Raw genomic sequence first — 144,179 nt, 5'->3', positions numbered from 1 at the left:
CTTCCGCCCGCCGCCGCTCCGCACCTATCTGCTGGCCCAACCGCAGCCACACGGAAGACACTTCCTGTCCTGGGTCCTCCTGCCCTCCGGCCGATGCCTGCCCCTCCGATGTCGATGGCCCCAAGCCATGATGCCTCCCACGTTGACTCTGCTGCTGCCTCCGACGCAACTGCCACTGCCAGCACGACGGCATCCAGGCTGATGGAATCCACCGACGCCGTCGTGCACGTGCCCTGCCTGATGATGCCGGCACATCCTCCATCCGCTGGGGTACAGTTGCTGTGGTGTCCACCCCTGCTGGACCTCCGACTCCCGACTGTGGCAGGGATGGGATCCCCACCGAGCTGGCTGCATTGGTCAGGGCAGGTCCACAGGGGGCACTGGTGGCATCTGGGCCGGAAGACGGCAAGGAGAACGACCGGCGTATAGCCTCCACAGAGGAGGAGAGGGCCGCCAGATTGGCCGACACATGCAGGAAACCCCCGAACATGGAAGATCCCAATTGGGCCACGTCGGCACGGTGCTCTTCGTGATGATGTGCGTGCTCTTCCCGGGAAGCACGCAAGTCATCACGAATTGCACCCGCGTGCATCGCGACCCCAATAAGGACCTTCTCCATACGGACACGGGTCCCCTCGTCCGCAGGTGGAGGGGAGTCAGGTGACATGGACATCCCCTCTACCTGCGGACGGGCCTGGGACGGGGCATCCCTGCTGGTGCATGGTGGTGCACTCACAGGGTCAGGGACAGCGACATGCACAGGCCCCTCCATGGTGACCTGTGCTGCCTCCTGCCCCTGCCCCTGGACTGCACCACTTGCACCAGCAGGGATGCCCCCACCAGGCCCCATGTGTGCCTCAGTGGCGTCCTCCTCCTCCTCTGTGGAAACCACCAACCTGGATGGCTCCTCACCGTCTTCCGCCGTAGCAGGCCCCTGTGGGGGCTCACCCACCCCTTCCGCTGCAGCCGTTGGGGCATCCCTGCCGCCTTGCTCCACAGCGCCGTCTCCGCCCTCTTCTTCACTAGCCGTTGCGTAGAGGGAGACATAGAACACAAGCATCAGGGTACTGTTCAATTGTCCCCTAGACAGGAAGCAATAGCAGATGAGTACCACTGTCAAAGTACACTTCCATCATGTCCCTCCACAACACATGGGTCAGTCCAGGCAAAACACACACAGTAACAGGCATGGTGCATGCCATGGACATTTCCATACATGTCCAATGGACTCTTGAAACATACAATGATATGGAACTCACATGCATCATGGGTCATGCCTATCACATGCACACACTTCACCTCAGTCACATCCATCTGGCCTTATACACCCCAAACACAGCGGATACAAGGGTAACTAGGCTGCATCAGTGAATCTGTGCATTGTCACACACATGTGTCATGCATCCATGGCATTCACAAGTCACAGACACGCAGGTCAGGCACACATACATGGCTACCATATATGTACCTGGCATCAGCACCCATCCCTCACCCCCACCCATGTCCAGGAGCAGAAACTGGCATGCTCTCATGTGTAAAATCTGCATAGGGCTCCCCATGTGGCATTTAAACACATGCAACAACCATGTGGTTCACACATCACTGGTCGCACATGCATTACCATGATGTCCCTGCACACATACATGCATACATGGCCTATGTCACACATACAGGCAAGTATCAGACAACCAGCACACCGCAACATGCCCTGTCTCACACAGCAATGCTTGGACTCAACTCCAGATGGGTCTCCCTCTCAAGGATCTGGGCGTGGAGCGCTGGGCGTACGCGTTCCAGGACTCTCATCTGGATGGAACTCATGCGGCCTCGGCCCCCCTCCACAAGGCGACGGGCCTTCACGAGGGTCCTGGGCCTCAAGTCCTCCCAGCGCTTCTTGATCTTCTGGACGTCGCGGGTTGCCACCCCCTCTGCGTTGATGGCAACCACACAGTCGGCCCAGATCCTCTCCCGGCCTTCCTTGCTGGCGCGGGACGATCCAAAGAGGGCATCATACTGCCCCAGGACATGCTCCACCAGGACACTTCGGTGGCAGTGAAGCTGGTGCCCCTCTGCCCCTCTGGCCTGGGGTTGCCACTGGTGCCAGATGTGGAAGTGCCTGACATGGCAACCCCAGAGGCAGGAGTGGGTGGGCAACTGGGTCCTGGGGCTGGGCTGTGGAGCGATGTTATCCCAGTCGGGAGTCTTCAGTTCCAGCAGGGGTGGACACAGCAACTGGACCCCTGCAGATGGCTGATGTGCAGGCACCAAATGGCAGGGCACGGTGGCAGCAGGCAGGCAGGCAGCAGCAGCAGATGGCACGTGGGAGGCTGCTCGGGGCACTGGGGGCAGTAATTCGGCCTTCTGGGCAGGAGCGTGGTCTTCCGTGTGTATTCGCGTGGCCAGCTTGATACGGAGTGATTTGGCACGTGAAAATCCTGCACGTCAGCGTGAAATTCGAGGAAAGGCCCTTAGCGCGTAGGCGCGTCAGCACGCATACGCGATTCTATTGGACCAAAGGCCCTCAGCGCGTAAGCGCGTCTGTGACGTGACCCGCATGGGTGTTTCCCTCATAGCACGTGATGACGGAGCACACGTGGAAAGACTGCACATCAGAGTGTCATCGCGTGTAATTGGACAAAAGTGCGCGTACACGCGATTGGCCTATGTACGTGTATTTCAGGGGTGCGCGGGCACTTACACATGCAAGTACATCAGCGCACGTGTATACCGGGGTGCGCGGGAATTTCCACACGCTATTGGTCTGGGTACTGGATTTCAGGGGTGCGCGGGAAGTTTCACACGCGAATACATCAGCGCACGTGTATATCGGGGTGCGCGGGAATTTCCATATGCTATTGGCCTGGGTACTGGTTTTCAAGGGAATCATCACCTCAGTATATGCCAACTATCCCGGGTCCACCCACGACAGCTTCATTTACCGAATGTCCACCCTAAGCCGGTACCTAGAAGCTGGGCGGCATGACGATACATGGCTGATTGGTGAGTATGAATGCCACTGCACATGCATGCATGTCAGATACTGAGCAAGGTCACAACCCCACCAATGATACGAATCACCACCTCCACAGGGGACAGTGCCTACCCTCTCAGCCCCCAAATGATGACGCCAATTCGGAACCCCACCACGCCACCCGAGGTAAGATATAACACAGCCCACATTGCAACCCGGGGCATAGTGGAGCGCACATTCGGAGTGCTTAAGTCACGCTTTTGCTCCCTTGACCGTTCCGGCGGGCAGCTGTTATACGCTCCCCCAGTAGTGTGCAGGATCATAGTGGCAGCATGTGTCCTGCACAACGTTGCAACACGCCGGGGCCTGGTCGTGGACATGGTGGTGGCCCCACATCCCCAACCACATGCACGGCCGCTGCGCATGGGAGGGGAAAGGGCACGGGGGGAGGCAGCCCGTACACAGCTAGTGGCTAATTACTTCACCTAGAAATCACACCCCTGTGGAGTGCACACTGCCCTGGCACATACCATCTGACAATCAATGATGACTCAACCTGACACTGATCCTGAATGTCTGGAGAATCAGCCGTCAAAACCATATCAGCCTGAGATTGTTCACCTGGAAGTGTTACAATGTGTGCATCCCTACCTACACAGACACCACCAATGCAGTTTTGTGAAAAAACACATTCTAGCAGCTAAAATGAATACCCACTTGCAAAATGCAACATGAGGACAGTGCCATGTCACCCAACCCATCCCCAGCACCGCCACACGACACACCGTGCCATGTCATGCTATGTGCAGGTAAACAAAGTAATCCCCACAACATGACACAAGTGTCACAATGTACAGTGTCCCTAATTGAAACTCGCGACAACTGAAATGATCACAGTAATGCAGGACCAACAACACACTTGAGCAGGTATTTAGCAATAACACTTATCAGCCACTGACCCTCAAAACTACCATTGACATGACATTACGAATGTAAGGAATTAGTAGTCTCACCACCTGGAAATGCCTGCACTCCCACCACTTCCAACTGTACAGTGTTGCCGCCATGTAGAGTTGTAGGTGCACTGCTGCCAACATGGACCCCATCTCCAAACTAGAGGGCCTTGTGTAGACATGAGGAAAGGACCTGCAAATTAGGAGGTAGACACGGATGATGAGTTACACATCAATGCAACATGAAGTGTACAACACAACAGCAATATGCACTAGGAATGTATACACAGTATTGACTAGACTACCCACACATGTAGTGGGAGTCCAATGTCACCATGTACGTCAATGTCATTTGGGCACACCCTTTGCAAGCCCATGGAAACGGGAAGCAGGAGGGGTGTGTGTGACAAAAACCCAAGCATCTGAACCAAATACATGACAAGCCTGCATGTGCCCAGCCACAATGCAGCGTATGCCCACATGAGCCACGGAAGGCAACACATTGTCCCAAAAAAAAAAAAAAAAAAATCAAAAATGGCCATTAATGGGCCCGGGGGGCTTGGGGGGGCCACCCAGGAGGTCCGAGGACAGGGTGCACACCAAAACCCACCCTTGTGGATCTTGGGGAAAAAAAACACCTCCATGGGCTCATGGCCCACACAGCTACCCTATTGTGGGAGTATCACTGCTGTCGCTATTATCACCCTGTGCAGCTGCATCCGGAGGTGGTTGCACTATGGGAGGCAGCCCATGCAAGGCCCTAGTCTGTTCCTCCATGGCTGCAAGCATGCGGGTGTGGTAGGTCTCGTTCTGGAGGATGAGTGTGCGGAGGTCCCCATGCAACAACTCACGGGATGCCCGGACCTCCGCCCTAGTTGCCTGCATCTCAGCTGAGAGCGTACGGGTGAGACGCTCCAGCTGCTGTTCTGTCCTTCGGTTTGTTGAAGCCTCAAGCTCAACAAGAGTCGTCCTGAGGTGAGGGAGCCCCTGCCTCAGGGCTTCCCTGTGGCCCTGGGACTCTATGGAGATGGCTTCCTGCAGAGTCGCCAGTGCCGCCCGCCTGTCCCTGTTGGACGCCAACATGTCCTCCCTGTGTGACTGGCAGATGGAGTCGGTTGCCTGCTGTAGTCGCTCCATCAGCCTTTCGGGGGGGACAATGAAAGTGGCAACCCTATCCATGGCCTGAGCCATCATCTCTGATGATGCTGCCTGTTGGGTTGCCATACCGTAAATGGATTGCTCCCATGCGGTATTGCCAGGTGGTGTACGGCCACCACGTCAGCGGGCACCACACCTGTCTGGGGCAAGGCGAACTGCACCTTGCTGTGCCGGCACTGCCTGAGGCTGCAGGACTGCATTCCCCCTCTGATCTGCTGGCCCAGGAACAGGATCAGATGTCGCGGAGTGTGACGCTGCATCCATAACCACCAAAGGCGTAGCTGCCAACACTGACATCCCCATTGAGGGTTCTGACCCTGGTGCAGGTGGGCGGGACAGAACAGAATCCCTCCCAGGAACACTCACCTGCGACGGCACGTAGGTCTCATCATCCGAATCAACACCTGCGTACAGCTCGGGGGAGGTGCAGCCAGAGACACCCCTTGAGAGCACGACCTGCAGCAGTTGTGGGTTCTCACCCACCACCACACCACGTCCCTCACTGGTGGTCGGTCGGCCCTCGGACCCCTCCTGGGTCTGCACCATCTCCACAACCCCAGCAGTATCAGGTGTGTCTTCCCTAAACATAAAAGAAAACACATGGAAACAGGCATTAGCACCATGGCACACAATGAGGGCTGAGAAGCAAGAGAACCAGTACTTGATTGACACATGTCCCACATGACTAAAACCCTCCCATGCATGCACCCTCACTGCGTATGAAGGGCAGGCAAATGGCACACACTGATGACACCAAGATGGAAGATGAACACATTTTCTGCATGCTGCCTGGCAGTGGCATCACACATTGGCCTGTGATTGCCAGGTGAAATACACATGCCATCACACAGATGGCATATACCATTGCTATTGAGTGAAGATGGAGAGGAGGGCAGCACTTATTCATTCAGTCCAGTTCCCGCATGTAATAGCTTTTCTAATTCAAACAGGTCTGATTATTCACCTGGAGCTGCCAGTCCAAAATGGTCCAATTGCACAGGGACATGTGTGAACAAATGATATCCAGGTAACAAAGTCACTCCACTTTACCATAGCCATGTCAGACATGTGACTAGAGGACTGAGAAATGCCTAGTAAAAGTGGTGGAATGCAAACAATCTGCCTGAATGAACAGAGAAAAATAAGCAACAATGTTGTGGCAAGGTGACACTTCAAGGGCAACTGGCGTGCTGTTGGCCTAGATGTCTACTGTTGGCAGAAGGGATACTGCTATGGCCAAATGCTGCTGCGCAGAATGTATTGCATGAAGCACATGGGTGACCCAAACGACTCAGGCGCACACACCCTCACCTGGCACACAAACAGAAGCCCTCACACACACACCATGCACATGGATGACACACACATGCATGTGCACTCACCGGACAATGCCTCATAATCAGGCAGATCTCCCACCCCTTGGATCTGTTCCTCCGTGACGTAGGTCCCAGCGACTGACTCATGTGGAGTGAGTTCCATGTCTTCTACTGGAGACCCACCTCCAGTCACTAGAGTTGTGGCATGACTTGAGGCCAGCTTATTCTTTGCCCTGCGCTTTAGGTCATTCCAGCGCTTATAGCAATCATTGGCTGTGCGCCTCACGATTCCAAGGGCACTTACAATATCCGCAATGGTCTGCCAGTGTGCCTGGCGTTGTGCAGGTGTGGTCTTGGATCCTGCAACAATGACCATCTCGTTATCATGTCCGGACACATACTCGACAAGTGCATTCAGTTCGGCATCCGTGAAGCTGGGCTTCCTCGATGGGCCGGACTGTGTAGCTGTGTCTGGGGCATCAGCCTGTGCCGGACGAGCACTCTTCCTCTTCCGCTTGGAAGGTGGTGGTGATCCTGAGTGTCCTGCACCGCTCTGGACACTAGGGGCAGGAGCCCTGGTGGACTCTGTATCAGGAGTGTGGGATTGCACACTCAGTATGGGAGTTGGTGCAGGCATTGGCTCAAGTGTAATGGTGTCAGGGGGAATGTCAGCAGGATGGACTAGGACCGACACTGTCCTGGCTGGGTGTGTGAGAGCTGGGGTGGATGGAGCCGCAGCTGCCCCTGCAGCCTCTCCACCCTGCCTACTTGGGGCAGCAGATGACCTTGCTGCCCCAGATCCAGGTGGCCTGATGACATCAACGTGCACCAGCGCACGTGTCATAGGCCTGCTGACCTGGAAGTCAGCCATGGAGTCAGCCAGGTCTGGTGCCACAATGGCCTGGTCCAACAAGGGCTGAGCATGGATGGTGTCAGCCACATCAGCCTCAACTGGGGGGGGGGATTATGGGTGCCCTTGACTGGTCCTCCACACATGGGGGGACAGGGTCACCCTGCAAGTAACGACCACGTCCCCTACTGGATCCACCATGGCCACCACTTGTGGCTCGTCCACCTTTGCCACCCTTACGGAATCCTCGCCTCCCAACCATGGCACTGATGTTAATGTGCGTATGGGAGTGGCTGTAAACTATTGTCCTGGGCAATTGGGGGTCAAAGGGGTTGGGTACCAGATGGTAATTGTACCCTAGTGCTCTAGCAAGGCTGAATGTGACCCCTGGGGAAAGATGACGGGTCACGCAACGCATAGGAAGCCCAAAAAAGGGAGATGACGTGCACGCAACCCCTCCTAGACCACGTGTGCGGAAAAAAAAACCTGCACTACGCTATGGCACCCAGTAACACAAGAATGAACGTATGCGTGTCACACGCAGCCTAGAATGACCTCTGAAGGGGTAGGCTACACAAGGCGCAAGCACAGATGTTAGATACGTGCGTGACTCACCGTCTGCCAGGAAAAAGAGCGTGAAAAAGAAGCGCATTTGGTTGGCAACAACCCCGCCAAAAGAAGATTTGTTCGCTGTCTGAGGAGACAGGACAACAGTAGAAGGGAACACTGTTTGAGGGAACAGGCCCAGGAAAACCAGAAAAAGAGAAAAAAGAGAAAAAGCTGTCAGAGGTAACAGGGAGTACGAACTTGAAACGCCGTGAAGTAAATCGAGTGTGAAACGACAAGAAGTACAGAATTCACCCACTTGCTCTCCACGAAAAGCACGTACAAGGAAATGGTGTTCTACACGTACCTTTTATGCAGGCCCACACGTCCAGCGTCACTTACGCGGCATGTACACGCTAGGGCCATTTCCACTAATTACACGCTTTGCCACTTCTGCGTGTAGGGCCATTTCCACCAATTACATGCTTTGTCACTTCCGCGTGTACGCGCTAAGGCCATTTCCACCAATTGCAGCTTTGACACTCGGACGTGTCTTTCATTTTTTTAACACGCAACATTTCCAACGTGTGCCCTATTCAACGTGCACGTGACTTCATAGACGCGCATACGCTGGTGGCCTTTGGGCCAATGAATGTACAGTGTGCTGACGCGTTTACGCGCTAAGGGCCTTTCCTCGAATTACACGCAGACGTGTTGGATTTTCACGTGCAAAATCACTCCGTATCAAGCTGGCCACGCGTTCACACACGGAAGACCACGCTCCTGCCCAGAAGGCCAAATTACTGCCCCCCCAGAGCCCTGAGCATGCTCCCACCTGCCATCTGCTGCTGCCTGACTGCCTGCTGCCCACATGCCCTGCCATTTGCTGCCTGCACATCAGCCAGGGGTACTGTTGCTGTGATCACCCCTGCTGGAACCGAAGACTCCCGACTGCTTTTCCATCGCCCCACAGCCCAGCCCCAGGACCCAGTTGCCCACCCACTCCTGCCTCTGGGGTTGCCATGTCGGGCACTGCAACATCTGGCACCAGTGGCAACCCCCGACCAAGGAGACAGAGGGGCACCAGCTTCACTACCACCGAAGTTGGTGTCCTGGTTGAGCATGTCCTGGGGCAGTATGATGCCCTCTTCGGAAGGTTGCGCGCCGACAAGGAAGGACAGACTCGGATCTGGATGGACATCGTGACTGCCATCAACGCGGAGAAGGTGGCAGTCCGCGACTACGAACGTGTCAGGAAGCGCTGGGAGGACTTCAGGTCCAGGAACCTCAACAAGACCCAGCGCCTCCTGAAGGCAGCGGATGCTAAGGGGCGCCGGGGCCACTTGTCGGAAGATCAGATGAGGGTCCTGGAACGCATATCCCCAGCGCTCCACATCCAGGTCCTTGAGAAGCAGACCCGTCTGGAGTCGAGCGGTAAGTGTACATGCATACTGATTGTAAGCTGTGCGTGTGGTGGTGTGCCAGGAGTGTGCAGGTTGAACATGTATTTTTATGTGGCCAAGTAGGGGGGGTGTACAGCCCCGTGAGGGTGACACATGCGAGGGGTCTCATGTGTGACACATGGATGGTGCTTGTGTGTGTGGGCTTGCATGGCACAGGATGTGGAGGAATGATTGTCAGGTGTGACATGGATGTCGATCAAAACACTGCGACAGTTGGCGGGGGTGTACACATGCATGCAAGTTTGGTGTTGTGTGTGCATGTGTAGTGTACTCCCTATGTTGCATGTGATGTGTGGATGACCTTTGGCTGCTCATGCTGTTGTATGTGAATGGATGGTGCTGGCTGTTGCAATATGGCTGTGGTATGGCTCATGTGTGCAAGTTGAAATGACATGTGTGTTGGGGATTGTGATGCCATGTCTGAGGTTTACCAATGTCACTCATGTATAACTGTCATGTGTGTATGAGTCCATTTTACAGTGCCCTGATGCCTGTGTTTTCTTTCTCCCTGTCTGCAGCGTCAACTGATGAAGAGGGCGGAGAAGGTTCTGTGGAGCACAGCGGCAGGGGTCGCACCACCAGCCGGAGACGCAAGGCCCGGATCCCCTCCCAGGTTGTGATCTCATCGGGGAGTGAGGAGTCTGGTGCCGCGTCCCAGGCCGCAGCTGCCGAGGGGAGGTCCAAGAGGCGGGGGTTAGAGTTGGACTCCTCGGCAGCAGAAGGGGCAGCTGGGACCCCACAGGGCCCAACGGAGGAAGATGGCACGGAGTCATCCAGGTTGGTGGGGGGTTTGGTGGAGGGGAGGCCGTGCAAGCAACAGTGATGGGGTCTGGAGGTGGGGATTCCACTGGTGCTAGTGGTGCAGTGCAGGATCAGGGACAGGAGGCAGCACAGGCCGCCGCGGAGGTGCCTGTGTGCAATCCTGTCCCTGCTCCTGTCACTGCATCATCTTGCATCAGCGGGGATACCTACCTCCAGACCCGTTCTCAGGGAGAGGATTGGCTTACAACACCTGGCCTTCCTCTCCCTGCGGATGTGGCTATCCTGCACCAGGTTGAGCCTGTCCAGGGTGGGGTGGTGTTGCGTCAACGGGCCATGCGAGCTGACCTGCAGTCTTTTCATGATGAGTCTGCACGTCTTCTCGCATGGCTCATTGACCGCGTTGACCCACTGGGACAGCTCACCAGGGCTGGATTCCTCCATTTCCTGGACCTTGTTCCGACCCCCTTCTCCACAGAACCCCCTATGCCCCAGTCGTCCTCCATGCCATCTTCCCACCCATGTGTCACCTGGGTGCCCTGTGGAGCTGCCTCCGACCGTGCGGCCAGGCTGGTGGACAACAGATCGCTGCCACAGTCGGGAGTCGTACGTCCAGCAGGGGTGGCCACATCAAAGACTGCACCCCAGCTGGAGGAGGATGTGCAGGCACCATCGAACAGGGCACATGGACAGCAACAGCTGCAGCAGCAGGAGGCTGTAGGTTGGAGCCACGATAGCTCGGGCCCTTCAACATCGGAGGGGCAGGCATCGGCCGGAGGGCAGGAGGACCGTGTGGCAGCGGTTGGGCCACGCCATAGATGCGGAGCGGCGGCGGGCGGAGGAGGCGCGGCTCACGATGGTCAGGGCGGAGAACTCCATGCGGAGGGCCCTGAGGCGGGCCGAGTGCCTCGAGGCAATCCGCAGGGAGTTGGAGGTGAACATGTCGGCGTCCCTGCGGACCCTCGGTGCCATGGAACAGGACCGCCTCCGGGACATAGACGAGGAGTTCGATGATGCCCTGGCCCGGAACACCACTAAGTGAGCCGCTGGACTGGCCCGCCGCCATTGTATATAGTTATTTAGTGATAGGTTTCCTTTATAGTTTATTTTTATTTGGAGTCGACGGACACTGCTCCACCTTTTGTATATAGTTCCATTTTAGATTTTTTGGTAGGTTTCATTTCTTCTCTTGGGATGATGGACCCTGAATACTTTGTACATAGTTGGACTTTGGATTTGGATATTTTTTTTACTATGAATCTTTTTTCCCATGGAGCAATGGTTTTCTATTTCTTTTTTCCCTTCATTTCCTTTTCATGGACTTGAACTTTGGAAGATATTTTTTTGGATTATCATTTATTGATTTTAATTTGAAAAGGGACAGCCAGCTTAATTTTGTTATTATTTTACTTGTGTATTTTGGTTAATTTTGATGGCCATTGCTGTTGTTTTTAATACATTATTTGGATTTTTTCATTCTTCAATGTGTGGTTTCATCTCATTGTTTTCATGCATGTCATGATATGGGTTTTCAGGTTCACTTGCAACCATTGTGTGTGTGTGAGACACATGTGTTGATTTACATTGTTTCCATTGGAGTAGTATCATGGGCACATGTAATACTTGGTTGTGTCTTTGGGCTGTGGTGGCTGGCCATGAGGCACATGCTTGAGGATTGTCAGGGCCTGTGGGCAGGGGGACATGAGTGGGGGCCTGGTGGAGGGTGCCCCTGGATGCTGGGGGTGGGGGTGGTGGGAGACATGAGTGGGGGCCTGGTGGAGGCTGCCCCTGCACTGCTGGGGGGTGGGGGTGGGTGGGAGACATGAGTGGGGGCCTGGTGGGGGCTGCCCATGGTGGCTGGGGGGTGGGGGTGGTGGTAGACATGGGTGGGAGCATGGTGGAGGGTGCCCCACACTGCTGGGGGGGTGGGGGTGGGTGGGAGAAATGAGTGGGGGCCTGGTGGAGGCTGCCCCTGGATGCTGGGGGTGGGGGGTGGTAGACATGGGTGGGAGCCTGGTGGGGGCTGCCCCTGCACTGCTGGGGGGTGGGGGTGGGTGGGAGACATGAGTGGGGGCCTGGTGGGGGCTGCCCATGGTGGCTGGGGGGTGGGGGTGGTGGTAGACATGAGTGGGGGCCTGGCAGAGGCTGCCCATGGTGGGTGGGGGGTGGGGGTGGTGGGAGACATGGGTGAGGGCCTGGTGGAGGGTGCCCCACATTGCTGGGGGGGTGGGGGGGGTGGGAGACATGAGTGGGGGCCTGGTGGGGGCTGCCCATGGTGGCTGGGGGGTGAGGGGGTGGTAGACACGGGTGGGAGCCTGGTGGAGGGTGCCCCTGCACTGCTGGGGGGTGGGGGTGGGTGGGAGACATGAGTGGGGGCCTGGTGGGGGCTGCCCATGGTGGCTGGGGGGTGGGGGTGGTGGGAGACATGCGTGGGGGCCTGGTGGAGGCTGCCCCTGGTGGCTGGGGGGTGGGGGTGGTGGGAGACATGAGTGGGGACCTGGCGGAGGCTGCCCATGGTGGGCGGGGGGTGGGGGGGTGGTAGACACGGGTGGGAGCCTGGTGGAGGGTGCCCCTGCACTGCTGGGGTTGGGGGTGGGTGGGAGACATGGGTGGGGGCCTGGTGGAGGGTGCCCGACCCTGCTGGGGGGGTGGGGGTGGTGGGAGACATGAGTGGGGGCCTGGCGGGGGCTGCCCATGGTGGCTGGGGGGTAGGGGGGTGGTAGACATGGGTGGGAGCCTGGTGGGGGCTGCCCCTGCACTGCTGGGGGGTGGGGGTGGGTGGGAGACATGAGTGGGGGCCTGGTGGGGGCTGCCCATGGTGGCTGGGGGGTGGGGGTGGTGGGAGACATGAGTGGGGGCCTGGCGGAGGCTGCCCATGGTGGGTGAGGGGTGGGGTGGTGGGAGACATGGGTGGGGGCCTGGTGGAGGGTGCCCCACACTGCTGGGGGGGTGGGGGTGGTGGGAGACATGAGTGGGGGCCGGGTGGGGGCTGCCCATGGTGGCTGGGGGGTAGGGGTGGTGGGAGACATGAGTGGGGGCCTGGCGGAGGCTGCCCATGGTGGGTGGGGGGTGGGGGTGGTGGGAGACATGGGTGGGGGCCTGGTGGAGGGTGCCCCACACTGCTGGGGGGGTGGGGGTTGTGGGAGACATGAGTGGGGGCCTGGTGGGGGCTGCCCATGGTGGCTGGGGGGTGGGGGGGTGGTAGACACAGGTGGGAGCCTGGTGGAGGGTGCCCCTGCACTGCTGGGGGGTGGGGGTGGGTGGGAGACATGAGTGGAGGCCTGGTGGGGGCTGCCCATGGTGGCTGGGGGGTGAGGGTGGTGGGAGACATGAGTGGGGGACTGGCGGAGGCTGCCCATGGTGGGTGGGGGGTGGGGGTGGTGGGAGACATGGGTGGGGGCCTGGTGGAGGGTGCCCCACACTGCTGGGGGGGTGGGGGTGGTGGGAGACATGAGTGGGGGCCTGGTGGTGGTTGCCCATGGTGGCTGGGGGGTGGGGGGTGGTAGACACTGGTGGGAGCCTGGTGGAGGGTGCCCCTGCCCTACTGGGGGGTGGGGGTGGGTCGGAGACATGAGTGGGGGCCTGGTGGGGGCTGCCCATGGTGGCTGGGGGGTGGGGGTGGTGGGAGACATGAGTGGGGCCTGGTGGAGGCTGCCCCTGGTGGCTGGGGGGTGGGGGTGGTGGGAGACATGAGTGGGGGCCTGGTGGAGGGTGCCCCTGCACTGCTGGGGGTGCAGGGGGACATGAGTGCGGGCCTGGTGGAGGGTGCCCCTGGATGCTGGGGGGTGGGGGTGGTGGGAGACATGAGTGGGGGCCTGGTGGAGGGTGCCCCACACTGCTGGGGGGGTGGGGGTGGTGGGAGACATGAGTGGGGGCCTGGTGGAGGGTGCCCCTGGATGCTGGGGGGTGGGGGTGGTGGGAGACATGAGTGGGGGCCTGGTGGAGGGTGCCCCACACTGCTGAGGGGGTGGGGGTTGTGGGAGACATGAGTGGGGGCCTGGTGGAGGGTGCCCCTGGATGCTGGGTGGTGGGGGTGGTGGGAGACATGAGTGGGGGCCTGGTGGAGGCTGCCCCTGCACTGCTGGGTGGTGGGGGTGGTGGGAGACATGAGTGGGGGCCTGGTGGAGGGTGCCCCTGGATGCTGGGGGGTGGGGGTGGTGGGAGACATGAGAGGGGGCCTGGTGGAGGGTGCCCCTGGATGCTGGGGGGTGGGGTGGTGTGAGACATGAGTGGGGGCCTGGTGGAGGGTGCCCCTGGATGCTGGGGGGTGGGGGTGCAGGGGGACATGAGTGGGGGCCTGGTGGAGGGTGCCCCTGGATGCTGGGGGGTGGGGGTGGTGGGAGACATGAGTGGGGGCCTGGTGGAGGGTGCCCCACACTGCTGGGGGGGTGGGGGTGGGTGGGAGACATGAGTGGGGGCCTGGCAGAGGCTGCCCATGGTGGCTGCGGGTGGGGGTGGTGGGAGACATGAGTGGGGGCCTGGTGGAGGGTGCCCCACACTGCTGGGGGGTGGGGGTGGGTGGGAGACATGAGTGGGGGTCTGGCGGAGGCTGCCCATGGTGGCTGGGGGGTGGGTAGGGTGGGAGACATGGGTGGGGGCCTGGTGGAGGGTGCCCCACACTGCTGGGGGGGTGGGGGTGGTGGGAGACATGAGTGGGGGCCTGGCGGAGGCTGCCCATGGTGGGTGGGGGGTGGGGGTGGTGGGAGACATGGGTGGGGGCCTTGTGGAGGGTGCACCACACTGCTGGGGGGTGGGGGTGGTGGGAGACATGAGTGGGGGCCTTGTGGGGGCTGCCCATGGTGGCTGGGGGGTGGGGGGGTGGTAGACACGGGTGGGAGCCTGTTGGAGGGTGCCCCTGCACTGCTGGGGGGTGGGGGTGGGTGGGAGACATGGGTGGGGGCCTGGTGAAGGGTGCCCCACACTGCTGGGGGGTGGGGGTGGTGGGAGACATGAGTGGGGGCCTGGCGGGGGCTGCCCATGGTGGCTGGGGGGTGGGGGGGTGGTAGACATGGGTGGGAGCCTGGTGGGGGCTGCCCCTGCACTGCTGGGGGGTGGGGGTGGGTGGGAGACATGAGTGGGGGCCTGGTGGAGGCATCCCATGGTGGCTGGGGGGTGGGGGTGGTGGGAGACATGAGTGGGGACCTGGCGGAGGCTGCCCATGGTGGGTGGGGGGTGGGGGTGGTGGGAGGCATGTGGGGGCCTGGTGGAGGGTGCCCCACACTGCTGGGGGGGTGGGGGTGGTGGGAGACATGAGTGGGGGCCTGGCGGAGGCTGCCCATGGTGGGTGGGGGGTGGGGGTGGTGGTAGACATGGGTGGGAGCCTGGTTGGGGCTGCCCATGGTGGCTGGGGGGTGGGGGTGATAGGGGACATGAGTGGGGGCCTGGTGGAGGGTGCCCCACACTGCTGGGGGGGTGGGGGGTGGGAGGCATGAGCAGGTGTGCAGGGTAGTCTCCTGTTTTGTGGGATGCCTGCAGGGGCCATGGAGGGTGTACAGGAAACACCTGTGAGGACCCACCCAGCCTAATCGCGTGTGTAACTTCCCGCGCACCCCTGTAATACACGTACCCAGCCAAATTGCGTGTGATGATTCCCGCGCACCCCTGTAATACACGTACCCAGCCAAATCGCGTGTGATTATTCCCGCGCACCCCTGTAATACACGTACCCAGCCAAATCGCGTGTGACAATTCCGACGTACCCCTGTAATACACGTACCCAGCCAAATCGCATGTGATAATTCCCGCGTACCCCTGTAATACAGGTACCCTGGCCAATCGCGTGTAAAACTTCCCGCGTACCCCTGTAATACACGTACCCTGGCTAATCGTGTGTAAAACTTCCCGCGTACCCCTGATATAAACGTTACCCGCTTTGCGTTCCTTGTTTGGCAGCCCTGTAAACTGGTCCAGGGTTAGCGCAGCCCTTTGCGATGATTTAGCGATTTTGATGGCTTTTCCTTGCGTGAGGGCGTTCTTGGGGGCGTTACTGGCGCTGCTGCAGGGTCGCTGCGATACTCTGCGCCACGGCTGGTTTGGGAGCCTAAAATCCATGAATACGCTGTGCGCGGAAATCGGTTTTAGCGCACGCGCCTGGCGCAGACAATCGCACGCGGACACTCTGCGCCAGCCGCTTGCGACACCGCTTGCGACACTTTTCTGCGAAATTCTATGAATTACCCTGTTAGTCTCAATCATTTACCCATAGCTCTTTGAACTTTTTAATCTCTCTCTCTCTCCCCAATGGAATCTTTCTTGCCTCCTTCAAGTCTGCAACTCTCTTACCACTATTGAAGAAGCCCTCTGCTGAACAAAACATCACACCACACTATCACCCAGTTTTTTGCTTTCCCTATTATTCAAAATCGCTTTAGCAGGTGGCCTTTGACTGGATCCCTAAGCACCTTTAAGTGAATGGCCTTGGAGTTCCACTTTAGTCAGATTTTCTTAGTAAACACTCCACTGAGAATGCACTCATGCATGGCCCCAACTTTCTAATGCTCACAACTCCAAACACTCTTCTATGCTCATCCTTTTGGGCCTTTCTGATGCGTGTAACACTGTCAACCACTCCTCTCTCTTCCTCACTCTCCAGATCATTGGGTTTTACAAATCTTCTCTTTTCCTGGATCCATTTTTACCTATAAGTTCAATCTTTTAAAATCACTAGAAACTCCTAAATCTCTGTTCTCAGCCCTCACCCTGTCGGCAACCTACAAATATGAATACTTCGACCTATGCTCTTCACCCTCTATACCTCTGCCCTTAGAAGACTTATCTCATCCTTTGGCTTTCACTATCACCTTTTTGCTGATGACATTCAAAAATATATCTCCTGTACCTCCTTCACTATACCCATCTTGCAACAGATTATGAACTGTCTCATGGCAATTCATCACTGGGTGGCTCTATGCTGCTTAAAGCTGAATGGATGTCATCTTTCCCCTGGATTCCAATGCCATCCCTACCCTCCTTTCTCATATCTTTCTCCCACCAGACCTTTTTTCTCCCTCAAACAAGGCCTGTAGTCTTGGGATCCTCTTTAAAAGCGATCTAAACCTGCAACTATTCATCACTACCACTGCCTCTGTTGTTCGTATTGACCTCCATAACATTCAGCAAATTCATCCCACACTACCCACTCTTCCAAAACTTTACTCTCCACTCTCATGCTCAGAAAACTTGACTACTACTTAAGCCTGCTCATTGGCCTTCCTCTGTACTCCTTTCTCCCTCTAGACAAAGTCCTCAACTTTGCTAGCCGCACTCTCTATAAGCTACCCAGGTCCTGCCCCTTCTATATATTGACAACATGCTAGTAGATGTTCCATGCACAACTGCTCTCTTTTCAAGTTCCTTCTCGTAGTCTACAACACTATGCACAGGATACAGGACTCACTGCAAAGGAGCAGGAGCTCCCCCGAGCAGGATTGGCCCCTGCAGGAGCAGCAGGCACCCTGCACAAAGGACACTGGGCCATCCCTGGAAATTAGGTAAGCGCTAAATTCGTAGCGTCTTATACTAAAAATCCCTCCTTAAATATTGCATCCGCAATATCCACCGTCCCGCTATCACTGGAGGAGGAATAGACCGCCGTGCAGCCTGTGTTCAGGTGAATCACTGCTGCAAGTTCACAAACGCCATTAAGATACACGCGGTATCTTAGACGCTCCAAAATGGCCACCCGATCCATGATGCCGGCCACCAGAGCCTAACGAGGCCAAAACATCAGTATTCGATCCCTGATTGGCCCCCGTGCCTACTAAGCTAACCATTGGTCACCGGCAGGCAAAGCCGGCCCACCAGCATCAAGGACCACAGAACAAGGACAACACCTGTTTGCTGCCTGTTTAGTGCCGTGACTGCCATCTGCCAGACCCCCTGGCCGTTTTCCCTCGCTTCATCACAAGGTAACATCTGTAGACCATCTCTGTATTGTCGTTGCACTTGTTATGGGTCAAGTTCAATCACTATTGTATCATTACACGCCCTTTTCATTGCTATGATGCCACTTTGTTCTACATCATGCACCAGCGCTATATTGCTTCCCGCTTAACGGACCGCTCCGACATTGCCTAAGCCACAATATCATTCGGGCATGGCTTCCGCTGCTAACATGTCCAACCGAGCCTAACTGTCTCTCTATTAGAACTTTATCCCACAGTTCTGAACAATCGCCGCTCAGCACAATTATCATAATGCGTTACGCTCTGCTATAGCAACCTGCCATTAAATAGTCTACTCTTATATGCAAATAGCGGCTTAGACGCCCATCATGACTTACAAAGTATAGTGGCACTTCCTGCGCTATACGACACTTACATGTGCAAATTTGTCGGCTTTAACCTCACCTGCTAAAGCTGCAATTATGTTGATTTTAACCTCATTTGCTGAAATCGCATCTAGACTGCCTGTAAATTTGCCCTGCATAGAACTGTAACTGAAATAGTGCATCGACATCTTGTGTGAATATGTAGATCTCAACCTCTCTTGCTAAAGTGGCACCTAAATTGCCTGAAATCTGCTTAACTTCCAACTGTCCATCCATGCACGCTAACTAAATTGCCTCATCCTCAATCTAGCTGTTTTCTCATGCATTTTAGCCAAATTGCCTCATCTCGAATCTAGTTGCTCATCCATGCATTTTAGACAAACTGCTATACTTCGAAGCTAGTGGTTTATCCAGGCACTATGGCCATTCCGCTCTGCCTTAATTTAGGCCTCAACACCCAATGTATTTTTTAGCCAATTTACCACACCTCTACCTAGTTGTTGATCTAGGCACCGCGGCCACCCTGCCATATTTGTCCTACCTCCCAGGTGTTATTGAACGTATTTTCAGTAATTCTGCCCCCACACCTCAAACCTAGGCCACTCCCAGCATCCCAGCCATATCAACTACCCCTATTTAGGTGCCACGTAGACCAGACCAACCACTTGTGGTCACCTAAATGCAGGTATCACCCAGGCCTTTAGAACACTCTCAACCTCACCATTTAGAATATATCTATTCACCACTAACTTGTTTGACTACTTCCTGATCAGCCTCAATACGGCATTACCGATCAAGATGGCCCCACACCAACCCAACATGCCAGCCCTATCCAGGCTTAACAACCGAGCACCATACTTAGATTCAAACGACCCTCTGGTACTGCTACCCTCTAGTCACCCTCGCTCCACCATAGAAAGGAACCTTGGACTTAGAGCCAGACTAGCCAAAATCCATGAGCCCCTTGCCCACTCATTGCACACTACACATAACTCTAGAACGTTGCCGCTCGACCTAATCTCTCCACACAATCCAGTAACCCATTACAAAACCGCTACCCTACACCCTTCCGTAACTCCCTCAACCAGGGCACGCCAGAACCTACACAGGACAAGCGCCATACTACCACCTCAAAAAACATAGCCAATACTTCTAAAAACATAGTAAGTCCCAAAATTAAGGGAGCCCTGATCAATGCCAGATCGCTAGTAGCTCATGCTACAGAAATTGCAGACCTAATCCTTACTGAAGACCTTGACTTACTTGCCATCACTGAGACCTGGTTACACCCAGCAGCAGGCCCTATGCTCATGTTGGCAGTCCCAGACAACTACTCTATCTTGAGACAAGACCGCCCCAATTCCAGAGGAGGTGGCGTCGCCTTCATCCATAAGTGCAGTCTTACCATGAGACTAGCCACTTCTACCGATGCTCTCTCATGTGAAACACTAGCCGTCAAAATACCACACACTAACACCCAAACTCTTAACATCTATCTGATCTACCACCCGCCAGGCCCCATTGGCACCTTTGATGAAGACCTGAACTCTATTCTATCTAGCAACCTCAAAAGCTCCACTCTCACTAGCACCAAAGCTAACACCCTTACTGAATTAGGCTTCACACAAAGATGCATGACACCTACCCACTCAAAAGGCAGAACACTTGACTGGGTGGGCGACTACAACTGCCTAGTGAACATCACAAATATCTCAACACTAGCCTGGACTGACCACCACTTGGTATCATTCATGCTCTCCACTGATAGACCTCCACCCCCGCCTACCATTAAGGCCCCACCCACTCTCACTAGAAACAAGAAGAACATGACAGCAGAAAGACTTATCCCAAACATACGCCCCACACTCAACACACTCCCCGACAACCTGGACCCTGAGTCCCTGGTTGAAGAATATAACAAGATTATGGGCACCTCACTGGACTGCATCGCCCCCCTTAAACTTAGATCCAGCAAACCGAAAACGCACCTTAACAAATGGTACACACCATTCCTCAAAAACCTAAGGCAGCAAAAACGAAACTGCAAGGCCATTTGGAAAAAATCCCCCTCAGTCTCAAACAAACTCAAACTCTCCAAACTTGCTGCACTTTACAAAAAAGAAATCTACCTGGCCAAACAAGCCTCCTTTGACTCTCGTATATCCCAAGCTAAATCCAACATGAAAGAACTCTTCTCCATCCTTAAAGAAATAGAAACCCCCATAGCACCCCCTGACACTTGCACTAAAGATAAAAACTGGTGTTCAGAAATTCAAAGCGCCCTAGCGAATAAGATTGTGACCCTTCAAAATAAATTCTCCAGCAAAAGAGCTTCCCTGAATGACACCCTCAACTCAAAAATTCCAGACAAGCCCAGATCTTTCCCGTTTCCAGTTCTCCAAAGTCAACATACTAGAAGTTGAAAAAATTATCCTGTCCCTGAAACTGTTTAATTGCCAGGGAGATCTGTGCCCAGCACAGCTCATTAAAGATGCAGCCCGCGACCACACCCCTTTCATTACGAAATTGATAAATGCCTCCTTCGCTACTGGCTCCATCCTTACTAACCTAAAACAATCTTGGGTACTTCCATTACTAAAAAAACCTACATTTGACCCAGCCATACCCACAAATTACTGACCCATAACGACTGTTCCCTTTCTACTAAAAATTCTGGACAAGGTCGCCTATGTACAAATACAGAAGCACCTGGAAGAACACAACCTCTTAGGATCTAGACAATCTGGGTTCCGTCCCCAACACGGGACTGAAACGCTCTCATTGACTTGAAAGCGCAGATTGACTCACTCAGAGAAAATGGGCAAGCCGCCCTACTCCTCCCCCTCAAGCTATCTGCAGCTTTTGATTTGGTCGATCATTCTGTCCTATGCTCACACCTCCACACTTCAGCTCACTTTTCCACTGAGGCCATCACCTGGATCACATCCTTCCTTAACAGCAAGACTATGAGGGTCTTTTCTCCCACGGCGGCAGCAGACCCTATACCCATCACCTGCGGTGTTCCTCAGGGCTACTGTGTTTCCCCCACACTATACAACATATTTACCAAGCCCCTTTTCGATGATTTGGATCATCTCGGTATCACCTACACTAACTATGCAGATGATACTCAGATCCTCCTTCCGCTTTCTGGAGATTATGGAAAGGATTTGGCCTTGCTAAATAGGGTGTACATCATCATCCAGGCATGGATGGCCACTCATGGACTATGCCTGAATGATGATAAAACAGAACTTATCATTTTAGGCACTACATTCAGTATAAAGAAAATTGGCCTGGCTTACAATTCCTTCATGATTGACGGGAACAGCATCAAAGTCGGATATGAGGTAAAAACATTGGGATTCTATTTAGACTCCAATTTTTCCCTCAAAAGAAAAGTGAGCTCCCTTGCATCCTCCACGGCTTATCCGTGCAAATTAATCCACGCAGCCAAACCCTTCCTGTCGGACACTAGCTGCCTGACACTCGCCAGGGCCCTCATATTTTCTTGCCTTGACTATTGCAATGCCCTTTACCTGGGATCTACCAAGGCCATCACCAGTAAACTGCAAACCCTTCAGAACAACGCTCTTAGAGCAGCTCTGGGCATCTCCAGAAGAGAACACATTACAGGACTCAGCCAACAGAACAACTGGCTCTCCACCAGAGATGAAAATTCTCTTATAAACGGCATCACACACCCACAAGTCTCTTAACAAAGCTGCCCCAACCTACCTGATCAACAGATTCCATAGACAGCCCTCCTTAAGACCAATAAGAACTGCTTACAAAGACTATTTATCTGTTCCCCACTACAAACAGGCCACCATAGGGGGCAACAGTTTCCCGGTAAAAGCTGCCAAGCTGTGGAATTCCCTGCCTCCAAACCTTAGAGTAGACCTGCCTTATCAGAACTTCCGCTCCAAGGTTGTCTCTTGGCTGAAACTGGAGACCCACTAAGACAATGAATTACCCAGTGCTACCCACACACATTGTAACCACGTGTGCCTTCTTGCTTACTTGAATAATACGGCCTGCTGGCTTTACTGCTGATTTGTATATAACTCTAGTGTACCTTATTTTTTGTATTATGTATGTTCTTTGTTTACTGTAACCAAGCTTCGAATACTCTTTTAAAGGCTGTGCCCTGATACCCCGGGTACGCTCACGCACTATAAATAATAAACCAAACAAACAAACATACAAACTATCTGTGGTCTTGCTCCTCAGTACCTTTTCTGATTGTATTGCAGTTTACTCTCCATCTTGGTCCCTCCATTTCCTCTCTGCAATCAACCTCACCATTCCATCTCCTTCCAGTGCCACCTCTCACTTCAGCTCTTTATCTCTAGCCTCCCCGCTCCACTGGCACTCACTGCCCATACTGTGGGTCTCTTTAAATCATCGTGGGAATGACTCCAACATCTGTAAATGTGGTATTGTAAGTCATTTCTGATTAAACCTGACAGCCCTGCTTTACCAATAAAAACAATATGCAAATACATACAAATCAAATAATTATAAAGGTACATTTGCAGGAGGACTTCAGTAGAAAAGCCTGTCACCACAAATATAAGTCAGACGTCCTAGAAAAGAGAAATACTAAAGGTTTAGGAGTCCCACAAAATGGATAGCAGAACTCTCAAAAACTGAATTCTTCACTAACACAAAGTGTTATCTTTGAATGAGAAGCAGAGGAAGCTTTGCCTATCATATCTGTGGATGTTATGTAAAGCTTTTCTCCTAGCTTAATAGACTTTCTCAGTTTGTTTTTTTCTGTCCCAATATGTTTAAATGCTTCATGGTGCAGTTCCTCAACAAATCTGCTCATATCTGTTTGTTGTCTCTTTGTCCATCACTTCATCCAGGATGCCCCCATCACTTCATCACCTACAGTCAGTTTTGTCTGGATTTAAAATTCATTGAATATTGAGGTCTTTTATAGATAAAGTAACTTCTTTGATCTCTTTAGACACTCTACAACTATTTGCCAGATTCCCCTTGCATCTCATCACTCTATCCTCTGCATTCACCACACGCTTAGTTGCTTTAAGCTCAGTAGGTAAGAGTGACATTTATGAGTTTATATCAAACATGCCCATTTCAATCGCGATCCATGAGTTTGTTCAGTGTGTGTTCTCTGTTCTCACTGGTCCCCATGGGTGTCGCCAGTTTATTTGGCACTTTTTTGGTAGGGTAGCCCTGTTTTTGTGTATTTCCAGGCATTTTGGTTGTAATTGTAATTGATTATTTATAACATGCTTCATACCCAGAGTTTTCTAAGCGCGGACCCGGGAATTGAACCAGTGTTGCTTTGTGTCGTCTTGCTTCCAAGGTGAGCACAGTGCCCCTGTGCTATCCTCCTGCCCCCCTGAGCTATCCTCCCAGTTCTTATGAGATGTATGTCAAATCTAGAGCTATAGATATAGACCTGTAAAATGGGGACACAGCAATTATACTGTCATCTCCCTTGGAGGCAAGTTATAGAAATGGCTCCTCTAATTAGATTCATATTACTGTAGCCTTTTACTGTGTGACCCTTCCTGTACAGCACTCAATTTTTCTACAGCTAAGTTACAGTTTGCCAAAACTCAGTGCATGTATACAAAGTATCACATATGTACAAAAAGAAGACTGGGAATTATTAAAATGTTTCCAACTCAAGACAACCTCACTGATGCATTAAGAGCAAACAGTAAAACATATCCAGTGTCATATAAAACAATGAATGCACATTTCTCATGAGCATCTACTACAAATACAACTGTCTGCAGTTCAATAATTGCACACGTAATGAAGACGATGGGGTTGCTCAGTGAAAATGTATACACGCACAGCATCTTGACATACTTTGCGTCTTGTGGAACTCAGGCACACAGTGTGGTAGATTAGACCTCAGGGAGAATGTTCCTTTTCTACTGGATTATTTTCAGGGATGGTGCCAAGACCTTAAGCTTTTTGCAATTGAAATGGACCTCGAGCCTGAGGGGTGCACTCAGCTACTGCCCTGGCTCACCCCACCGTTGGCAGCCTCATAATAAAGTTAAATACTTTTTTATTTAAGTATTTTAAAAGAGTGCTTTGCAGAGCACATGATACAGGCTGCCTTTGCTGCCACCATCAAGCCATCATCTCCTCCGAGTCTTGCAGTATCCAGAAGCATTCTTATCATTTTGTTTCCTGTGTACACGGTTTGACTACATTAGCACCTTGCTGACAAAGAGAGCTTAGCATCTTTTCAGTACACGTTTAGGGGCTCATTTTCAAGTCCCACATAATTTGGCGGCAGGGAGCGGTTACGTTTAGACTTTTACTAACACGGGTTCCCGGCACCGGATTTACATCGTTTGCATGGCACAGTGCAAAAGGGGAGGGTAAAAAACATGTTGCCAGCCTTTTGCACTCCGTCATGCAAATGAAGTAAACACAGCCTGCCATGTGTGCATGTCCACATGGCAGGCCGTGTTTTCAATGGATTCCAATGGAGTCTGTCTGCTTTTTTGCTAGTGCAAAAACCCGGATGACTCCAATAGAATGCACAGCATTTGTGTAAGTTACGATCTACCCGTCCTCTCTGCCATACCAATTCATGAAAATGAGCCATGACGTGAATGAATGGCATAAAACCTTAAGCAAGGCTTTTACGCCATTAGTCCTGTCCTATGAGAATCGGCAGCTGCTCACCCCCTCCTTTATCTCTCCATTATAATCTGTGAACTCCAGATGTCACTTTGTTTGTATTCGGTGTGTTATAGCTGCAGTGTGTTACAGCTACAAATTAACTTTACACACATTAACAATTAGTTCATCACAAACAATAACATATATATTTCCCACTTAAATCAAGATAAAGAACGAAAATGTGCAGTTAAAATTTAATTAAACACATATCCATAATCCATCACTAATTGCCCATAAATTTGGCCTCTCCAACTTTCCAAACTTTTGTTACTGCCAGTATAAGAGATACGCTCTGTCCAGAAACACACTTCAACCAAACACCTCATCTAATATCTCAGTCAAATCATATACATGGGTTTTGTAATACATCAAATAGGTAGACCACATGAAACTGCACAATGCTAAAACATGCTGTGCGATTTCCAGCTGGTCTATCCTGTGGCACATTCTACAAACCTGTTTTGCACGGGGTAAACCCTTCCAAGCACCAGTATTGTCTGAGACTTTCAAGTTATTTGGTCTTATTAACATAAATGTTCTTCTTAAGGTTGCAGAGGGAAACTGAAATATATAACGCTACAGATTTTTAAAATGAACAAACGTTCTGGAGAAAGTGCTTAATGATTTTTTCGCTGGGCAATGTGATCTTGATTCAATGCACAATCCCATTTCTCTACCTGTCATTTAAAACTGAAAACTTCAAATTTTCCAACCAAATGTGAACTCAAACAATAGTTTCAAAAAAACATTAATTCCTTCCCTCAAATATAGCCAGGCATTTACACTTTCTGCCTGTCAATTCTCTTTTAATCAAGGCAAGGAGCGTACCCTCTCTGGCACGCATTATTTTAATGTATAGACAGCCTCCATTTATCCTAATCATATTATTTACAGATGTTAAACGAAGTTCTGAATGAATGGCCTGAAATGGGGTGGTGTTCGACAGGCCCAACAATGTATGTCAAATCGATCCTTCAACCTTATCACCCCATTCGTCACAACTGTTTTACAAGGCCTCCAGGGCGTAAGTTGTACAATGTATTCAATTCTGGTGATATATTTGAATTAGCCCTATCAGGCTATACTCCACTGTTATCTTCATGAAATTCTTTATGTCAATCAATAGAAAAACAGCTTTGAATTATTTTAAGAAGCAGCACCTTTCATTTGTGTCTTCAGTGATCTCATAAACTTGATAACAGTACTGCTCAACCGTTTCCAGTGTTCTTTCTTTAGTCCAAATGCTTTTCCCAGTGTACTTAGAATTGCCATAGTACATATATTTGGATTTAGATAAATGCACATTTGTTCCATTCTCTCAGGTATAATCTAAGATTGCCTGGACACTTCGGCACATCCCGACAAAGGTGGTATCAAAAACTTTTAGGTAATCAGCAGAGGTGAGGCATGGGACTCGTCTTGCTCCAAGTTTGGGTGGGAAGTTATCAACTCCCTCCAATGATTTTACAATGTCTGACATAACTAAATTGAAAAGGAGGGGAGCAAGCACACAACATTGCTTTGCCCCCTTTCCTATCGGAATAAACAAAGAAAGCTCATCCAAGCCATTTAAACTTATTCTCCCCACTTTGTTATGATGTAATAACTGGCAGAGCATTAATAAGTGATTAGGAACACCCAGTTCCACTAACCTTTCCCATAGTTTAGGTCTGTCAATCAAGTGAAACGCTGTTGCAAAGTCAACATACAGGCTGTACAAAAGCAGGTAATTATGATCTCTTGCAGTGCAATCAGAGAATTCACTAACAGAATATTATGTATAGTGGATGATCCTTTCCTAAATCTCACTTGAAGACCGTTCAGTATCTCATTATCACTAACCCAACTAGTCAATTTCCTCAATATTTGTATTTGTATTTTATTTATTTGTATAGCGCACCAGGCCCAGGGGCAACCGGGCGCATCACTTAGTTACAACATAAGAAAAACAGACAGAACCATAATTACAAAGTTTACAAGTATAATACAGAATTTACAGGTATAATAATAGCAATGAGAGGACAAGCAGATTATATATACATGTACAAATTAAGCAGAGAACCCAGAGCTAAATGTCCTGGGCGGCCAGCCAGGTTTTCGTAAGGTGTTTGAATCTCGGGAATGAGGGTTCTGCTCTAAGCTCATTAGGAAGCGTGTTCCAGAGTTTAGCTGCCAAGATAGGGAAACTAATTTGACCTGATCTTTGGAGATTGAAACGTGGAACCTCAAGGCAGTTTAAATTAGCCATTCCGCGGGGTCTAATGGAGTTGTGGAGGGCAAATCGGTTGGCAAGGTAGCAGGGAGCTTGGTTATGAAGGCATTTACGGGTTTTCAGGGAGATACGGTGTGGGACTGAGAGCCAGCGAATATTGCGTCTGCTGTCGGATATGTGTTGGCGCCTGGGAATGTTGAGGGCAGCTCTAATCGCATTGTTTTGGACAATTTGTAACTTGTTTAGGTTGCAGCAATTGGTGCCTAGGTACAGTGCATTGCAGTAATCAATCTTGGATAATACAAGAGTTCTACCCAGGGTGACACAATTGGTTGCGGAGAGGAAAGGGCGACAGGCTGTAATAAGCTTGCAGGTATATGCCGCTGCGGAAGAGACTGAGTTAGTTTGTCTGGCCAGGGATAGGGTCGAGTCAATGTAGATCCCTATTGTTTTTGTGTCCTTAGCGGTTGGGATAATATTCCCATCGATGATGAAGGACTTGAACGCAGGGTCGAGTTTGGTAAGTTTTTGTGGCGAACCAAGAACAAGGAGCTCAGTCTTTTCATCATTAAGACAGAGTCCGTGTTGAGCCATCCACGCCTGGATGACCTGGTAGATGACATTGATAGCGAGGGAGTCAGCCGTGTAGTCACCTGAGATAGGGATTAGTATCTGGGTGTCGTCAGCGTAGCTGGTGTAAGTGACACCCAGTTAGTCCAAGATATCGAAGAGAGGTTTGGTGAACACGTTATACAACGTGGGTGAAACACAAGATCCTTGTGGCATGCCACAGGAGACAGGTGCAGGTGGGGCGGCTGCCAGTGGAGAGAACACGCGCATAGATCTATTGTCTAAAAAGGAGCTAATCCAGGTTGTAGCTTTATCGGAGAAGTGTGCAGCTGATTTAAGGTGGTGGCAGAGGATTTCTTGATTGACGAGATCAAAGGCCACCGAGAGATCCAAGAGGAGTAAGAGATCAAGTTTGCCTTTGTCTTTTAGATCTTCAATCTGTGTTTTTAAATCTATGAGGGCAGTTTCAGTGCCGTGATGTGGCCGGCACCAAGATTGCCTAAATCCCAAGAGTTTGTTAGATTCAAAGTAATCTTGAATTTGTAGATATGCTGCACGATCGAGGATTTTTAGTAAAAACAGGACCGTGGTGATTGGCCTGTAGTTTGTGGGTATGCTAGCGTCCAGGGTAGGTTTTTTCAATAGGGGGATGACCCACACGTCCTTTAGATTGTCAGGTACGATCCCAGAGGTAAAGGAAGAGTTGATGAGCGTAGTAATGAATGGCGCTAGTTCATGAGCTGCTTCCTTGATTATAGGTGCCGGGCAGAGGTCACCTTGGCAATTGGTCGGTTTAAGGCTGGTGATGATCTTTTCCACTTCGGAAATGGAGAGTGGAGAGAAGCTAAAAGGAGGCAGAGAGTCCGGGATGGGGTGGTTTAGGGTGGGGATAGGGTTGGGTTGTGGGTTGTATTGTAGGCTTGATTGTTTGTTATTGATTTCAATTTGGAGGGTGGCAATCTTGCCGAGGAGAGCCTCTTGGATTTTGGTACACTAAGTGCTATCTTTAATGCAAGTGTCTGGTGCAGTGACAGGGGTTTCAAGTTCTTTTAGGATTCTAAACAATTCTTTGGTGTTGGATTTGGCTTGTTCGATACATTTATTGTAAGTGTCTTTTTTAGCCTGCATAATTTTATATGTATGAGGCAAAGATTTTGCTAGCCCCATCCAGGAGGGATAATAACCTGTAGTTTTCAGCACTATCTGCTATACCTTTTTATGCACAGGAATAATATGCAACACTCGCCAGGAATTGGGAATTGCTTTCTGCTCAATGACCGTGCCAAACATATATGATAGGATATTGGCTCAAATCTTGGGATTTGCTGTCAGTACTGCATTCAAAGTCCCATATGGGCCATGGGCTTGCAATGGTCTCAGTTTCATAATGGCCTCATATATATCTTCCCACTCATAATTGTTGGCCGACTCAATTCTTATATTCACAAATGTTTTCTCAGCTTTAAATTTATATGCAATACATTTACTGTATTTTGACCGTTTGACTTCACTTATTACTGGATACAGAGCCTCCCCTTTTTTGATCGTATTAAATGTGGACGATAGATTTTTAGTATTCCCCTTACTAAGAACTTCATACATAGATTGCCAGTTCAAATTATCTCCTGATACATTATACAACCAGAAACACTTCCCATATATATTTTGAGGTACATGGCATTATTTCAATTGGGACTGTCAGTAGAAATAAGTGCAAATAGTGCAAGTGGAGACAGCAAATTAAAAGATAATGCAGTGGGCACTGGGGGCTGTGAACTAGGTTTTCAATGTAGTCAATACAATGGATGCAGCAGATTTAAAGTCCTGAGCACGTGTAAAAATGATTCATGTTATTTGTGAATTCACCATCTGTGTAGTTGCATTGAACAAACTAACCCAGGATAATCCATTAACAAGTCACTATTAAACAACATTGAACCCTGATTATTAATTAATCTTCTCTTTTAACATTGAAATGCAAAGTGACTCAGATGGAAAATTCTGTTTTTCATTCAGCAGAAGTAAAACATGCAAAAGGATGTATTTGCTGTTTTTCCATTGAGAAAAGTCTATTGTCCTGTGCAGGAAGCAAAGTGATAAATGTAAGCCCTCGCTGGGTGATTGGACATAGACATGCTATGGTTCTAGAAACTTACTGGGGTGACAGAAGACGTCAAGAAAAAAGGCAGGAGGTACTTTTGATTGACAGGGCTGATCTATAAATGTAGGAAGCAGAAAGGGTGTGGGATTCGTTTTTGCTTCTGACTGTCCGGAGAAGAGAGGGAGAGCAGCAGACAGACAGAGGGAGCAGCTGGGGCTGGGAGCTAACCTTCAGGGGTGGCGAAAGCAGCGCAGAATCTGCAATACTTTCTGTGCTGATAACCCACAGCAGAGAGGGGGCTTTCCTGATAAAGCACAGAGACTTCACAATTTAATGTCAGTGGGGGTCATTCCGACGCTGGCGGTAGGGGGTTACCGGCACCAGTAAGGATGCCGGTGCCGTTGACCCCCTACTGCCCTATTACGAGGTCCCTTAGCGGGTCCCACCAGGGCCCGCTGGTTTTACCAGCCGGCCTTAGAGGGACCCATTAAGGGACCATGGAGCTAATAACGGGACCTCAATTTACGGGCTTGTTATTAGCTCCTTCCCCATTCCCATTGTTCCCTAAGGGTGCTCAAATGGGAATGGGGAATGGTTTTCGAAATGGGGACTTACCGGGTCCGCATAAGTCCCCATTCTGACACCAAGGACCCGGACCCGAGTTTGGAGGCAGCCATGGTGCTAATACCACCATGGGTACCTCCAAACTCTGAATGACCCCCAGTATCTGTGGAAATTGAGGAGCACAAACGATTGCATGTGCGTTTCCCATCAGATAGTCAGGACAAATGTTAATTTTGAACAAAGTGTTTGCTGTTTTTCTCTCACATGTTTAATGAACTTACAAAAGCCGATGAAACAAAAAAATGTCCATGTATTGTGCTGTGTTTCATATCTCTTCTCTTAGATAACCGTGTCAGTTTTGAAGTGTTTGTAAGAACAAACAAATACTTTCATTGTAAACCAAAATAAGATGTTTTTTTGTAAGTAGTGGTATTTTAACATATGTGTAAAAATGGCAAAAGCTGAGCTGGTGGGATTGGTTTATTGTGTCTCTAGTGATTATTTTTAAATAAGTAGAAGTAACAAGGAAGTGCCTTAGTGCATATACCACAGTAGTAAAATATTGACCGCAAGTGGTAGAGTCAAAAAATAAAAGCCGGAAAGCTATATAGCATGCTAGAAAATCTGTAATGCACGTGTGTGTGTGTTCAGCTGCGCATGCTGGAAGCTGAACAGAACCATTAAATACGGTAGTCTGATGTCATATGTAAGTCATCAGCATAACAAATGGTACTATTATGTTCCTATAAGTGTAAGGTCAGTCAACCCTAAAACAGAATATAGATACAAAGGGGGAAAGGCTGGTCTCATTATATAGGACAGTATTTCAAATATGCTCACCTCTTTTATATCACAATGCTAAACTACTGCCACTGTACATCCAATTTACTACAAATCTTAAATACAACCCAAGTTATGTAAATGCCCTATGATTAAAACCCCTAACATATTTTGGTGCGTTGGCTGTGTGGGAACAGACTGTAAAGCAGTTACTGGGCATGGCAAGTGTGTTCTATGCAGCCATTGGTGCATTTAACAGGAACTAAATCTGTGAGGTTAGTTTAGCACTGCACAATGTATCATTATGTCACAAATAGAGGCCACATTTTCTGAGCTTGTTAAGTACCTGGAGGCAAAGCTATTTGCTCATGGGTTATGGTCATCAGAAAATGCCGTCCTTTGGCATGACCGCATTTGTGGAGAAATGCAGAAAGAGCCAGTACATGATATTTTTCAAGAAGGCAGCATAATCCAAGTCTGCCTCTTGAGATTATCTAGAGCTGCAGACAAACATGATGAAAAAGATTGCTAAGTGCTTAAACCAGTCTTTAAGACTGCAGGAGAATGACACTGAGGTAATCAACAGATTACAGATCAGTTAGGAGGTGGCAAATGAGCAGAAAAAAAGTTAAAATCGGAATTAGAGTCATGTAATAGAGAGATGCAATCTAAATGCAGCGATTTAGACAAACAGCTATCTCAGAGAAGGAGACAGTTTGAGGAGAGTGAGCAGGAACTGAAACAATTAAACGGTTGGTAAATGCCATCAGACAAGCTAAAGAGGACATTATTTTGGAAAAGCAAATGCTCCAAAAGGATAACATGAGAGGGAAAATGAGTTTCAGGTTATTGAACAGGAAATGGCCAAAATGCTACAGGAAAATGACAAGAACGACAGGGAATTTAATCAGTGCCAAACGCAGATAAGTGACATGAAGAATATAATTAACAAGATGGGTGATGAGAATTTGTACCTTTTTCAGGAAGCAGACCGACTTCATAAAAAGTGCAAAGATCTGCAACAGCAAATATGTGGCTTTAAATCTCAGGAAAAACAACAAAGAACCACATTCAATAGGATTGAGGTTAGCCCCAGCTCTACACAAGGGAGAAATGTACCAGTAGCTACACCGGAGGCTAGCCCTGGTTGTAAATCAGTTGGGGGGTTTGACTCACCCGCCGATGGTTATCATCAATCCTGTCCACCTGAGAGAAGGAATGAGCAACAGAACATGGCAACTTCAAATATAGCACCAAGTACTCCAATTAAAATAATGAAATCGATCAAGACCTTGATTAAACCGTTCAAAAAGGTATGCAATTGTTGCATAGAAGATCACTTGGAAATAGTGCATGATATATTTAATGCTCTTCAAATACCTAGGGAACAGTATAGACAGTATTTTCACCTAACTCTTGATTCTGCCACTTCTAGCATTATCAGAAGTCTAAATGAGCAAGAAATTATGTCATGGGCAGAATTTGAAAGAGAGGTTAGACATTACTTTTCACCATACCAGTCATTGCAGGATGAAAAAAGGCAGTGTATACCATGACAGCAAAGCCAAATGTTTCAGCACGCCAGTTTCTCCAAGAATTAAAAAGAGCATTCTCGCGCTTTGATGTATCTTTTAGCCCTAATTCTGCTGAGTTTAAGACTGCCTACTTTTATGGCTTACAAAAAGTCATTATATCTGAGTTAATTTGCAAATCTTATCTGGAGAAATCACTGGACTGGATTGTAGAACAGGGGACTATATGAAGTACTATATTGTCAAAGTGAGGAGGGGTCCAAAAATAAAGAAGCAAAATCAAAATCTAAAGACTCCACACCAACAGTAATGGAGATAAAATCTGCAAAATTGCAGCTCAAATCAGAGCAAACTCAGGCCGGGAATAATATAACAGCTTATCAAAAGGGCGTGCCTCAGAGGATGCCACCCCAAACAGCTATGCTCCAGTCAGATGATCTGAGCGATAGAGAAAATTGCATTAGTCCTGGGTATATGGGAGACAAACCTAGGGTAGGATAACGGCCCAAAATGTCAGACATGAATAACAATCAAAATCAGAATAAAAATCAAAGACACAATGGCCCCTACCAGGCGCTGGGGGCACAGAGCAGATTTGACCCCAATACTATGGTATATGGAAATCACGACAGACCACGATACGTGGATCGGTTAGTTGAAAATGGAAATCAGCATAGGGGACAGTTCCTGCAAAATGAAAGACAAAACATGAACTATATCCCGCGCAATTATAATCTGTCACCACTAACGGTCGACCACAGCCATCGGATGGTCACACTGTGCTCTCCACCTCCTATGAATCAAGAGTTCAGAAACAACTCAAATAGAAATCAATCTCCTGAGAGATACCAGAACAGATCCAACCAGGGTGAATTTGACCAGTCCCGGCCTAGGCCGCAAAGAGAAGATTGCATAGAGATAAACAGATTTCATTGCCTTGAGGCTTAAGTTAAGATGTTGTTTGAGCAAATAGGAAAATTCTGTGCAGTTCAAAAGCAGCCACAAAGTGAGGATGTGGAATGTCAATGGAGTGATCTTGTGCGCTCTGACAATAAGTGACTATGCAGTAGCCTCTGCTATGATAAAATAACAGAATCCCAGAAACCTGTTTTGTGTAACTGTCATGAATGGCTTGCTGATTCAAACATCAAAATACCTGCCAATGGGAGTGAAATAAATGATGCACACGCACATAAAAAGGGAGTGTGGTTCAATTTAGAGTTGAACCAGACTATCGAAGTGTGCACAAATGAAAGACAGAAAGGAGAAAATAAACGAGAATATCCTAAGGAGCAGAGAGATAGATTCAAAAAGGACATAATGTGCTATGATAAAACACTGGATAAAGAGGTAAGATTAGTTGTTAGAATATCCTCCCTTGATAGTCAGATTACTGATGAAATGCAGACAGAAAAATTAGTGCTCAAAAGGAGGGTACAGGCCAGTCACCTGAAGAGTAGTTTGAGCCACACATATTACAAGAGACTGAGAGAACAGGAACCCCACAAGATGGAAATGGGTGTTCTAAGCCAGAGAATGACAAGCTACCACATGATTTTTGTGAGGATGTTCAGTCCAGAAACTGCAGTGTGAACACTGGTTGTTGCCGAACAGAGGGGCGAACAGTGGCTTCACTCCGGATGGCTTCTGAACGTGGAAAGATAGACAAAGAGTCCCAAAATGGAATGAGCGAAAAGGAGCGAAAGGTATCATTTCAATTGCCCCTTTGTTTAGCAAAAAGTGAAAAGGGCCTGAGAAAGGTGAGTCCTGAAATCAGAAACATGCACACTTTTTGTGTGCGCTGGAAGAAGTTGAGGACAGGTATTATGCTCCTATTACTGTCAAAGAGAAGTGCCATGCATTTGCAATTATTGACACAGGTGCACAGGCCACGGTCATGTCCAAAGAGTTGGTAAAGAGTATCAATGAAGGGAGATCCCCACAAAATCATATAAAAGTGAAACAAAATGAAGGCCCAGTGCATAATTTCAATGGTGAGAAGATACCTATCGAAGGTGTCACTGAGGTTGACATAAAGATAGGAAAACGCAGGATGAGACAGGAAGTGTTGATCACATCTCTCAGTGAAATTCCATTTTTGATGGGAACATGTTGTCACCCCTCATTGATGGGGTAAATGAGGTTGTGCGGTCCCTAGCCAAAAAGCAATTGAGGCCTAAAAAAGTGTGGTCACAAATAACAGTATAAAAGAATGCCATACAGTAGCTAAATTGAATGATGCAGTAGAGGTGTACCTTCAAAATGGCTGTGTGCCTAGTGTCACTGTTATCCTGATGTGTCAGGGTGAAATGCAAAGTGAAAAAGAGAAACAATCCATGGAATTTTATTTGGATCCTAGGAAGAAATGGCAAACAGAAATAGATGAGAACATATTACGCTTTTTCTTAAAAAAAAGAAACATGCAATCTGTCATTTCAGAGATGAACACAGAGAAGCACATGTCAACCCTTTCTGAAATACACATGGGAGATGTGCATCCATGGATCCCTATGTAAATAGTTATTCTGAAATGATAATAGCTACCTTAGCACTTGAAGAAGAAAGAAGTTTAATTAATGAAAAAATACTCCAGCGAATAATTGAAAAGAAGGAAATCTCAAAATTCAGAATTAGAAACCAACATGTTTTCAGGTTAAATCAGCCGGACTCAGGGAACAGAGTCGTAGAAAGATGCATGCTAAAAAATGACCATTGGCCCTAAAACTATCTGTCACAATGCGTGGATAGTGAGTGGGACACAGAATGATTTGTATTTGGGAAATAGCATGATGCACAGAATGTTTATGGTGTTGGACTTCTTAATCAAAAAGTGTGGTCCCAGGCTAGGAGGACCTGTGCCTGAGTTTGAATACAAGAGACAGGCTTATCATTGTGCACATCTGGTGCCATACACAACTGAGCTGCAGGTGAAGAAGTATGTAACCATTCCTGCCTTCACCAAACAAGTCACTATAACGCTGGCACACCGAAATGGACAACAGTTGAAAGATTCTGATGCATTTCTGTGCATAAATGAATCCATGAGGCAGCAAGGAATAGATTGTGAATATACACCACTGGTGGAGATTGGGGATGGGCCCATCAAAATCATGGTAGATAATAAAGGATGCCAGGATGTGTATTTAGAAGAGAATTCAGCATTGGGTATGGCAATAAAAAAACCCATTACACTGCAATTTTTAACAATAAAGTGAATGAGAACATCCCTGAGAGATATGTGAATGCACAGGGTGAGTTGCCAGAGTCTCTGGATTCCCAACCTAAAGGGACATTCAAAGTTCAGTCTGTGTACCCTTATGATTCCAGTGAGATGGTGTGCTGTCACAAGAGAATTATATAATATTTGGTTTAAATTAAAGGGAAACAGAGAAACAACGTATTGTAAAGGAAGCACATATTTCAAAGTATTGAAAGGTGGCAACTCTACAAAGAGATATAGCCACACTGTTAGAGGAAAGCACAGATGTTCCTCCATTGAGGGATTTCCCAAAATTCTCAAAAATGGTAGAGAACAGATTCAGGCTGCAGATCCATGCAAGAACAAAGAGAAAAGGAATGAGTTGAGAAAAATATTCATGGATTTTAAAGAGGTTTTTGCCAAAGATGCATATGATTGTGGCCTAACCAATTTGCATGTCACAACATTACCAGAGGGACATGGTAGGGAACCAGTTTTTGTGTGTCAATATCGGTTGCCACTAGCATGTTTGGAATCATTATCTGAGATAATTAAAAATGTAGAATCCAGAGGAATTATTAGGCCCATTCGCAGTACCTCAAACACTCCCATTTTGGGTGTGTTGATCAAAATGGTAAATGTCGTTTGTGTGCAGACGTAAGAGATTTAAATTAAACGGTGCCTGTTTCCAGGTGGCCACTTCCATTTATTGATCAGAGTCTTGCACAGGTCCATCGGTCAAAGGTTTAGAATCCAGAGGATACCACATTGGATCTTACAGCTGGATACTGGTGTGTGCCGCTGGCTGAAGACATACAAAATGTGTTCACATTTACATTTGATAAAACCCAATACGCATGGTCCAGAACACCATTTGGGTATGTCAATAGTGGAAGTGAATTCTGAATATTTTTGAGAAATGTGCTCCCAGATGCAGCAGAAAGGGGAACAATAGTTTATGTAGATGATGTCCTGATTAAAAATGAAAACTTGAAGAGTCATTTCAATGAGATTAGACATGTGCTTGGCCAGTTATAGAAGGTAGGAGTCAAAGTATTTTTGCAGAAAGCACAATGGTGCAAAAAGAAAGTTAATTTCTTAGGCCATGAAGTGACTGAGCATGGGTTGAATCCACAAAAGAAAATGGTGCAGGCAACACAGAAGGTGAAAGATCCTACTCATTTAAAAGGATTGAAGAGCTTGTTAGGGATGACAGGATATAACAGGAAGTTTATTGAGAAATACACAGAGATCACTCAACCTTGACCAAATTGCTGAAGCAGGGTGTAACCTGAAAATGTGAAAAAGAGCAATGTGAAGCAGTGGCTAAATTGAAAGAATGTCTCATGAAGACACTGTGTTTGGCCTATCCCTTGAAGAACCCGGATTTGTTTTGAAAATAGGATTCACTGCCCAATGCATGTCAGCTGTGTTATCCCAGATGTATGGTTTAAATTTAAAAAAACTATTGCCTATGCAAGCAAGGCATTATCTCAGATTGAAATTAAATTCAGTGAATGTGAGACAGCACTACTGACCACTGTTTAGGCATTGCAGCATTTCCGTCCCATCATTCAAGGAGAAAAGGTCATTATTGAAACAAATCACCATCCCGTGCTATTTTTTCAAAGTAAAAGAATTAGGTCAGGTGATTTGCCACATTCCAGAATCACTTGTAAAGGTAACATATGGTCAAAATGAAAATGAAACAGAAATAGAGACCAGTTTGAATGCATTTGAACAATCCCCTCACAAAGCTTTCAATGAGGAGGTGTGTGAAGGTTTGCCAAAAGTGTATGTGGATGGATGCACATATCATGTGGAAAATAATGAAGTAAAGCAACTTATGGCAATAATAGCAAATATTTGGTTCAAATGTTACAATATTCCAAGAGTGAGCATGAGAATTGGAGCTAGGAGTAGCCAAATAGTGGAGCTGGCTGCCATTTATAAGGCAATTGCTACTGCCATTGAAAATAAATTCAAAGAGATAGTGTTGTTGACTGATTCTGATTATGCGTGAAATATTTTCTTAGAGTATTTACCTGGCTGGAAGGCAAAAGGGATGCTCACATATAATAACAAACCCCTTAAACTTGGCAAGATGATTCAAGCCATAGACAAACTAGTATCAGAAAAGTATCAGAAAATTATTTAAGATTAAACTGGAGAAAAATCTGTGCCCATTTAAAGTTGCCAGGAGAGGACAAAAAGGAAATGACAAAACAGACCAATTGGCCAAAATTGTTGCAGTCATGGGAGAGTTGTTTCCCATTGAACACCTACTTGGTGAAATACAGATATATGCGATTACACGTTCCAAATCTCCAAAAGAGAATTAACAGCCAGTAGTGCAATGGAGTTATGATACCCCGGAGGACGATTTGATCAAAGCGCAAAAAGAAGACGCATTTTTAGGTCTATTTTATAAACATTTGGTAGATGCAGAACAAAATCCTCTGTCTGAAAATGATTGCAAAGGAAAAGAAGAGCTGACGGTGTTGTTAAAAAACAAAAAGAGAATTAGCCTACAAGTTGGTATGATGATTAGGTAATCTATAACAGGCCAAATACAATGGGTGGTGCCTCTGTTATTTCGAGGACTGATGTTACATCATGCACACAATGCAAAAATTGAAGGACACAGGGGTTCACAAAAAACTTTTAAAATATTAGAGGACTATGCTTATTGGCCACATATGTTCCAAGATGTTGAACTATACACCAGATAGTGCCTGGTATGTGCACAATTTCAACCTGCTTCACCTATGCATAGGGCTCCATTAATGAAAAGAGGCTTCACCCTTCCATGGTCAGATTTGCAAATTGACTATGTTGGGCCTGTAAAAAGATCAGCTAGGGGAAATAAATATTTATTAACTGTTGTGTGTCTGATGTCCAAATGAATGAAATGTATTCCCGCATCGGATTTCAGTGTGCACACAGCAGCCACACTATTAGTGAATCATGTAGTTTCAATATTTGGGTTACTTCAAAGAATAGAATCAAACCGTGGAAGTCATTTCACTAGTGAATTGATGTGTAAGGTTTGGCAGATACTTGGTGTGAAAAGGAAACTGCACAATGCATATCACCCATCTTTATCAGAGGGAGTGGAAAGAAGCAACAGGTATATAGTAGACATACCAAAAAAGTTTGTAGCTAAGGCAGGATCTAGTAGGGATCTTCAGTTGCCTTTAGTATTAATGGCCACTGGATCAACACCCGCTAAGGTGACAGGTATCAGCCCTCATGAGATATTGACAGGAAGAAAAAAGGTGTTTACTGTACAGGACACATGAGCAGACACTTGTGAATGCCTCCACAATTCATGAATATGAGGAAGAATTGAGAAATCACTTACAACACATATTTGCGTTTGTGCAGCGAAATCTGGCGAGAGCTGCTGATGGTGCACAAACCTGTTATGATAGGAAAACATCTGTAAGAGAATACAAGGTAGGTGATCAGGTGTATAAATAGCACTTTGGGAAAAGTAAACCTAAAAACTCTAAATTTCTTGCAGCATGGCAAGGGCCGTTTGAAATTCTAGACATATATCCTCTGTGGTGTATACTATTATCAAAAAAGAGGGCGAAGTGGCCACAGAGCACTTTGTACATGTCAACCAGATAAAGCCTTGCCACCCAAAGAACGAGGTGAACAGGCTTGAGCAGGTTGAGACTGCTTGAATCAAAATAATAAATGCAGTGAAAATAGAGCTAACAGAGGAATTAAAGTAAGCATGCCTTATAATGATATAACATGATCATGAAAAAACATAGCAGTTTGGTTTGCTAGCATACCCATTAAACAGAATGATTCATAGTACATGTAACACAGTGACACAAGAGCAAGTGTGATATAGTATCCGCAAGGTTTCACTCCATAAGTGAAGAAACAGAAGGTCTGTTGAGCAAGCAGAAGTGAACAGAGCCACATGTAACATTTAAAAAATGGTCCCTTCTCTTCATGAAGAGGCGCTGAACCAAACTGGGTTTCCTAATATCGTGTAGTAGGGTCTTTTTGAATGAGTTTCAAACAATTGATGGAAAATGGTAAGGGATGTTAGAAATATGAAATATTATAGAGGAGTATGTATTTTTTCTTAAAATTATGTTGAGTGTCACGCTCACCTGAAAACTCTGCAGGAGCGATGGATTCCTGTGACCTCTGCTCTGCTCTTCCCTTGCCTGAATTGTACTTTATCTCCCTCTCCTGGGGTTCTCCCTGTAAGGTAAGGTAAAGGACAGGTTAAGAATGCTGCCAGACGATGGTTAAACCCCCTTTCCAACTCCCAAGTTTAGGCACTGTGTTTAGGGGCTCACCTCTTAGTTTGGTAAGGTATGCTCTCTGTCCTGCCTCTGCAGGGGTGCTATGGTGAGGGGCCGAATGGCTGCTGTACAGTAGTGATGCTGTTCTCACTAGTCGTGGTTATGCTGCGGGAAAGAAGACGACGCCGCCTCCAGCTTGATAACTTCAGGCGATCCCAGAAATGTCCAGGGGCAGTTACTTCACTGGACCCTTATGCGGTGGATCTGAGAGTCCAAATGTTCAAGTGTCCTTGGTTACCCAGTTACTTCACTAGGCGCTGGTAAGAGAAAGTGTTTGTTGTCTTTTTGGAATTTGCACCCCGAATTGTCTTTAGTGTCTAATCTCTCTTTCCCTTATTTTTTCTCCTAGCTGGTTTGTCAAGAAAATACCTATTGGGAGAGGAATCCAACGAGTGGGGGTGACCTGCAGGTCCGCGAGATGAAAATGAAGCTGAAGAGACGATCGGAACCGCCGAAAAACAAGTGAGTTGAACAAACAAAGTTTGCTAATGCTTTCTATTGTTCTTTTTTGCAGATGCATAGCTCGTAGAAGCAAGGATGCTGTCCTGCCGGGAATCGGATCTGCAGAAAACCGTGGAAGAAGCTCCGGAGACTAGAACCAGGTAAGCGCGTGCTCACTGCTACAAAAATCACATGAAGCAAGTCTTGTTCTTTGGGCATGGCTTTTATAGAGGGCCTCGCCCAAAGACTAGAGCGTTGCATAAATTCCGGATTGGCACAAAAGGGATCCATGTTAATGGAACATGAAGTCTCATCTTATCCTATGGGCATAGGAGCTTCCTATGGGAGTCATGGATATTAACCTTGACCTAGCCCTCTATGCTCTTACCGGCAATGCTCCTGACCGATTTCTCTTCCAGTTATCATGAACTGGGTATGAAATCGACTGGATAGTGCCACCTAACCTAGTACCCATGACAGTCCTCCCCCTCAAGACCCCTCCCAAGGATGTGTTTCCTTGGGAGGGTTCTTGAGGATTAGTGGGATTGTTCTTATGGAACTTGAGTAATAATCGAGGTGCATGAATGTTCTCTCTTGGCTCCCATGACCTGTCTTGAGGACCATATCCCTTCCAGTCCACCAAATAATACAGGGTCTTTCTCACAATCTTTGAATCTAGTATTTGTTTGACCTCGTATTCTGGTTCCACCCCTTGTAATACTAGGGGGTTTGGGGGTACTAATGTTCTAGTTCCAGGCTGCACAGGTTTCAATAAGGAAACATGAAATACGGGATGTATGCGCATTTGTGGAGGTAGAGTTAATCTCATGCCGACAGGGGTTACTACACTTTCTATTGTGAGCGTGCCTAAGAATTTGGGTTGAAATTTCCTGGCCCCCTTCAACATTATATACTTTGTTGCTAGCCATACTGGATCCCCAACTTGGTAGTTAGGGGCCTCTTGTTGGTGGCGGTCAGCATACATTTTCTGTGCCTCAAGGTGTTCTATTGCATCTTTATTTGCCTGTGAAATCCTCTTATGTAAAGTCTTGTAGACTGGCATTTCGATGGCTTCTGGTGGGTCATATGCTGAGGTTCTAGGGTTGCGGCCATACAGTGTGTAAAACGGTGTCATCCATGTGGAGGTGTTTAACGAATTATTATATGCGTATTCGGCCATCCACAGGATCTCTTCCCAGGAGCGTTCTGCCTGGTGTATTAGACAAGGGAGATACTGCTCTAAGGTCTGGTTTGTACGATCTGTTTGGCCATCTGTTTGTGGGTGGTGAGTGGTAGACAACTGGATTTCAATTCGGGGCAGAGAACAGCAATGCTTCCAGAACCGAGACACAAATTGGCTTCCTCTGTCAGAGATTAATATGGATGGAAATCCATGCAACTTCACAATGTTATAGAGAAATTCCCTAGCCAAGAACTGAGCTGACGGTATCCCTTTTAGGGCGATAAAGTGGGCCATCTTGGTGAATAAATCTACTACCACAAGGACGGTGTTGAATCCGGAACTGGGAGGCAGGTCCGTGATAAAGTCCATTGAGACTGTATGCCAAGGTGTAGGTGGCGTAGCCAGTGGTTGCAGTAAGCCGGCAGGTCTTTGCTTTGAGGCCTTGTTTTGGGCACATGTTCCGCATGAGTTGACAAAGTCGTGGATATCTTGGCGCCAATTTGGCCACCAGTAGGATATCTCAATTTTCTCAGTGGTCTTACTCACTCCAGGGTGGCCTTTCATTGGTGAATCATGATAATTTACAAGTATTTCTTCCTGCAGGGTACGTGTTGGGAGGTACAGACGGTCTCAAAAGTATGGTAGACCATTCTTGATGGAAAAGTTGACCCCCTTTTCTTCCCATGTTTGTGATTCCTTTACGGGCAGGCTTTTTTTAACTTTCTGCTTGACTTCTTTCCATGAAGAATCATTCCCACACAGACCAAGGATCTTGTCGCCTGGGATGATGTCCACCGGATCAGGAATTCTGTAAGCTTGTTCTCCTTTGCCTATGCGTGATAAAGCGTCTGCCTTCCTGTTTTTAACTCCAGGCTGGTAGGTAATCACAAAATCATACTCTGATAGGAACAGAGCCCAACAAAGCTGTCTAGATGTTTGTGCTTTAGCTGAACGTAGGTACTGGAGATTTCGATGATCAGTTATTATGGTAATGGTGTGTTTGGTTCCGAGTAAGTAATGCCTCCATTCCTTGAGGGACTCTTTTATCGCAAGCAGTTCTTTATCCGTAACCGCATAATTTAGTTCTGCTGGTGAGAATTTTTTCAACCAGAAAGCCATGGGATGAAGCTGACCAGTGTCTGGATTCCGTTGGGACAAGACCGCTCCCATGGCCACGCTTAAAGCATCAGTCTCAACGATGTAAGGGAGATCTGGTTGCGGGAGTTGTAATACTGGGGAGGATGTGAATCTGCTCTTCAGAGCACAAAAGGCTTCCTCAGTTGCGGGGGTCCATTCAAATTTCCGATGCTTGCGTAAAAGGGTGGTAATAGGATGCACCAAATGTAAAAAAACAGATATAAAGCGTCTGTAGAAATTCGCAAAACCCAGGAAGCTCTGCACTCCCTTTATAGACGAAGGTGATGGCCAAGTGAGAATCGCCTCTACTTTCCTGTTGTCCATACGGATGCCTTTGGCGACAAAAAGAATCCTAGAAATTCAACTTAGGTGACATGGAAGGAGCACTTTTCAAGCTTGGCATAGAGGTGGTTGTTGCGCAGCTTGTGAAGAACTGCCAGTACATGAGATACATGCTCTTGTACAGTAGCCGAATAGATGAGAATATCGTCTATGTACACTACGGCACATACGTCTAGCAGTTCTCGTAGGACATCATTCATGAAGTTTTGGAATGCCGCCGGCACATTGCATAACCCGAATGGCATTACTTGGTATTCGTAGAGGCCGTACCTGCTGTGGAATGCGGTCTACCATTCGTCACCCTCTTTAACATGCACCAGGTGATAGGCTCCTCGAAGATCCAATTTCGTGAACACCTGCACGTGGCGCACTTGGTCGAGTAACACGGGTATCAGAGGTAACGGGTACTGATTTTTCACTGTGACCTGGTTTAACGCTCGATAGTCAATGCACGTCCTTAGATCCCCCTCCTTCTTAGGGACAAAGAAGAGGGGAGACGCCGCAGGGGATTTGGAAGGGCAGATAAAACCGTTTGCGAGGTATTGGTCCAACTAAGCCTTTAGATGAGCGCTTTCCCCTTCCGTCAAAGCGTATATGCGGCTACACGGAACCTTTGCCCCTGGCACCAGGTCTATCTGACAGTCATAAGGATGGTGCAGGGTCAGAACGTTGGCTTGTTCCTTGGCGAATACATCTCGAAATTCCTGGTATTCAGGTGGTAAAACTCCCAACATCCCCAACCCTGGGAGAGTTTTCAGAGATGCTGTTATTGGTCGTTCCGGCGTCCAACCTAACTCGTAACAGTGTCTGTAATCCTTGGGGAAGGTTAATGATCTACTACGCCAATCTATGTGTGGTTATGTTTCTCGAGCCAAGGTATGTCAAGGATCATCTGGAACTGTGGAGCCAATATCAGGTCGAATGAAATTTCCTCCTTGTGCCCATCTTGACAGACCATAATGAACTTGGCGGTACAACGGGTAACTGGTCCTGATAGTAGCTGAGTTCCGTCGACAGCGGTTACATTGTCCACGGTCTCCTTCGGACAAATTGATGAACCGATTTTGTAGGCCATCTCCAAGTCCAGATAATTCCCTATGGCTCGACTATCCACAAAGGCTTCAAGTGCGTGTAATCTGGAGGGTTGGCGCTGGTCCACGATGGTAACTGAGGTCGTAAAATGAGAGGTCAGGGGAGTCTTTTTTGCACTCGACAAACCGACCTCTAAGTTTGCCGGGCGTTGGAGTTTTCCGCCTCGGTTGTCTCCTTTACCCCATCCATGGCTCCTACAGTCTTTCGGAGCAGTTTGGCCAGGCAGTTACGAAGGAAATGGCTGGATTGACCACAGTATAAACATAATTGTTCCTGTCACCTTCTATCACGTTCCGCCTTAGAGAGGGGACTTCGGACTCCATCGAGTTGCATGGGTGCAGGATGTGTTTCCGTGGACTGGCGAACTGATGTCTCCTTGGGCCGCATGTAAAATGTCCTGCTCTCTGTGCGTGAGCGGTCGACCCTCCAGGTCTGCAAACGGTGATCAAGTTGAAGTGCTAGGTCTATGTATTCGGCGCACCCATCGGGTGGATTAACTACTTGTGCCAGGACGTCTTTAAGCTCTCCCCTTAGACCTCGGTAAAAAAGGGTTGTCTGTTTTTCCTCGGGCCAGTTTGTTTCGGCTACCAGGCGATTAAAGGTTGATACAAAAGCCAAAAGATCATGATTCCCTTGTCGGAAAGATAACAACTCTTCATCCAAGGCCTGCCCTTGTGTACTACGGGCGAAAATCTTTTCCAATTTGCATTGAAAGCCCACAAAATTTCGAAGCAAAGGGTCATCCGTGTTGACTAACGGTACAGACCAATCCGCAGCATGTCCCCTCAAGTATGACAACACAAAGGCTACTTTAGACTGGTCTGAGGGAAACAACCCTGGTTTACACAGAAAACGTAGACGGCACTGATTCATAAAAGTGCTGATCTTTTGGGCTCCCCTGAGAATCTCTCTGGGGGCGCCAGAGGTATGTTGGCAGGAAGGACTACCTGTACTGGAGCTGCTATGGGCTGGGGTGGTACAGTTGGTGGGGCCGTGGCTCCCCCTGGTAATGGGGCCATATCCGGTTGAGTCTGAAGTAATTGGCGAGCTATCTCATCTGTCTTATCCCTGTTCACTGCTAAGTCATGCCTTAAGGTGTTTGTCTCCGAACGAGCTGCGTGTACCTCAGCCCTCAGCTCCCCCAATAACTGTGACAGTTCGTCTACATCCGAGGTCTCCATCGCTCAGGCGGAGGTGTTTTAAGGTTGGCTTTGTGTTCTGTCACGCTCACCTGAAAACTCTGCAGGAGCGATGGATTCCCGCGACCTCTGCTCTGCTCTTCCCTTGCCTGAATTCTACTTTATCTACCTCTCCTGGGGTTCTCCCTGTAAGGTAAGGTAAAGGACGGGTTAAGAATGGTGCCAGACCCTGGTTAAACCCCCTTCCCAACGCCCAAGTTTAAGCACTGTGTTTAGGGGCTCACCTCTTAGTTTGGTAAGGTGTGCTCTCCGTCCTGGCTCTGCAGGGGCACTATGGTGCAGGCTGATTGGCTGCTGTGCAGTAGTGATGCTGTTCTCACTAGTAGTGGTTAAAGAAGACGATGCCGCCTCCTTAGCTTGAAAAGTTCAGGCGATCCCAGAAATGTCCAAATGTTTGAGTGTCCTTGGTTACCCAGTTACTTCACTAGGTGCTGGTAAAATAAAGTGTGGAGTTTTCTTTTTGGATTTTGCACCCCAAATTGTCTTTAGTGTCTAATCTCTCTTTCCCTTGTTTTTCTCCTAGATGGTTTGTCAAGAAAATACCTCTTTGGAGAGGAATCCAATGAGCGGGGGGTGACCTGCAGGTGCGCGAGATGAAAATGGAGCTGAAGAGATGATCAGAACCGCCGAAAAACAGGTGAGTTGAAAAAACGAAGTTCGCTAATGCTTTCTGTTGTTCTCTTTTGCAGATGCGTAGCTCGTAGAAGCAATGATGCTGTCCTGTCAGGAATCGGATCTGCAGAAAACCGTGGAAGAAGCTCCAGAGACTTGAACCAGGTAAGCGCGTGCTCACTGCTACAGAAATCACACGAAGCAAGTCTTGTTCTTTGGGTGTGGCTTTTATAGAGGGCCTCGCCCAAAGAATAGAGCATTGCATAAATTACGGATTGGCACAAAAGGGATCCATGTTAATGGAACAGGAGGTCTCATGTTATTTTATGGGCGTAGGAGGTTCCTATGGGAGACATGGATATTAACCTTGACCTAGCCCTGCATGCTCTTACCCACAATGCTCCTGACCGATTTCGCTTCCAGTTATCATGAACTGGGTATGAAATCGACTGGATAGTGCCACCTAACCTAGTACCCATGACATTGAGTGCATGGTGGAAATATTGTTTGTTTTTGTATAATGATGAATTTAATTTCAGGTGTTCCAGAGTGGCAAATCCAGGGAGCCACTGTGTTTTTATCAGAATTCCAAATGTATTTTTAGGCCTTGTAGCAGAACGGGGATGGACAATGGTTTTGTCCTAAGTACTTAATCTGTGCTTTTTTCTATTTACTCTAGAGGTGACTAATCACTTACCCCTGCAGGCCTGATTCCTTGGGACGCTGGACCTTGGAGGAGGCCACAGGAGGAGGCCCCGGGAAATCCCCCGAACCGAGGAGTGGGGGTGAAGATAAGGAGCCTGAGATGTCAAAAGATTACATCTGTGGAGGAGATTCCATGGAGTGTCGGAGTGGAGGAATTCTGCTGATGACAGCGTTATGTGCAGTGCTGATGCAGAGATTGATGGACAGGACATCTCAGTGGTGTGATCCTGTGTATTCTGGGTGCTAGGAGCTGAAGATACATAATCTTCATTTTCTTTTGTTTATCTTCACTTTTGTTCATTTTTCATTTATGGCTCATGGAGCATATTACTATGCTGTGTTCCACCAAATTGGATATTGGGCTGTGTTTTGTTTTTCCTATGCATTTGTACTGATATTGATATTCTGTGGGAGAGTTTGCTTATCCCATGGAATATGCACATAAGTGTGTTTTGGAATATCGACTTTCCATTTTGCATGGACATTTCAAGTGGGAATACATATTTTATTTTATTTGTTTCGTTGGTTCAAATATGGACACTTCAGTCAGGAGTGCACATTTTATTTCAGTTTACTATGTGTGGACATTTCAAATATGGACATTTACATGTATTACTGTATTATTATTTTCAACTCTTGTTTTTGGTGGCTTGAGGAAAAGGAGTGTGTAGAATATTGAATTCTTCCAGGAGAAATATTCAACTGGGGGATCTGGGTACAACAATTTTGGTCTCAATTGTGTTGATGGAGAATGGCTTTTTGTTTTTACCATTAAGATGAGAGTGTTGGTCATGTTGCTGACAACAATGTCAAAGGAGAGGCGCCCTGTGGCGCATGCATTCTAGTAAAAGTGATTGTTCCTCATGTAGTGGTTGTCGCAAGCATTCCATACATGGGCAAATGTAGGGAATATGTAGGATTATGTAGGATACTGGGGTACATAGCATTATTTCTATGGGCACAGCCAGTAGAAATAAGTGCAAATAGTGATAGTGGAGAAGGCACATTAAAAATTAATGCAGTGGGCTCGGGTGGGCTGTGAACTAGGTTTTCAATGGAGTCATTAAAATGGATTCAAAGGCAGCAGATTTAAATGCCTGACCATGTGTAAAAATGATTTATGTTATAAGTGAATTCACCATCTGCGTAGTTGCATTGAACAAACTAGCCCATGTTAATTCATTAACAAGTCCCTATTAAACAACATTGAACCCTGATTAATGATTGTTCCCTTTTAACATTGAAATACAAAAACTCAGATGGACAATTCTGTTTTTCATTCAGCAGAAGTAAAACATGCAAGAGGATGCATTTGCTGTTTTTCCATTCAGAAAAGGTATTGTCTTCTGCAGGAAGCAAAGTGATACATGTAAGCCCTTGCTGGGTGATTGGACAGCAAAATGCTATGGTTCTAGAAACTTGCTGGGGAGATAAAAGACGTCAGGAAAAAAGGCAGTAGGTAGTTTTAATTGACAGGGGTGATTTATAAATGTAGGAGGGAGAAAGGGTGTGGGGTTCTTTTTTGCTTCTGGCTGTCTGGAGAAGAGAGGGAGAGCAGCAGACAGACAGAGGGTGAGCCGAGCAGTCCAGGCATTAGATGCAGCAGGGACTGGGAGCAGCGCGGAATCTCCAACACTTTCTGTGCTGATGACACACACCAGAGAGGAGGCTTTCCTGATAAAGCACAGAGACTTCACAATTTATTGTGAGTATCTGTGGAAATTCAGGAGCACGAATGATTGCATGTGCGTTTCCCATCAGATAGTCAGGACAAATGTTTATTTTTAACAAAGTGTTTGCTCTTTTTCTCTCACATGTTTAATGGACTTACAAAAGCTGATGAAAGTAAAAATGTCCATGTATTGTGCTGTGTTTCATATCTCTTCTCTTAGATAACCATGTCAGTTTTGAGGCGTTGGTAAGAACAAATACTTTCATTGTAAACCGAAATAAGATGTGTTATTGTAACTAGTGCTATTTTAACACATGTATAAAAATGGCAAAGGCTGAGCTGGGGGGATTGTTTTATTTTGTCTCTGGTGATTATTTCTAAATAATGTGAAGTAACAAGGAAGTGCCTTAGTGCATATACCACAGTGGTACAATATTTACTGCAAGTGGGAGAGTTAAAAAATAAAAGCTGGAAAGCTATGTAACAAGCTAGAAAATCTGTGATGCATGTGTGTGCGTGTTCAGCTGTGCATGTTGGAAGCTGAACAGAACAGTTCCTGTAAGTGTATGGTCCGGTGATTTGTACTTACAGTCAACCCTAAAACAGAATATAAATACAAAGGGGGAAAGGCTGGTCTCATTATATAGGGCAGTATTATAAATTTGCACACCACTTTTATACCACAATACTAAACTACTGCCTCTGTACAGCCAATTTACTGCAAAACTAAAATACCACCCGCGTTATGTAATAGCGCCATGACAAAAACCCTTAACAGAGCTGTTATGTCCTTTGCGAAGTTACTATTGCCCATGGCCAAAAACTGGGCTGTAATGCTCGTAATCCAATCCACAATCTCATTTGAAATAGATACATTCCTGTACTCCTCAGTAACTGATGACATCAAATTTGAGATTGTGTTCAGATTCCGGTCAGATCAGCTCAATCTATTCTGACCACCTTTGATCTAATTCCACCAACCTTATCCATGGGTTTAGAGCAATATGACTTAATTGCAAAATGTAGTGACAAGGTAGCATGGTCACTGTGGTCATTGAAACTCAAATATAGACCCTCCACCATTTAAAAAATCTCATCGGAGACAAATATATAGTCAACAGTGGAGTCTGAAGCATCCCACATCCATGTTATCCCAGGAGGAACATCATTCTTCAGTGCCCCATTCAACATCTCCAATTCCATATTATGGCAAAATTCTACCCAAGACTTGGCCCGATTAATGTTCCTCTTCCTTAAATTCACCTCTGTGTCTATTGGCACAACACAACATATACACCTTGAATGAAAGTCCCCTCCCAGGATTATACCACCCTTCTGATTGGACATAGCCTACAAGGTTATCAATTCATAAAGTCTCATCTGCAGAGTGTCCGAACAGTAACCATTAGGGGGGGGGGGGCATATCAATTGACTACAAGGACCAGCAAATATTCTGTAATTTCAACTTCTACTGTCAACATACTGTCATTAACATTCTCAAAGGGGACTTCTCATGCCTTACCACGATTTGCAATCAATGTTACTAGGCCCACAAATAGATGACCCTGGTCCCCCTTTGGGACCCTCTTGCATATCAAACCTATGCATCAAATAGCCCCTAAACAATTAGCCAGTTTTCTTGTAGGAAAATAATGTTTGCTGAGGCTAATAGCTCTCTCGACCCTCCAATACCAAATAAATGTACATGTCCTTGTGTACTCCAGGATTGTGAGATAAATTCAGAATCGGGGCTTCTTTGCCATTGGCAGTGAGAATGACAATATCCATTCCCAATGCTTTTTGCTCACCGATTGATTTTTTTTATCTGCGCCTTAAGCATCACCATGGGTCATCTGGGCTCTCATCATATTGCCTAATGAATCATATAAGGTGCTTTGCTTTAGTTCACAGGCTGGATTTAACAAAGTGGTCACTGGTGCGTTGATGTCATATCCCCATTGAATCTTAGATGTTGCATGCTCTTGCACAAAAGTACCACTTTCTGATGATGCACTATTTCACAACTTTCCAATGGCTCAACAACATCAAAATCAAAGGTTGACAGCACTCGCAGGTCCGAATTGTTCCACGATTCATGTTATCAAACAAGCGAGTGACAGTTAACTTTTTCAGGGGTTTCGGCTCTCCTCTAGGCTGCACATCGCTCGTGTCCAAGGGCGGCTACCACTGTTGCTCCTAAGAATTATACCCAGATCATCATTTTTTGCTTTTGAGTTAGCAGCTGGTGGTAATGGTGAGGCACACTGTACCATCGATGTATCCGTCACACTCAAAATGGCTTTCTTGATATTCTGCGAATTCATAGTGTTGCTGTTTTTAGGATTTTTAATCCGTTTATTTTTCCCATCTACTGTTAAGAGCCTGGTGGTTAAGTCACTACGTCTTAACCACTGACATTCTCGCTTTCTAGCTTGTTTAGATGTACTAACAATTTGTTCTCCACTATAACCTCTTGGTCAGTGACTATAGCTGCTATGTGTTCATTCTCTGTTTTATTGGATTTCTGGCTTCCTATTTTTCTCTGTTTGCACCGCTCTCTCCAAGATAGCGCTGAATCGTACACTGGCTTCCGTTGATACGTATCACCAGGTTCATTCACTGACGCTTCTATTGTAGTGGACTCCGATACATCTGCTCTTGCGGTTTCTACTTCAATAAGGCCATCTTCCTAGTCATTAACTGATGCCGCCACGGACACCTTTTTGTTGTTAGCTTTTGAAATCCAGTCTTGCAAACTTATTACTTTAACTGGTCTGCTTCTGTAATTAAGTCACCCTACTATATTCGAGTGTCCCTGTGTCTCCATCCAAATGAAGGTACACAACTTCAACAGTATTTTTAATGCGAAGTTTGTGACCTATTCATTCACTCCTGAGGTGCCCAAGTCATCCATTGGATCACTCTCTTACAAACCAGAATTCAGCAAACGTGGGTTATCAGTGATCAGTAGGGGGCTCCCTCTTGCCTCCTCTTGAATCAGGCCAATCATCTTCAGCGACCCTGATAATCTTTCTGAAGGTGAACGCCGTGTCTGATGAACAGGAACTAATGCCAATTGATCTGTCTCACCCGCGTACACCGGCAGGCCTTTAGTGGGAATTGCAGCCAACTGCTGACCTCTGCTTGGAGCAAATAGTAGAGGTTCAGTAGTGGATTATTGTTATCTATTTCTGCCGGTATTTCCAGGTCACTATACAACTCCTGTTGGTCACAGGCACATCATTAGAGGGAACAGCTTTATTCAGCTTTTGCTCAGTCACATTGTTAAAGTAGGTTGTGATCTATCCTATTGGGGGCCCATCTCATTCTTTCTGAATTAGAGTCCACAATTGGCTCCACTACGTTTCTGTTATTTATTTTTTTTAGCCAATTTCTTCATCAGAGGTCTTGTTCAATCATTTATGTCTGCGCTGGATATACACTCCCTGTTCGGGAGAATTCTCTGTTTAGGCTGAATTTCCTAACCTAGTGAGTCCCCCAGCAGCTTTGCTGGATTTCTGGAGTTTGTTTTTTTCCACCCTGCCAAGAGTGGGACTCTTTTCTCCCACTCTTCGACATGTATGTGTGTAATTCCTTTGAAATGTCAATGTGTTCGATGGGCTATGGGGTATTTTACTCCATAGGGTCTCATATGTTTTTCTATGTGTGCTACACCGCAACCTACGTGCCGTAACACGGGGGCGCCCTAGCGGGTCCCCCACCATAAACTCCATACCCGGGGACTGACTACTGTCTCCCCGGGCATGTAAAGTCACCATTGGCTTTACTAGACCTAAATTTACTAACAGAACTAGTACAAACCATCTTATTGTGTCCCGTCCCCCCTCGTCGAGTTTTGGCTGGTGGCAGTGGAAAGTACTTGTTATGTTCGACCCCAAGCATAACCCTATGGGATTCGTCCCATTGTTGGAGATTGATACTTTTTCTCATTAATCTCAAAGGTACCACAGATCTACTTATCTTAAATAGGTTTATCGAGTGGTATTTTCTGCCAGAACTTGGTTTGTAAAATGGCGTCTGTGTTCGTCTCTGTGACTCCTAAACCAAAGGTCGAGCCCTTTGTTCCACTTTTGGCGGGCTCTGTACAGAGACCCTCCAAAGTGGTGCCATTCTGTCTGGGTTACCACAGGGGTGTGGGAGGGGGTTTAGGCACCCTGGACCGAGTTGCCTTGACAACTCCGGTCGCACTCTGGAGTGATTGGCCCAGGTGGTGAGCCTTCCCGCTCACCACTTAGCATGTGTTGATTGACAGCTAGGATGAATGAATGGGGGTTTTCTGCATAAAAGCAGGGCTTTTGGGACTGGATCTTCAGAAGTCGCCACAGGACCTAAAAAATCTGACGAGGGTAACGCTGAGCCGACCTGCACGACGACACCTCCGGTGGAGCCCTGCGGAACCGACTCACCACTTCCCGACGACAGAGGAGATCTCCCTGTCGGAGAGTCTCTTCCCCTGACTGGTGGGAACAACCAGTCCCCTTGGCTTTTTATTCGCCTAAGGACGCAGTGGTCGAATTGCCTGTGCAGAAGCACCTCGGCAATCAGATAGCCACTACCCCTGACCCGCGACCAAAAGGTGGTGCCTTGTGACGGAGCACTCCGCGGCTGGTCTCTTCCCTGGTGGTGCACTGGACTTAATTTTCTTCGACGACGAGATCATCTCTACTCTTGGCAAAGAACCAACGTGCATCCACCACCAGGAACTACTGCCCCCGCCGGAGCTGTCCTCCACAACAAGGTACTGTGTCCGTCTGGCTTCCCTTTCGATCGGTTCGAGTGAGGTGTCTTAATCCTCTCCGTTCCGTTGGGTCGCCTCCAAGCTTTTCTCATTCGTTGTTCTGAACTGGTTCTATCTACCGATAACAATTTGCAATACAGACTTGAATGCATCTCCACTAGAGACTTTTTGGGACATCGCGCCTTGCCTCTCTCCGAGTGGGCCTGGCCTCTGAACTTTACGATCTATTGTGATTCTTGCCTTCCTACCTTGCATTTTATACGCTTGGATCGAACTGTGTTGATTTCGTAACCTGTCTATCTTCTTCTCTCCCGTCCTAACTAATATTCGAGTGTCATCTGGGTTGAGGTATACACCTCTGTCTGAAAATAAGTGGTACCAGTAGAACCTAGAGTTGTCGATATTGCTATGGGGATTGATCGTCTAGTGTTTTTCATAGACATTTTTTTATAAATAAATACCTTAATATCTTTACACTAAGCCTTGTTGCGTGTTTGCTTGTCTTGCTGTGAAGAATTGCCCTATTTTGTATACTCCACATACTGCTCAACTTTTCTTGAGAGAAGTCTGACTGCTCAGCCACAGCTACCACGTGAATCTGTGTGGTGCAGACTGCTACCAAGTGGGTTCACCGCCAACACCTGTAGCCCTAAATCTTTTGCAGTGGTCCCAGAGGGAACTGCACAGGTTTCCGCCTAACACTCCCTTACCTCCCCCTGCGTGATTTGGCATGGCTCTGTGTACCATGGACCTCACTCGCCTTACCCCAAGTCAATCTCTGTGAATCAGTACGCCCCTACGCACACCGCTCACCAAAATACCAAATTACGTGCACTTTAACAATGCGCTTGCACAATTCTCCTTGCTGGGAGGCAGGGTCACATGTTTCTCCTTCAGTAGCACACAGGGCCTCATTAGACGGATGGCGGTATTAGCACATGGACGAAGGTGCTATTAGCACCTTGGTCCATGCCGGTAAAATACCGGCACCGCCTTGGTGGAAGGGGGAATTACCGCCCCATTCCAAGGTTGGCGGGGCGGTAATTCCCCCTTCCACCACTGCCCTTCCCCATTCCCATTTTTGCCCCGTAGGGCATAATGGGAATGGGGAAGCTGCTAATTACGGCACCGCAATTTTGCGGTGCCGTAATTAGCACCAAGGTCCCTTAGCGGGTTGGTTTTTAACGCCTGCAAAAAGCAGGCGTTAAAGCACCAACCCGCTAAGGGACCTCGTAGTAAGGCGGTAATGGTTAACGGTCACCGTTACCATTAACGGTGACCGTTAACCATTACCGCCATCCGTGTATGAGTCTCTCATGAAGCAGCGAGCCTTGGCAAACTGTGGTGCACTTTGACAATGGACTTGCATAAGGCGTGCACGCAAAGGCGTGGGCTCTCCGTTTTTATTCTTCATCCGGCTGAGAGACGGGGTCACAGGTTTCTCTTTCCGTATCATCATGAGTCTCTCGCGAAGCAGCGAGTCCTGCCAACCTGTGTTTCAAATGTTGAAACACCTCGTTTACCCATCTGGGGCAATGTTGTTCTTTTGAATGATGCAGTCGAGGCGCGTACAATCATTTATATGTCCCCCTGTTTTTCCCACTCCGCCTGTCAGAACCTCCCACAATGGCTACATGGCAGGAGGTTAAAACTTATTTTTGCATTTCATGACACAAATGACAACAATTGCACGGGGAGGAATAAAGCACTTGAAAGGGCACATGCTACATTTACACTTTGGGGAAAATGTCCTCATTGTGTGACAGGCCCCTCCAACAATGAATATCCCCTTAAAAACATAGATGATTTATTTGACTTGTGTAGGGGGACCATATTGCAAGTATAGGTGTTGCACAGCCCTCGGCCACACAATTGCATAAGTATTGGCTCATAGAGCCCACATGGACACGCACATCTGGGAGATGGAATTAGCAGTCCAGCAGCCATTCACTCCAGGCATTCTAGAAATGCATTTGACGTGACCCGCCTTAAATGGCATTTCACCTGAACTGCTAGTTGTTTTTTTTGTTTCGTTTTTTTTTCTCACAAATGTAATGTATGGGTGGGAATTGTAAACTGCATAGAAACACTCTTGCCTTGCATAAACATTTATTTCAGGGGCACATGCAAAGCTGGCAGTGATTAGAATAGACCACAAAGCGGTGTGTACATTTCTGTTTGCCTGGCCTGCGCCTGCTTGTACCAGTGAACATTTGGTGCGAATGGCTCCAAATTGTGAGCACATCTTTGCGTAAATCAGCTGTGTACTCATAATTGCACTTTAAACACCTCTGTTTAAGCCCTAATTTTGCCATGCAGATCGACGTGTTGGCTGAGTGAAATGTGTGCGCACACCGAGACTTGTGTCAATCACTGCAGTTTAAAATTGCACCAACTTTCCAACGTACTTAAGCAAATGGCTCGCACGAGTTATGAAATAATGTTTATCAATCTTCGCCTACACTTGTTTATTACCAACGCCTAGCAGAAATTGTGCATTTTGTTTACCGATAATTTATGAAATTCACACAGCAATCAAGTGCATACAGGCAACGAACAAGTGAAAGTATCCTATTTGTGTTTTAGATCGCATGTACTCACAACCAAAAGATGTACTCTATACGAAATAAAATATGAAAACAGTAAAAGAAAGGTGTCACATTGATCTATTTTCTAAATGTAAATATTCGGTTTGTGAGAGTGTAACAAAGCGTATGTAACCGACATTATCGCCATGCAACCCTTGAGATAGAATTGCTGAGAACTAATTTAGAAAATATAATTAAGTTCTTATTTTCTGGGAAGAAAAACAGAAATTAATAGAAAACCATTCATTGCAATGTCGGCCTTCAAGAAAAGGTTAAATATATGTGGTTTTAAAGAGGTTCTCACTGCTGGCTTGTGGATTCCTATTTAAGTCATCATAATGGTTTCTTAGGGAGATCTGCAAGCAGGAAATTACCATAATTTGATCTGGAGGTCATGCAGACATTGTTCTAATGAATCTAAGTTGATAATTACAATTCACATAATTACCTCAGAGATAATAGAAGGAGCTGTAATTTTAGGCAATTAACGTTTTTGACATTTTTGTAGTTCCCATGTTTTTATTAATTATACATCGACCACTGCAGCTAATCAAACATTTTAGAACCTAGTGAAAAGGAGTAAAAAATAGAGATTGAATCATTTATGCAGTTGAAGAGGGAGGTCATTCGAGGTCAGTTTCATCTGGAACCTCCATCCTCCTCACCGCTGATCATGCACTTGCTGTTGGTTATCAAGGAATCTAAAAAGTAAAAACTATTTAAATAAATAACCATGACACTTTCAAGAAATGTAATTAACCAGCATTTGCTAACAATAAGTTAAATTAAAAGCCATTGATATAAAAAACAAGAAAAACATTTTCTCCCAGCAGTGTTAGCGTAAAATAGGCCATTGCAGTGAAAAAGACACATGCAGCAGCACATCACCTAGTAGCCATCACTCGACGATCCCCACCAGATCATGCATCATAGGTATACAAATTAGCTGACAAGCTTGATTTTTTGGTTCATGCAGACAACGTTAATTGATCTGTAGGGCATTGTTATTTGTACATAGATTTATGACAGCTCTGAAGGATGCAACGTCCTACCACAAACGAATTTCAACCTAATTGGAAAACATCAATGTGGCACAGGTTGACATCCTTGAGGTTGGAAACACCAGCAATACTATGTTGCATTTAAACTCTTTTACCTCTAATATTAGAACAGAATAGTCCATTACAGTCAATAAGACAAACACAACCCAACACTGCCTAGAAGCCATCACTATAGCAATCACCTGAACTCGGAGGGTGTACAGTGTCGTTAACGGTCCACCAGCCCGAGCTCTTGGGACTCGACGATGGCTCAGGGTCATTACCGGTCCTTCACGCTCTTTCAGTGGAGGTGACTGCTATTTTTACCCCTGGGTTCGTGTCTGGGGTGCTAATCATTTTTGTATTCATTTTCTTTTAGCAGGAAATGGGCTCCACACAGGGTTCAAGTCGAGGGAACACGTGGGTGGACAGAGTCCACCCACTTTTTTCAGAGGGTCGACTCAGCCCCCCCAGCTAAAATGAGAAACATTGAATGTTATCTTGGAATTTATGAAATAAAGCTGACCTCCGGGAACAAACCTATAGTCGTCAGATTTGCAGGCAGGAGACTTCACCGCTGTGCTACATAACCTAATGAAAAATAACAAGCAACTAAAGGGGAAATGTCCTATTTCAGTACTGCAAGTCCGAAGGAAAACATTTGTATTGGTTCTTGGAGTTTAAAACATGCACCCCTTTTAACGTTTTCAAAAACACTATTAGAAGAAAATATCCTCTCTTTGTTTTGTGTGTGTATTGATTTTATGAAAGAAAAATGCTATTCCTCCTGTGCAATTTGGATGGTTATGCAAAGCCGATTTAATTAAATGTGCATATTTCACCTTGATATGCTAATTTCTGGCGACATCACATACCATTGCGTTTGTTGATGAGACCCCCACTTTTATTTTTAGGACTTCACCCCTGGCTCCACATGTATTGCGTGAGTCCAATCTCCAGTGAAAAACATTTAAACAGGATGGCTGCTATCATAGTAAATATCATAGGGGGTCATTATGACACCGGTGCCGGTAATCCCTTTGCGCCCAATTCCGAGGTCCCTTTGCGGGTCTTTCCTTAAGGACGGGACCCATAAAGGGATACCAGGGTCAATAACGGCACAGCAATTTGCGGTATCGTTATTGCCACCTTCCCATTGAGCCCTATGGGGGCTCAAATGGGAATGGGGAATGGCATTTCAAATGGGGACTTACCGGTCCCACAAAGGGCGGAATGGACCGGTAAGTCCGCATACCACCACGTCGGTGGAGGTACTGGTATTGGTGCTAGTCATGGCGCTAATAGCGCCATGACTAGCACCAACCTCGGAATGAGGTCCATAGTAAATAGAGCCAGTCTCTTTTCTATTCACTATGGCGGTGGCCGTGTTTGGGAAGGAGTGCCGGGACAGGAGCACAAAGCTCTGATTCAGCAGGTAAGTGCGGATGGAGGAGGTGGGGAAGGGTGTGTGATGTCTTTTATGGTTTGAGGGAGGGCAGGGGCATGGGTAAGCAACAGAGAGAGAGTCCCCAGAATCAAGATGGCTACACCTGAGAAAGTTAATCTCTTGAACAGAGCCACACAATAATGCATTTCACAGAATGTTGGCAAGCCTTGACGGTCTATGATTAGTCATCATTGAGGTTAGCAACACATGTATGAACTCTAGCAGCACATAATGCAGGACCATGTGATTACCTCATTTGCGATAGGAACTCTACTATGTACATGGGAAAATACTTCTCTGTTTAGTGGTGCTTTAGGATCAGAAGGGCACTGATTCATGTGAAACTGGCTATGTGTTCGCCTGTCCCCTTTAATATGAATCTGTTTGACGGGCATCACATTAATGAAAAATGTCCTCTTGGTGGGTTCTTCATGTGCGACGGGCATTTCTCATAGAGGCATTGTTCTTGTGTGAGTGTTTAGCACTTAGGATCACATCAGAATATCACATATGTGAAGTCTTCTTTCCCAATATGTAGATTGCAGTCGGAACACTGAAGTTGGGGAAAGAGGACTTTGACAACTTTTGTTGAGCTCATAACTGATACGTTTAATAGCTCATTGTCCACTTCACGATTTTTTGTGAAGAATTATGGTAGGAATATTTCTGAATAGGTAAACAATTAATGCACATGAAAAACAGAAGCACATTTTGTCACATTTCTTCAGATACATTGAGGACAAATACACACTATAGGTTACAATTTCCTGCCACTTCAGAACTAGAAAATTACTGAATAAATGTGCATCTATTTGATTCATTTCATTTAAAAGAAAACACTGCCCTATCCTAATAGTTTGTTTTAAAACAAAACATCTCTGGAAGTACATTCCCAAATTAGTTATAACTGCTGCTGGAGTGGCTGACGGAGCAACCTCCACTTTGCCTCTCCCGGAAAAGAACACAACAACCTAACCTTTTACAGAAGGATGACACAATGTTCAGTAGTGTGAAAGTCGACATAAACATCTCTGGTTCTTTTACAAAATCATCAATAGACAGTCACCCTGCGCTGAGGAAGACTTAGACTCCGGTTTGTACAACTGTTTGGAACCGATTGTGAACAGCATACCTTTCCTACGCTCATCCAAATTGAGGCATTGCCATCCATAGACAACAAGTGGACCAAAGAGTCCAACCAATCGACTGGATCAACTGTTGAGTATCTCCATTGGACTGAACTCCTCCTCCAAATATAATGTCTTTATCGAGGAACCTGAAATGTTAAGGACCATATCCTAGCACACCCACCCAGGCTCTGACTACACCTTTGTAGGGATTTGTACATTGCAGATGCGACCCATCCCATTAAAGCATTGGTGAATGCAATCTTAAAATGCACACTATAATTAACAGTGGTCTCTGAGACATGACTTCTTTTACAATCCTCTTGCCTTTTATTATTATTATTATTATTATTATTATTATTATTATTATTATTATTATTGTTGTTTTTTTAGAATCATAATAATACTTAGTATTATTATTATTATATATTGGTTAAAAATAAAGCATACACAATATCAATGTCATTAAATTGATACAAGTAGAAAAAGGAAACAACAATATACAGCATACAAGAATACATAAAGCCATCATAGTTTCAAGACAACATTACATCTTCTAAACCCCCCATAAATATGCCAAACCCCCCATAAATATGCCTGCCAAACACATTCAAAAGTCATTATCCCACATTAATTGTCTAATAAAATGCATTGAATCAACCTGGATGTGGATAAGATAGGAAATACTTGATTGCCCTTTCATCTAAAATCATTTGTATTAATACAATCTAAATGCTGTACACAGTTTCCTAACTGAAGAGGATCCAATCCATAGAACATTCTAAAGACAAATGGGACAACATTTCTAATTGCATGTCGTTGCCGCAAAAGCGACAAAAATGTATGGTCCCTGACCTTGCCCCCAATAAGTCATGCGTGGTGAAAAGGTTTAATTTAAATTTAAAGCACATAAACAGAGTTCATCAATAAGGGTTTGGGAATTGTATTATGTGTTATGGCAAATTCCCTAAACATTTTGCCTCTTAGGAATATCCTGGTAAAGCTCAAAACCCCCAAATTACATTCTCATTTTTAACCAAACCAATTCCCACAACCTCTTTTTTACTGAACGATGGTAACTAGTTAAAGGTACCAGGGAGGTTCCCAACAATTCCAAACGATCTTCACATTTTTCGCATGCGTTTTTGGAGTGCAATCTTCCTGGAGATTAGAGTACACACGGTGGGTGCAAGAGTTTCAGGCACCTCTGTAACATTCTTCATTTGACAAAAGCTTGACATGGTAAAAGGCCCAATTCATATCATATAACTGATATGCACACATAACCCCGTGCCAAAAATGTGCTGAATAGTGGGTAGCTATAAACTTTAACATTTGATGACCCATTTGCACTTCTTTAATTTGTGAATCTTTAGCCATTTTTATTTTTTTTATTTTGCCTAAGCTTCCCTCAAATGATCACCCTACTTGCTACTGACTTTACTTCCTTAGCCCCTTGTCTTGAGATGTCTTAAACCGTGTTTTCTCTGCTGGACGACTGGATCCAATGGATGTTTTAGCTATACCAAAGCAACAGAGACCTGAGTAGGCTTTGTCAGAATTGAAAATACAGTGCAATCAGGCTTCTCTTCCAAGCCTAGGGTATTATAAAGCAGGACTAACGTAGTGTTAAAAATTACCTGTCACCCTCGATCTTTAAATAATACGGTTTTAGCTACATTCATGGATAGGTCAGTCAACAACATCTCTTTGAGCTCTGCCAACAAGCCTACATCGATGATTGCCTCAAGCAGGTTGTGGTCATTCTGGAGAGCTTTAATACCATTGGAAAAGCACTAAAATATTGAGCCAAAGGAAAATACATAATTAATAGTTGACCTACTAGCACCTATACCCCAGGTTGGTTTAAATGGTATTTCCCCAACTATGGTCCCATTTAATTTAGTTTATGACCACATCACGATGTGCTCAGCACAGCTCTCATCCCACATATTACACCCCTTGTCTAACCTAGTGGCATAGTGGTGTCTGAATCCCCTTAAGGAAATTCCGGAATAAATCGCTAAGGTTGCCCCTGACCAATACTGACACAGATTTTTTACCTTGGCCCACATGCACATACCTTCCCCGAATAAACCGAGGCAAATATCAATTTGTGTTATAGCTGGATTGCAATAAACGTTGGTGAGCAATACATCTTTTACATTATGTGCTCTAAATCTCGAGTGATTAGCAACCAGCATACCCTGCACTGTGTCCTGATAATGAGTAATTTACACTCCCAAGTTATTTTGAATTGCAATGAGTAGACTTCCCAAGGTTCTCCCTCTCTGGCACTTCGCAACTGGTTGTAAAACAGCCTTAAACACATCAAGCATCTGGGGGCACATTGAGTCACACAAAAATCTGTAAAACTGGGTGGAACCAAACAATCATTAAACAGATATGAGTGCCTGCATGGATTCCAGGATAAAGATGTACATTCTGGAAGTTAAAGACAGTTTTTAACCTTGCTCTTGCATGCTTCATCCAGTTGCACAACTGATGGGAACCAGGGCCAGTCCTTACTTTGATCTAATGGGACTCCATAGATTGGGTTAGTTAGTTTAATAATCCTTTTGGAGGAATCCCTCCCTGAACAATGTATCTGTATTCCCTGCACTGTGTTGTGTAATGTTTTTTTTTGTACCCAGAAAAAAAATAAGGCTTTATATTACAACCATTAAATCCATTCCAGACCTTTTAGTACCATGAAACAAATCATAGCCTAGCAATAGAAAAAGCTCACATGCGGCTATTAGCAGATCATAAATTAGGCAAGAATTTAAAAAACATATTTAACCCAATCAGTTCTGTGGGAAATTCGAATGTCAACAAGGTCAATATCACTGGAGGTGATGGTCCGTAATTTATGAAACTTCCATGAAAAAGAGAGCTCCTTAGAGTGGTTAAGGACCATCGTATCCTTCCCCATTAAAATGTTTTCCAGTCCCAACCAGTATTGTGAATTTACCACCTTAACTGGACACGAAAATGAGTTCACAGCCATTTTGCAATTGCTAGTCACTGGACTGTATGTGGGTTCTTTGGTGTAACAATTGTCATGCTAGAGTCAATGTTTTGGGGACTAATACGTGCAGGCTCAAGTATATGGTTATTAATATTTATAACATCATTCTTATTCATGGGATAGGTACTGGTTTGCTCCAACCTAAACTCCTTTGAGCCTAAGTCCACTGTATTACCCTCAACAGGATCCATCAAGGGACAGACACATCTTGTTAAAAATCGAAGAATCCCCCAAGTCCCCATCCTAGACTGTTGCTTGAAAGATGTTCTCTTCTTTCTGTCCCCATTTTCATTTTATTGGGAGGATTGCCCTGAGAGGTTGCCATGACTAAGTACATTTTCTTCTTCGGAGGTGCATGGGATTCTTCCAGTGCCCTAGATTGTGGTATTCTGTTGATCGACATCTGCAAAGATATTAGTAATTTCTGTGAAGAACACCTTTCCTTAGATAAACATTTTTGTAGTTATTAGTGTTCCTAACTTGCGTAGATTTACAACGTTGGTGTGCCTTCAGATTGACAGACACAGTACCCATTAGTGCCTGTTCATGCTTCCATTCCTCCACAGTCCAGAACACAGTATGTCAAGCTCACTCTTGTCCTCTAAGTCATTGGAATCCATAACTTCTTCTTATGATCAAATTGATGAGCTTGAGGGAGGACCAGATTAATAAAACTCTTCATGCAATCTTCAATGTTCTTCCAAATTGATGTTTGGTGTTCAATACCAAATGTAGTGTATAGAGTTAGAGCCCAAATTTGCAGTGTCCTGATATGGTTGAAAATGTGATCAACCAGCTTCAGGCTCACGGGAAACAGGCTGCTCTGGCATCAGGAAAGTCAAAGGAGTATTCAATATTAAATAACGTTATCGATTTTCACAATTACCATCATTGGGGATTAATGAGACATTTCGATGAAGTTATAAGTGTACAAGGCTGAAGAAAACTGAGCACTTATAGTCACCAAACTAAAACATGGGCACTCTAGACTCCCACCCCTTTGTTCTGTCTCTTCCATCCTGCTCCAAACTGCTCACAACTGCCACAGTTTGCAGCTTGCATGTCAATCAAGCGTTTCACTTGGGCTGGGGTTAAGGTTTCACCTGTCTCACACCAAACTAGCACCAACTGGGTAAAAGCAGGAAACACAAATACGTCTTGCTCACAGCCATAACTGTTGCACTTAGTTTGAGTGCTTCATGCGAGCCGTAGGGTAAAGGCTCCAGCTACTTCATGTCAATCTTGCACAACCTGGGTCAAAGCATGAAGAACAAATCCGTTCTACTAATAGTTGGCACTGCTCCCTTTATTCATTTCCCCAAAATCACCAGATTCTTTGGATGTTATCCAAATTTGTGAACCAATGTTTCTCTAATAGCCTGTTTGTTAAATAGCCTCCTCCACAGGACGTCCCAGTTCCTTTGATAAACCAAACGTGGATAAAGAGACAGTTCTTCCGACAATATTAAACACAGTTCAAATAAAATTCAGGAAACACACCTGAGACTTGTTCATCACTCAAGGGAGGCATCAAAGGAAGCAAAAATACTGGACATTTTTACTAGTAATAATAGACAGCATACACAAAACAAAAATGAAACATGAGAAATCAGGCTGTGCAAAGCAAAGAGTAGTACATCCAGTCAATAGCTCCTAAATGCAAAATGAGAGCTGAACATCTTTTGTTATGTTTGTATATATAGCACATTCTGCCACAACATGGTAACCTGGAAGGTCCTTTCCTCTAAAATGTCATCACAAATAATCGGTACGTAAAAGGCAAACCTCTCAAACTTACTGTATATTTTTTTAATCATTTGGAGGAACACAAAGTCCTTCACAGTAGCAGTTGAGACTTATTTATCCTTCTGTCGTTTACTGAAAACTCTCCTTTTTCAGCTGTTTCTTTGTACTCTGCCTTCAGTTTTTAGCCTGAGATGTACTTGTTGGTGCTTTGATTAACTTTAAAAGTGAGTTTAACATAACATAACATTCCTACTTTACTTTACTTTACTTTGTTTCTTGTAACGCGCCAACACACCGAAAGCCTTATAGCTGACAAAAAAAAAGACAAAAAAAGGCCGCCTGGAAACAGATACAGCAGAAAAATCATAGTCAAGGAAGTAGTTCACTGGACTAATCTACTCCTCTATTAAAGGACAGTGTTTTGATTGCTATCTTAAAGGGAGCAAGGCACTGGATACTTCGAAGAGAAAAGGGGAGCTCATTCCATATATGCGGGGCTTGGAAGTCAAAGCTGATTCCACCATTTTTCTTCACATTATACCAGGGAACAGCCAGGTAGTTAAGATCATTAGACTGCAGAGTCCTTCTAATCAGAGTGACCTACAGGCACTCAGAAAGATAAGTGGGTGAAGTCTGTGTATGCATTTACAAGTTAGGGTGCAGTCTTATTATATATTCTCTGTTTCAAGGCAGCCATTATAAATTATGGCTGAAATGACATGCTGCTGTTTCCCAAGGCCTGCAACAGCCCTAACTGCACCATTCTGCAAAGTCTGCAGTTGTTTGAAGTTAGTAACAGCAGTGCCATCCAGCTAGATATTACAGTAATCAATTTAAGTATTGATTAAAGCTCATGCGATGATCACTCTGTTCTGCCTAGTGAGATGAGGGAATTTCTACAGCAGGATATATAGGTACGCACACAATGAGCATAGAAAATGTATATGCTTATTATATGATAGTTTAGAATCAAAGTAAACTCCCAATGTCTTTACATGGCACCCAACTAAGGAGAAAAAAAAACATATTGTGGGTAAAGTGTTCCAAGCCTTTGAGATGATCCCAAGATCGGTAGCACTGTTTTATCATCATTAGGAGAAAGAATATTTCTAGCTATCCAAGATTGTATGGCAGAATAGATATCATTGATGGTAATAAAGTCCTGGCTGTAGTACCGGGCAATTCCAACGATACCTGGGTGTCATCTGCATAGTTAGTAAAGCAGACACCCATGCCATCAAGCACATCAAACAATGGCTTGGTATATATATCAAAAAGCAGGGGGAAACATGCATGAGGGACACCACAGTTAAGTTTGATCGAAGCAACCTGAAAATGCCGAACTGTTACTCCAGCTTTCCAAGGACACAGGAAGGATTGTATTCAATCTGGAGCAGGTTTGGATCATCTGTCTATTTCCAGGCATCTCTCAATAAGCAGGAAGTGGTCCACCATATTGCATGCTGCAGACAGGTCCAAAAGCATGAATAATGCAGTATGTGTCAATGATATTTATGATGTTAGATTTCAAATCAAGAAGAGAAGTTTCTGTCCCATATCTGGCTCGAAAACTGGATTGACGTGCCCCAATCAAATTGAGTATTGAAGTTGAAGAAATGCTACCATGTGCAATTATTTCAACAAAAAAGGAACATGAGTAATTGGACGGTAGTTCCCAACTATTGAAGGGTCCAAGTTATCTTTTTTTTAAAGTGCCATAATCCACATCTCCTTAATAGAAGTGGGACTAAGGATTCAGAAGACAAATCATTCATGATTCTTGTAATCCAAGGGATAAAGATCATAGAGACATTGATAGTACTGGAAGGACATGTATCCCCTAAGCATGAGGTAGGTTTCATACACCTCATGATAAGAAGCTCTTCATCTTCCATCACTTGATAAAAGGCAAACACACCTTGCCCTAAAGAGGGCGATGGCATTGTAGTTAGACAAAAATCAGCAGGTTGTAATGGAGTGAAATTGAGGAATGTTCTGATGCCAGGCATTACTCATCTCAATCTCCAACCTTATTTTCATTCCCTCAAGTGTATAGAGAATTATAAACATCTCCTGTGAATTAGATTTAACTCCAACAATTCTGCTATTATAGTTGGCTCTTTAGCAGACAGAATGGCCCACTGATAAGAGGCTGCAGCCTTTTTAAAGATCAGGAGTGAAACAGGGCACAGATGTATTCTCCATTTACGTTCTCTCGCCCTTTAAGGGCAATCAAATCATTGTTAAACCATGTATTTTGTTTGTTGTATCACTGTTGATATTTTTAATCCTAATAATTAAGGGTATCAATAGATTCAATAATTGTGTGCTGATATTTAACAACAAACTCTTCAACTTGCATAGATGAATCTAAGTTCACAGGTGGAGAAGAGACAATATTTGCCAATGCCAGAGGGGTAACGTTCTTAAAATTCCTTTATCTTCTTTTGTCTATTTAAATATTAAGTCACTTTGACAGTAGTGACTGGCAACATAAGATCACACATCAGTCCAAGGACAAGGAATTGTCTCAGTAGAATCTCACTCAATATTATTGTATATAACCGATCAAGATTGTTACTGCCTTGATGTGTGGAAAAATGTACTTCCTGATGAATCTCAGTAGACTCAAGAGCACTAATAAGAGAAGATACTTTTACATCATTGGCATTTCCTGCCCATAGATTAAAATCCCTGAGTGCCCAAAAGTGTGACAAGGGTTTCAAGGATGCGTTACAGAGAGCAAGAAATTGTTCTTCAAATGGGGCATTGAGTTTGGTGGTTGATGTAAGCCCAAAACACTAACCGAGGTGGTAGAGTTCCTGCAAGTTTCACTAAGAGTGTATCACAATTAGCTGGTGAAATTATATTAGAAGAATGTATCTTCAGAGAATCTTTATAAATGCGTGCCACCTCGACCCCTCTGGGGGAAACCCTGTCTGACCGATATGAGCTGTAACCATCGGGAGTTGCCAGAAAAAGAGAATGGGTAGATTTGTGTAGCAAGGAGATCAGTTGATGAATTCACCAAAAGATCAGCCAATTCAACTTTATGCTGCACTAAAGAGTGTGTGTTCAGCAGAGCCACTCTCAATTTATTAGTGTTAACATGTAAAGAATCCTTATTGAGATTTAAGTATTAAAAAATGATGTTAGCATCACAATTTAAACTAGTTTGAGGAGAATGATCAGCATTGTCAGCTCTTACCTTGTTGGGAGCAAAATCATTCATTTAAAATCATTTTGCTCATGGTCAATACAATTATTGGTAGGTATAAGGTCATCATCAGGCAATATAGCTGAGCTAGGATCTTTGACAACCTAACCGACCAGATCTAATTCTATGTCAGAAATATCATTTCCCCCAGATATGAAGTCACCTACAAAGAGTCCTCAGTGTTTTTGAATCCAAAGTAGACACAGGTAACACAGACTCCTGTGGTTGTGTAGTCGTAGTAGCGACATTAAATTCCATATCCAAATGACGTGCAAGAATAGCTGCACTTCTTGACCGTGTTACTCTTTGTGGGCCATGCACATTTACGCTCCCGTTGACCCCAAGCATCATTATACCTTGGATAAAACCAAACAGTCCTGAGGAAATAAGCACCAAGGAAAACACTCACAATAACAGTGGTAAATAAATGGGGTTGCGTGGGAGGCCTTTAATATGAACCTCAATACACCACAATTCCCAAAATACGTGTCATGGAATAATGATCAGTAATGGGCAAACCTTGAAAATGTAATCTTATACATACAACCGAGTGGGCGACCAACTCACCTACACGAACCAACACAAACCAGCAATGGACGGCGCCGGACTGATACGCCAGAGCTGATGCGCCTGAAGTTCATCAAATAGGGCAAGTGACTCAGGAATCATGGGAAATGTAGTTTGTCATTATCCCATGAGTACATACAAGTTGTTAAAATCTAACAGTAATTCCTAAAAAATTATTAAACATAACTAAAAGTAGCAGCATTTCACCTAAAACATGTACTTTAAATATCACACACAAAGCAACCTTCTGCACAGCACACAGCAAACACAACTAACTCCAAATCCCAATCACAACTACCTCCAAACCACTGAAAAGACCACAAGAACCTTTCCTCAAGACCATGTAAGCACTCATCTTTAGGGACACAGTGGAGCAGAGTAAATTGTAATATGATCATATCGCAGAGCACCTTGCCCTAATCCTAATGGCAAATAGGTTATGTCAACTCCTCTTCAGCTAGTGCACATGCCAAAAAGCTCCCGTAGAATCCATAATCAGTTCCATTTTAAGTATAGATATACATCAATAACAGGAGATGTGTATACGTAGCTCTGTGAACCATTAAGCATGGGCTTTGGCCATGCACAGGAAAAGATCATTGATTCACAATGGCAGCTTTTAGGAAACAAAATGGTGTGCCCCAAAAATCTCATTACACCTCTCCTAACTAACCAATCTGTTTCCCTGAAAAAGTCTACAAAGGCAGAACCAGGAAGTAATTCCAAACCGAACCAAGTTACCACTTATTTTGTACCTACTTGGCCCAATTTTTTAATAAACCACTGCACAGATTTGCCAGAGATATGAAAAATCATGCATGCTGGACCAGACTGCTGATCCTCATGCACATTTGATGAACATTCATACACTGGTTCGGGAAGAGTAACAGAATTGTTTTACTAGAAGTCAGACAGGATTTTCAGAGTTTCGGATGCCCATATAACTTACTCCCCTGACAGAAAAGCATGCAACTTTCCAGAAAATCCTCAGAACCAGGTCAACATTTTTATTAGAAGTTTAGTGCATTTGTCAAATGGCACCAACGTTATAAGCTGCCCACAGATAGAATCAAATGCCTGACATGCAGAAGGAATGGGGAATCCTAAAACAGACTCTTTTTTAAAGCTCTGCATCTAACTTTGAGGACAATAATTCCATTTCCAAAAGTGAGATAATGGAGCAGCACACATTTTTCCTATCATAGTGGAAACAACGAGGATGATCGCCTCAATTGAATCATAGACACCAGGCCATGTTCATTACCATGCTGGTGGGAGATAGAACAAGAGACGCAAGATGACAAGTAATTTATAGAGCTCAGATGCTCAAAACTGCCAAAGTGTGGAAGTCTACTATTTGCATATCCCTCTCCTGCGGTACTTTCTCTGGTACTTTCACTTTTAGGGGTGTTTTCTTACCTGCTATCTAGAGTTAGGACCCCTGCAGTTGCTATGGTATCACTGGATCAGGAGCCAAACCTCAATCAGGCTGGGACGGTCTGGATTGTGCCCTTGCACACAGCAGGCCTCAGTGGCCTTTGCCACCATGCAAATTGCAGATGTCCCGGCCTGCAATCCCTAGGACCTTCTGCTATCCCAAAGGCAGGACTGCAAAAGCCTGTAAGCTTAGCTGCTTCATTGTTTGTCATCTCCAGTTGTTATCGCCCTAGATATCACACTGTGAGTTACCAACCAAAATGTTTGACAGCTAGACTAAATGAGAGCCAAAGGGGAACAAACTGCAAGTTACCATCTTCATTGTCATGTTACTTTATGACCTGAATGTGTCTTCCTTTGCCAAACACCTGACAATAGCACATCTCCACAGTCAAACTGTGAAGAATTGGATCATGGGTCACTGGCACCCCACAAACTACGTTTTAAGCATAAACCTCAACAGTAGACAAGCTTAGCATCATGACCATCCCTCTCTCAACAATAGGTGAATGGTTGGTCCTGTGGATTACTGAAATTATGTATTCATTTATAGCATCGCACACCTAACCCTCAGGCATCTGGGTGCTTAGCTTAAGAATATGGTTACAGAAAATACAGACTTAAGAATTTGGTTACATGTCATACAAGCTTACGAACCTGGTTACTGTACATATAGGCTTAAGAATTTGTTTGCATGTCATACTGGATAAGAATTTGGTTACAATACATATAGCCTTAAGAGATTTAGTTATAGGTCCTGCAGCCCAACCGTCCATGCGTCAGTCTGCTAAGCACGTCAGGTTTCTTATGAGTGAAGGGGTACAGTTTGGTATCCTGTGTAAAGAGCCAGGTTTTTATTTTTTTTTGCAAAAGGATAGTAGAGAAGGGTCCCTCCTTCCATTGGCAGGGTGTTCCAGTAGTTGGCTGCAATGACGGGGAAGCTAGAACTGCCTGCTCTTTGTCTTTTAAACCTAGGTGGGGTCAATTGCCCTAGGTACGCAGTGCGTGTAGGTCTGGATAATTGATTTTTGGTTATCAAGCTGGACAAGTAGCGTGGAGCAGTGTAAGATAGGCACTTGTGCGTGAGGGTGACTATTTTAAATGTAATTCGTTCTCTTATAGGTAACGAGTGGATGTTTCTTCTGAAGGTAGTAATGTGTACTGACTTTGGAATGTTGAGTGCTGACACAGGCTTCCAGACTTCTACAAATACTTCTGCCTTGTCATGTATTTATGGAATCAAACTGCTTCTTACAAATATAAAGTATTTAAATCATACCTGTGTATTGACCACTTTGTTTTCGTGCAACAGCAGTGCTACCCTTTGTTTAGCCATCTTTGTTCCACTCCTCACTGACAATAACCTGCCTCTAATATAGATCAGTGAGAAAAAACATTGTTTGTAAAGCTTGAAAATGGTATCAGTAAAACCTAGTAGGTGCTGGGTGTACTTGGGCTTATTATTACAGAATTTGAAATTTGTGAGTAGTTGTTGACTATGATGGCATTATTTGTCGAGGGACCAGATCAATTGGGTTTATGAAGGCAACATCTGATATAAGTTGTGGGTAACTGGCTATTCATTTGCATAATCTGGCAAGTCATGCGTGTCTGGACAATGATACCAATAGCTTTCACATGGCATGTGTAACCGGATATGCAATCACAATACCAGTCCAACAGAGACGGGAATAGGATGGCAAAAGCTGCTTTAAGTTCTTGAACACGGGATACCACGTATTTTCAAATTGTCTGATAACTTTGGCATATAATTAACATTATTTGCAATTATTTGAGTATCGGCAATATGAGGCCAATACTTGCTAAATTATGAGTGCCCAGCCATATGGCAACAATGACTGACAAATAGTATGATGCCAATATCTCCCAAATTATGTACATGTGCATATGATGTCAATGGGCCTCATTACGAGGTGGCCGGTAAGGGGTTAACGGCACCGGTAATGGTGCCGGCGCCGTTAAGCCCTTACTGCCCTATTACGAGGTCTCCTCGCGGGACCCGCAAAGGACGCCTGATTTTACATGGCTCCCTTAGCGGGTCCCGCGAGGAGACCAGAGAGCTAACAACGGGCCCGTTGTTAACAGGCCCATTATTAGCTCCTTCCCCATTCTCATTGAGCCCTCTGGGGGCTCGAATGGGAATGGGGATGTACCGGGTCCGGGTTCCTCGAATGAGGACTTACCGGGTCCTCCAAGGTTGGAATGGCCCGGTAAGTCTTCATTTGAGGAACCCAGACCTGGTATGCGTTAATGAGGTAACAATGCTGCAAACTGCGCCATGGTTAACTCCGACCTCGGAATGAGGCCCAATGTCTTACAAAAGTTGTTACTATGTAGGCGTATGATGATAGTACATAGCACATTGTGTAAATACCTATTCATGGTAGCAAAGGTAGCTGAGGTAGAACCCATCACAAAATACATTTAGATCCTGAGAGAAGTCTGACCTATTCGCGGGGTTATGCACACATTTGAGATACACATAAAGCTCAGTTAATTTGATTTAGGTCAGTAGATTATGGGAGAGTTTAGACACAGGTCATCTCCTTTTCCCCATAAATGTTGCTGCATATGTGTGCTTGGGGTCATTGACCGGTTCACCCTTGCATATGTATCAAACCATTCACAATGAGGTGCCCTTTATTAAAGGCTATCATTATTGTTCCTTCCAAATAAATCAAGGGCTATGGCCCCTTTTTGGATATTACAAATCTCCACATGTATTTTGATAAGATGCTTTGAGATGTTCTTGCTAAAAAAAATGTGGGCCACCAGATTTCCTTTATTTTCATTGTGGGTCATGGGGCATAGTCTGCAGATTCTGAATGAGACATTGCTGTAATAAAATAATGTAGCACTGTTCTTGTTATCACATAACATAAGAAATTGAGGAAGGACATTAGCCTAAGGAGTCAGACAAAGCAATTGTTATAATAAACAGCCAAGCTAGAAAGGAAAGCATAAAGGGTCAGAATAATGTATGGCTAGGATAAAAGTAATTATCACAGTCCTGGCTATTACGCAAGCATGACTAACACAATGGAAATGGAAGTGTAAACCCCACCCAGATATAAAGAACATAAGGGGAAGGAAAGCCTAAGGTGTCTAAATAAGGCATGTTCATTATAAAATAAATCAACACTGTCCTGATTACCACCTAAGCATATGGAACAGAGTGCAAAGTGAATCCTAATGAGTAACAAACGGGCATCGGTTGGGTGTTAACAAGTCATATATATTGGCTTGTTAAAACCCAAATATAGGGAACAGAGGGGAAAGGAACCCCTGAATCAGAATAAGGTATGATTATAGCACAATACATGAACATTGTCCTAGATAACACCCAAATTTCAGGAACAGAGGATGAGAAGACTACATCGTAAGAATGAACCATGGTTAACAACATCACAGTATCACATTTTGAATTTCTCCCATGCACCAGATCCTCAGACACACGAACACAGTGATATTTAGAAAAGTCATGTAACTGTATTTGCCGTTCTCCTCTTCCAGCCCAGGGACCAGAGTAAGTTACCCCTTTGATGATAGTGATCCTGTGATCTTGCACCAGCATTGACTTGAGATGCTGCATTTCTTCCTTATTGTCTTGTTGCATCAGATTATCTATTACCTTGCATAGACATCTAAAGTTGGGTACAAGTAAAAGAGAATGTCACGGTAGAGTGGCAGCATGGGTGTGCATTCCTGAAAGTTTTGGGTCAGTAATGTGGCTGTAATACTAAATGCTTAGGATTGGAAATATTACGTATGCACTACAGATCTTGGGAAGGAAACCAGATAAAATGTACAGTAACATTTGCAACAGGTGCTCTCCTCATGACCCATGTTGCCAAGAAAACAAGAAATGTATGAAAACGTCTATAAAATGTAAATATACATTTTGGTAATGAAAGTGGGGGTCTATCCTCTTTAAAAGGGAGGATTGGCAAACACAGGCATCACTATACCTTAAGGTACACATTACAACACCATAAAGCATCCAACCTCCTACAATATGCAATACTGTATAACACTTACCCATCCTCGCGTTTAATTCTCCTTTTTTGTGGGGGTGATTTCCCCCAATTGTGGTATTAGATGCCAGAGTGAGCAGCCATTGCACAATGAAATATCAAGCACCAAAAGCTCCCAAAGATTGATGATGATCTCTATGCTGATGTATTTCGGTACTGTAGCTACAGCTTGTAAAGCAGGTGCAGAAAGTGAAGTAAATGCCCAAACCACAGTTGTACAGTTATCTTCAAAACAGGTAATTTAAATGAGGTACAATGATACAATGAGAGCAGGATGGTTATAGATGGAATGAAAAACCAGTTCACTTAAGTGTAGCCATCAAATCTTGGTGCCTTTATCATTGTCATTTCTTATTGCAGGCATACAGATAGTGTCTATGTTGAACTGCAACAAATCTACCTTTGGCCTAGCCCCATGTGGGCGGCCTGTTGTCAGTCTTAGACAATCTCCTAGGGGGTGTGGATCACTATGCCCCCCCTGCTCTTACATCTCAGGGCCTTTGTGCACTGTGTTACTCCTAGGTTACTATGCCATGGACCCACTAACATAAGACACAAATAAAACACATGAATTGATTCAACAATAGAAACACTTGTATTCATACATAGCAATGCTTGATGCAAACACTGCTATAATGCAAATCTCGAATTAGCACCTTTTATGCTTTTGGTGCAAATCTACCATGCAATGCAATAACTATAAGTCTTACAGGCTTCTAATGCAAGCAATCTAATAACAACTCCATTCCACACCATTCCTCTCCATTCCACACCATACTTCACACTCTCGCTCTAAGACAAACCCTGTCTGATTACCCCATCTATCTCATTCCCCATGCACATGCCTTATTTAGCAATACTCCCCATTTTCAAACCCTCAAATCCTTTTCAAACTCAACAAACTAGAAGGATTCATCTTTGCTGACTCTATTCGCATTGAAGATGCAGGCTCTGTGGTCGGGGTGATTGCACCTGTCCTCACGGCAAAAATAGAAAAGGTCGAATTAGTGAGCATAGCTACTCAAACTGAACAGAAAGAACAGGTGTCTTCCGCCGACATGATGCAACCATCCCTACCAACTACCTATTCCTTTGCACAATCCTTTGCTCAAACGGTTGCTGCCCCCCTTGCTTCTTCTCACCATCAAATCTACACTCACACTCAACTATGTCAAATGGTCAGCACGAATATGAAAAAGATTGACCAATTACTCTTTTTCGTTCAAGAGAACCCTATTGAGTGCCCAACGGAGTGTGTAGAGGCCCAAGATGAAACAGAGGTAGATTTAATATTCCATCCCGACAGTCCGTTGGCCCTCACTAACCTCTTTTTGGAGCCAAACGGCGAGCCAAACGCTCCGCCAGGCAATGGCAAAGATAAGAAAGGCAACTCAGCTACTGCTGGACAATGTTTTACTTCCCGCAAAGAGAAGCGGCTCTTCTTTAGAGCTCTAAAAAGGAAGGTGGACAGAAAACCATCTCTGCCCGTGGTCAAACTTCCCGATCCCAAATCTAACAAAAAAACGAAAAATGAAAAAAAAAAATAATAATCCAATGTCCAAAGTAACTGGCACCTCTCAACAGGAGGACCAACCAGTTGCAGAACACGAGCAAGGCTCTGCCCTAGAAGCACCTCATAATGAAAGCAAAAAAGTCCAACAGCCAGCTCCTCAAGTTACTGGGAAGGACATGGCTTGTAAAAATTACAAAGGAAAGAATAATGTGACGCACCGGAAAGATACTGCAGGCACATTCCCTGGTGGGTTCCAGCCTTCTTTTGACAAAACACCTATTACCACCCAAACCCAGCTATCAGCGTTTTTCAAGCCCATTGCCATCAAAGCCATTCAAGCAGGGAAAGCGGCACGTCAAATCCCTCCCAAGTATGAAGTGCCACAAATCCTAAATTCACATCCTATCGTACAAACAGATCACTTACATTCCAATGCATCCCAGGGAAGGGCTTCATGTTGCGACCAACCCAAATACGAATCCCTGCAGGAGGCCTCTCAACTGGATGGGGCAACAGATGCAGAGCCTCCCCAAGACCACTTATGCTCTTCCAAATCTAAAGACAAAGAGTCAACACCCTCATCTACCATATTAGGCTGGGAGTCCGATCCGGAGATCTATGGCAACAAACGACTCAATCGCTCTGCCCTGTTGAAGGCCTTTAGGCAAATCCCGGCACTCCAAACTCTTCATTTGGATGATATAGAATGGATCACGCTTCCTCAAACGCATAACCATTGGATGGTATGTAAAGTACAAACTACCATCATTACCGACTTGGTTTGGCAACACAGGCGAGATTTGCAAATGATTGGGCTTATGCCTACATCTTTTGATATTCTTGACAATGCTATTGCTTTCAATGAAACCCCCCTGACTCAACCTGTCCAAAGCATACCATCGGCAGCTGCTTCAAATGATCAGGGTGGTATCCAACCGGAAGTAATAAGTAAGTTGGTTGCCCTCTCGAATGCTAGTAAGGATTGGTCATGGTTGACTTCCCTCGCTTCTACCTTGAATCCCGCTATGGACAATGTCCCCACCTAACAACATACACAAATTGACTATCTATTCATGGAACTCATGTGGATTTAAAAACATGTGGTTTTGGTTCAATAAGATACATGAAGTTCTTAAGTGTGATATACTTTTCTGTCAAGAAACCATGGCAATGCAAAACATTACATTGGCTGGTTTCTCTGTCTATCAAGCCCCTGCAGTGCGTGGTCAAAGTGGCCGCCCTCATGGCGGTTTAGCCTTTTGCATAAATACGAAACTGAATATAATAACACATGAAGTCGATGAATCTTTATTGGATTTAGCTCTTGTAATATCATTTCATACAATCTCCTCGGACTACTACTTATGTGTATCATTATACCATAACCCTGTCTGACAAAAAATTGCCAGTGCATTTGACTCACTAGACATGCTTTTTGATAAAGTACTTAAAAAAATATTTGGCATGTCGAATAATAATTGGTGGTGATTTCAATGCTGAGTGTTGGGAGCCATTGGATACTATTGCGGACTATGACCTTGCTTTATCATCCTTTGGCAGAGGTCGTTTGTGGAATACTCACCTAGCATCTTGGGATATAGTATTTCAACCAACACAAAATCAAGGCTTAGGGTACACCTGGAAGAGGGGACCATTATCATTGTGCATTGATCATTTTGCTATTTCGGCAAACCTACAAAATTCCTGCAAACACACACAAATAATAGACCCGGAATTTGGCGATCACATGCTAATTCTGCTGCCTATTCATTTTACTGCTGCTGTCCTTGATCATGTTCCTAATCAGGGACTTTTGGAAGGAGATCGCCCACGCCTCTCAGTCAGATCGAACAACCGTTTATGCAATAAAATAAATGCTCGCATTGACAATTGGCTTGATGGGCTTCAGGGCACCTCAACCCTGTACCATAAAATCACCATAGATCCATCTCAATATCTGAAAATGATAGCGCCCATTATGGCCACGATTCAAAATGAAATGAATAGTTCACATGCTGAAAATCAACAGAGTGGCAGTTTTGAACTCCTTCTTGTAAAACAAATTAAAAATGCTGAAATACGAAAACTCAAAAAGAAATTCTGTTCAACAGAAGAATATGATAAGTTGAAAAGAATAATTTGCAATGCATATCGAAATAGATGCAAAAATGTAAAACGACATATCTACTACTCTGACAACCAAAAGATAATAAGAGCTTTATGCCGCAATGACCGGCGCTCGACATGGGCAATTCTTAGGTCTGATGCAAGCAAACTAACTACGAATCAGGCTTCTACGATAACCGCAGCAACATAGGTTAACTTCTATGCGAACAAAATGTGCTTCCAATGCGCTATTCTAACATCAATGCACTGGAAACCACTATTCCTAAATCACCAATACCTTTGTGGTCCCTTCAAGATATTGAGTGTGCAATTAATGCCCTAAACCACTCAAAGGCAGCTGGTCCCGACGGCATTCCTCCCTGCGTCTTGAAACAAAATCCAACACTCTGGGCCAAACTACTGAAATCCCTATTTGACAATGTGTCAAGATCGTTAGTCATTCCTTCTTCATGGTTGGGCTCAATTATTGTACCCATACACAAAAAAGGGCATAGGGATAATCCCGCAAACTATCGGCCCATCGCACTCATAGACGCAATAGCCAAAGTTTTTGCCATCTTACTACTAAGGGATCTCCAAGCTTTTCTGAAAAACCATAATACCTTATCTCGCTTTCAGATTGGCTTTCGGGTCCAGATGGGGACTTCCCTTAATGCAACGCTTATGGCACATTTGCTTGCCAAAACAAAGACTCCTGACACACGTCCATTATGTATGGCCTCTGTTTACTTGACAGTTGCCTTTGAATGTGTAGTAAGGGGACTACTCTGGCAAAAAATGTGGGCGATGGGTATACCAACTCACATCATATACCTAATTGCCAAACTGCACACTAACACTGTGTACTACATTAGAGTATACCAAACTGAAGCCACTACGGGTCCAATTCCGATTTCACTAGATGTTAAATAGGGTTGCAACCTGGCTGCCACCTTGTTTAATTTATATCTTTGCGGCATAAATGACATCTGGCTGAAACAAATCAGCTACCCAGCTCGATTAGGCCTTCTAAAATTTCAGTGGCTTGCATTCGCTGATGATATTGTCATCTTTGATAAGAATGTATCAGGGTAACCTAAATGCAGAAGTGAAAAAAAAATGGAGAAACAACCTCATGACATCTACTTTTGTGGTTGTAGAATGTTTTAAGTGTTTTTAAAATATAATATTTTATAGGAACACCTTTGTAAAATGACTATGTCAAGAAAATCTTATGAAAATTGTATGCAAATGCTAAATTGAAAACTGAAATGAAAACAGAAAGTTGTAAAAGTTTGTTAATCAAACTATACACAACGTTTTTTGAATAAAAAAAATACTCCCCTTATTCTTTGTTTTGCTCTGTCTCTTCTCTCCTGCTAACTGTGCAACCAGCCAGTCAGTCAGGGCCAGGCCTCTCTCTCCCAGATCCCTGCCAGGTCGATCTCATCAGCTCGGCTCAGAATGTTTCTCATCTGCATATCAGCCCCCACCTTCTCTCTGTCTGTGAAGCAACAACCAGGCTGATAAAGCCTCCTTCTCCGTGTCTCTACTAAGGCAAAGGCAACCTCTTATCAACCAAACTGTTTACACATTCCAATCTTTCATAGTGTACCTGTTAGGAAAGATTTCATAATTGTATGTAATTTTCCCTCCATGTGGCAACCCTCAAACTTTTTGCTGTTGCTTTACACCCTGATCTAGACTATGCCAGAGAAGTGCAGCCTTCCGCAGCACTCCTCTGGGCTTTCGCTCAATTCTTATGGGGAAACCGACATGCCCTTACGACAGTCAGTACTGGGAGACTTCGTTTCCCTTAGTCCTTTTCTCATGTTGCAGCTTTTGTGCAACATGAAACAAGAGTGCACCGTAACTTACATTACCGCGCTCTTGGGTCTCTAGTCATTCCAGAGGCCCTAGAAACACTCGCTGGACTTATTATGAACTGTGCGAGTGTATCAACAGACGGGACTGGTGGCAGCTATTGTTTCTCTTGTGTTTTGAACCCTTTTTCGCCATGTTATCCGCGCTTACCGCGTTTGGCATAAATGAGTGGCCCGGCTCCAAAATGGCCATTCCACAAGGTTCTTTGTCCTGTCCGCTGACCGTCTTGCCCCTTCACCTTCCCCCAGGTCGAGCCGACCTGGGGCAGTCCTTATTTGGTCATGCACTTTCCCACAAAACCCCAAAGCTTTCGTGGGCTTCTGCATGCCTTGTGTGTGCCTCCAGGATGTGGGCTGGGATGTCTGGTCCCAATACAAATCCTGGGTGCCAGAGAGTCTGGAGTGTCCTGAATGCCTGGGACCACCGTGGTCCATGATAGGTCCGCGTATGGTGTGAGTGTTTGTGAGCAGATCTCCGATTGGGTCCTCTCCGTTTTGGCGCGAATGGAACTTTGGATAAGAGGAGGCTGAAAACACCACTACCATGGCGATCTCCTGAGTTCACACAGAACAAGGGATAAGGAGCCAAGTATCCTGCAACAAGAAGCTGAGTCAAGGAACCGCTTGTGACCGTTTCGGGGAAGCCCTCAAAACTTGCTTTACTGCTTGGTCTGCGTCCACGGCACCCTCACACCGAATTTCGTACACTTGGCATTCCCAGGTCTGAAGTGAGATGAATGCGCCGGACCAGAGTAAATGTGGTTGCTGTGTTGCCCTGCTGTGGTAACAACCTGTGCACGTCCGCTGCATTTGGGACACCCTCGACCCTGCATCCTGCTATGCAGAATCTACACGGTGTCAAGACGTCCTGATCATCGCAGCTGAACCTGTCAGTAACGTGAACTGAACTGGAGAAGTCTGGGTCTGCCTGCGTCAGGGAACGGTGAGTAGTCCATACCCCAACCGGTGGCCCCTCGTGCAAGAGCCCATTTCTTTTCTACTGCTGTTGCGAAATAGCGACTCTATCCCGCACTATCACCCTGCCTCTGCCCACAAGTGGAGGCCTTGCTTGAGTAGGGGGGACTTGTTCTGCATCGCTTCATTCACCTTCTTGAGCTGTCTGATATCCTTGAAGAGGCCCTCTTTTGTCCATTGGCACCAGCGTGTGTAGGTACTTTTGAGCATAAGGCTCCTCTCTTTGTAGGGCTCGGACTTCCTCCTAGTTAGGTGTATTTCAGATGTCGAACTGGGTCTAATGATTACTTGCACTGCCTGTTTTCCTCCCCATCTAGGTGGTTTACATATTACCTGCTCCTAACTCCTTAGACCCCTCGGTCTTGAATATATATTGTATTGATTGTGATGTGTTGGTTTACTTTAGTATTATTGTGATTCTTTGATATGGTCAATGTTACAAAGGCCTTGTAATAAATGTGTCTATATTTTTAATATAATACCTGTCTGGAGTAATTTGTAAGTGTCCTTGCTTTGTGTGATCATTGCGGTCTTTCAGTCACCCTCACCCCTCTTGAGACTTAGTCTTGACCGCCGCCATCGCTACCCTGATTGGTTCTTCTTGTCCAGAGGTTACCCTGTTCCAAGGAACTAGGCTGGCCTTCTGAACCTCTGCCCCTCTAGGTCCGAGTTCAGAAATCCATTTTAACAAATTGGTGTACAGCTGTGGGATACGACTGAAAGTATCCAGTGTTGCGCACGAGCGAAGGCATTTGAAGTTATTCCTACCAGGACACATAGTGAATTGTCGTAGTATAACTTTTTAAAGGCCATAGTCCTATCTAACAGTATGGAAACAAGTACTTTGTTAACTTTAAATGCTTTTAAATCCGAAATATTGAAAAAGTGGTGTGCTGAGAGAGGTGTCTCCTCTCAAGGCACCAAAATGGAAATGATCCAAAGAATCATGGCGTGGCAAGAAGCTCAGCTTAGCGCTATAGCTTCAGAGGACAGTGCAGAAGGAGGTGGGGCTGCTCTCACTGGTAGAACTGACAGTTCTGCCGCTGCACTGGTCCACCGCGACCATGAGGACAGGGAGGATGAAATGTCCAATGTTTCCTCTGCCAGTGCTGATGGGGAGGCCATGCTTGAATTCAAGAAGCAAGAGCTGCTGTTTAGGCAGAAGGAGCTTGACTTTAATATGGCCAAACTCCAGGAAGAGCTTGAGTTCAATAGGGCCAAGCTAAAGATCGAACAGGCAGAAAAACAGAAAGACAGGGATCACCAGTTGGAACTGGCCAAGCTCCAAGTTGCCAATGGATCCAAGGGTCCTGGACATGGGTCTGGGGCCTCCTCTCATCCAAGGTTTCCAAAAGATTTGCTCAGTGTGTGTGAGGAAAAGAATGACATTATGGACTGGCTGAATACATTTGAGTATGCATGTGAAGTTCAACAAGTTGACAATGCTGATAAAATTGCCTGGTTACTTAGCAGACTGCCCCATTCTGGGTGCAGTGCCATTATGGAAATGTCGAAAGCTCAGAGAGCAGATTTTGCAATGTGGAAGCAGACTCTCATTTTAAAGTTTGGAAAGACTCCTGCCCAATACTTAAAAAGATTCAGAGAGTATAAGAAAAAAGAAGGTGGTACTTGGGTATCTTATGTAACTGAATCCTTAAAAAACTTGACAGGCTGGGTCGAAGGTTATAAGGTTTCTACCTGTGAAGGTATGATAAGTCTTGTCATGCTGGAACATATTTTTGCATCTTCTTCCCCTGAGCTTAAGCAGCATTTGGCAGATTCGAAGGAGATAGATCCTAAGAAGCTTGCCATTGCAGCAGATTTATGGGTGTTACATCGAGTGTCCCATAAGGACAAGACTCATCCTGCTAAGCAGGAGGAAGGGAAAAAGTCCAAAGATAAGGATGGTGGGGAAACTGATAAATCTTGTTCCCAAAAGGGCCACAAAAAGAAAAATAAGGGTAAGACACAAGAGAACTCACAGGGTAGTGGAGGTCAGCCTCCAAAACAGAACTCTGGTTATAATAAGCCTCCATATGTAAACAGACCCAATGGATCTTGTTTTGCTTGTGGAGCAACTGACCATGTGAAGGGGGATTCCAGATGTAAGGTCAAAACCTAGGGGGTCCACTCTGCTAATCTGGCCTTCTCCTCCTACGAGAAAGAAGAGATTACCGGAGCATCCTTCTCCTCCACTCCTTCCCCAGTGGGATAGAAGCTGAGGTAGTTTTAGTTTCCCTGGGTTCCTGGGAGCCTAAAGTCGCAGAGGCTTATGCTAGGATTCCAGATAACACCAAGCACTACTTTAAAGACAGTGTGCTGATCAATGGAGTAGCTACTCCAGCTCTTAGGGATAGTGGGTGCAGTCGAACTGTAGTGGATTCTACCTTGGTAGACTTAGAGGAAGTTGCCAGAGCTACTCGGATGCCCACTAAGTTGGCTGACGGACCACCTCTCATGTTCCCAGTAATACCTGTAAATCTTACTATCAATGGTACAGCTGTCAGGATTCCAGTGAGCATTCTGAGGAGTGTCCCAGGAAAGGTCTTGTTGGACAATGATCTCAGAGCTTTAGGGCTTGTGGGAGATACTGCTGACAGACCATGCACAAGGTCTCAAACGAGGGCAACACTGGCCAAGACCAATGCTCTGCCTCAGCCAAAGGGGAAACCCAAGGCTAAAGAAGTCAAGAAACCAAAAAGAGGGAAAGAAAATATTCCCCCTAACTTTCCTACTACTGCGTTGGAGGTAGTTGGTCAATCACCCGTACCTGACAAGGAGGTGGTGATTCCTGAAGTATTTGACCCCAATGACCATCCTGAACTAAACGATTTTTTAGTAGAAGGTGGTCCTGACAGGGAAGAAATCAGTAAAGGCCAACGTGAGTGCCCATCTCTGGAAGGCCTAAGGAGACAGGCCTGCTCCCAGCTTGAGGGTGAACCTCCTGGGAAGCATCGGATTTATTGGGAAGGTGGACTCCTGTATAGTGAGCCCACAGAGTCTACAGAAGGAGACCATAAGAGGTTGGTTATTCCCCTTGCTATACGACCCTTCCTCCTGCATCTGGCGCATGAAGTGCCCCTTGCTCGTGACCTTGGTATTAAGAAGACCAAGCAAAGGTTATCCATGCACTTCTACTGGCCCAAGATGGGGGTGCAAGTAGAAAGTCACTGCAGGAGTAGTGCATCCTGCCAGTTGTCTGGTAAGAGTGGTTCAACAATCCAAGCTCCATTGGTACCACTCCCAGTTGTGGGAGTACCATTCGAGAGGGTAGGGATCAACATTGTTGGTCCCCTTGACCCCCAAACATCCTCAGGCAATAGGTTTATCCTGGTATTGGTCGACCATGCCACCAGATATCCTGAGGCCATCCCATTGAAGACTGGGAGTGCCAAGTCAGTCGCAAAAGCTTTACTCAGCATCTTTACTAGGGTTGGCTTCCCTAAAAAAGTTGTGTCTGACAGAGGCAGCAACTTTATGTCGAAGTATATGCAGGCTATGTGGAAAGAATGCGGGGTCACCTACAAGTTCTCTTCCGCATAGCACCCCCAGACCAATGGTCTGGCGGAACGGTTTAACAGAATGTTAAAAAGTATGATTGGGGCTCTGGAAGAACCTCAAAGAAGAAAATGGGATCTTCTTTTACCATGCTTACTGTTACGCAGAATCTACACGGTGTCAAGACGTCCTGATCATCGCAGCTGAACCTGCCAGCAACGTGAACTAAACTGGAGAAGTCTGGGTCTGCCTGCGTCGGGGACCGGTGAGTACTCCATACCCCAACCGGTGGCCCCTCGCACAGGAGCCTGTTTCTTTTCTACCATTGTTGCGAAATAGCGACTCTATCCCGCACTCTCACCCTGCCTCTGCCCAAAAGTGGAGGCCTTGCTTGAGTAGGGGGTACTTGTTCTGCATCGCTTCATTCACCTTCCTGAAATGCCTGATATCCTTGAAGCGGCCCTCTTTTGTCCATTGGCACCAGCGCGTGCAGGTACTTTTGAGCATAAAGCTCCTCTCTTCGTAGGGCTCAGACTTCCTCCTAGTTAGGTGTATTTCAGATGTCAAATTGGGTCTAATGATTACTTGCACTGCCTGTTTTCCTCCCCATCTAGGTGGTTTACATATTACGTGCTCCTAACTCTGTTAGACCCCTTGGTCTTGTATATATATTGTATTGATTGTGATGTGTTGGTGTACTTTAGTAATATTGTGATTCTTTGCTATGGTCGATGTTACAAAGGCCTTGTAATAAATGTATCTATATTTTTAATATAACACCTGTCTGGAGTAATTTGTAAGTGTCCTTGCTTTATGTGCTCATTGCGGTCTTTCAGTCACCCTCACCCCTCTTGAGACTTAGTCTTGACCGCCGCCATTGCTACCCTGATTGGTCTGGCTTGTCCAGAGGTTACCCTGTTCCAAGAAACTAGGCTGGCCTTCTGAACCTCTGCCCCTCCAGGTCCGAGTTCAGAAATTCATCTTAACAGTACAATAGCAAGTTCGCCGCAGAACGAACAGCTTCTGAATGGCTTCATAGCCAGCTAGATGCATTCTCTATAGTGCTTAGCACATTCACTCACTCAAACCAAGCGCTATCTATAATGTGGACATTCTAGGTGCACACTCAATGCGTGTCTCTCTACATGCATACATAATACATAACATATCTGTACATGTGTCTACAAATATAACATGTGTCTCTACATGGCACTTCAAATATAACAGGCCTCATTCTATAGCAAATTGCAAATGCATAAAAAGTGGCAGAATAATGTGGATAGTCTAATGTCACTACTTCATGTCACTACTAATCAGAATGTATGATGGATAACTGGATCCCTAAATGGGTAATGATTCCTTAATGATGGGCAATGATTCTGTAATGATAGCAAACCAGGCTCTCCATACTATCAGGTTTCACATCCATGTAAAAAAGGTACAAACATCTTGCAAGAGGCCAAAGGAGATACTGGGTCCTCACCCCACAACATCCCAGCCCAAAATTCAAACGAAGGGATGAAATAGAGATACTGTAGGAGTCAAAGCATAAACCATAGGAATGATTGTTGAATACACAGTTGTCTTAGCGCAAACCAACCTCTGACACGGTAGAGTAAGTGGCAATCATATTTCATTGTACTTGCACAAGACTCCTTTCTGCTACCAACTGGTATGTTTCTGTGCATACTATGTGTGGATAAAGCTTTGACCCCATGCTGCTTTACAAAATAAAATTAATTCAAATATCAAACCTAATATAATTTGTTTTTGGAGGAGAATGTTCTAGCCCCTTTTGTAAATAACTCCCTAATTATTATAGTGTGTTAAAAACGCTAAATTTGCATTAGATGTCAGGGGATTCCAAACAGGAACTTTTAGCACTTTGATTATTTGCATCTCATCTCATGCATATGCCTTGACCACACACTGTGTATTTGCATTTTAATTTGTATTTTTATGTCTTTTTATGTGTATATATAAATATAAAAGCCACAAAATAAAAGAGTGAGCGCAAGTGTTTTTGGTGTTTGCACAAGCAATATAGTGAGGCAGCAGCTCCAGTCTGCTCTTTCTTTTCCTCCAGGCAGAGCCATCTACAAAACCACTTACTGGAAGTGGGAGTGTCGCGGGAGTGAGCACCAGTGTTTTTGGTGTGTGTGGTGTCAATGGAGTGTGCCTCTGTTTGAAACAGAGATTTTTTCTGGAAGCAAGCTCCAACTGGAACCCGGGGTATGCCCTAGCCCAGGCCAGATTCACTGAGGAAGAGGCTGGTAACCCGACTACAAAAGGACCCAAGATCGATAAGACTATGGCCGACCCAGCAGTTTATAAAAATCATGGTGCCAGCCTTCTGTGTATGCTGCCTATTATTCAGTGTTCACTCCAAATTCCAAAACCTGTGAGTGTGACAGCGAGTGTCACTGTGGGACTAGATGACCTTTGAGCCTCACTTGTCAGTGGGGTTAATATTTTCCTGTTGACTGCACTCTTTACAACACAGACTGTAAATTGGCATAATAGCAAATCTTTGCCCCCTCGCTCGCGGGTTTAGAGGGACCTATTCTACTTCTTTTCTCTGTGCTGCCTGTCGACATTGCGCAGCGTTAAAAACTGGGAGCTCGCGTCTGCACAGAATCTTGCACAAAAACATCCAAAAGTCATTCTAATCCCGGACTCGGAAGTGGCCCTGACTCCACAGCTTATCATGCTAATGGAGGATGTATCTCTCAATACAAAGGAGTTTCCTAAGTTCTCATCCCAGATCATTTGTTGGCAAAACCCATTCCATCCACACAGAACTTAAAAACTAGCATGGTAACTCAGAAATGTTGCCCCAGTGAGGAGGTGGGGTGGGAGGGTGTCTTTTCTATACTGGAGTTGGCCCCACCAACTCTTTTCAAAGCTATAGACAGGAACAAAGGTAGAAAAATCGAGGTTTCCTAGTTGTTCCTCCAAACTTAATGCAATAGAAGGCGTCCAACTCTCAACCCTTCGTAATGCTGACTCAGACTTTGAAAAAGAAATAACTCCTGCAACCTGCGCACCTATTATGAATCTTAAGTCAGCGTCAGGTATAACAGCACTGTGTACGGTTGCGCAGGTCCACCAATCAGGCCTGCCCAAATATGAAATTAAGCCATTTATCTTCAGTAATAAATCACAAATAAACATGAAGGATTAGGTGCTAGGTCAGCCATGGCCAAATCAGGGACAAGATCGAATGAACACCAGGAAAAAGACATCACGATGAGCGTTTCTGATCTGAGCCTCTTAGAAGCATACTGCTCAGCAGAGAATGACTCTGAAATAACATACATGCAGATCTGGCCTTGTTTCTTACAGAACATCTGACCTTTGATTCAAGAGAAGAAAGCAATATGCATGAACAGGATTACTTGCACAAGTCTTTAAAAGAGACGAATAATAAGTGAAGCTTACATCTCAGTGCTTGTTTGTTTTGTTTGTTTGTTTTAATCACTTATAATGTGCACCAAACCTGAAGGTAGCTGGGCGGAGCAGTGCAGAATATACAAGGCTTACAGGTTACATATTACATGCAGAGCAAAATATGTGCAGGCCAAAGATAGTCAAATACAGATAATATGCAAGCAAAATATATACAGATTTACAAGGATGACAGCATATAAACAGGCACTAGCAGTACATTGAGACACTAACCAGTGGGGTGGGGGGGGGGGGCAAATGAAAGTGTACACATGAGCAGCAAGTAGGCGGGTCTATAACAAAATACACTAAGAGGTCTCAGGAATTAAATAAGGGCTAGTCATTGGCAGCAGGTTAATGTAGTTGGATCTAAATTTCAAAAAGTACTGGTCCTCACGGAGAAGGTGAGGCAGAGAATTCCATAATTGGCTTGCTCGGACCTGGAAACTACCTCCCCCAGCCTTAGTTAGCCTGAATCTTGGTGTGATGAGGCTGTTGGCATAAGAAGTTCTAGCTGGTCGGGTAGAGCTTCTTTTTGGGAATTTGTTTGTGAGATAGCTCGGTGCAGCATTGTTCAGGGCTTTGTGAACGAGGGATTCCACTTTTAAATGGATTTTGTTTTGGGTAGACAGCCAGTTATTTTGGCACCTGATCTTGAATATGTGTGATCGTTTGGACACACCAAGAGCTGCTCGCTAGGCGTTGTTTTTTAGGATTTGAATACTGTGGATGATAGATTTAATAGCACCAATATAGAGGGCATCATCATTTTGTTGTACTCATTGACATGTGTTTCGGGATCTAAGTGATCCGCTAATTGGTTAAGGGTGGGTAGGATTGCCGGGATCACTTTATCCTTGGGGATACTCTTTTTATTTCTTGTTGGACAAGGCGGGGCCATGGTAGGTACTGGCAAGAGTGGTCTAGAGGTCTATCAAAGGACAAGAGGAAGTGGTCTGTCCAGGGTTGTGAGATGATGGATTTGATGTTGGCGGTGCAGTTGTAATCTGCTAGCCAATCGAGGATTCTCCCTTTGGTATGGGTGGGTTCGAGGATTTTTTGCATTATACCCAGATCAGAAAGAGTATTGGCAATGGTGGTGGTATTTTTGTCTAGAGGGTCACTGAAACCCAGTTTAAAGTCCTCTAGGACAAGTAGTTATGAGGAAGTTTTGAGGTTATTGGAAAGTAGGTTGTAGATATCCTCCTCGAATGTTCCTAAAGGTCCAGGTGGTCTATAGATGAGGTGGATAGTCAGTGTTTGGGCGCTAACTAGAGGGAGGTTGATGGTGAGTGTTTCACATGATTTGGAGATTATGGTGGGCGTCGTTCTCATGCCTAGGCTAGTCTTTGCGATGAAAGCAATACTGCCGCCACGCAAATTAATTCTATCCTGTCTCAGTATGGTGTAGCCATCTGGGATTGCTAGGGAGAGTAGGGGTCCTGCTGCGTTGTGCTGCCAAGACTCTGTGATGGCATGAAAGTCCAGGTTATCGACCAATATCATGTCACAGATATCTGTGGCGTGTGCAGTCAATGATCTAGGATTTATTGGTCCCCCTTTGAGGAGAGGGGCCGCTGCAATAGAATGGGTTGGTTCTGTTTTGGTAGGGGTAGTTAGTGGCCTCAGGCTATTGAGGTAAGTGATATTTCCCTTCTGGTTATTAGATCTTTGGTTGGTGTGAGGTAAGGTTCTAGTCAAGGGCTCATGGAGTCTCGTGAGTCTAGCTCAGAGTCTAGAGTTTCTAAGTAGTAGACTACATGGGTTACTTTGAGGCCCACTTGAAGGACTCGGATCTGGGTGTTCCATAATGGTATTGGAGGCTGGGGACTGGAGGCATTATGTAGAGTTCTAAAAACTCTACATAATGGTAGAGTTATGTAGAACTCTGATGAGCGCTCTCAGATGGCTACTGCTAGCTGTCTGAAGGGTGATGATCAGAAGGCATTTGTAAATTAGCAGGCCATGGGTTGTGATACTCATGATGTGGGGTTATGTAAGAGGTAGCATGTTTTGAGTTGAAGTACCCTCAAAATGGTGGCATATGAATACACTAAGCTAGACTAGAAGCATTTTAGGCATAGTAGGCAGCAAGGCTTAGTTCAGAACAGGCACAGTAGGCAGAAATCCCAATAGGCACAGTGGGCTGCAGATGCTAAATTCAAAATAGGCACAGTGGGCTGCAGATGCTACATTCAAGATAGGCACAGTGGGCAGCAAGGCTATGCTCAAAATATCCACAGAGGGCAGAATTCAAAATAGGCGCAGTGGGCTAAAGATGCTAAATTCAAGATAGGCCCAGTGGGTTACAGATGCTAGATTCAAATAGGCACAGTGGGTAGCAAGGCTATATTCAAAATAGGTGCAGTGGGCTACCGGGGTCCCTCAGTAGACAACCAGAGACCCAAACAGATTGACAAAGGCACGACAGAACAGTATTATGCAGAACAGTTCTATCAGAGTAGCTGAGACAACATCAAACAGAGTGGTGTAGTTATAGCGCATCAAAATATCGCTAGACAGAGACAGTTCTGTACTAGGTCATCGGAGTATTTTCAAACAGGCACATTAGTTTGTGAGTTAGCATAACAAGAATAGTGTCAGTTAAGCTCAACAGTAGAGCTAATGGGTAGGCAGAGCCGGATATAGGTACGAGATAGTACCAGGTCGATAGCGCTGGTTATAGCAATTATAGCATTGGCACTAATATCAACGATCAGGCTCGGCTGTCTGGCAGCAATGCAAGCAAAATGGTTGTAATGTGGCAAACAGGTGTTGGTGGATATTAGCATAGTGTAAGTTCGAGGTCCGTATTGCAGTGTTACAGTGGTGTGAATAAGTGCAGAAAATAATGGTGGGTCGTATGCTGACCTGTCCTCAGAAAGTAAGGAAAGGAGTGATACAGCTGTGTGGGGCTTAGGTTGCAGCACAATCTGTGTGTGCGATTTGGGCGATGAAAATATGCTGGAACGGAGGGACGATCACATACATATGGGTATAATAAGTCACCTGGCAGAGTTCCAACGATCTGCGCTTCTCCAAGCTTCAGTCATCAGCATGGCATACAAACAGGTGGGCTGGAGATTTGGAGTTAGGTAGACCGAGCGGCAGCCTCAACATGTATGGGTAGGAGCATAAAGCTTTCGCACAGCTCCTGGGGTGAAAGTTGAGTTGGCAGAGTCTCTAGGCGGTTGCGGGCCAGCTGCAATGGACCAGGGCCTCTCCCAGGATATGGTAGTGGTAGGCCAATGGAGGCTTCCAATGGTTGCTGGGCAACCTAGTATGCACAGGCTTCGGCTGCCATTTTCAGTGGCTCCTCGTGGGCTGGAATGCAGCCGCGTCGGTGCATATTCAGGCAAATACAAATACTGAAGGCAATGAGGGGTACCTGGGCCCACCTAAGAGCAGGTATTTATGCTGAAATATATTGTTCTGTTGGGTGTTCCTGGGGAAAGGATGCAGCGTCAAATGCAGCGTTGGTGTCAAGGCTCGATCAGCTGTGATGATTGAGGCAATCTGGGTTCCTGCCCACCTGATGCAGTGGAAGAAATGGCACACAGACAGGCGTGTGCCTTAAGGATAATGCCTTTGGGGGCGGGCCGGCTTATGCCATCCGGTAGGGCCTCTCCCATGATATGGTAGTGGTAGGCCAATGGAGGCTTCCAATGGTTGCTGGGCAACCTAGTATGCGCAGGCTTTGGCAGCCATTTTCGGTGGCTCCTCATGGGCTGGAATGCAGGCGCGTCTGTGCATATTCAGGCAAATACAAATACAGAAGGCAATGAGGGGTACCTGGGCCCACCTAAGAGCAGGTATTTATGCTGAAATATATTGCTCTGTTAGGCGTTCTTGGGGCGAGGATGTGGCATCGGATGCAGCGTCGGTGTTGAGGCTCGATCAGCTGTGATGATCGAGGCAGGCTGGGCTCCTGCCCACCCGATGCTAAGTTCATTTGTCAATCTTTACGTAAATATAAGGGACTCATCTGCAACCTTTATGTTTCAATCGGCAGAAATTAAATTAGCCATTGAATTGATGAATGACGTGCTGGTGACCCAATGATCCATACAAGCACTATTCGAAACAAAAATGACGCCAATGCTGGGCAATGTTAGACAGGAAGTGCCTCTACTTGCTGGTTCACTACAAAATCAACAGACCTACTTAAAAGAAAGTTTAGATCTGATGAACACTAAAGAGGCCCTTATAAAGATCCATACGTGTAACGCTCACCTGATTCCCGTAGAGGCGCCGGTCTTGACTGGGCGTATACCGTATCTTCAAAGGTGATGTGTACCACACGGCTGGCTCTTTGGGCTGGACCTCTGTGCACTGTATGTCTGACTCGAAGGGTAAGATGTCTGCAGATAGAAAATATGGGATTAATGAACTGGGTTATTAAATGTCTCTCTCTTCTTCCCTTTCTCTTCTCCTGTAGAACCCTGAAGGTTAACACTCTCACCTTAGGTAAGTGAACGCTGTGCTCTCCATCTGCCTCGGGGCAGGGTGCTGTAACCAGTTTCTTCACTGGATAAGGGGAGCAGGCCTCTTGACTTCAGAGGACTGCTGTCCGTCGTTTACTGCACGAACGGTAAGTTTCGAGTACTTCTAATGTCTTTAAAGTCTTTAGTAATGATGTCTCTTGTTTTGCAGGGTTCCGGCGATGGTGGATGACGGGCTGAAGTGAGTTGAAGATGGAGCCCGTGTGATGAATAGAAGCGCCTGGAAGCATGTAAGTAAGCGCTTGTTGCCTGCTTCACGATGCGCTCTAACTGTCTTTTTATTTTGCAGGTACAAGTTCGGTGCGGCTGCAGGGTGCCGGAATACCCACTCGGTTAGATGTGGAAAGGGGTAATGGCACGTGAGTATTAAAGTTCCCCAATGTCTTTAAACGCACCTTGTTTTGTCTTTCAGATGCGGGATGCAGCGCCGAAGGCCTCCAGAGCGTGCGAAGAGTTGGTAAGCTTTTGTCTTTCAGATGCCGGAATGCAGTGTGAAGACCTCCGGAGCGCACGAAGAGTAGGTAAGCCTTTGTCTTGCAGATGTCGGAATGCAGCGCGAGGCGTTGGTGACAGCCGATGGACCAGGTTAGTGAAGAGCTGTCACTGAAGACCGTAATGCTAACCTGTTCTTTCTTGTCTTTATAGGTGTTGCTGAAGACTGGATTCAGGATGGTAAGCCTTTTTCCTTAGGCCCAGGATCAGATGCAGAAGACGCGATGAGCGTTCTGCTGCAGAGGATGCAGAATAACGCAAAGCAAGATTCATCCATCGGGTGTGGTTTTAATAGCCTCCTGTAGTGCTTAGGTGTCTCCTTCCACAGCCACGCCTAGGTAAGAAAAGAGTTCCTGCTTTCCAGAAGAGTTCCTGTGTTCTGAACCCAGGGAGTGGCTCCTGCCCCACCCAACAGGAAAAGTAGTTCCAAACAGAAGAGGATCAGAGGCTCAACTGGCAGGCAAGTAAGCAGCATGGTCTGCTGCAGGTAAGTCCACCCAAGCATTATGAGCCCGGCGCTTCCAGCGCTGGGACTGGGCATATTTATGAGCCTGGTGCCACTGGCACCAGGACTGGGTCCAAAAGGTCCCAATTGGGACTGGTTGGCACTCGGAACCTGGGTTATGGATTTGCTTCCAAGGGAGTTGGGAAAACCCTGACCTTTTGGAAGCAGAGATCATGACAGTACCCCCCCTCAAGGCCCCTCCCAAACCAGGCTTCTCCGGGGGTTTTGGCTTGTCAGGAAATGTTCGGTGAAATCTTTTGATTAGGCGAGGAGCGTGGACATATTCAGCAGGTTCCCAGGATCTCTCTTGGGGGCCGTAGCCTTTCCAGTCAATTAGGTAAAATAGTTTAGATTTGGAGATCTTGGAGTCCAGAATGCTTTTGACTTCAAACTCGAGTTCTCCATCAACTAGGATAGGTTTTGGAGATTTAGTTAGTCGGGTTTGAGGTTGCACAGGTTTTAATAGAGAGACGTGGAAGACCGGATGTATCTTCATGTGCGGGGGCAAGTCCAACTTGACCGCTACTGGGTTTACTATGGTAGTGATGGAATAGGGACCAAGGTATCTTGGGTTGAATGTGCGTGGCCCTTTTAGAGGTAGATATTTGGTGGATAACCAGACTTGATCCCCTACTTGATATTGAGGGGCTTCCTTCCGATGTTGATCTGCTCCTTTCTTGTATTGTTCTTTAGCCCTTTGAAGGTGAGAAACAGCTTCCTTAAAGGCTTGGGTGATTGTAGAATGCAGGTAGTCTACTGCTGGTGTTTCAAGATCTTGGAGAGGATCCAACTCCGAGGTTCGAGGGTGACTGCCGTACAAAAGAAAAAACGGGGTTTTCCCAGTTCCCGAATGGACAGAGTTATTGTAGGCATATTCGGCTATCCAAAGGATGTCTTTCCAAGTTTTTTCAGTTTGTTGCAGCATGCAGCGTAAATACTGTTCCAGAGTTTGATTGGTCCTCTCGGTTTGTCCGTCGGTCTGAGGGTGGTGACTGGTCGATAGTCTCACATCAATTTGAGCCGACCGACAGCAACTTCGCCAAAAATGAGAAATAAATTGACTACCTCGATCCGAAATTAGAACCGAAGGAAAACCGTGCAGTCGGACGATGTTTTCGAGAAACTCTCGGGCCAGAGTTGCTGCTGTTGGCAAGCCTTTGAGCGGAATGAAATGCGCCATCTTGGAGAATAAGTCCACGATTACTAGAATCGTATTGTATCCGGAGCATGGAGGTAGATCGGTGATGAAGTCCATAGAAAGCGTATGCCAAGGGCGAGGTGGGATGTCAATAGGGCGTAAGAGGCCTGCTGGTCTTTCCTTTTGACTCTTGTTTTGGGCGCATACTCCACAGGACATTATAAAGTCTCTGATATCTTTTTTCCAAGACGGCCACCAGAAGTAGCGCTTGATCTTTTCTGAGGTCTTGGCTATACCGGGATGTCCTTCCATTAAAGAATCGTGATAACAAGAGATTACTTTTTTCTGTAAATCTGTGCTGGGTAGGTATAATCGTTCTTGGAAATACAATAAGTTGTCCTTTACTGCAAAGTCCTTTCCCTGCAGATGCCAATTCTGTATGTCTGCTGGAGTTACAAGTTGCCTGGCTTTATCCTTAACTTCCTCTATGGATTGTGTGGCGATTACACCCAGAATTCTTTGTTCGGGAATGATTGGTACAGGTTGATCAAGTGTTCTTTCACTCCCATCCGAGAAAGGGCATCAGCTTTACCGTTTTTTGTACCAGGTCGATAGGTAATTATGAAGTCAAACTCGGCAAAGAATAATGCCCAACGGAGTTGTCTAGAGGATTGGGCTTTTGCGGTTTTCAAATATTACAGGTTTCGGTGATCCGTAATCACAGTCACGGTGTGTCGGGCCCCCAGCAGATAATGCCGCCAAGCCTTAAAGGCAGACTTGATAGCCAGAAGTTCCTTGTCAGTAATCGTGTAATTGATTTCAGGAGGCGAGAATTTGCGGGGCCAAAATGCCACGGGATGCAACTGATTGGTTATCGGGTCCTTTTGTGATAGAACTGCCCCCATGGCAAGGCTTGAAGCATCAGTTTCCACGATGTAGGGGAGTTCGGGGCGAGGGTGTTTTAAGATTGGTGCAGAGATAAATTTAGTCTTTAAATCCTGGAAAGCTTGTTCCGCCTCGGTAGACCATTCAAAACGTTTGTTTTTCTTTAACAAGGCAGTGCTGGGCTGGGCTATTCGAGAGAATTCGGGGATAAACCTGCGGTAAAAGTTAGCGAAGCCTAACATGCTTTGCACACCTTTTACGGAGGATGGTGATGGCCATTTTAGAACTGCATCGACCTTCTTTGAATCCATACGCACTCCGCCAGGTGATAATATGAATCCCAAGAATTCAACTTCAGTCACGTTGAAAACACATTTTTCCAACTTAGCGAAAAGTTTGTGTTGACGCAATCTTTCGAGGACCATTTTCACGTGTTTCCGATGTTCAGATTCCGATGAAGAATAAACGAGGATGTCGTCAATGTAAACAACAACACACACATCTATGAGCTCTCTGAGGACATCGTTCATAAAATATTGAAAGGCGGCCGGGGCATTGCAAAGTCCGAAGGGCATGACCTGATATTCAAATAGCCCATACTTGGTGCGGAAGGCCGTCTTCCATTCATCGCCCTCTTTTACTCGTACCAAGTGGTAAGCTCCTCTAAGATCCAGCTTTGTATATATGCATGCTTTTCTGACTTGGTCCAGGAGTTCAGGGATCAAAGGTAACGGATATCTATTCTTAACGGTGACCTGGTTCAGGGAGCGATAATCTATACAAGTTCTAAGGTCTCCTTCCTTTTTTGGAACGAAGAACAAAGCTGAAGAAGCAGGGGACTTGGAAGGACGAATAAACCCATTTGCCAGGTATTGATCCAGGTATTGTCGAATTTGAAGGTTCTCAGGCTCGGTGAGGGCATAAATTCTACTACAAGGAGGAGTAGATCCAGGTATCAGGTCTATCTGGCAGTCATAAGACCTATGAGGAGGTAGAGAGTTAGCCTGATCCTTCCGGAAAACATCTTGGTATTCTAGGTATTCGGGAGGTAACTGGGGAGTCTCTGAAGAAATTGCTGCCAGTGCAACACCAGGTGGAGGGTGACAAGTAGAGACACATTCTGGAAACTGGACCGTTCTTGCTCGCCAATCGATCAGAGGATTGTGTTTCTCTAACCAAGGTATTCCTAGAATAATCTGAAACTGAGGGGCCTTGATCACATCGAACACGATCTTCTCATGGTGTCCATCTTGACTTACTACCGTCACTTCTTGAGTGGTATGCGTTACTGGCCCGGAGGCTATCTCCGTACCATCCACCGTAGTAATGACGTCCTTTACAGCCTTGGGACAAAGAGTTAGATTCATCCTCAAAACCATTTCATGATCCACATAATTGCCGATGGCACCGCTGTCGACGTAAGCTTCAATTGCATGTAATCGATCCGGATTATCAGGGCTAATGAGGACCATAGGTATCACGAAATGCGAGGTCACGGAACTGGTTTTCAAGCTCGGCAAGAGGACCTCTATTCTTGTCGGGCGAGGTCGTTTCCCTGCTCAGAGTTTGTAACTTTGGTAACTGCAGCTCCTACTGCCTTCTTGGCAGGTTTCACCGGACAGTCTCGAAGAAAGTGCCCTGAGTTTCCGCAATAGAGGCATAATTGCAACTGTTTTCTCCTTTCCCGCTCCTTTTGTGTTAGAGGACCTTTCAGACCCCCTATTTGCATGGGTTCCCCGGAGTCTACTCCTTTGGAAGGAGTTGGCGGTTTGGAAAATACTCGAGCATCAAACTTGGAACGATCGGCCTTCCTGTTCTGCAGTCTGTGATCTATTTGAACGACTAAGTCTATATAGTCCGAACAATCTTGTGGGGGATTCACTACTTGGGCTAACACATCTTTGAGCTCTCCACGTAGACCTCTATAAAACAGCGTAATCCTTTTGTCCTCAGGCCATTGAGTTTCCACTATCAGTCTGTTGAAAGACGCAATATAAGCCAAAAGATCTTGATTACCTTGTCGCAACGAAAGAAGCTCATTGTCCAAGGCCTGCCCCTGTGAATGTCTTGCGAACAGTTTTTCCATACTGAGCTGAAAAGCTTGAAAATCATGGAGGACAGATCATCTTGATTTACTAAAGGGATCGACCAGTCTGCCGCATTGCCACTAAGGTACGAAAGCACGAAAGCTACTTTAGCTTGATCAGTTGGAAAGGCTGCTGGCCGGCATAAGAAATGCAACCGGCACTGATTGATAAATACTGCAAACCTCTTTGGGTCACCAGAAAATCGTTCGGGCGGAGCCAGAGGTACATTCCCAGGTAGGTTGATCTGCACTGGATTCATAGAGGATGTAGAAGGAAGATTTCCCCCAGATGCGGGTAACGGGGTCTGTCCGGCTTGTGACTGTAGCAATTGTCTAGCGAGATCATCTGTTTGCTCCTTGGAAATAATCAGTTCCCTTCTTAGAGCGTTCGTTTCCTGACGGGCTGCATGCACTTCTGCCCTTAGTTCCCCAAGTAACTGGGCTAGTTGGTCGGTATCCGAGGTTTCCATAGCGCCTGGACGGGAGTTTTGTGGTAGGCTTTGCGTTCTGTAACGCTCACCTGATTCCCGTAGAGGTGCCGGTCTTGACTGGGCGTATAACGTATCTTCAAAGGTGATGTGTACCACACGGCTGGCTCTTTGGGCTGGACCTCTGTGCACTTTATGTCTGACTCGAAGGGTAAGATGTCTGCAGATAGAAAATATGGGATTAATGAACTGGGTTATTAAATGTCTCTCTCTTCTTCCCTTTCTCTTCTCCTGTAGAACCCTGAAGGTTAACGCTCTCACCTTAGGTAAGTGAACGCCGTGCTCTCCATCTGCCTCGGGGCAGGGTGCTGTAACCAGTTTCTTCACTGGATAAGGGGAGCAGGCCTCTTGACTTTAGAGGACTGCTGTCCGTCGTTTACTGCACGAACGGTAAGTTTCGAGTACTTCTAATGTCTTTAAAGTCTTTAGTAATGATGTCTCTTGTTTTGCAGGGTTCCGGCGATGGTGGATGACGGGCTGAAGTGAGTTGAAGATGGAGCCCGTGTGATGAATAGAAGCACCTGGAAGCATGTAAGTAAGCGCTTGTTGCCTGCTTCACGATGCGCTCTAACTGTCTTTTTATTTTGCAGGTACAAGTTCGGGGCGGCTGCAGGGTGCCGGAATACCTACTGGGTTAGATGTGGAAAGGGGTAATGGCACGTGAGTATTAAAGTTCCCCAATGTCTTTAAACGCACCTTGTTTTGTCTTTCAGATGCGGGATGCAGCGCCGAAGGCCTCTGGAGCGTGCAAAGAGTTGGTAAGCTTTTGTCTTTCAGATGCCGGAATGCAGTGTGAAGACCTCTGGAGCGCACGAAGAGTAGGTAAGCCTTTGTCTTGCAGATGTCGGAATGCAGCGCGAGGCGTTGGTGACAGCCGATGGACCAGGTTAGTGAAGAGCTGTCACTGAAGACCGTAATGCTAACCTGTTCTTTCTTGTCTTTATAGGTGTTGCTGAAGACTGGATTCAGGATGGTAAGCCTTTTTCCTTAGGCCCAGGATCAGATGCAGAAGACGCGATGAGCGTTCTGCTGCAGAGGATGCAGAATAACGCAAAGCAAGATTCATCCATCGGGTGTGGTTTAAATAGCCTCCTGTAGTGCTTAGGTGTCTCCTTCCACAGCCACGCCTAGGTAAGAAAAGAGTTCCTGCTTTCCAGAAGAGTTCCAGTGTTCTGAACCTAGGGAGTGGCTCCTGCCCCACCCAACAGGAAAAGTAGTTCCAAACAGAAGAGGATCAGAGGCTCAACTGGCAGGCAAGTAAGCAGCATGGTCTGCTGCAGGTAAGTCCACCCAAGCATTATGAGCCCGGCGCTTCCAGCGCTGGGACTGGGCATATTTATGAGCCTGGTGCCACTGGCACCAGGACTGGGTCCAAAAGGTCCCAATTGGGACTGGTTGGCACTCAGAACCTGGGTTATGGATCTGCTTCCAAGGGAGTTGGGAAAACCCTGACCTTTTGGAAGCAGAGATCATGACAATACGTCAAGTTCGGAAACAGCAGCTTTGGAACTCGCGGAGGTAGGTAAACAAATGCCAGAGAAGGAGAATGCTCGTGAAATGACCAACACCTGTCCATCACAGGCAAATTCCAAAGCTCCCAAAGTTATAAAGAAGAGGAGCCATTTTCAAAAACAAGAAGAGAAAACGTGGCACTAACGGAAAAGGGTCAAGAAAATACTTGAGATATTTAGATATCTCGGAGGACTTGAATATCCAAGAGTCCGAACCTCAGGTGATATGATATGATATGATATGGCATTCATAACGTGCCTATACACAAGTGTTTCAAGGCATGAGAAAAGAGCCAATCCAGGAGAGGGAAGGTCAGAACTGTTGCTTTTGCAACTCCGCCCGAGAGACCATCAGGATTAAGCCGCGCTCGCTTGTGAATTCAAAACCTCCTCAAAATAAGAACAAGAGAGTCAAAGGACCGAAGGGGCCAACCCACCAAAAAACAAAAAAATGCCTTGTCAATGTTGAAACACAAGCGGATGTGGATGCACCTTACTCTGGCAAAAACGATCATTTGAACACCACCTTCTACCCTGCCCAAGGAATTGTGGGCCCCAATTTTTCAGTTCGGAAAACAAAAGCATGTACATGCGACCTCGGGTGACAAACAGATGATGGGAAGACAGAAGGATCAACATTGTGATCCGGGGAATGTTCCAGTTACAGTAATGCAATATAGCACCTTAGGAAAAATTGGCCCACCTCCACCGGTCCCATATATTGGACTAGCGCAAAACTCAGTCCCAAATTCAGGTGGGCAGTATGTGGCAACGGAGCAAGTCACATCTTCCAAGGAAGAGTTCTCTATCACCTTTTTTGAATGTCTTCATCTTTGGATGGAACAATCTGGCAAGAATAGGATGGCTCTGTATTGAATCAGCAGTCTATCCTGAAAGTAGTGAAAGAAATTCCTGAACTTTATCTGTTTTCCAGTCTGGATACTGAATATATTCACTTTCACAATGAAAACATGACATCTGTATTGGAGGTCTGCTTACAATCTCGATTAGTGGTGAATGCTCTCTTAGCAGCAGCGGGGGCTTTTGCCAAGAAAGGCCTGCTAATCTCTACTACCAAACCTAAAGAGAAAATCCCTGTTAATGGGTGGAAGGGAGTCACAAGGAAACCGTCACAGTACATGCTATTACAGGGAATGAAATGCTGAAAGAAAGAGATTAAAATGCAATAGTCAACAGCAGGATCTGGGCTACTCACACTGGAATCCTGACACAGGTCTTCCAGAAACTCAATGAAAATGATCCATTGCTTTAGCCAGTGATGCAGTAAGAGTAGTCAGTTGGAACACTTGAGGTCACAGACGTTTTCTCTGTGATTGGGCATGCAGGGACTTGTTTGGTGAACAGGATATTATTATGTTTCAAGAAACCTGGATGCTCACAGAAGTGGTAATCAATGATTTCACGACCTTGTATCAAAATAATACTGCTGGGAGAGTAAGGCGTCCCTCTGGGGGTTTGATGATGGCATGTAAAAATTCAAAGTTTGTGAGGACTGAAGAAGTTTCTAATAGCACATATGGTATTCAAGCAGTTCTGTTGACTGCTAATAATCGGACCCAGCATTATACGTTGTAAAAACAGATTGGAGAATGTGTTTATTTTGATAGCAGGGGATATGAATGCTAACTGCACAGCCTTCAAGCATGCTTTGTTTTTTGCACTGACTGGGATCTGCTTATTTGCAATGGCAATATTCAGGGAGATTGCCCCGAAAAATATACATGGAGCTGTACTTACATAAAAATGATAATAGATTACATGATTGTTTCACAGAATCTATTCCAATATTGTCAAGACGTTTTTGTAAAGGAAGCAGTTGCCAGTGAACATAACAAGCTATATTTAAATCTTGTTTTTGGATATGTGAGGAAAATGGGGATGTATTCTGCAAAATTGGCAATTAATCAGGGAAAAATCATCTAGTGAAGTTTAAGAACAATGGGAAGGGTCAGAATGAGAAGCTGAAAATAGTAGTCCAAAACACACAGTGAGAAACTATACAGCAGGAGTGTGCGCCCAACAATTTTGAGCTCTTTCTAAGAAAATTCCTGCTGTATATAATAGAGGTCTATCATACAAGAATCATTTTGATGAGAAAACTTTACACCGGAAGTTAGAACTAAGGAGGAGCATAAGAATGATGAAGGAACAAAATAAAAATGGGAGTGAATTCGAATTAGAGAAAAAGATCCTGCTGGCAACTTTCCAAAGATGGAGTAGATCAAACAAAGCACTTAGATATTAGCGTCAGTGAGAGGAAATGTTAGAAGATCTCTTAACTAAAAACAGCCAAAATTATTGGTCCCTAATGAACAGTGGCTACATCTTGCAGGGCTCAGTTCAAAGTGGGTGTGTCTCTGAGGAAACATAGAACTCCCACTTTGGAGAACTGTTCAATCATGAGCAGGGTGGAGATAAAATGGGACTTTCTAAAACACCATGGTTGAGATGTGGTAAAAGAGAGGAAGTAAAGGAACTGATCTTGGTAGCCTCTAGCTCTAGAGCAGCAGGCCTTAATGGCCTATCAAATTCGATTTTGAAACAGAATGCGGATGATTGGTCGATTATTTTGCATGAATTATTTGAGAACTGTTTTGATACACAACATTGTCCCCCAAGTTGCAAATCAGCTGTTGAAGTACCTATCTTCATGATCTGGCAATCCTGATCTACCTTCATAGCAACACCAATATTATGGTGAGGCTGGACGGTCTTGGTCATCTATATAAAAGAAATCCCCACGAGAAGAGGCATACCACAGGGATATATTTGTGCATGATTTTTGTTCAATATGAATCTGGCAGATCTCTGGATTCATCTGAATGATGCTGCTTTTGCAAGTCAGAGGGTGGGACCTCAAAGGGTGTGCTGGCTGGCATATGCAGATGACATCCTGCTCATGGATTTCACACCAAAGGGAATTCAAAGGTTGTTGGATGCCATGAACAGGTAAGCCGCCGCTAACAAATTAACTATTAATCCAGCCAAGACATGTATTCTGAGAATGAGTAGACAGGTGAGAACTGAACCCTCACTCTCTTGGAAAGTAGAAACATTGGCTGTTTAGACCCTATTAAAAAACTAAATACTTGGGCTTCAGGCTGACATTGCAGCCAAATGTCTCCTCCTCAAAAGAACACTGGCTGATAAAAATAGACCAACTCACGGTACAACTCCAAAATATAAAATATACATTTAGTAAGTTCTCAATTAAACCAATGCTCAATTTATATAAGGGGAAAATGATTCTGTCAATTCTATATGGGCTAGATATAGAATCCCAGTCCTGGGTGCTCGATTGGGAATATTGTGAGGGTCGCATTTGGAAAAGAGCGCTGAACGTACGTCTGTCGCTACCAATAGTGGCCCTGAGTTATGAATTGGGTCTGAAGTCCTTAAGATCTGGACATCAATGGAAAGTGCCCCAATTGTATAGATCCATTAAATTGCCCCTACAAAATGTGATGTACACAGATCTAGCCAGGACGATGCCAGGGGAACAAGCAGTCTACTCAGTAAGCTGAGTGGCAAGGCTGAGATAATTTTGACATTGATACAAAAAGCCATAATTGATTTAATCCAGACCCCAAAAAGCTGTAAATCAGCATTTGATTGTTATGGATTCGATCAACACCACATCTGTGATGAGATCTCTGACACTCCACAGGAATCCACCATTCAGTGATAAAAGTCTGGAAACTTTCCCAAAATGCCTGATACAATTATTCCTGGACTGTAGAGCTTGCAATACGATGTTAAGATTGTGGTTAAACCTACTACCTTCAGATGAAGTGACAGCTTACAGGCATCTGGCAGGTTCTTGAAAAAACAGCTCTGAATGTAACCTGAATGTTTCCCAATCATTATATCATCTAATGGTAGAGTGTATAGGAACTCAAGCATAGAGAGTAAACGCCTTCTCAAGATTTGTGGACTATCCTGGGTGGCTGGATTCGAGAGACTTTTGGCATCGATTATCCGCAGGGCATGAAACTTTCCTCACCCTTGAACTGTATAAAATGTTGAACATTTTAAAACTGTACGAGGATTCACCCCGACTCTGTGGATTAGTGGATTGATGTAAAACAACAACGTACTTGTGACAGAATTCTTCTTTGTTCCTTTCTTTTTGTTTTAAATATGATATGTAATGTCTTTGTTAAGTCAGATTTTTCCTACTAAACCACATTATTAATAAAAAAAATAATTAAAAAAAAGACCAATTCCCCAAAAACTTGGATGAGGTGAGAGACAAACCCAGCTCAGATCTATTCTCACCTTTGGAGACAAATGCTCTTATTACCACGTCACTACCAGCACCATCAAGGCTGGAGGGACATACATTAATATTAACATATCATCATACATCACCATGCTCACAGCTCTGGCAAAACCCTGTATGTGTGCAGTTCAGTTCCTGTATGACCAGCTCAGCCAAATTCATGCAGGGGCTATCTCAACTGTAACACACTTAGAATAATGATATAGTACACCTACAACCCAAGCCAATATTCAAAGGCCACATGATTTGACATCATACTATACTGTCTATGAAACCATGAGAATATGTATTAGTACAATACACATTTTAATTAAGAAATGTGTTTATTTTAATGCTGTCATTCACTGAGAAATACTATTGAAAAATCATAAAGCCTATTCAAAACTGCAGTGGCGGATGTACTGCAGTCCTCCTGAATGCTCAACATTTTGAGGCCTGTGTCGTAACCTCTTTACAATCCAATGCTGTATGTGTTGTGTCTATAGACACACAGAGGAACATTAACACATCCCCTTACATGACAATTCTCTCGGCTTGGTAAAATCTTGGTTCTTCTACAGTACTATTTATTGTATGGTACGACAACATGTGTAGAGGAGGAGCTATGAATCCCCAACTCAACCACCTCACCCATATTGCCTATATGTTGCGAGCCCGAATGCAAAAACCATGCAGTAACAGTGGGAATACCGATACCTAGGAGAATCCTGGAGGCAAGGTTCCCACTGAGAAAACCATACCTGCATACAAGAAAATATGATGGCCATTTCAATGAAATCCCGGAAGAAGCAGAGCAAATGAATGGCAAAGACAAATGGTGACGTCACACAGAGCTGAGTGGACGTGCATGGACAAGATGCAGGGACTAGAGAATGCAGTTATTCTATAAGGCATCAAGAAAGTATCAAAGATAAGTGGCATCTTGGGATCAAAATGAAGAAGCTTATGCTACAAAATAGATGAAGATATCAAGTCAGTTCACACGTGTACAGATGCAAAAGAAACACAGGGAGACAAAGTATTCTTGAGGCTAGCTTAATAGTGAATAAATTGTGGCAAGCGCCAACACATATATATATATATATATATATATATATATATATATATATATATATATATATATATATATATATATATATATATATATATATATATATGTATATATATATATATATATATATATGAACAAGTGAAGGACGGATTTTTCCACTACGTATTGTAGCAGTGCTGGACTCTAGAAAGAAGGCCTCATTTCTAGTGTGATGCAGCTAACAAAAATTGAAATAACAAAGTGAATCTCGAAAAGGCGAGGTTGGATGGTCCATGAAGCCAAGCCAAGAAGCCAAGTTCTGATCAGGCTGAAGTTAACATTGGATACAAATTGTGGGAAAGAACAAAACTCCTGGTCCAAAGACATGAACAAATGAGGAAGACGTCAGAGGTCTATTAAAAAATAGTATTTTAAAGACAGTGAAAGCTTGAATCATGGTCTTCAGTCACGTGGAAGGATTAAGTTGGATGAGCAAAATGCTCACACCTATGCATGAGGGCAGAGCGTACTTTCACTCCCCTGAATTCTCCACAGTACAGAACAAACTCAAGTCCGAGCTTCAAAGCCTAATTGACAAAGCAGACCACTGAAGTGATGATGGATTGATATGCTAATTGGTGGGAAGCTATGGTTAAGACAAGCTAACCAGCAACTGAAAGGCCAGCCTGCATGCTGCTAGACATGGGTGGAAAAGTACTGACAAAGGTTAGAGTGCCAACCAATTGTAGGGGACCACGTAATTAAGGGTCCTATAGTTTGTGTAGCCAATGGGATGTCATATATTTAGTGACTTTCATAAGTGGTCATATTAGAAGGAGGGTGTAGTTGCTCACCTGATGATAAGTAACCAATCACATAATCATACTTTTAGAGAAGTATGGATTGTATACTTTTCCTATCATAGTGACTCGTAGGTTTCTGTAGTTTGCCACATAGGAGGACGTTGGTAGTAAGGTAGGTCAACATCAATGATGATGAGTTTTTGATATATAAGCTCAGTTTTTTATGAAACTAGTTGAGTAAGAGGATCGAGCGAATTTGTTGATGTTCGTTGTACTCCCTGTTTTAGATAATTGATAATAAAACAGTTATCCTTTTTGCCAACTGGACGATGCCAGAGACATGGCCAGAGACATGGCCAAACCAGCACTTCTCTTACTTCTTGACCTATCCGCGGCCTTCGACCTCGTGGATCATGACGTCCTATGCCACCACCTCTCCTCTACTGCCAAATTCTCCCCTGAAGCCACAGCATGGATCACTTCCTTCCTACAAGGCAGAACCATGCAAGTATTCTCGGACTCAGCATCCGCATCTCCAACTACCATTCTCTGTGGTGTGCCCCAAGGCTCCTGCCTCTCACCCACCCTCTACAACATCTTCACACGACCACTCTTTCTCATCCTCGACGCCATGGGCATTTCATACACTAACTACGCCGACGACACACAGATCCTCCTAACCCTCACTGGTAACTATGACACTGACTCCATGACCCTCAACAACCTCTACAACACCATCCAAGCCTGGATGGCAGACAATGGACTATGCCTCAACTCTGACAAGACTGAACTCCTTTTGGTAGGCTCACCCGACACACTGAAAAATCTAGACTCCCAATTCAGCCACTTCACCATAGACTCTATCAAAATACCTGTCTCAGAATCAGTCAAAACCCTTGGAGTCTACTTGGACTCCAACCTATCCATGGATAAACAAGTCAACGCTATAGCCTCTGCAGCTGCATACCATGCCAAACTTATCAACGCAGTCAGGCCCTTTCTCTCCAAAGAGAACTGCACTAACATAGCCAGAGCCATCACTGGATCCAGGCTTGACTATTGCAATGTACTCTTTCTAGGCACCTCCAACAGAAACCTAGAGAGGTTGCAAATCATTCAGAATAGTGCTCTCCGAGCAGCCCAAGGCATTGCCAAAAGGGAACACATCTCGGAGGCCAGAAAGCTAGCGCACTGGCTCCCAATAAAAGAACGAATCATCTTCAAGACACTGACACTGACCCACAAGTGCATTCACCTCACTGCCCCTGACTACCTCTCCCAGAGGATCCACCCCGTCTCTTCTACGAGGCCAACCAGATCACCATATACTAACATGCTCTCTGTGCCATTAGTAAAAAAAGTCAGAGCGGGCGGATCCAGCTTCCCATATCTCGCACCCACGCACTGGAACGCCCTACCTCCCACAATCAGAGGCGAGTCCTCCCGCAGCACCTTCCGCAAAACCTTGAAAACAATCTTATTCACATAAGATGCGTTGCACTAGTCGAATACATCTCATATATTCCTAATGCATAAACTGTACTGTAATGACATACTGTACCAACCAAAATGTCAGCTCTATGCTTTGTCGAACTCATACTGTACCTATGAATGACTATATGCCTGTAACTAAGATTTTTGCAAGTAACAGCGCCTCAATGCCTGTGGGTTACTTGCGCGCTATATAAATATAAATAAATAAACTACCTGAGTCATTTTGACTATTGATGTATGAATAAAATCTGCATGCCCATCCATCTCCAGGGTAATTGATACTCATCTTAAAGGGTTGAGGTTATTCAGTTCACATGGACAACATGGAGGGGTACACTTGGTTTTTCTTTAGGCATCTCAACAAAGGAAAACAGAAATAAATAAATCATAGGTCACTTGATAAGCCACTGGGTCTTGTCTGTGGAAAAATGTGTATCATGCAATGGAGTACTTCACACATTTTGATGACAAGGATTGTAGGCTTACCGTATGTACTAGGGCACACTGTGCCCAGTGTAACGCATAATTGTTTAAAAATGGCATTAATGGGACTTTTTCCTCCAATCCTTCACATTTGCTGTTGTGTGCTGTTTTGGGAGAGACAGCACCAAACAGGCCTTTGAGACCTTATAGAACTTAGCCCTGACATTAACCCTAAAGTGATTCTACAGTACGGTTTTGATGGACACCAACAAAGTACATTAATGTGTCTGAAATGTTTCACGAGGGATAGGAATGACTGAGAGTCACCCTTTTGAAATTATATGTCTGGAATGCTTGTCTGCCAGATATATCTATGCTGTTCATAACAATGAAGGATCATACATAATTTTAGAGGGTGCAGGAGATGTTATCTGCTCATGGGAACACAAATGATCAGCAAAGGTTACCTCGCTGTGGGCAGTCCCACATTTTTTTTTTATAACATATTCTATTGTTTTGCATGTATAAAGTTAACAAATGACAGGACCTCAAGGTCAAACTTAGTCCTAAATCACCATTTACAAAATATCACTCATGCACATAAAACATAAAACATAAAATTGGGTCTTGAAAAGTCTCTCATTGCAAACATCAGGAGTTAATCAGGCTCTCCCCGATGCTCAGCACTTTATGTCTATCGCCCAGTGAATTGCAGTGCTCATTGCGCATCTTCCCACCTTTGCCATATCTTATCAGCTTTCCTTGGACAACCTCTTGCTGTATATACTCTACGCTCCATCATAATGCACACATTCACGTCTGTAATCCATTGTTCATATTGGGGGACTACTGCTGAACCCCACAATTTCGCAATGTTCCTTTTGATTAATGCTGTGGTCGTTGATAGAAACAGTTTCTCATATCTAGATAGATCTCCCTCCTCCTCCATCCCCAGCATCAATAGTTTCTGATCTCTATATATATCCCTCCCAAGTACACGTGAGAGTTCATTGCAGCATTGCTGCCAGTACCGTTGGATGTTGTTGCATTCCCATACTATGTGAAAAAAAGGTACCCTCTTCCCTTTTACAACAAAGGCAATGCGGGTCAGTTATTTTCCCCCACCTGTAGAGCACCACACTAGGGTAATATATCCTATGCAGTATTTTGAACTGTATAAGTCAGAGTCTGGCAGAGATTGCCACCTCCCGGGGGCACATGAGGGCTGTCACCCAGTCCTCTGATTGTATGGTTCCGAGATCTCTCTCCCATTTCAGTTTCAGGCTCGATAGTTCAGTAGTGGCAAAGGAGGTTATAACATTATACATTGTGGATGTGATTCTAGTATTGATTCTTGCCTGAACTATGTTCCTCTCAAATGGGGTACTTTCAGGCATATTGGCTAATTCTGGGAGATGAGACCTCAGTGCATGTTGAGTTGTGTATAGCGATAGCGTTCAGTAAGTGGGAGGTGAAAGGGGGTTATAGGGATTTGAAAGGCACTAATTTACCTCCAGCGATGACATCCCCAACTGTGTTAATCCCAAGATGTGTCCAACTGTGCCATCCCGGGTGTTTATTCACCTCAAGAAGAATCCTATCACCCCACAGCGGTTGTAGTGTGGTGATTGTCACCTCCCAGCCTATGTATTTATGTGCTGCTTTCCAGACCAGTGAAATATGTGACAGCATGGTTCGGGAGGATGTGAGGGTTGTTACATTGTAAAGGTGTTCATCTGGGGCCTGCCTTGTTCTTCTGTGCACGATACTCTATTGTGTGGCAGTGATTTGTCTCTGTGCAGCATATCATTAACCACGGCCATTTTGCTGGCCAAGTAGTAGGACTGTAGGCATGGGAGACCAATCCCTCCCTCCCATATGGAACGTTGGAGGGTACACAATGCAATACGGGGATGTCCACCGGACCACAACTTTCTGAGTATGCAGTCGATATTTTGAAATTCCTTTGGGGGGAGGTGTAATAGGGCATTTTGTTATACGTATAAGAAACGGGGGAGGGTCATCATTTTAAAGAGCGCAGCTCTACCCAGCAAGATTAGTGGAAAGGGAGACCCAGTGGCGGGTATCCTCTGTGAATCTAGCTGTGATCTGGTGGAGGTTTTTGTACACGTAATCACTCAGATTACTTGTGACTTGTATACCAAGGTATCGAAATTGGTTCATCACAATTCGGTACAGACAACTATCTGGTACCACGAAATTTGAATTGTCTGTTGGAAATAGTGTCTATTTGGACCAATTCACACAAAGTCCACTAAATGCCCCATAGCTATTCAGGAGGTTCGTTATTACAGTGCAGGAGTTAAGCGGGTTTTTTAGATAGATTAATAGGTAGTCCGCATGCAAGGAAACTTTATCTTCCCAATTGTCTACCCAGCGAAAACCGATCCATGATGTTGAAGTTCGCAACAACGCCGCCAGGGGTTCAATAGCCAATGCAAAGATCATTGCAGATAGCGGACACCCCTGTCTAGTCCCTTTTCTAAGTTTGAAATGTCTTGAGGGCCATCCATTAGCTCTCATTTCTTCCTCAGGGAACTCATACATCAATTGTACCCAACTCCTATATTGCAACCCGAATCCCATGCGATGCATTATTTCCCATATTGCCTCCCAATGCACTGAATCAAAGGCTTTTTCAAAATCTATTGCAAGCAATGCCAGGGGGCCCTGTATGGTAGAAGCTTTTTTCTAATGCTGAGTGTAATCTTTGGATGTTCATGCGGGTAGGCCTTTGCGGCATACATCCGCATTGATCAGGGTGGATCAGTGATGTTATAACCTGTTGCAGTCTATTAGCAAGCGCCTTTGCCAATATTTTGGTCTCACTATTAATAAGGGAGATTGGTCTATAAGAGCAGCAGTTATCCAGTGGTTTGTCTGCATTAGAAATCACTATTATCGTGGCTCTCTGCAGGTCTGCGGGGAGAGAGCCATGGGTTTTAAAGTGTAAGAACATTCACAGCAGATGTGGAGCATTCACATTCGTTCCCCGTTTATGCCACATTTCTATTGGGAAGCTGTTTGGTCCAGGTGTTTTCCCGGCTTGAAGCTCCGACATGGCTGTTGCGAGTTCCTCTTCTGTGATATCCTTTTCTAAAAGGATTTGCTGTTCTGTACTGAGGGAGGGAAGCGTAACCTCATTTAGTATGGGGACATCAATCGATATTGTGGGAGATTTGTATAAGTCTGCGTAATAGGAGGCAACGCCTTGAGCTATGTCACAATCAGTTACCAGTGGTTCTGAGTTCTCTGTTCTGATCATCCTAACTTGGCGACTACCCTCATCTCTCTTCTCCAACAATGCTAACATTATGCCCACTTTGTCACCCGTTTCATATATTCTGGCTTGCATCATTCTATGGGTCTGCTTAGCAAAGTCTAATGCCACATTTTGGAGGTGTTTCTGAGTCAGTATCAGTGAGCGGTGGGTCTGAAGTTGGTCGAGGATCAGGTGATCTTTTTCGGCTTGTGTGACCTGTCGTTCAGCCTCAATCATATTTTGCTGGTGCTTTTTCTTATGTGCCGCGGTCCAAGAAATAATCTCGCCCGCAGTACCAGTTTATATGCCTCCCACAGCACACCCGGGTCGTCTACTGATCCGGCGTTCAGTTCAAAGTATGTCGTTGTAGCTAGGTGTACCTGTTCTAATAGCTCTGGGAAACCCAGATAATAGTTGTTCAAGCGCCATGTGGGAGGAGGGCGTGGCCTTGTTGTAGTCAGCTCAATCATCAAAGGGGAATGATCTGATATGCCCCAGGGCAGCAAGGTCGCCATGGATGCCCTGTGTATCTCTGGTGCTGGGAAGAAGAAGTAATCTAGACGTGACAGTGAAGCATTCACCCCGCAGTGATATGAGTATTCTCTCGTGCCCGGGTTTCTCTGCCTGTTGCTTCTCAGAGTTTTCCAGTCTCCTTCAATATGATTTTCTGCCCATCTCCAGGCCTCCTTTGGATCGGTGAAATGGACTGTTGTTCCATTATGATATATTTTAAGATGGGCTGGGAAAAGGAGGCCATATTTAACATTGAGGACCTGCAGTTGTTTCTTCAGGTGATCAAAAGACTGTAGCTATCTGAACCTCCTTTGTCTAGTCAGGGAAGAAAGCAATGCTTGTGCTGTTGTATGTCAGTGTACCTCGCTCTTGGCTCTCGCTCTCTGAAGTAATGCGTCACGATCTCTATAGTTAAGGAGTTTCGCTATCACAGTTCGAGGCGGTGCCCCAGGGATCGGCTTTCCGGATGGCATACGATGTGCCCTCTCGATCGAGAAGAATTTGGAAAAGGAGTCAGGTTCGAACATGTCCGTGAGCCACGGTTCAAGGAATATCTCCATGCATGGCTCTTCTACATTTTCGGGCAAGCCGAGAATCCTGATGTTGTTGCACCTTGATCGGCCTTCACTCTTGTCCACTCTTTCAGCCATTGTTTTTGAATTCTGTTTTGACACTGGCAAGTTGTTGTTGCATCTCTCATATACCATCCTCGGTATCGGAGATGCTCTGCTCTGCCTCCCCAGTGCGACACGTCAGCTTTTGTAGGTCATGACGAAGCAGCGACACGTCCATACTTATGCCATCCATTTTTTGCTCCATGGAGGAACGCGAGTCAGCTATGGCAGCCATGACGTCTTTCAGGGACAGTGCAATTTCTGGGCTGGAAGCACCGGTATTCGGCTCTAGCTCATCCTGACTTTGTGTGGACAAGGTAAGGTGGTATACTGGTCCATTTTGTGTTGTATAGATTGCTTCTTGACTTTATCCTTGCCCATGGTAGACGTGTTTACCGTCACTGTTACCGATGTTGTGTAATGTTGACTGAGGCCGGTGCGCCCAAGAACACACACTCGTCCCCACAGCGTCTATATCCCAACAGATATATGTTTTGAATCAGAGTTATTCGGATCTGCCAATTATGTGTAGTAAAGCTGTTTCCTCATCGGGTATAGTAGGGGTACGGCAAGGTCGATCTCACCAGGATGCTGGCTACACAGTTTTGTAGTTCAGCAGACACTGTTGTTAAAAAAGAGGCGGACTCAGTGTAGTAGCTTTACAATGTAGGCTACTCCCACCAGCCAGTCTAATGGGTGCCAGATCTTGTCATTGATCTCAGTGACGGACGCCTCGGCTGAGGGTAATCACACAGTTGTCGTGGGAGTGTGTCCGGTTAGGAAGTTAGGGTAGTGTTGGCTCTCATTTAGACATCGGCTCCATCAACAACATGTGACCTTTCCCGGTCCGGTGCTTCCTCAGGCCGAGGTGATCGCTGTGTCTATGGTTCCTGTTTGCGAGCTTCGGGTAAGGTTCAAAGAGCTTGAGGCAATGTCGGCTCAGGTGGATCCAGCACTTTAAGAGTACAGGAGACAAATCTTTGCCACAAGGAGTGTGAGACCAAAGCCAGAGTCAAAGCGTAGGCCTTCAGTCCCGACGCCAGTGCCTGAGGAAGCAATTGGTGTTGTGTAGCAGTGCTAGATAGGATTTCTGTGGTGCGGATGGGGCTTCCCTTTAGTGCGCCGGGCCGAGACAGCAGCGTTTGGTCAGTGGATTATGTATGGATTTGGGACCGGTTTAGCGGGTTTATTGTATCTTTGTGAGGTTAGGACATCCAGGACTCATCCGGACCCTCCGACCCCCCAACCCACTCTAGGAGATGTTAGAATAAAGGGTCTCTTGCATTGGATTTGGTTCTCTCTCCAGACTTTCCCGTGCTCTGTTCTGCCGGGCCCACCAACAGTATGAAATATCGTTTCTCACCCATGGGTTACGTTGGTTACGTTGGTATCCAAACAGTTTGTGGCACTCCTGCAAATTGTTTACGCTCTCTGGTTAAAATGAAACAAGGCAGCTTTTATAGCTCTACTATGTTTCTTATCCCAAGAATATGTGTATCTCAATATAATGGAATCAGGTTAGTTTGTCTCTGTTGGCACTGATGTTCACCGGAGCTCTGGCCACCTTATATGGGGTATCATGTAATACTTGCAAGGGTGTGGGAGTGTGCCGCAGGCCCCGCACCCTGCCTTCTCGTTGCGCGGTTCGCTGCCGAGGTGGAGGATAGTTCGCTCCCTCTGGTGCACAAAGGAGAAAAAGTTATCCAATGTATGTAGTCGTACCCCACAAATTGATGTGGGGGGTGGTCCGCTGCCCACCACTGTCTCCCTCACTTGATGGGAAGAAGCGAGGGTGGGTAGATGCCTCTCTGGCAGCGCAGCTCTGTGGCCGCTCATGTCTAACTTCCACAGGCAGGCAGGGCAGCGCCCGAGTCGACACAGCCGTATATGCAGAGCCCCGGATGATCCCCAACGCCACACTTGCCTTTAATGCCCGTTCTCCACCACTGTACCTCCACTCCTCCCAGTCACCGCTTGTGGATACATGTGTTGTCACCTGGGTGGAAGGGGGCTCGGACGGGTCGGTTTTGCTTCTTCCTCCAGACAATCAGCCTCGTCTCTACAGCGGTGCCCTGCGGGGCTTCGGGGGCCAGGCAGCGAGATTTCGATCGTTGCGGCAGTTCACCCTCGGATGTTTCCTGTGATTGCGGCTGTCAGCTCTTCTGGCCTGGATCGATCCCATGGAGGGGCCAATCAGCAGTGGATCAGCACAGGTATGAGAACGTGTTCCAACACTCTGCCCGTTAGGGTGTTTCTATCTCAGGACTGCCGGTTATCTGCGATGTTCGCCGTCTTTTCTGGACGGCGTGTCGCACTATTCACATCTCGCTCCATCCACCATTTTGGTGGATATTGGCATTGTCGGGCCGGGACTTTCCACAGGAGAAACTCCTTCGGCAGAGCCGATCCTCCAGTTTCACCTCGATCAGCCGTCCCTTTGCTTTATGCCCCTTTGCTTGCATGAGTTTCTTTCTATAGTTAGTGTTGCTTGGGCAGGATATTAATCAGGATATTTAATGGCGGTCACGGGAGCTCACAGACTTCACAACTGCATTGTCTGCTAGCTGGCCACGCCCCCAATGGACACTCTTAAAAGTAGTGGGGTGGAGAATTCCTCTAAGATACCACTTCTCAGTGACGGCTATCCTCAGACATCTTGGATACTGGGTGTGACAAGTACAATGTCTTTCATGCAAAGCAAATGAGCAGACAGAGTAGTACACATATCACTGTCTGACTCTTTATAGTGCGTGACAGTATTCTTTTGGGATGAATAGGATGGCAAATATTTTCATAATACACAGCGTCTTTAAATATCAACGACAGCAACCATATCTCCATGCTGACATAACAGGCCTGATTCACAGAAGCGTTTCGTAATGGCGCAATGCCATAGGAAAATGCTCTGAGAATCAGGCCCAAGGTGCAGGGATCTGTCCGACATCATTGGGGGAACTGGTTTATGTAAATGACCAGGAGGAGTTGTGTTGAAATTGCTTTTCTCTCAGTAGTGTGGTACTTGGAACGTTGGTGCGCAGTCTTGGATAGCACTATCTTTGTTCAAACATTCTAAGTAATGCTTCACTGAAAAAGACGATAGTCAAAGAGTCGGAGAGATGTTAGAACTTTTATGATTTGTTTAGGATTCTTTATTCGCTGTTGATGTTTCTCTTTGATTTGTGAACAACTTGATTAGGGGACTGTTAAGTTCAGAAACATGTTGTGGGTTGATAATCTTGAGTTATAATAATAATTCCACATTTATATAGCACTACGAACCCTCAGCTATCTGAGCGCTGCTTATTATTACCCACAGTGTGCGGTGCTCATTTATCGACCTCGGAAGGATGACAGGCTGAGTTTGGCCCTGCTGGGATTCGAACCTGCTTGCGTGTCAAAGCGAGGGCTGTACTCGCTGTGCCACTTGACCGGCTTATCCCACGCAACCACCAGTTGAAGCTTTATCATACCAAATAGAATATTTAGATTAAATCATTTTAAAACGTGGTGCTGTCTGTGCTTGCATTATTTCAAGCAAGTGTACTGGGCAAACAGAGAGACAGAATCTTACCACTTTATCCCACTGCATTACTTGTTAACAATAGCAAGGATATAACCATGATCATCTTTTTTTATGTGTTTTATTTTTTTATTAATGTGATATGGTTGAGGAAAGTAACGTTTCACCTAAAAACAAATAAACATGTTGGAAACAAGATTAAACATAATAATGACAAGGTTTACAAAACTTACAATAACATCCTTGCTGAATTCATATAAAATTGCAAGAATATCCTTATAAAAATTATTAAATAAACTCTCAATACATTTAAGATGGAATACGGAAACCCATTAATCACATCTATAATCTATCAATAAATAGAACTACCACTTTATAATCACCAGATTATTAATACAATAATTGCCCTTTCCCAAGATGATTCCACCTCCAACCAGTTCTTATACCTTACAAATCGTCAACACATGTGGCTTCTCATTACATTTAATGCAGTGCATTCGATGATAAGATGCTTCAATGTTTGAATTACCCCCTCCAAGTACAAAGATCACAGTCTCCAGAGGACACACCCTGGTGTGATCGCTTTACCTGTATTTCACGCGTGGGAATGATGTTCAACCGAAAGCAGAGAAACACGTTTCTCCAGTACATATTGGGAAATTTACTGAAGTAAATCGAGATTGAGCACAATGGCAGGTCAACCATGGAAATGCACTAAAACAACTTATAGTGCGCTTTTTTTATATCAATGTTTGATATCCAATCCCATTCAAACATCATTTTTTTTACAGAGTGGTAAAAATGCCTTCAATTCTATGGTTGTGGACTGTATTTCATTAGGAATATCTAGTGCAAATGTTGTGAAGCCTAGAAGTACTTTAGATTTTCCATCAGTGGTTATTTTGTTTAATTCAATGTAAAGGGATTGTGGTATGGAAGTTAATAATGTAATATACAGTGAGAAGGACCTGCCACTTAAACCAGCCCTTCATGCCTGTTAAGCCCATTTCAAACCTGAGAGCAGTAATTGGGACATTCATGGGGAGACCAAGAGTTTTTTTTTCCCCCCAAATTAGCCCCCCTATGATGTCCAGGGGCGTTGCTAGGTCTGGAAAGGACCAGGGGCTACGCTGATATCTGAACTGTCGGGACTGGGGGCTAGCTAGTCTTTTGGCTGTAGCTCCTGAGATTCTATCCGGGGCTACAACCAAAAGATCAGGGGCTATAGCCCCCTTAGCCACCCCCTAGCAACGCCTCTGATGATGTCCCAGTCAATTTGGATGACTTGCGGTTCCACCTGCATACCATATAGTGGCACCGGGATTGCCTTAAGCTTATAGAGTTCCATCAGATTTGATGCACAAACTGCCCTGCTTTGGCCTTCAATCTATCAATAAAGTATTCTACCTGGAGTTGCCTCAAAATGGAGGCCCAAATATTTCATGTTCTTAACTGGGGTCAATTTAACACTATTTGTCCACCAGCTAAAACCGCATGGGACAGCTGCCTTTCTATTAAATGGAATTACATCGAATGTATTTACGTTAATAATGAGGCCCTTCTCCAAAGCATGACTGGCCACAGCATCTATTAGCCTTCCTAAGACCTATGATGTAAGATCTGCTATTCTTACATTGTCAGCACCACGTGATCGTGAATTTTAGGCATCACCAGCAATGCTTTTTCCAAAGCTTTATTTGTGTCTGAGAGGTATAAATTAAAAGGGCAAGGGGCAGCAGCCAGTACATATATATATATATATATATATATATATATATATATATATATATATATATATATATATATATATATATATGACCATGATGATCACCAAAACACGTTGGGCCTGATTTAGAAAAAAGCATTTTTCAATAGGAAAATCACATCGAAAAAGATGTGTAAATCAATCACGTTGCTTTCAATATGAGTGCGTACGATATATATAAAGAATTGAAAGTGTTCCTTCAGCTTTCTATTGTTCACCCATTGGTAGTCATTTTGAATAATCTGAGCCAATCTCTCTGGATGGGAAAGGTGTGGAGAAGATTCACTCTGATAGGGACTATCCAAACAGATATTTTAAAAATACATGTACCTGTTTAAGCTGTATACATTTGCTATTAAAATGAAAGATAATTCTCTTTAGTGAAAACAAGAAGTCTCTATATGAAAGCATTTGAGGATACAGATCTGATAGGATGAACCGAATTGGTGGAAATGTTTTGCCCGGTACTGGTAAGATTTGGATGGCAGAGGATCTATGAAAGAAATCAGTTTGACATATATCAGACCCTGAGTTCCCTATTCTTTGCCCTTTTTACATAGGCAGCACATCACTTTACCACCAGGTTTAAACACCTCTTTTTAGGCGAGACCAGTTCTTTCCAGCATTTACTGTCATCCACACGGGTAAGCCTAAATTGACCAGAAACAAACATACTAACAAATAAAACGTATTTTGTTCTGCCCCAATTGTTTCTGCCATAGCAGACTGTTTGCATCATGGCATATGGTGATCTGGCCCCTAGTGTCCCTGTATTAGTGTTATTTTGTGATTAATTTTATATTTAGATAACACATACATGTGCTTATCAATGTTCCGGGTTGGAAAAGTGGAGGAACGCAGGAAAAGTGTTATGTGGACATCACTTTACCAGTTTTCTTTCTTGCTGGGATACAGTGCCTTATTTTATAATGAGATTGTTACATGCAGTCTCATTGGGCCTCGCTGGGGCTTTACCCGACCAGGAACCCCCCTCCCCATAATGTTCCTTTCTTTCTGTCTGCAGTGTGGGGCTTTGGCATCCACTCAGCCAATGAGGAGGCGCAGAATGGGGAAATGCCCGCTCCAAGCCACCACGCCGCTGGGGGCTGCCATCCTCCCCTGATGGGGATTGAGGTAAATGTTGTTCCCTCCCTCTTCCCCCGCCCTCCTAATCCAAAGAAACCCCTCTCCACCCTCCCAACCCCACTTTCCTTCTTTTTTCTCCATTTTTGAGGGCGGATGCACTGGGAACACTTCTGTCTCCAGCACGTCCACACCCGATCTGCGACAGGTCGTCATGGAAAGGAAGAAGGGACTACACATAGTCCCTTCACCGAAAGGGAGAAGGAACTACTTGTAGTCCCTTCTCCCTTTCCATGGTGGCCATTTTCTTTGTTTAGATTTTTCCCCATTTTTTGAATGGCTGCCATGGAAAGGGAGAAGCGACTACGTGTAATCCCTTCTCCCTTTCAATGGTGACCATTTTGTTTGTTTACCTTTTTCCATTCATTGTCAATGGCCACCATGGAAAGGGCAAACAGTCTTTGTTTTCCCTTCCCCGGTGGACATTTCTTTGGCTTTTTTTCTGTTCTGAAACGACTGAGATTTTCAGAACAGAAAAAAAAAATGTTCTTAGCACCACACTCTTATGGGCTAGGGTACTAATAGCAATAGACCCCTGACAGAGGCCTATTGCTTAAATGACTCCTAATATTTTCGGAGTGTTCATCACTTTTTTCCTCATGCACGGTGTGTAGACATCCATTTTGTGCCTCTTTAGAATAAGTGCAGCGCAGTAGTGAACCCCTGTCTTTCAATATTGCTTCATTACTTCTACACAATCACGTTATTAAAATCATGTGACGTAGCTTTCACTAACTATTGTAGCTCATTAGGTTAGGCCTTCCTCTCTCTTTTTTTACCGTCTCAGCGCTCCATGACTTGTTTATGGAAAATGAGCGACTGGAAACATGGCAGTTTCTTTAAGGGTTAAGACATCAACTTCCACGATTTATATTCAGCATATTTACCTGACACTCAAAAGACTCAAGTTGTTTACGTTCCTTCTGTTCTCACGTAGTCCCTAAAACAGAATACCGTCACGAAGAAGACACTTAAAACAGAAAATGGTTCACTTTTTGTAAATACTTTTCAGCAAGAGGCGATAATTGAAACCATCCATGAAAAGTGACGCTACACAGCTCGAACATCTGAAGGAGTTTCTGAAGTAAAAGCTATTTTACACAAGCCATCTGTTTAATACAGTATAATTAGTTCTGCTTAAAAAACAGGTTGGCAATATAATTGCATTGTTTGGCAGCCTGGCTCGTGCAGATTCGCTTACCTTTTGTGGGGAAGGAACATGCCATCTTCAATATGTCTGCCTCTTCTTTGATGTCACAGCTTTAATCTATCACAATCTTTAAAAAAGCAGACTTTTTTTATCATGCAAAATAAAAGATGAAAAATTAGACTGGTCACGTGGAAGTTTCCTCCACCCATCTCCATTGAAAGAAAGCAAGACAGGGCACATCCTTAACAGGTGTCATCTGCGCAACCGAGCTCCACTGAAAGGTAGCAAGACAGGGCGCATCCTTAACAGGTGTCATCTGCGCAACCGAGCTCCATTGAAAGGTAGCAAGACAGGGCGCATCCTTAACAGGTGTCATCTGCGCAACCGAGCTCCATTTAAATGTAGAAAGACAGGGCGTATCTTTAACAGGTATCATCAGCACAACCGAGCTCCATTGAAAGGTAGCAAGACAGGGCGCATCCTTAACAGGTATCATCAGCGCAACCGAGCTCCATTGAAAGGTAGCAAGACAGGGCGCATCCTTAACAGGTATCATCTGCGCAACCGAACTCCATTGAAAGGTTGCAAGAAAAGTTGCATCCTTAACAGATATCATCTGCGCAACCAAGCTCCATCGAAAGGCAGCAAGACAGGGCGCATACTTAACAGGTGTCATCTGCGCAACCAAGCTCCATTTAAATGTAGCAAGACAGGGCACATCCTTAACAGGTATCATCAACGTAACCGAGCTCCATTGAAAGGTAGCAAGACAGGGCGTATCCTTAACAGGTATCATCAACGCAACCGAGCTCCATTGAAAGGTAGCAAGACAGGGCGCATCCTTAACAGGTATCATCGGCGCAACCGAGCTCCATTGAAAGGTAGCAAGACAGGACGCATCCTTAACAGGTATCACCTGCGCAACCAAGCTCCATCGAAAGGCAGCAAGACAGGGCGCATCCTTAAAACTGAGCTCCATCGAAAGGTAGCAAGATAGGGCACATCCTTAACAGGTATCATCAGTGCAACCGAGCTCCATTGAAAGGTAGCAAGACAGGGCAGGTTGACACATTGTAAGATAAGGCGGTGTGTGCAGCTGGGAGAGCTGGAAAATACCCCTGGGATATGTCATGGGTTCATGCCAGATAATTTAGAACTATCCTCTCCACAATGTTCAGATATCCTATTATTAGATGAGAACATAAACCACTGGGGTTACGTTTGGCGCACAGGGGACATTATTAGCCTTCCCCGTGTGAACTTTGCGGTATCCTTCAAACACTCAGGAAAGGTCCTCTAAGAAACCTCTGCCACATCATTCACACATATGCAACCTGCTGCAACAGGCGTGTAGGTGTCTCTGCAAGTTCCCAAGTCTGTGCATTAAGCTTGCCAAAATAGTGATCAACAAACCTCAGAATCTGGCATCTTTCTGCGCAGGAACATCAGCTCACTCCTTGGATGCTTACTTACAATAGATAAAATGATCTATGGATATTAATTTATTTATCTGGTGTTATACAGCACAGGTAACAAATTAAATAGGCCAGAAAGGAAGAAGGGGAAAAGAGGTGCAAGGAAAAATAGCGCAGAAGAACATCACATTAATTGTCAGCACAGAAGCCAACGACCTGCGGGTTCCCTTTCCAATAGCAGAACAATCACGTGTTTGTCCCCAACAGCACATGTTGTCATTCTTGATCTGAGTATGAGGTGGGGAATGGAGGATCCACTGCACATGAGCCTTCTCCTAGGCCAAAGCTGGCCCTTTGTTGGTTGCAAGGAGAGGTCTGATTGGAGGGAAAGGGCCGCAAAGAGTAAAATAGAGGGAAATCAGACAAAAGGGTGTTCTCACGTGACAATGGAGTTGGGTGCGTGGGGGAGGTTTATGGGAGGAGTCATGGAATAACATTGCGTGGAAAAAGGGGCGCTTGCGTGCAAAATGTGTGCAAGTGCCCATTTGACGATTCATGTAAAACATTGCGCGTGGCTTACCCGAGAATTGCGCTGAATCCGTGCGGGTGCAACACATCACTGTGACACCACGAACGCCTTGCGCGAGACTCCCAGCGAAGGTGCATACCGTCTAGTGCAGTCACCTAAAAAGGGGGCGGAACACATGAAATGGGGAACAATAAGCATAAATATGGCCGTTACGTGGGAAGTACCACAGTGAAATACTTGGAACGCCCACACGCACACTAACAACATGTATTCATGGAAACAGAAAGGCCTCTCCGGCACGTGGAAAAAGGCGCGCTAATCCGGAAACATGTCCGCCACGTGTATGCTAGCATAAGCGTCACTGCACACTAAAAAATATGCATAAAAAGGGCACGCAAAAGCCAACGCGCGTATACAGCTATGATGAATTTACAATTTTTCGCAGCCATGATCGTGGGACAGTGCAGGAGGGGGAGGATAGCCAGGGCACACATTTTTTTAACCCAGGACCAGTCTTTTTGCGATGCCTGATGACCAGGTCTATGGCAGGTATAGGTTTCCACCTCACATCACCCACCCTGTGCTCCCAAGCACTGAGCCCCTTGGCGAAGGTGCTCAATGTACTGCATTTTTTGGCCACTGGGCCATTTCAGCGGACAACTGCCATTGTCAGGGGCATTTCACAGGCCACGAAGTCACACTGCCTACACCAGGTATTGGCTATCATGACTGCACGCCCCTCAGTCCACAGGCACATATGAATGCCCAGAACACCCGCAGAAAGGCAGGGCGTGGTCCAGGACTTTTACAGGGTGGCGCAATTCCCGAAAATGATTGGTGCCTTCGATTGCACTCATGTGGCCCTACGTCCACCTATGGCCACAGAGCACAACTATCGCAATCGCAAGCACTGGCATTCCATCAACGTACAGGTTGTATGTGATGCCAAGGGAATCATAAACTCTGTATATGCCATACTATCCTGGATCCCAATGTACAAACAGAAAGGGATGGCAAACATGCACTGGACATACAATCATGAATTTCATGTATTTATTTATTTTATTTATTCCATTTATTATACACCCAAACCTGGAGTTATCACGGCGTAGTTACAGACAGTGGGTAAATACAATCTTTATATTATAACAGAAGGAAAAAAATAGAACAAGGGTACATACAGAATACAAAATAGAACAATGTTACATGCAGTGTATATACAAGTGGAGGGTGGAGGTCTAGTCAGGATGGGTTTGTGATTTTAGCTCAGTTTAATATTGGTTCAATAACCAAGTTTTCAATGTTTATTTGAATTGTGGGTGGGATGTTTCATTCTTGATGTTGGTGGGTAAGGAGTTTCAGTGTCTAGGAGCAAGAACTTTGAAGCTGCTACCCCCCTCTTTCTCTCTTTTATATTGTGGGATTTCGAGGTGTGAGTTATTGTGTATCTGAGTAGTCTGATCTGGGATTTCTTCATGACTGTGTTGATGAGGTATTTGGGAGCTTTGTTGGTAATGCATTTATGCATAATTCTTAGGGTTTTGAATAGAATCCTGGCTTGGATGGGGAGCCAATGTTTGTCTCTTCTGATATTGGAGATATGTTCAGATTTTGTTATGCCTAGGGCAGCTCTGAGGGCTTTATTCTTCATAAGTTGAAGTTTGGCTAAATTGGTTTTGGAGGTGCCAAGGAAGAGGATGTCACAATAGTTGAGCTTGCAAAGTATGAGTGCCCTTGCTAATGTAACGCAATTTTCAGGTGAGAGGAATTTACGACTTAGGGAGATAAGTTTGGAAGTATAGAAGGTGGAGGAGGCTAGGGTATTTACTTGTTTTGTCATGGTTAAGGTAGCGTCTAAATAGACACCTGGGGCCTCAATACGAGGTGGGCGGAATGGGTTAAACGGTGCCAGTAAAGGTGCCGGTGCCGTTAAACCCATTCTGCCCTATTACGAGGTCTCCTAGCAGGACCCACTCTGGACGTCTTGTTTTACCAGACGTCCTTAGCGGGTCCCGCGAGGGGACCAATGAGCTAACAACAAGCCTGTTATTAACGGGCCCGTTGTTAGCTCCCTCCCCATTCCCATTGAGCCCTATGGGGACTCGAATGGGAATGGGGAAGGTGCGGGTTCCCTGAATGGGGAAATACCGGGCCCTCCAAAGTCGGAATGGCCCGGTATTTCCCCATTCAGGGACCACAGACCTGGACCCGAGTTTGGAGGCAGCTAATGAGGCCCTCAGTGTCTTAACATGTTTAAGGACTGGGATTGTGGTGCATCAATGATGAATGATTTATAAGCAGGCTGAAGAGAGTTAATTTTGGAGGATGAACCTAATATGAGTAGCTCTGTTTTGTCATCATTGAGGCAAAGGCTTTTGTTAGCCATCCAATTTTGGATATTTGAGTAGATTTGGTTGATGAGCAGTGAGTCTTGCTCGTGGTTGCCTGATACTGGGATGAGGATCTGGGTGTCATCTGCAAAGTTGGTGTATCTTGTATTGTATCCCACCAGGGGTGTATACACAGGTCAGACTTCAGACTGTCCACAGATCGAATGGAAGCCCAATGCCTCTGTGTAAGTTACCTTCACACGCTTCCCTCCTTGCAAGCCCATAGAAAGGGGAAGCAGGAGCGGCATATGTGTCTGGACCCAAGGCACACACACCAACATGAGACAAGCCTCTATGGGTCCAGCTGCAACCTAAAGTGGATGCCATTGGATGCCACAAAAAGCAACACATTGGCCCTCATTACGACCCTGGCGGAAAGTGACTGACCGGACCGCCACAGCGTAAATAGCGTTTCCGCCATTGCACGAAGGAGCAAAGTGCGGCCAATTCCGACCCATCGGGCACGAGCACCACGGCATGGCGGAAGTGCAAAGTCCGCGATGGCGGAAATGACCCCAAAACGGCCCACACCGCCGCCGTACGGCGCCCTAGGTGCAATACCGCCACCCATCACAGCGGACACCGCAGTGTGCGCCTACCGGAAAGTACGGTGACCGGAAATATACGGAAACGGAAGTTAAAACATGGGCCCGGAACGGGAAACATCCCGCCGTACACCTATAAAACCACTAAAACCACACAACCACTAAAAACACTACCCTGAGACACACCCCAACCCGACATCCACCCTAGCGAAACCAAGAAAAATGGGAAAAGTAGCGAAGAAAGCGTGCGACCGCAAGCGGCAGGTCCACTTCTCCCGTGAGGAACTCACCGTGCTTACAGAGACCCTCCAGGAGAATGCTGCCGTCGTCTTCTGCACGCAAATGACCAGGACGGCACTTGCAAACAAGAAGGCCATATGGGCTCTGGTGGCACAGCGGGTAAGTGCGGTGGGGACCGCACCCCGCAACCCACAGCAATGCCGAAAGCGATGGGACGACCTGCGGAAACGCGTCCGCAGCATACTCTCTGCCAACCGCAACATTGCCACAGCCACCGGGGGAGGTCCTGAATCACCCATCAAGTTGACCCCCTGGGAAGAAATCTGTGCCTCCACCATCGGAATGGAGAGCATAGAGGGAGTCGGAGGGATGGAGAAAGGAGTGCAGACATCCGAAGATTCAGGTAGGTGGGCCAAATAAAACAATGCCAAACCCACAAAGTCCATCCATGTGAAGTACCATGTGTCCACATAGTGCAACAGAAACACATGTCCAGGAGAACGTCCACACACATCGGCCTGATAGCGCACGTTAAAACCCACAATAAATACATAAATAATTAAAAACCCCTAAAACACGCACTACACGTGCAGCAGGCACACCCTAACTGCAGGCTGCCAAACAACTGCACCCTCACCCCACACACAAATGAAAGCACCTCCAAGGCCCCGACCCAAATCACCCTCAGGTACCACCCCAATGCATGTGATACAATGCCATTCCAATACCCACAGACCCATTAATAACCCTCGCCCTCCTTTACTCCACCACAGGGTCCGATCCAAACGACGAGCATCAGGACACCCCTACCAGCACACCTGCAAAGAGGGCCAAGACCAACGGCCAAAGACCCTCCACCTCAGCTGCACGCATCAAGACACGGCAGCAGCACAAATCAGGTGGCAGCACAGAGGAGGGAACATCAACAGGCACCCCAGCAGCCAGCATGCCCACAACACCACCACCACAGGTCCCCCCAACGGATGCCACAGAAGACACTGCCTCTGGTGGCAGCAGCACCATAGGTGACACCCCATTGATGGCAGCATGCTCCGACACAGAAGACGGGGATGTCGAAGTCAGATCCATCCATGACCTGTCCCAATCCCCCTGTCTGTCCCATCCCGTACAACATGAGGATACCACACAGGGGCACCCACAAGACGACGACTGGCCATCCCCCACAAGCCCTGTGGCAAGGCAACATGAGGACAACAGCCCCTCTGTGACACCCCCGCAAATGGCCATGGCCCAGCAGAGGCAACAGTCCCTCGACCAGTTAATCGTGCAACAGCAGCAACTGGCCACGCTCCTCAAGGACCATGCCGATGAATGTGGGGGCACTAAGGCAGACATAGAAACATCAACTGAGACACTTAGGGCAGAAATGGAGAGAGGTACAGAGACACTAAGGGCACAAATGGAGAGTAGCACCGAGAGCCTGAGGGGGAACTGCATGTGACGTCCAAGGACGTATGTGCCGAACTTGCCGCAGTGCGCCGTGTGCTCACTGAGCTCTCGCAAACCCTTAGGGACATGCATGGACGTGAGCAGGCAGAGACATCATCCGTTGCAAGTTCCGTCCAGGGCAGCCCCCAACGTAGATCTGGGAGGAACCTGCGCTCCACAGGCAGGGGTGCCCCTGATACCCGCAGAGGGGGCTTGCAATAGCGACAGCCCACTGACAATGAGCATCTTTGGACACTGGTGTTCGGGGGGGAGGTAGGAGGGTGGAGGGGGTGTGTTGGGCTCACTTGGGTGGCGGGTCGATAGGGTGTACTACATGATATCACATATGCCATAAACAGTGCACGATCAACCAATGAGATGTGTGGACATTGATCTTTGTGTACTAGGCCATCATAGGCGTACAGTCCATATTGTGCATGTCCCAGACACACACAGTGCCACGAGTCCCGTGTCCATGTATCAGCCACCAGGCGTGAGTGCTAGAAGCATACATCAATGAGATGCTGACGAATGTCACAGCCCTCCGGTGCCTCGCAGACTCCTTGAGGTGCTGCCACATCCCCACCCTCATCATGACCATCATCAGGTGCTTGCAGTTCTGCGTCAGGGGGCATGGGCACATTTCTACGTACGCACATGTTGTGGAGCATGACACATGCCATCACCATCTTTGCAACCTTCTCATGGCGGTACAGGAGTGCCCCGCCAGACCTGCTGAGGCAGCGGAAACGACCCTTCAGTAGGCCGAATGCCTGTTCAATGACTACACGGGTACGTGAGTGGGCATGGTTGTAGTCCTCCTCATGCTGGTCCCGTGGGTTCCGGACTGGTGTGAGGAGCCATCTCTTCAGTGGATATCCAGCATCACCTGTATGTGGACGATAAACGTATGATGTGGAATGCCATTGCTACGTACGCACACCCCCCCCCCTTCCTGCCAGGTCATTGCCGAATCACATACCCCACATTATCATGCATGTAATGAGACTCACCGAGTAGCCAGGATCTGTTCCCTGCGTGTCGCTCCATGTAGCGTGGTATTGTAGAGTTCCTCAAGACCATAGAATCATGGGTTGATCCAGGGAATCGGGCACAACAATGTGTAATGATCCTGTTGGAGTCACACACCATTTGTACATTCAGAGAATGAAATTGTTTTCGGTTGCGGTACTGGGCCTCCATGGCACGTGGGACGACCAATTCCACATGGGTGCAGTCGATGGCACCAATGCAACCCGGTATGCCGCCAAGTGCATGGAATCCCACTTTTGTGTTGGTAATTTCCTGCTCCGAGCGTGGTAGGGAGATGTAGTCGTCTGCGTGCTGCAGGAGGGCATCGAGCACTTGCAATAGTGTCCGTGAGAACAGTGGCTGAGAAATGCCATGCAACTGTCCGACTGTGTGCTGGTAGGTGCCTGTGGCCAGGAAGTGTAGTACAGACACCACCTTCAGTAGGGGTGGGATGGCGGTTGGGCTATCTATCATGCTGACAAGGTCAGCCTGTGTCATGTCCACAATGGCGGCTATGGTGTCCCGGTCCAGACGGTAGAGGGTGTGGATCTGCTCATCAGTGAGGTTGAACGGATGTGCTCGGAGGCGTGGGATTGCGGGCTGCCTGCGTGGTGGTAGTGGCTGTGCTGGCGGCCCTTGCTGGCCCTGCCTTGCCCTCCTCCTCCTCCTGCGTCTCCTCCGTGCGGCCGGTTGTAGTTGGTGTTCGTCTTCTTCTTGGATTTGGAGTACTTGCAGTGCTATCATGTCCCCCAGGGCCAACATCGCGAGTCCTGCCGGTAGCATTTCGGTGTGGTTGTGGGAGGAGACTGGCTGTGCAATTTATGTGTTATCAGGCTGTATGGCCTCCACCTGTGGAGATTCATTCCACCTGTGCAAACTGCTCTCCCCTTTGGCCGAGCACGTCCCGCGCACAACGCTGCAATTCGGGGAATGGCATCTTGCTATTGCAATCATGTATTTGTACCCGATGGCCGTGTAACATTGGTTGATATGTTCATTCTGCTGTGGTCCCATTGTTTCACATACTATCTGTGCAGTCGCGAACAGACTTGTGAAGGGTCAGTGGAACGTAGTACTCGAGTAACGGTGGGCCCTCATGCATCACTGTACTGAGTTGCAACGACGGGCGGGGCGTCCCATTTGTGGGTGAAGGCAGTTGCCATTTTCTCACACAGCCGCACTCGATGGATTAATTAGTGATTTCAAACGGCCACAGATGCCTCTTCGACGTGATGTTGCAAATGAGGAATTCGAAGGGCGGCGCTTTCGGTTTTCAGCTGGCGGCGAGGAAATGCCCACAGGTCTGACTGCTAATATAACGTACTATTGTTCAATGTCCTTGGGACAGGGGCCATGGCGAGGATGCAATGATTGATATGAATAGTATGGGATGCGCAATAGCGACGTGGGCGATGAGGCCGGACGTTCCCAAATACATGTTACTTCACTACACTGGAATTACGGGCTGGGGCACTGTGGATTTTGCAGGCTGCATAACGCACAGACTCAATGGATATTTCTAATGTTATGTGAGTAAATATTCAGGCGTTTTAATCCCGGGACTGAGGGAATGATGAATGGATGCATGGGCAGGTGATTTGATACAGAGTTTGACATGTACAGGGCTTCTTGGGATCTATCCGCCTCCCCTACGCTATGTGATGCAGGGCTGCCATAGTGGGACCATCGTCTATCTGGCCTTGTTGAGCCCTCCCTGTCTCGACGCGCCCTCAGACACTTGTGTCCATGCACGTTACCAATCCCATCTGATGGATTCTGTTTTGACAGACGCATGCACAGGTACACTCGTTTGTGATGGTGTTTACACCTCGATATAGATAGTTATGAGTCGCAAGTGGTTTTTGGGTGGTGATGGACCTTTGGAGTGGGCTAGCATGCATATGGCTGTGGATTTAGTGTGATCATTGAAGTGAGTTGTTGGAATGTAGTTCTGATGGCCATTCTGTTCTTTTTCTTTTCTTTTGGTTGACAGGTATCTCCTCCCCTTTTGCCACTGCCATCTGTATGCCACTCCTGCAGATGGGTTTTACTCCCGACACCTGCTGCTTCGTGTTAATCAGTGGAGCAGCATTACGATCTTATGGGACGATCGCCAATGGGCCACATGCCCTTACGCAGTACTGGTGGCTCGGAGCAACATTTCGGCCTTTCAGCTGGACTAGTGCCTCCCCATTGGGCCGGCCCTGCGGTTCTGTGCGCTTCCTTGTTGCCTTTTCGTACGTGAATGTGGCTCTGTGTACCATGATGGAACAGGGCGTCACACAAGTAGTGGCTGGTCATTTCTTGCGGATGCAGCCCACAATGGTGAAATGTGTTTTGGAGTTCATGGCCTGATGGCTGTATGGGCTTGGTGATTTTGTTGTGCATTAAATTTCTATTCTGATTTGGCCCGTGTAGCGTTCTTCTTTGCAAGTGATGTGGCATATGCCTATTTGGGGAGCGATGTATTGTGAGGAGATCTGCATTGGGTTCCAGCTTCGGAGTTTAGTTGCGTGGTACTGTACTGGGCGCGTTTGCCTACGAAGCCCGTGAGGTCAGGGATGGGGGCTGCCAATATGACTGTTTGAATGTTGTCATGCTCAGGGGCGGGGGATTGGGTTTTGTGTGACAGATGCCGGTCAGCCAGGTGGACTGGTGGAATGATGTGATTTTCGGAATATTGCTGGTCACAGGTGCCTGTGTTTGCGTGCGTTTCTTGGTGGGGGACTGTGGTCATGTCCATTGGGATGGCTTCTGTATTCGTGCCATCTGTGCCCTGCAGCTCCCATTGGCCCCTGTTGTGTTTTTTTGTTCGTTGGCATGCATGGGTGACTTGTACATTTCACTGGTTGCATTGTGGCTTCATTGCACCTACGGGGAGTTGTACTTTGTGGGCAGGGAGCGGTGTACAGGCACTCAGTGGGGCCGTTTACGGTTGATTCGCGATGCCGTACTTCTCACCATGGCGGAATGGTACATTCCGCCATGCTTGATGGCGTTAGGTACATGTCCGCTAGGGTCGGAATTGGCGTACCCTTGCGCCATGGTGGTGTTTACGGTTTGGCATGGCGCGCGCGCGCGTGCTTGGTGCAGTTGGCGTTGGCGTTCACTACGGTGTCGCTAGTGGCTTCGTACTTTGCGGTGACGGGTCATAGTCGCACCGAGCGCTATTCGATGGCGGTATTGCATTTCCGCCATCGTTTTCCGAATTCCGCCAGGGTCGTAATGAGGGCCATTGTCACGTAAATGCAAAATAGACAAAAAAACAACAAAAAAAAGCCCATGGTAGATGGGGTGGGGCACCCAGGAGGGTGGAGGTGCAGGGTGCATGTCAACACCCACATGTGCAGATGTTGAGAAGAAAAAAACAAATCCCCTCCATGGGTTCATGGGCTTCCCCGCTATAATGGGAGAGTTGTTGCTGTTGTCACCACCCTCTGGTGTAGCATTAGAAGGTGGTAGTGTGGTAGTGTTAAGGGAGGATCACCACGCATAGCCCTGGCCTGGTCCTCCATGGCATCGGCCATGCGGGACTGATATGTTCGCATCTGCAACATGATGGGTTGGAGGTCCCCATGCAACACCTCACGGGATGCACTGAGTTCCTCTGTGATGGTATGAGTCAACTGTTGCATCTGCTGTTCAGACCGCCTAGTACAGCCTGTGTAGTTCTGAGGGACCTATACTCTTCCCTCAGGGTGTTCCTGTGTGGACGACCCTCTGCAACCAGGGATGCCCGCAGAGACCTGAGTTCCGTCCATAGGCTCCTGTTGCTGGCCTCCATGTGCAGCCTTCGTGAGCGGCATGTGGAATGCATTGCCTGCAGCTGGAGCTCCACCTGTCTTTCTGGGGGGATCATGGAATTGGCAACCCTTTCCATGCCCTGAGCCAACATCTCATACAAATCCCCCTGTTGCCATGCAAAACCATACATGGACTGCTCCCACACAGAATTTCCAGCTGACACACGCCCACCGCGTTGGCAGACCCCACGCCTAGCAGGCCCAAGGGAACCTGGCCCTTGATGTGATGTGTCTGCCTGTGGCTGCAGGGCTGCATCTCTTCCTTGATCAGCTGTCCCAGGACCATGAGCCAATACTGTGGAGCGTGACCCTGCATCCATAACCACCACAGACAGACTTACCAACACTGACTGGCCCTGTGAGGGGTCTTCACCCCTGCAGATGTTTGGGGCACAACAGCACCCACAGTTGATGCACTGACCTGTGACAGTGTTGAGGAAGCCATATCTGGTTCACCACCAGACCCACAGGAATCATCAGAGGTGGACTCTGACTGAGTCAGAGCCAGGATGAACTGTAGCAGCAGTGGATCTTCATGGGCTACCACACCACATCCTCCATGGTGGTTGGTAGCCGTTCAGTATCCTGTACCACCTCCCCCTCCTCCTCTGCATTTAATGCCTCATCACTGTTGTCATTGTTGGAGTTTCGGCGCCCGCAACTCCCTGTTCCACCAGTGAAGGTGTTGCAGCCGCATTTATAAATCTTGCGGCAGGAGGTGCGTCTGATGTTGGAAAAAGGTGCGATTGAACATGTACACGGGGTGTACTCCTGTTAATTTGTAATAAAAAAGCCAAATGGAAAGTGGCGCCCTATTCTGGACCTTCGGCCGATGAACAAGAATTTGCAGTGCCTGACGTTCAAGATGCTGATGTTGCAAGATGTCATACGCTCAGTCCAGCCAGGAGAATTCTTGGTGTCGTTGGACCTCCCAAACATCACAAGTTCCTAAGGTTCATGGTCGACGACGATCATTAACAGTTTCGGGGTTCTACTGTTTGGCCTCAAGTCGGCTCCCAGGACGTTCACCAAGTGCCTGGCTCCGGTGGCTGCCTACCTCCGCAGGGAGCAGCATCATGTTTACCCTTGCCTAGATGATTGGTTGGTCAGGGCTAGCATCTCCTTAAAGGACGTCAGAGTCTCTCCAGGCACCAATGCTCCTGATACAGTGGCTGGGCTTTGCAGTCAACTTCACAAAATCTTGTCTGACGCTATCCACGGACATGGTTTTCCTAGGGGCCCAATTTCACATGCAGCTCAATCTGGTGAAGCCATCTGTTGACAGAATACAGAAGCTGATCTCCAGGGCGGCCACGTGGGGACCAGGAAAGTCGGTCACGGTCCAAGGTTAAACATCTCTTCTCAGGTCCATGGCATCCTGCATCCCATTCATCCTGAATTTTCATCTGTTTGTGAGGCCAGTGCAGGAGTTTCTCACCTCCAGATGGTCGCAGAGCCTCTGTTCCTGGTCTGACAAGGTGGTAATCTCCCGGGCTTTGGCAGAGCCTCTTTGGTGGTGGACTCACTCCGACAACATTGTGAGGGGCATGCCCCTGGTGGAGCCCGAAGACAGACGCGTTCCAGGTGGGGTTGGGGTGTGCACCTCAACCAGTTTCAGGTTCAGGCAATGTGGACTCTCAAGGACGTGTCCTTACACCTCAATGTTTTGGAATTGAAGGCAGTGCATTGGGCTCTGAAGTCTTTTCTGCCTCTTGTTCAGGGTACAGTGGTCCGCATTCTGACAGACAACACCACCACAATGTTTTACCTGCGCAAGCAGGGCAGCACGCACTTACAGCTCCTGACCCGGGAGGCTCAGCCAGTCTGGCATTGGGCCATTGCTCACGGGATTCACATCACTGCTTACCAGTTGCTGGGAGTGCAGATTGTTCAGGCAGATGCTCTCAGCAGGGACACAGGTCAGCTGCACAAATGGAAACTGAAGAACACCCAGGTGGTGAGAATTTTCAGGAAATGGGGGTCTCCACCTCTGGACTTGTTTGCCTGCCTGGAAAACAAGCAGTCCCCGCTCTTTGCCAGCAGGGTGTCTCATCCAGACTCGAGGGGGTTTGCGTTCTCATTCCAGTGGATGGGCCTGTTTGCATATGCGTTTCCTCAGTTTCCTCTGATCTGGAGAACGATTCAGATGGTGCACAAGGTCCAGTGTAGGGTAATCCTGGTGGCTCCATTTTGGCCCCGGCAAACTTGGTTTTCAGATCTGCTTCATCTGTTCACGTGCCTGGTCTCGGGGCCCTTTAAAGACAACCATTTTATCATATCACTATGCTTACTCTCTACTATACACCATTATACAACTAGAACACAGCTATATCCCTAACTAATTCGGCCCAGCTTTTCACATACGAATATGACCCCATGAACACCTCATCACCCTAATAAAACGCAGCTAGCCGAGCAGATTCCGGCCTGTTGCTCACATTTGCATCCTTCAGGCCTAACACAGCCAGAACCCAGTCTGGGTGTCCACCTAGCAGGCTGCACACATTCAACTGATATCTTCAGCACCACACCTGACGCCAGGATGCAGCTACCATCAGGCAATTACATCAAATGCACACATAACGGGTGCACCCATGCACCCTTCATCTCTACCTCTCTCAACTGACTTGAACTACGGTTCCCGAGGGCGTTCAACCTATCAGCGCTTTGGGGTCATACCAATGATATACAGAGTGCTATATAAAGGCCAAGTAACATAACATAACATAACATAACATAAGCTGCACATGGACAGAACAGGAAATGAAGACCCTGGTTGATTACATAGCCCACTCACACAGCTACCACAATGTTGACATTCAACACATTAACCTGCCATGTCACTCATGGTACAAAAACCACGCACGTATGCAGTGTAAATGGAAGGGAAGGGAACTATCAATGCAGCCATGGATGTGTGATCAAGGGCTCAACAACACCTGTAGTGCATGGTGCATAGCACCTGCTTCACACACAAGCACCTGATATGCATAGTTCACACAATACACAGATGCAGCATAGCCATACCTGACTGCCAAACAGCATGAGATGAAACCTGATGACTACATTCCCTGAGCCATGTACAATAGTTGTGACATGACATTACACTATATGCACAACGATGCAAGGGTGTCCGAATAGAATGAAGAAAATCACACTAATACCATGATGTGAGGTCACATTGACATCACACCAGTGAATAGGCATGTTGAAGGGGATACCTGTGTTTGGAAGTGAGAGGGGGCAGTGCAGAACATGTGAACAACCTCAAATTCAAACATGAATACCTCACCAGTAATGTAAATGTTGTGGCCTGTTAGTGGAAGGGCAAATGCAGACATCAGGTGTCAAGTGTCGGTAGTTGGTTGTAGGGATACAGTAAACAGACATCAAGCGCAGGGGATGCCTGGGATACATTGCATGGGTGAAAATGTTGGCTCAGAGGACCGTGTCAGAGATCAGATTGTTGCAGGTCACTAGTGCATCATCTCAGTCATCCTGGACTCCAGCAGGGGAGAGGAGGAAAGTAAGTCCAACACATGAGGAAGTATCAGATGTGCCTACATACCTAGTGAAATTTCACCTCCAGTTCCATTGAGGAAGGGAGGCTGTACCAGAGGGAGGACCCAGCTGAAGACAGACATTAACCACCAACTCATTGCAATGAGGAGCTACTGACCCAGAGTGATTGGGAAATGGATGAGTGAAGACCATGACGGGTAAGCAGATCTTGAAGATAGAATTGAAGTAATATTGTCCCCAGGACCTCTAAGGACTTGTGGACAATGCACAGTGTTTAGAAAAGAACAGTGGTAGCCACTGGGAGACAGTGGCATCATCACAGTCCGAGGGAGACACAATCCCTGGCGCCAACCCACATGGACACTTCCCACAGTCCTGCTCTGGATGAGCAGCAGAGGCAAGAGAGTTCAACAACTAAAATTTAGTAAGAGTCTGTTGCAGTAGCCCCCCATAGGTAAGACCAGTCCTCTGGAGACAATGAGCTGCAGGGTTGAGAGGAAAGGTAGAATACATTTGAGGAGGTGCATCTGGCAGGGTGACCTCTCAGAGACATCACAGATGTGAGTAGAGAAGGAGAGTGTGAAGTAGAAGATTATCACAGGCTATCCATCATCACAGGTTGGATCAGAAAGAGGGCCATGAGAGGCTGCACAGAGAGTGACATGGAAGGAGTGCTAATGTGTGGTGAGGATGATTATCATGGTGTGCAGCATATCTTATGCATGCAGTCTACAGGACAACAAGCACGTGTCAGTACACCATGGCATGCCCAGGCAGTCATGTATATACCCCGCAGAACTTCCGGACAATCGCAACAATCCATCCAAGCAACATACACATGTCATGGACGCACATACATTAGCACTCATCGGACACGTCCTCATAAATGGGCAGGTCTCCCATGCCTTGGATCTGCTCCACGTCAATCATATCACTGACTTGTTCTTCATTTTGAGAGAGCTCATTGTCCTCTTGTAGTGGCCCACCTCCAGTCACCAGAGTAGAGGCGTAGGCGCTACTCAGCTTCTCTTTGGCTCGGCATCAGAGGTCATTCCAATGCTTCACTGCCTCAGAAGCAGTGCGCCTCTCATTGCCCAAGGTGTTGATTAGATCTGTGACGTGCTGCCAGTGTGTCATACGCTGAGCATGCGTATGTGTGCTCCCTGCCTGCATCTGCATGTCATGTTCATGTTCCTGCACGTTGTCCACCTGGATCTTCAGTTCTTCAACACCGAAGCTCCTCTTCCTCGATGTGTGGTTCTCCTGTGCTGTGCCTTGGGTTGCAGCCTGTCCCGCTACTGTACGCTTTGCTTTCTTGCAAGGCCATGCATACCCTGAGTGGCTGGGACCACTTGGGCTGGTAAGGGCTAGATCACTGGTGGACTGGACTATGACATCACCCATCGATTTTTGGACAGGAGGTTGCCTTGCAGGTATCCATGCCTGTGTGCTGGTAGCTGTCACTTCCCCAACACATCCCTTCCCGTTCGAGACAGGGACTACAGCACATGGGTACCTGTGGACCTGTGCCTGGACCACGACAGGCCTGGCTGAGTGACCCTGAGCCTGGGCAGATGGTGCTGCAGCTGCCCCTGCAGCTTCCTGACCCTGGCTGGTAGGGACAGCAGATGGCACTGCTGCTCTGGGACCCCTGGTACTGGTGGCTGCAACTTTTCTGACACGTCTCTTCCCCTTCGATACAAGGACTACTGCACCTGGGCCCCTGTGAACCTGTGCCTGGACCACTACAGGCCTGGCTGTGTGACCCTGAGAATGGAGATGGGTGCTGCAGCTGCCCCTGCAGCTTCCTGACCCTGGCTGGGAGGGACAGCAGATGACACTGCTGCCCCGGGACCCTGAGTGCTGGAGACATCAGCATCAGCTGCATCTCCCTGACCATGTTGGGTGGGGGACACAGCTCTCTCTACATGGCCCTGGGCACCTCAGCCACCTCGGCCACCTTGTCCACCTCGGCCACCCTTCCCACTTGTTGCCCTTCCACTCATGGCACTGATGGAATTGTGCAATTGGAAATGCAGATATCAATTGTCCTGGGCAATTTCAGTGAGGGGTCAGTGTATGTGATGTTAAACGAATCAGTGTGCTCCGGCAAGACCCAATGTAACCCCTGAGGAAAAATAAACGGGCCGCGTAACGCACAGGCACCCCAAAAACGAACATTACGTGTATGCGACCCCTCATTAGCCCACGTCTAAAGTAAAAACGTAACGCAGTACGCTGTGGCACCCAGCAACACAAAAAATTGCATACGCAAAGAAGACATGTAGGGTAGTATGACCTTGAAAATGGGGGTACGCGAGACACGGGGGCACCCACAGTATGCAAAATGCGTACGCGACTCATGGTCAGCCTCAAAAACAAAAATCAATATTCATGTGCGTGTACGCGGAGGCAAACCCACCACCAAAATGAAAAGCTTGCACTCTCGCTGTAGGGAAGAGATTGCGTGGAAAAGCTAGAATCGCAGAAGTCCACACGTCCGTTCGCTATCGCTAGCACAAGCGTGTGATGGTCTCCTATGCACTGATTTATCCCAATACTGTACGCTAATGCCCAACATCCAGCGCGTGTCATGTAACCTACGCGTGTAGGCCCTTTCCTCTAAATCCACGCTAATGTGCTGTTTCCGCATGTGCAGTCGCTCTGTTTCCGGCTGGCCACGCGAGTAACACAGAAGACCCACGCTCCTGCCTACCAGCCAATTTACCTGCCTCCAAGTGCCCCGAGCTTCCTCCTACAAGCCATCTGCTGCTACATGCCCACTGTTGGTCATGGAGCAGTTCTACCCAGCGCTGTATGCTCAGGTCATGGATTTGGAACTCCGCCTGGAGTCGACTGGTAAGTGTCCATGTGTACTTGTCCACCATAGTGCATGTGCATGTTGATGTATGGTTGGAGTGTGCACCTTGGCCTCATGTCTGGTATGCCTCTTGTACAGATGTCTGTGTGCATGTCCGAGAAAGTGCTGCATGTGAGTCCATTAAAGCATGTGTCACATCAACAGTGTTTTTGTAGCAATGTGTGATGCGCGGCAGCATGTAACGACGTGCACATGGTTGATTTCATGTGTCTGGACTTGGCCATGTAAGAGGTGTCACACATGGGTGCTTTTGGCAACATCATGGACATGCATGGGGCATATGTGCATGATTCTGAAGAGTGAGTTTGTGACTGGCCAACACTCCAGGATGGATGTCACTTGAGCATTAGATTGTGTGATTGACTCATGCTGCCAAATTGACCTCTAGTGCACTCTGACATGATAGCTCCATGCCCTGCTTCATGACTGTCAGATGATGTGTGTGAATGAGATGTGTATGTCCCATGGTGCATGTGAGGTGAATACACAATTTTGAGGTGCTGACAGTGCCTTGTCCAAGGATGTGATTGTCTGTTGAGAATGCCAGATATGATTGTGCATGTGTGTTAATTGCACTAACCTGTGTGTTGTGGATGGTGATGATGGTTGTGACCTTTGACAGTGCCTCTCATGTACATTTGCTTTGTGCAAAACAGACATATGTTCAGTATGCTGATGTTTGTGTTCAATGTCTCCCTATCCACAGTCATGATGGAAGAAGAGGGCGGAGAAGGCGCTGTGGATCAAGGCAGCAGGGATGCCTTCACCAGGCACCGACGCAAGGCCCAGTCACGCTCCCAGCTCATATCATCTTCGGGGAGTGAGGAGACTGGTGCCGCGTCTGAGCCAACAGCTGCAGCTGCTGAGGGGAGGTCCAAGAGGGTGAAGTCGGTCGTGGGCTCCTCAGCAGTGGGAGGGACAGGTGAGTTATCAGAGGGGCAATCCGATACAGAAGACAGTGGGGAGACATCCAGGTTTACAGAGATGGAGGAAGAGGAGGAGGTTGCATCAGCCCAGCCCACAGGGCCCGGTGGGGGTGATGACATGGGTGTGACTGGTGCAGTCCAGACTCAGGGCCAGTGCAGGTTGCCATGCAGGGGCCTGTGACTGATCATGCTCCTGGGACTGCGACTGCACCTGCGCAGGTCGCAGATGTTTCCACCCAAACAAAACCCAAACAAAACCACCAATACCTGCGGATGCCGCCATTTGGGACCATTTGAAACCGGTACTAGAGGGTATAATGAGGCAGACAGGCACCATTCGTGATGATGTGCAGGCTTCCAATCTGGGGCTTGCACATCATCACAAGGAGTTCTGAACTGGCTAGCACATTCACTAGTCTCGAATTTGGTGCCTGTGCTGGCCATTCCTGCAACCCCATCCTCACCTTTCTCCTCTGTGCGCCAGTCGTCCTCCCTGCCGTCTTCTGGCACAGATGTCACCAGGGCCCCCTCTGTACCTGTCCCAACCCTGGCGGCCAGTCTGGTGGAGACCACATCCCTGCCAGAGTCGTGAGTCGAAGTTGGATCAGCCGAGGTGGTCACCATGCAGATCCAGCCAGTGACAGGATCAGTGGCAATGGAAGAAGAGCAGACACCAAGGAGCAGGGCATGTGCACGACACTCCCGGGGGTTGTTATCATCCCAGAGGCTGTCCTTCAGGCTCAGGCACCATTGGCAGCAGCAGGCTCTGAGTAGGAGGCTACATTACTCTGGGCATTCAATCACAGGGAGGCAGATATCGGCCATCAGGCAGGAGGCAAACGTGGACCTTACACAAAGGATGTCCTCCGTGTGGGAGCGTTTGGGCCACCAGATCGGAGCAGAGCAGCAGCAGGCACGTGAGGCAAGACTCACCAAGGCCAGGGTGGAGAATTCACTGTGTCAGGCAGGGAGGCAGGCTGAGGTCCTCGAAGAGACTTGCAGGGAGTTTTAGAGGAGCAGCAAGCCCTTGAGGGGGAAGTGGGGGTCCGCCTAGCGCAAGTGGACGCAGTGTTCGATGATGCCCTGGCCGAGACTATGAATGCATGGCGAGGAGAAGGACTACCCCGCTGCCATTGTATATAGTTATTTAGGTGTAAGTTTCATTTTTTGGTTCATTTTTCTGGAGTTATTGGACTGTGCTCCACTTTTTGTATACAGTTATTTTTTGGTGAGTCATTTCGTAGATTGTTTTTTTCATGTTTTTGTTATGCATTTGGGACAGTGGACCTCTTATACTTGTACATAGTTTTCATCTTTCTGGATCCACTTGTGTTCACCATGATGGAATGGATTTCTTTTGATTTTAGTTTTAATCTTGAGTCATTTAAGGACATGCACTGCATTTTAGAGATTGCATTTTTTTGTGACCTCTGTTTTATCATTTGGGCGTGCTTACTTTTTTGGTGATGTCATGCACATTTTATTTATTTTCAGGAAATGAATGTGAATTTCATACTTGTTTTAATATATTTTCTTATTTTTACTACAAGTAGTGTTTGGTCTCGGGTTTGTGCTAGTTTGATGCTTCCTTACTCTTTTCTGTGTCCCTGATGAAGACCAATGTGATTCTTGTGTGTGCATACAAGCATGCACGTGTCATGTTTGACATCCATTTGCATGGGACATCTCCTGGTGTGCATGGCCAGTAGATGAATGTTAAGGTCTAGTTGGAGTGTGCACCGTGTGGTGTTCTTTGATTTCACATGTTCAGCATATTTGTGTCTTGGTCCTCAGTGTTTTTGGGAGGGTGGTAGGTTGGGTGAGTGATGGTAGTGTGTAATTTAGAAATGTTTGCAACAGGATGTGCTTGATGCAGTGTCAGTGCCATCACAATCATGTCTTTGTGCTAATTAAATTGTATCTCGTTTAGCTGTACATCCTGCTTTGCTATTCCTATTGTCCTATTAGTAGGGTTTGACACATGGACAGACCAATGCTGCAGTATATGTTGTTAGGTAACGGTACGTTTGCCATGTACACAATCATGGCTTGAGTCATTCCTCGGTGCTTGTGCTTTTGGTTGTCCTCTGCCCTGATGAGGTCCTGCGGAAATCTGCTATGGTCAGCTGTGTACCATCTGAACTTGTCATAGGGTCGTCCTGCTCGTCACTTGCACATCGGCACAGGCTCACAGGCATGTACAATCTTTACACTGTTTTTATGTATGCCAACAGACACCTACTGACAGTTTGCGACTCCTGTTTTCACTTATGGTTGGAATTGACACCGGCTAGCCAGATTAACTTTGTTGTCGTTTTGGGTGTTTTGCATGAGATGTCGTTCACATGTGCAGAACTGACACCCACGCAACCACATTTAATCCATCAACACTTCCCAGGCACCGTCTCAATGTCACCGCCCAGACACATTTCTAGTGTCTGTCTTCACTCAGTTGCCCCTTCCAGGACTCTTTGGCCCTTTGCACACTTGTGTACATGTGCATTGCAAATGACATGTGATTTGATTGGATGTCATCTCATGTCCCTCACACATGGGAGGGTCACTCGTGTGTTTATAGGTAAATAGGTTAATGGGATGTGTGCTCATTGAAACTCATGCCATGATATGCCAGGCACATTTCTCTTAATGTGACACAAATCGAGGGTGCTTTGAATTCTGTCACGGTGTGTGTATTTTTACATGTGGTTCTTTTACATTACTTTGTCCCATGGCATGCAGGGCAGCTCTTTGGAATACACTTTTGTGATGTGTATGTTAGGATGTGGTTGCAGTCAGCAATTGCATGTGATCACCTGGGAAACCGATGCGTGTGGGACAGGTGTATGGCTTTTTTTTTGTTTACTGTAAGTTTTGTGGACAGGAGGTTGAGGGTGGTGTCAATACATGGCATGCAAGTTCACAGACACGCCATCAATGGAGTGTACGTGTGTCACTGTGTCAGCATCCAGCATGCAGGTGGTGTCAAGTATATGGGGCCTGCCTGTAGGTTCCTGTGACGGGTGAAGGGGTGGGGGTGTCCCGTGACACAAGGCATGCTTGCAGGTTGCCGTGATGGGGTGAGGGTGTCCCATGACATGGGGCCTCCCTGCAGCTTGCCATGATGGGTGCTGGGGGGTCCCATGTGATGTGGGCTGCCTGCGGGGTATGCTCACAGGTTATGGGGGTCCCATGTGGTGTGGGCTGTCTGTGGGGTGTGGCCATGAGTGATGGGGCTGGCGGGGTCCCTTGGGGTGTGGGTTGCCTGCAGGGTGTGGTCACAGGTGATGGGGTCCCATGTGATGTGGGCTGCCTGTGGGGTTGGTCACAGGTGATGGGGCTGGGGGGATCCCTTCTGGTGTGGGCTGCCTGTGGGGTGTGGTCATGGGTGATGGGGGGATCCCATGTTGTTTGGGCTGCCTGGAGGGTGTGGCCATGGGTGATGGTGGCTGAGGGGGTCCCTTGTGGTGTGGGCTGCCTGTGGGGTGTGGTCATGGGTGATGGGGCTGGGGGGGTGACTTGTGGTGTGGCCTGCCTGTGGGGTGTGGTCATGGGTGATGGGGCTGGGGGGGTCCCTTGTGGTGTGGGCTGCCTGTGGATTGTGGTCACGGGTGATGGGGGTAGGGGGGTCACTTGTGGTGTGGCCTGCCTGCAGGGTGTGGTCCCGTGTGATGGGGCTGCGGGGTCCCTTGTGTTGTGGACTGCCTGCGGGGTGTGGTCACGGGTGAGGTGGGGTCCCATGTAGTGTGGGCTGCCGGTGGGGTGTCGTCATGTGTGATGGGAGGGTCCCATGTGGTGTGGACTGTTAGGGAGAATTCTCACCCAAGTGCCAAAGTCCCTCTACATTAGAGCCCTCCAGCTCTTTTGCTATATTTAGGGACTTTGAACTTTTCATTTTCAATGTGTTTTACTTTTGTGCTCTTTGGATATTGAGTTTTAAACAACTCCATAGGCATCATCTTTTTCTTGTGTGTCACACAGCACCTTTAGTGCAATGGCACAGGGATGTCTTTCAGACTTCCCAAGGTTTAAATGCCTTCTCTGGGACTGACTAGTGTTTCCCAGAGCATGTAAAGTTAAATTGACTTTGATAGTCTTTTTAAATGTATAGACCCAGCACAAACTATCTTCGTATAGGGTGCTGGAGAGGTTGCCGAGCATTCCCTGTGTCTAAACACTCATGTAACAGTCAAACGTTACCCTTTCCTCTTGAAATGGCTGGTGGCAGTGGTTTTAGAACAAACTACCATGATTTTTCCCGGCCGCGAACACTGGTAGCTAAAAGTCAGGTCATCCATGTTTAGGAAAGGTCCTTCTTGTGTTTAACTCTGCGTGCCAAACCAGGTTTGGCCCCTTTGTTCGATGCCCTTTAGTGGGCTTCAGTGCTGAAGCCCTCCTCTGGCACCTGAGTGTCTGGGGTGGGCAGGATGTGAGGGAGGTGCCCGAAACTCCCTGTGCTTAGTCTCCTAGGAGACCTGAATGCACTCTGGCGTGATTGTTGGCTGACTGTCCGGCAAGGACAGCCACCCTGCTGGGGTGAGTGACAGCTAGGCTGGAATGAATGGGAGAAAACTGTTTAAAAGCGGGTCTCTGGGACTTGGAAGGCAGAGTCGACCACTGGAACGAAGGTCCAAATTGGCTAAAACCCCCTCAACAGAGAAAACCTTCTAGGACAACTTCTTCCCTTGAGCTGATGGGAACAACCAACTCGTAAGCCACCTGGACACCGTCTCCATACTGGTTGAATTTTCATCAGGGTGCTGTTGAGTCCCGGATAGCCAATGAGAAGGATACCAGTTTGTGGACTTTAAGGCACTCATACCTTAAAACCGACATTTAGCCAAGATTGTGGCTTCTTCCCTGGGCAGTGCAGGAACCTCCCGTTGTCTTCCTTCTTGTCCCCATGACTGAAGCTCAGGAACAGTGAGATCTGCAGGAACTGCCAGGAACAACTGCCTCAGCTACAACTTTTCTTCATACTTAAGGTACTGTGCAAACACGGTGTGGAAATCCTTTCTGCCGCTGTGAAAGTTTGTGACAACAGCAAGAAGCACTTGAACAACCTGAGGATCTGGTTACAGATGAAGGCGAAGGCTGCCGTTGAGGCTGGGGCTTCTGTGGATGTTCACTCTACAGGCTACCATCAAGTGACACCGCTTCACCTCTGGAACCTTGAGAGGATAAACCCAGCACTTCATGTCCAGGTCTTTGAACTGCAGGCCCATATCCAAGCATCTGGTAAGTTCTTAAGTTCTAACAGGGTGAACAGTACGACAAATTTAGAATGTCCTGGATGGTTATGCATGAATTGAGGAAGTCAGTGCTTTTCATGGCATGTGTGTTGCACAATTTGTAACTGGCATGCAGCCTCATGCATACACTGGAAGTACGTGACACACATCTGTGAAGTGGAATGGGGTAGAAGTGAATTCTGGCAGCTTTGGGTGCCAATGAATACTCGTGTGCATGCATTGTGAGATGCTGATGGCAAAGACACGGACAGGGCATCACACAGATAGAGATTTTGACGCCATCTAGTGTGCATTCATACACACCTACCTTTTCTATGGGTTGTTCAATTAGGGAATGATTTTCCATTTGGGGTCCCAGATTCATAAAAAGAAATGTATGGAATAAATGAGAATTGTGCCTACCTGATTTTGGGTTGGTGGAAAATTCCCCTGATTTAGATTTCGCCTCGTTAACAATGACAAGAGGCAAACAATGCCAGTGATAGTATTCTAGAGGAAGAAGAAAAATGGGTTAGGGATGAACAGATATGCCAAATCTCAGAGGACACTTCCTTTATGACCCATCCAATGACCTTTGAATTAAATAAAAAAAAAATACAAGAAAATAGTATTGACAACTTTTCCCACTAGGAAATGGCACAAAATGAACAAGAAAAAAGAGTGAAATTCCAAGAAAGGAAACATAGAATATTCACCATTGAGGCAGGGAAGAACCATGAAACACAGATATAAAAGCCAATGGGCTAACACAGACATTGTCAAACCTGAAAGTCCAGAAACAGTAGCAGTAGGCTCCCTAAAATATTCAGAGGATTGTACGCTGAAATGAGAAGATGCTAAAGAATCTGCAGAAGGTGGGTACACCTACTCCCTATCTTATTTCAAAGTGTGTGTTTATTCTGACAGGTTCCCAATCCAACTCTGGTGAACTTGAGCTCAAGGAAGGAAATACAAATCTGGAGGCAACCCATGGTTTTGCCCTAGAAATTAACCACATCAAGAACATTCATGCTTAGCTGTCATATAACTCTGTCATATAACTCACACTCTCTTTGTAGACTAGAGTCTAAAGAAGGGAGGTGCTATGCTCTTGTCCCGATACAAGGTCAGTGTGATTTATCAGCTCTGGTAGACACAGGGTCACAGGTGACCTTGATTTCAAACTAAAAATTTAGAAACTCTGCTGGGAATGGGGGATAGGCATACAATTCCTCTCTAACCTCTTCTGGGTGAATTCCAACATTTTGATGGTAAGGACATTTCTGTCAAGGGGATTGCAGATTTTGAAATCAAAATTTGGTGACACCGTCTGAAACATCCAGTGATCGTCGTGACTCCAGAGCACACACCCTGTTTACTGGGGAATGATTTCCTTCCACGGCTGTTCCCTCTGATTGATTGTGTGAATCAGGTTCTCTGGACCCAGACAAACCATTGCATTAAGCTGAAGAGAAGTACCAATTATGTCCG

The sequence above is a fragment of the Ambystoma mexicanum genome, chromosome 12 (assembly GCF_040938575.1).
Source record: "Ambystoma mexicanum isolate Mex_15411 chromosome 12, UKY_AmexF1_1, whole genome shotgun sequence".
Classification (NCBI taxonomy): Eukaryota; Metazoa; Chordata; class Amphibia; order Caudata; family Ambystomatidae; genus Ambystoma; species Ambystoma mexicanum.
This window is presented reverse-complemented; position numbering follows the sequence as displayed.